At 32.6% G+C, this 143117-nt stretch overlaps 7 protein-coding genes and 1 long non-coding RNA gene across 11 annotated transcripts; 2 read left to right on the top strand and 6 right to left on the bottom strand.

Annotated features, from left to right (window-relative positions):
* Positions 1-30197: 30197 nt before the first annotated feature.
* LOC106708674 (serine/threonine-protein phosphatase rdgC) lies at positions 30198-51513 on the bottom strand. Its single transcript, XM_014500210.2, has 15 exons — positions 51482-51513; positions 40625-40992; positions 38985-39112; positions 37966-38056; positions 36945-37090; positions 36487-36651; positions 34432-34598; positions 34289-34325; positions 34059-34208; positions 33753-33833; positions 31951-32136; positions 31553-31808; positions 31086-31234; positions 30899-31001; positions 30198-30776 (listed from the first exon to the last, which is right to left on the bottom strand). The coding sequence occupies exons 2-15, from the start codon at positions 40848-40850 to the stop codon at positions 30559-30561; spliced, it is 2103 nt and encodes a 700-aa protein (XP_014355696.2). The 5' UTR covers positions 40851-40992; positions 51482-51513; the 3' UTR covers positions 30198-30558.
* A 1299-nt stretch (positions 51514-52812) lies between these two features.
* Positions 52813-57942, top strand: LOC123721016. The gene has a single exon (XM_045678018.1). The coding sequence runs from the start codon at positions 52813-52815 to the stop codon at positions 57940-57942; it is 5130 nt and encodes a 1709-aa protein (XP_045533974.1).
* Positions 57943-79224: 21282 nt separating this feature from the next.
* On the top strand, positions 79225-82439 carry LOC106708584 (CCR4-NOT transcription complex subunit 7). The gene is made up of 7 exons (XM_014500122.2): positions 79225-79539; positions 79676-79785; positions 80066-80179; positions 80958-81076; positions 81389-81546; positions 81985-82125; positions 82246-82439. The coding sequence occupies exons 1-7, from the start codon at positions 79417-79419 to the stop codon at positions 82360-82362; spliced, it is 882 nt and encodes a 293-aa protein (XP_014355608.2). The 5' UTR covers positions 79225-79416; the 3' UTR covers positions 82363-82439.
* Positions 82440-82990: 551 nt separating this feature from the next.
* On the bottom strand, positions 82991-92764 carry LOC106708900 (chromatin-remodeling complex ATPase chain Iswi). 2 transcript variants are annotated; one of them, XM_045678175.1, is made up of 17 exons: positions 92382-92764; positions 92043-92266; positions 91666-91923; positions 91136-91259; positions 90445-90732; positions 89822-90035; positions 89270-89541; positions 88780-89007; positions 88357-88602; positions 88092-88197; positions 87438-87583; positions 84898-85004; positions 84649-84782; positions 84416-84531; positions 84124-84344; positions 83832-83972; positions 82991-83439 (listed from the first exon to the last, which is right to left on the bottom strand). In XM_045678175.1, the coding sequence occupies exons 1-17, from the start codon at positions 92430-92432 to the stop codon at positions 83238-83240; spliced, it is 3078 nt and encodes a 1025-aa protein (XP_045534131.1). In that variant the 5' UTR covers positions 92433-92764; the 3' UTR covers positions 82991-83237. The 2 variants fall into 2 exon arrangements, with proteins under 2 accessions (XP_045534131.1, XP_045534132.1); XM_045678176.1 differs by having other exon boundaries at positions 87444-87583.
* A 1857-nt stretch (positions 92765-94621) lies between these two features.
* LOC106708583 (FAST kinase domain-containing protein 5, mitochondrial) lies at positions 94622-97815 on the bottom strand. The gene is made up of 5 exons (XM_045678017.1): positions 97776-97815; positions 95957-97464; positions 95118-95338; positions 94970-95044; positions 94622-94636 (listed from the first exon to the last, which is right to left on the bottom strand). The coding sequence occupies exons 2-5, from the start codon at positions 97428-97430 to the stop codon at positions 94622-94624; spliced, it is 1785 nt and encodes a 594-aa protein (XP_045533973.1). The 5' UTR covers positions 97431-97464; positions 97776-97815.
* Positions 97816-98277: 462 nt separating this feature from the next.
* On the bottom strand, positions 98278-98838 carry LOC106708868. Its single transcript, XR_006756131.1, has 3 exons — positions 98811-98838; positions 98445-98671; positions 98278-98367 (listed from the first exon to the last, which is right to left on the bottom strand). It is a non-coding gene; the product is annotated as an uncharacterized LOC106708868 (long non-coding RNA).
* Positions 98839-100527: 1689 nt separating this feature from the next.
* Positions 100528-141387, bottom strand: LOC106708867. Of its 2 annotated transcripts, XR_001356916.2 has the most exons (13): positions 141096-141387; positions 124225-124450; positions 118597-118705; positions 117742-117766; positions 116448-116603; positions 115913-116057; positions 115458-115690; positions 114684-115179; positions 114132-114323; positions 102427-102549; positions 101698-102210; positions 101360-101611; positions 100539-100614 (listed from the first exon to the last, which is right to left on the bottom strand). XR_001356916.2 is itself a non-coding variant. In XM_014500451.2 (12 exons), the coding sequence occupies exons 2-12, from the start codon at positions 124441-124443 to the stop codon at positions 100597-100599; spliced, it is 2229 nt and encodes a 742-aa protein (XP_014355937.2). In that variant the 5' UTR covers positions 124444-124450; positions 141096-141387; the 3' UTR covers positions 100528-100596. The 2 variants fall into 2 exon arrangements, 1 of the variants encoding a protein (XP_014355937.2); XM_014500451.2 differs by lacking the exon at positions 101360-101611 and having other exon boundaries at positions 100528-100614.
* Positions 126575-130225, bottom strand: LOC123720999. 2 transcript variants are annotated; one of them, XM_045677945.1, is made up of 5 exons: positions 130192-130225; positions 129709-129902; positions 127237-127417; positions 127044-127097; positions 126575-126792 (listed from the first exon to the last, which is right to left on the bottom strand). In XM_045677945.1, exons 2-5 carry the CDS (start codon positions 129730-129732, stop codon positions 126686-126688), a joined length of 366 nt encoding a protein of 121 aa, XP_045533901.1. In that variant the 5' UTR covers positions 129733-129902; positions 130192-130225; the 3' UTR covers positions 126575-126685. The 2 variants fall into 2 exon arrangements, with proteins under 2 accessions (XP_045533901.1, XP_045533900.1); XM_045677944.1 differs by lacking the exon at positions 130192-130225 and having other exon boundaries at positions 129709-129960.
* Positions 141388-143117: the final 1730 nt, after the last annotated feature.

The raw sequence follows: 143117 nt of genomic DNA, 5'->3' as shown, positions 1-143117 counted from the left end.
TGTTTTTTATCTTGTTAATAGTAACAAAACATTTTAATTATAATAAAACAATATGTTTTTAATATTAAAAAAAAACAGTATTGACATTAGGTACACAACGAATATGAATATATTACTAAATCTAAGGACAATATCTGGTGAGTATCAAAGAAAAATGTACAAAAATTGAATACAACTCAACATAAAAAATATTAAAATAATCGATGGTAAGAAAACTCTATAAAATTAACAACTCGTGATCAAAAATTAAATATCATAAAAAAACAATCATTTAAGTTCGAATTCGAAATCAATTTGTTGGGATACGTTCAGTGTGGCGTCATAAAGGGCTTTTATCTTAGATCGGTCTGGTCGTCGGCGTTTCGCGCATGCGCAGCGCAGCGCGGCCGCGGGAATGCGACGCGCCGCGCAAGATTTCCTCGAACTGCACTTCTGACAACCCTCCCATGTCAATCAAAATGCATAGGGATGTTCTGATAACGGTGTCGACAACACGCTTGTTAACAAAGTTAAAAAAATGCTGTATATCTCTAGTAGCATCAGTACCCAGTCGTTTTTCCCACTTAAGTGTTATTAAACAGATATCGCAAAATTATTTAACTAAACAGAGTGGTTTAGTAATTATAATCATCCGAATACCTTTCCTCACCTCATTTCATCTAGAAGACGGTTATAACGCAAGCCGGATAAAAAAGACCCTATTCTTTACTTTTCTTAGTTTATATTTATTTTACATCGATAACAAAGTACACCTCACTTATAAATATTTCTCGGTCAGGAATAAAATCGAATTAACATCGCAAGTAGTAAGCATAAAACATCGATACATTGAAACGCGGGATAAAGGCAGTCTTCAAAGTTTGTGACATGCGAAGCGGCGCCTGCCGACCCCTCGCGGCGAGCAATTGATGCATCGTCTGACCATCGTTACCGACCATATTGCCTCCTACCCTATTTAACTTTATTGCTCGCCGAGTAAAAAGATAATTCGAGTCAGGTATGGGCATCTCCATTCATTGGAACGGACAAATGAACTATAATAATCTTTAGTTCAGTGCTACCACGCTTAACTCTGTCCTGTACTATTATCTTGTACGTCAAAATAGACTTACGACAGTTTACTCTTTTTTGTTTTGCCACTGATTTACGCACGAATGAGGGAAGCTTTGGAATTTATCAAAGAATAAATAGAATTAAAAAAAACTATAATGTAAAGAATAATCATACATACATACATGGCTGTATGTTTGTTACAAGGTATCTCCAGAACGGCTGCATAGATCTCACTGAAATTTGGCATGGATGTAGAACATAGTCTAGAAGAACACTTAAGCTACAAATTAAGTTTTTTTTAATTCCGCAAGGGCGGAGTCGCGGGTGACAGCTATGACAGTAAAGTTACCTTTTTTTTTTGAAGCGATTAAAATTCATAAAGGCCGTATAAAACCTTTGTGGTTAGAATGCTTTTAATAAATTAATAAAATAAAAACAAATAAAACTACAAAATTGAATAAAATGTGAGGTTATCCAGTTGGCATTAGAGCCATCCATCATAAGAAGTAACATCGGCCGCTGGGGGTGACGGGCTGCGGTGTGACGGAACGGCGGAGCGTTGAAGGGGGGGGGGGGGGGGATAACAATCGGACGCAGGTGCAAACGCCGATTTTAATGCAACCCTCTCCCATGTTAACAGGACCTACAACACGCATAGATTATACTACTTAATGAATACATGTCGTTCAATTTCAATAATAGTACTTATTCTTTTCAATCATTAAACATCAATCTCATAAACCAGAATTAGACCACTACAATGAAAATTATAGTACGATGCAAGGTAGATAGAAAATAAAGGAGTCTAAAGCAGGAGTATAATGAAACTAAGAGATACATAAATGAAGAAAATAAAAAGCACTAAAGGTAATATAACAAAAGACAGCGACAGAAGCCAAAGATAGAGTTTTGATAATGTCACTTACCAATCCAGAAAGGATGAGAAAATTAAAAATATTTTTACACAATTGAACTCATATGTTAAACATATGCGAGCCAAAAAACTATTTTCAAATAGTGACTATTAATACACGTTGTAAAGCTGTGAATACTATCTTTAAAAAGTCCGAAATCTTGGCAATAAAATCGACACCTGGAACTTTTATCTATGCTGTTAAAAAGCACAAAAGATATTAATGAGGTATCATTATAGACCTCTTAAGGTGACGATTTTACCACTGATATAAATCGATAAGTTTGTTTAAGATTGTTTTGTTAGTAAAATAAGATTTTATTAGATAAAAAAAGATCCTTGTACATGATATGTTTATTAGGGAAATAAAACGTTTCGGGAACTAATTTTATGATGTATTTAATTAAAATTTGATAATGTTAGAACGTTCACTATTACTAGATGATGGGGGTAGATTTTATTAGTACCAAAAAAGTATTTTGTGTAATTGTGAAGAGTATTTGATCGTGTTTTGGTAAACGTTTTTAAAATCCTCGCCACGCGGCTGTTATAAAGAGGTGTTTGTGGTTTTATTGTGCGGTTTACAAAACTTTGACAGGAGATGCTATACATTTTTCGGCTTTTTGGTGTCAACTTGATCTAACCTCTAAAGCCTTTGTTATAATTCCACCTGCTACTTTGGCAGATATAATTCAATTGTTATGTTGTGTAGCAAATTTATCGAGCTTTTAAAATAAAAGCTTAAAACATTGTGTTTAGCTTAGACACTAATCGTATCAGCTGTTTTAATTCGTCAAGTGTTTTTGTTTCGTATTAATTAAAACAACGTAGGCATTTCTTGGTCACTATAATGGATATTTCTAAATATTAAGCTTACGAACAATAATGAAAAATAAATACGTTAAATGTTTTTTCGGCAAGTTTGTATAAACGCTTTGAACTTAAAACGATATCGTATCAGACAAAAGTCGCGTGCACCACGACCTCTGATTCAAAGAAATCTCAGGTAAGACCGTGTTGTGCGTCATCTCATCATTTTATTAACAAGGATTACTACAGTCAAAAGATCTGATATTTTGCAGTCGTATAACCAATAATACTGAGTTTGATTTCCTACAATCCTATTTTAATATTTTATTATTTAATCGCTCAAATTCTTAATTTAACTTGGTAGATCACAAAATGACCTCTTGGCCTCTGGGATTTTATAATAACTTAAATTATCAAGACGACTTCGATCCTTCAGTGCAATTTAAATCCCAAGGCTAAGTTAAAATCAAAGGAGCGTATTTTTAATAAAGTATCATCTGAACTCTATTAAAAATATTCGAACAAAAACGAGATGATTCTAGAACAGAAGCCCCGATTACGAACAAACACGCCACAGAGTAAAAAAAGAAAAGAACAAAACATCTCGACTGGCTCTGAATTAAATAAATTGTTACGTACGATTAGGCACACGTATTTGCCCCAAAGGAATCCCGTACGTCTCAGGCGGGAGTCACGAGTTTTTCTAGCGGCGAAAGCGGCGGTAGGTAAGCCAGCAAACCATCGGTAGCTGACTCTCGCGTACGTTAGATCAAACAAATCGTATGGTGTCACCTCCGATCCCGTCAATGTTTTTGTGTCACTACTCATATTTCTTAAGGCTAATAATTACTTATTGTTTAAAAAACAAACAATTGAGTCGCTACAAGAAGAAACAAAATTTAAATTTTGACACATAGTTACTTATCAAGTTTACTGATTTTAAATTTGCTACTAATTTTTACAATTCCTTGAACTATGAACTATGGACCATGTCTATGTAATGCCTATTATGTATCATTACTTATCGAACGTAACGTATAATGTTATCGTCATTTTATAATTACAGATTAATCCCGGGTGCCGTGTGGCTTCTGACGATTAAAACAATTTCGGTCGGGTTCCGTTTTATTCTTTTTGTGAGAGGCCAACACGATATCGTGTTTCCATAAAATCAACCAAGCGACTATTATTATGCGGTCAATCTTTATTTTATCTCCTATGCTAACGTTCATGTATTTTCAACTTAGTTGTTTGCTAAATAGAGTACCGTTTTAATTAATGAGAAGGCTGCTTAAATCATTTTCGTGCGCCTAAGAGAGATGCCCAGTAGCCTAGGTAACTTGATAGGCTGGATATCGCTCTGCCTCCGCTCGAGTATTCAGTGCGATTAAGATGAAATTGCTTTTGATTTTATGTTATTATTTGTCGTGTGCAAGAGCGCGATTATGTGTAAATGAACTTTTTATTGTAACCATCATTTTTAAAATTAAGTTTTTCTTAATTAAAAATAAATCATTGATTCTCGAATCAGACTTATGCATAGAAAAGACAGATTATGTTGTTTCTTATCATACTTTTTTCTCTTTTCTTCATTACAATAAATTAAAATACTACGTGAAAAGTAGCTTCATTTAATAAACGTTCTCGTACGAATAACACTCGTGTAAGAATTTTTAATAAATTAATTATATGTCCGTATAAAATTAGGGAATATCTTACAATTGACTAACACTACATCCGCCATATTAAAAAACTCTTTTTTTGTTCAATGACCGCTTATCTCATTAACCGTAACTCTACAACCAAAGACTACCGTGGACAGTTCTAGTTATAACCTTAAGATTAATAATTTTAATTACAAGAATCTTCTTAATAAAGTATGATGAAAAAATATGAATATTTTCAAACACAGACATCTTTATCTCTGTCATGAATACTTTGAAACCGCAAGCACGCAATCATTCTGCTACTGGGCTTTTAATAAGTAAATAATATTACAGATACACCGCTGTAAATGTTATTAACTGTAAGGTATTTAAACAATGCCTTTAGACTTATACTTGATGCCATGATCAAAGTTTTTTTTCACTCTCTTGTTTATTAATTAGCTAGAATATTTAAGTATTTTTGTTTCACTTTTTATTCGCATAAAATCCAATAAGCGAAATGTATCGACAATTATTTTAACTTTACATACCTACTTTTTCCGCACATATCACTACGCAAAGATACGCTATGGTTTTTCATTGTTTATCCTCTTTTTTTCAATTCATTTAAGTCACAAGTCACTCATAATTAAGGTGAAATAGGTGTATCGAAACAAAAAACGGACCATCTGACAATTCGTAACGGTTTAGCGGAAAAAGGGGAGAACCTTTCCTTTAAATTCAGTAGCTCTTATGCATGGATGCGTTTCATTTTGTATCAACATTTTACAGGGTTCTAAAACAATGTCATCATATTAGTGTAATTTAAATTAATTTTAATATTTTATAGCTTATCAAAGTAGAAAGTGGTACTCAGGACTGACTCTTTTTTTGCGTTGGTGTGTATTGTTTTTAATAATTAGCAAAATTCATTAATACTTATTTTTCACTTGGTTCAATTAATTTCAATATTTACTACTTGTTGATTTCCCTATGTTTATAAAAACTTTGCTCAAAACAGTAGATCAAATGTTAGGGTAACAAAATAACATCGAACAATCGAACCCGTTTTATCAGAGCTATAAAAAAATGTGTAACAATTCAAAAACGGTCGGCACCTACGGACCCACCTACCGTGTTCCCATAGCGCGTCACACGCTCACGTAACTAAATACAGGCTGATAATATTGTAGGACGCGTTATCGGAGCGTTTATTTTAATTCGATCTGTCAGGGGCGAGGCAAAAAAGAGGTCGAGCTCGCTGCAGCAGCGGGCGCCTCGTAACGCGACCGCGTGAGCATGCAGCATTCCATCACTCACAGCCAAGAGAAAAATAAGTAGTTTCACTCAGACCTAAAAGATCAAATTTGATAGCTCTTTTTTAATTAAAAATGTTCGACTGACAAAAACTAAACAATCCTTCGACCTCAAAAAATTACTAGGATCCTATTTGACTTAACCGGTATCTTAAGCAACGATTAAGATATATTTTATTTTAGGCTGATTATTTTAACGGAGGCTTCTCTATAGTTATAGACTATACATATAGACAGAAATAGAGATAAATACTGCATTTTGAATTAGTCAGGATCGCCTAAAACCAAGATGAATTATTTTAGACATATTGACGACGTTATTTGGTAAAAAAATAACCCTTTCTTACGTCATTAATTAACTTTCATGAATTGTTCCTTAATTATTTTGGACATCGGTACCCTAAAATCAGATCACATCGTTTTAATGTCATGCGATGAAAACGAGTTTAAGAAAATACAAAATGAACCAATCTTACTACAATGTTGATGTTGTTTCTTCATATATATACCTCACTGATACGGTCTGATACTTGTAAAAAGAAAAAAATATATGTTTACATTAAAGTCTATGTAAGCACAATAATTATAAAAAAAAGAATAGCAATTCGGGTTCATTTTAACAAAGCTGGAATAGAGGTTTCAAGCGTCGTAAGTAATCCATATTTCCAGTAAGTACCTATCGTGCTACAATACTCAGTAATTTGTTTTTGGGACTTAAAACTTAACTAAACAGATAAAGTACTTAACTTAGAACTAAAACAGATAAAGTTTACTTTTAGGAGCTGGCTCTATTGTATTAGGTAAATCCGAAATAGATACGAGCCAGTAACTAGAACAATGTGCAAAGAAATAATAACCCCAGCAGTCCGTTGGGGTCGGATTTCGCGGTGAGACGAGGCGCGCGCGACCGCGCAATTTCCTTCACCCGCCCCGCACAAGCCCTGCGCTCGCCCCGCACTGCGACCGTCCGCAATCAGTCATCTTATCATTGGCCGTTTAATTTAGTATAACTATTACTTGATTATAGTTTAAAGGGGACATATGCCTCTCAATGCACTTAACTATGGTTAATTGTTTAAAGAAAAGTGGCCACGATTACTATACTGTCAGTCCAAGCTTTCTATAAGCTGCCTGATGCTTAACATACTGAAAAATAAGACTAGATAATACTACACATAGTCGTTTAAAAAACCAGTAAGCGACTTCAACAATAAACCCATAGTTACCGTCCGATTCCTCAACCATAAAGCATATAATTTATTAAATTATCAGAAATTATATTCCGGTAGTCACTGGCCGGTTAATTTTTTGTGAAGCACCCCCGAAAACTTAAACCGAGAAAAAAACAACCGGCAGCACGCGACACGCGATCCGCGCCGTATTTATGGCCAAAAAAAAAAAAAAGATACGTCAAAAATCAAATCTCTGCGGGTTCGGTTGATATTAAACGGCTATAAATTATCCTAATAGATGCTACCAATTGGCTATCGACCTCAAATATTCAAATTATAGATTTTGTATATTTTTTGCAACAATGCTGGCGGGAATTTCTTAAATATGCGGATAAAAAGTAACTGCGGCAAAAACATGCGAATCGTTTATATTGCTCTAAATGTGAAAGACCTTCGTATATATTTATATTAGCTGTTTTGAAATTAAATTTAAATACAGATCTAAACGTAGTATTTAAAACAATCTGACTCGGATGCAAAATGCAAACCGATATTATTTTTATTAATGTGTATGGGAGTCAGTACATACAGCACAGCAATGGATAGATCACCCACTAAACGATGGATCGGAAATACTTGATTTGGAGCAAAGGGATTAAAAATTATGCTAATAGGTATAGAGCAATGAGGAAGCATAAAGTATAATATATGCGAGTGCTGAACTTTTTTGTTATAATTCAGTCTACTTTATTCTATTATGATAACTTTTTGTTCCTGGACCGAAATATATTTTTGTCATTTATGTACATACATATAGTATGCAAGTTGATATAATCATTAAAGTAGGTTATGTAAAAATATTCATAAAACAATTTTTTTATTTCTGCGACGAAACAACATATCTACCACAATTGAAGTCCAAATAAACTTCATTATTTGTTTAAAAATGATGTGAACATGTATTAAATAAAATTGTGTAAAGGAAAGGAAAAATCGGAAAGCATTTTAAATTTAATATTTTAAAGGCAATTTTGATATTTTAAACAAGCGCCACCTAGCAAACAGAAAATGCATTGTCTTGTCCAACGTATTCAAAAAAGAAACTGAAGCTTGATTCTCTATTCATGTTGCTTTATTACCTATAGATGTCGCTTTATTCTCTATGGATGTCGCTTAATTCTCAACAGATGTCGCTTAATTCTTTACAGATCTCTTAATTTTCTATAGATGTCGCTTAGTTTTCAAAAGATATCTCGCTTAATTTCGGTAATAATTCGGTTATAGTACTAATAATAAAGTAAAAACAAATATGACAAATCTCCAAACTTTGAAGAGGCAAAAGAGGTTGTGGCAGGGCCGGCGCGTAAAGATTTTGTTACAAGGAAAGTCACGTCAAGGTTATAGTCAAATGTCATGCTTTAGGAACAAAGATTTTTTAAATTAAATTTACATAAATTAAGATAGACAGGCAAATTATTTGTAAAAAATGTAATACTTTTTAATTGGTGGTTATTCGTATGATGGCATCAAAGATGTCAAAAACCGTTCAACGTTTTGTGTTCAATCAAATGATCGCTTATAATCGTATTGCATTCTGTCATCCCTTGCATACTCTTTGAAAAAAATAGAGACAACAATATATATAAATAGAATAGCTTCTTCACATATAACTAAGCTTCACAACTAATTAAACGATGTTATGCTAACGTTGAACTAAAGCCAATATTGACTTATTGTTCAGGATATTGACATAGATATTATTATATAACGAGAATTACCCGTTTTTAGCTTTAATAGTACGTATGTATAGATTTATGTAGAAGAGTGAGAATGTATTTTTCTATGTTATATAGTACTAGCTTTTACCCACGACTCCGTCCGCGCGGAATAAAAAAATGCACACAAGATTACTATGTCCGTCTCCTAGTTCTAATCCCATCAATTTTCAGCTAAATCAGTTCGACCGATCTTGAGTTATAAATAATACAACTAACACGACTCATTATATATATACTAGCTTTTACCCGCGACTCCGTCCGCGCGGAATAAAAAAAAAAGAAAAGAAAACGGGGTAAAAATGATCCTATGTCCTATTCCTGGTTCTAAGCTACCTGCCCACCAATTTTCAGTCAAATCGATTCAGCCGTTCTTGAGTTATAAATGGTGTAACTAACACGACTTTCTTTTATATATATAGATATATATATATATATATATATATATATATATATATATATATATATATATATATATATATATATATATATATATATATATATATATATATATATATATATATATATATATATATATGCTTTTTGCTAACACTAAATAATCATTTTTGAAATATTATCAAATAGTAAGCAAAATTTTTATCAAAATCCACCAACGAATAATTTTCGTCGTTAATGAGTCTAGACACATCGTAATATAAACCAGACTCCAGCAATTTATAAATCTTTTATTTCAAATGTCATATCAAATTATTTACAGTTTGTTGATAAAAGCAGAAAAAGAAATGATTTTTTTTTTGTTTTAAAGTAAATGTAAAATTATAATAATTGTACAACGTGAATACAAATTATAAATTGTATTGATTTTTCACTAAAAAGCTAGTCAGTCACGTTTTTACTGCAGATGTCATAAATGTATAATATTTTGTACATATTGCCATTAATTAGTGCATTTAAATAATTTAAAAAAATAGCGAATGAAAATTGGGTAAGATGTTAGTTTTTTTATTACTAAATAATTTTGTAGAAATATTGACTCTGGCTTCAAAGTAAGCTCTGTAACTATGTTATAAAACACAAAGGCTACGGCTCGGGGGAAAACTTGCGTTAAATAACGAAAGAATTTACGTTCCTAAATTTTTCCTTACATACAAATAGAAAATTTATGCTGATAAATATTACGTTGTGGTGAATTTTTTCAATATTACTTTATGTAGATTCGTGACGTTGAATTTGGCTAAACATGTTTGTAAAAAAATATTTTATCTCTTTTTGCCAAATACTGGGTCGCTAAAGTTATAAAAACAATTTATATTTCAATAAATTAAAGCTTGTAGTAAATATAAATTTTTGATAAAAGAAATGCATAAGAAACATTTTTAACAATCGACAATGTATGTAGAAGTGTTTATTTTTAGATCGAAGGCTTCAGTAAAAAACATAAAAGAGTCCAGTGAGATATGAGAAACGCAAGCGTTATTGTTCCAACAAGTCTAGTTTAGTTTTAAATTTTAAAAATACCAAAAGTATGAATACACTACTCTTTTTGTTACAACTCTCTAGACTTATGTGAAATTATTTAATTTAATTTAATATTTAAATTTGAAGGTAGTAAATACTCATTTTATATGGTTTGCCTTTATTTTAAAACCAGCCAGCAATCACTATTAGTTTTAATTCACCACAATATGTATTTCGCGAGTACTTTTCGCTCCCTTCCATCTCAAACTTTTGTTAGCAGCATCAAGTTTACGAACTTTAACATTGTTCACACCTTTTTCGATAGTTCACTAAAATAACTTTTATTTAATTCAAATTATGTTTAAACTTACATAATATACACTGTATAAATATAAATTGAAAACAGCAGGATGACAGCAAAATGTTTTTATTTCGTTGTTAAATCCTTATTCTAAAACTATATACATACAAGCTTTCGTCCGCGACTCTGCCCGCGCGGCATTAAAAAAACTTTACAAGCAGCCTTTGTGTTCTTCTAGACTATGTTCTACAACCGCGCCAAATTTCATCAAGATACAGAGAGCGGTTATGGAAATACCTGCAAACAAAGATCCATCCATCTAAACATTCACATTTATAATATTAGTAAGATTTACAATAATTATATCCAAAACACTAATAAGTACTACATCACGTTGTTAACACTTCCCGTGCGATTTTCTTCTACTCATCTTTCTTTTTCAAATAAAAGAAAGTCGTGCTAATTACACTATATAACTCAAGATCGGTCGAACTGATTTAGCTGAAAATTGATGGGGAGGTAGCTTAGAACTAGGAGACGGACATAGGAACTTTTTTATCTTGTGTGCATTTTTTTTATTCCGCGCGGCCGGAGTCGCGGGTAAAAGCTAGTAGGTACATAATTCTTCACTCAACATGCACACGAATAGCACATCGAAAACTTTGAACTTTTAACATCCAACAACCTTCGATATTTTGTGAGTAACATTTATGTAAGTTTAAAATAACTTCCTACAAGTTATAAAATTGTTCAACTTTTAGCATCTTTTCAAGTTTCTATGCAGAGGTTAAAGTTGAAAACAGGTTAAAATGCATAAGATATCAAGATATCCTAGTTCAAGTTTTCCAGTCCCTTATTTATTCTATAGAGTCGAGGAAGTTAAAGCAGATGTCTATCTCACCTTATTCATCTATAATAATGATATAAATTGAAAAAATAAATGTTTGTTTGCATTAAACAAGCTCCAAAACTACTACTACTACTTTTTACTATTGGGAAGCTACAGTATCCCCGAGTGACATGGGCTATATTTATTACTAGATTTCTTAATTATGCGTGGATGAAGTCGCGGGAAACTGCTAGTGTAACGATAAAAATAATTGAACTTTATTGTTAGAAGAGTAAGTAGGCAACTATTAACATTCAATCCGGTTTTATTTTCTCACATAATTATAGTTATAGTAGTAATACATATTAAATATAATGTTTTGATAACAGGATAATAAAATTAAAATACCACATTTATTAGCTTGTAACTGTTTCGGATGTCCAAACATTATAATTGAGCCTACCGCAAACATTTCGGACAACAAATTAAATTTCATTTCATACGTTCGTTGTACTTTATTTATTCATTGTACGGTTAAACCCAACGGGAAAATCCATTTCACATTTACTGTAATTATAATTTCACGCAAAAACTTTTTGGAGCAAAACTGTCAAACTTGAATAAGTTTCTTTTGTTTCTAAGAGTGAACCTGACAGTATTAATTGATCACATCTAAAGATAGCAAAAAAGTAATAAAATCCATTAATCTTCAACTAATGTGAAATGAAATACTAATTGATAATGGAATGAATCTTAGTAATTAGATGTCTCTTGTAGACACATCGATGACAGGCTAACTCCATACACAAACTGCCGTATACTATGAAAGAAATTAGGGATACCCGCGAACTGACATAATATGGATAACCTGCTTAATCGTTATCAGAGCAGTAAGCTATATCCGAGTATAACTCTTACTTATAATTTATAATAATTTATTCCTATACGAGTGTTAACACTAGAATGTTTAAAGGTATATAATGAAGCCTTATAAAATTAACTCCCTTGTGTTTAATTAGTCCTTCATATTCAAATGTAGACGTGTATTTTGACAATGTTATTTGTCAGGGACTTGAAAAGGTCGGGTGATGTTTTTGTTATTTATATGTCTAATTAAAATTACCGGAACGTCGGTTGTATTTTAATAAAGTTATTTGATTGTTTTTAAATTTAGTCATTATTTTCTTTTTAATATTTAATTATAAAAAGTAAAAATGGACTTATCGCTGTGTACAATTTCACATAGGTACTTACGTTCTAATATTTTCATCTTTTAATAAACTAAAAATAAAACGAAAAAGGTACAAAACATACGAGAGGTAGAGTCTATTTAGTCATTATAAATCATAAATGTGGTCCCAATGCAGAATCGATCGCCTACAACTTTAGTCGTCCCTACTACATACATCAGTCCTGTGTTGGCCACTGACAGTACTGAAAATCTGTCTGTCTATCTTGCAAAACTAATAAACAGTAAACGCTCAATAAATTCTATCATACAAAGTCACTCAGCCTTGACTTACATAAACCAAAGCAGATACAGATCCCAGGTGGAGTGTTCTAGTTATTTGTGTCTCATTTAAATTCATGCACGGTCTACAACAATAGGCTAGACCCTCCCTACCCTTGTCCCGTGGGACTTAACAAGCTCAGCGAAAACTGACAGCGATTACTACATTGATTGTCTTTTTTTAAACGATTTGCTTTATTAATTTAAGTTCTTATTCAATTATTTATATATTTCACTGTAATAAATAGTCTATTTATTGAATACTAGCAGTTGCCCGTGACGTCGTCCACGCGTAATTAAATATAATCAATTAAATTAAATAAAAGCAATATATCCTGTATCATCCAGAAATAGTATAACTGCCCAACAGTGAAATTATTTTTCAAATCGATTCATTAGTTTTGGAGCCTATTCAAGAAAGCAAAAAATTTAATCTTTCTTCTTTTATTAAGTATAGATTATATTATCTACGTAACCATCGAGTAGTATTTTAATGACTTAATGATATTAAAATCAGTTCTATCTGTTTACAGTTCGCACCATGTTAAAGTAAGAAATTCTTTCACTAGAACGAATGTGTTAAATTGTTCGATAAGACAAACAATTTCTCTTTGCAATCGGAATTGTTAAAGATTTCGGAAGAGTGAATCTAAATCATAAAAGGAAGTCGATCCATAAAAGACATGAAGTGTGATTTTTGAATGTTATATCCCATTTACACTATTCCAGTCCAGCGATCGTAATTGTTGATCATTGTTGCTAATTAACCAAAAAAGAATAAAGAAATAACATGTGTTCTCAATTCCCGAATGAATGTACCTAAAAGTCTATTCATTTAAAAAAGGCAAAATATATTTATAAATATATCATTGATGATAAAAATACGATGCGAGAATTAAATAAAAGATCCATGATGAATCAATTCGTATTTCAATTGGACGAGTTTTCAATTTAAATGTACTCGCTATTGCAGAAACATGGACGTACTGTATAGGCAATCAAAGTGCACCGGCGGTAACTGGAATACCTATAGAAGAGTTAAAAAATATTGATGAACGAACCACTTGTTTTAATACTAATACAGAGAGTTTCCATTGCTGAAATATCTGTAAAGAAGTCTATCTAGCCTAGCCTATCTGTAGATGAAGATTTAAAAATAATAAGGTCACACAAATCATGCTCTTTAAAAAAAAGAATATAAGGAGTTACCTACGTAAAGTACGCGCCAGCCGTGGAGTTGCGGTAATCATGTGTCATTCTTAAAAAACACTGATTCAAAAATAATTTAAAAATGAAAATTGAATATTCGAAATGTCACAGAGCATCAATCTATCCGTTTTGTTGACTTGACTTTAGTATTTGATGATTTATATGATCAAAGGTTAACAAGTAGTCTCAAAAGGTTGCAAAGGTCAAGAAAAATAATTACGACCAAAGCCCGTTTTCCCTTTATTTCGTTTTTCTGATTTCTCGGCATCATTTTTTACCTTGACGTTATTTACAAAAAAAAACAGCTTGAACGGATTCGTGAATTTATCCATTCAACAATTTAAAAAAAGTTACAAAAAATAAGTTTCTATTATGTTCTTGTTAAAAAGAAGTAAAAATTACAAGAATTCGTCAAGACAATTCAGAAAGCCTAAACTCAATGAGGTTGTTTCGTTTCATAGTGAAGTTCCTATGGCCAACTATGGTGAAACTAAATAAAAGCTTGTAAAATGTGTATGACATCGTTTTAAATTATTGTCCTTTTTGCACTTTACTTTTAGTGCCAACATTACTCAATAAACTTGTTATTTATTCACTGAGTACTTGATGTTGGTTATATAAGAGTATATTTAAATAAAAAAACAACCAGCCTTATTAGATATTGCTAGTTTACTGGCTACTAACGGGTGAAGTCAAACTCTACAATCATAAGCATCTGCAGTTTATGACTTTAGGTAGAAATTTGTTAAAGACAAAGCTCCTACCTGATGTAAATTTAATGCTAAATCTGGCCACGACCCTACTTTATACAGGGCCGTATTAAAGTAACATGGGTCGCTATACAGGGCAGCAGGTACATTGTACAATAGACCTTTGTTATCCCCAACGATTTATTTGAGTTTTCTATCTAGTAGATAGAATCTATGGAAGCGCTTGAAAATAATTACATTTTAATCAAATTTTTAGTACATTCAAAATTAACTATTTTTAAACTTGACACGTAAAAAATTCATAGTGAAATTACGACAATATTATATAATATGGTGTAAGACGCTACAATGTTATTTATAGCTTGAACTTATAAAACGTCACGTAAATCAGATAGAGAACTTTGTACGTAAGTTATTTGATTTTACAACACGACAACTAACTTTACACTGCTGTTACAAAATACGATAATCAACTAAGTTGCAAATGTTCACATTTTATAACGAACGATAACATAATAAGTATTAGCTTACAGAGTATTTTTATCAACACTAATTTATTTTCTTATTCCCTATACAATACATTTTATTAGAAAAACAACTAAATAAATAAAACATAACATGCATCAGCTGCGGTACCTTATGACTCAATCAACCAATGGTGAGGGCTGCAGAGAAAGGGACCTCCTGAAAATACGCACGATTTCCAAAATAATTGCCTTTGCGAGAGATTCTAACAATATTGGTCGAAGCTATTCGATATCAGTTCATTCACCGATACGACTATCGGAATATTGGTAGTCGATTTCATACGCCACATGGCGTTAACCTCGTGAGTCAAATGTAAGTATTTTAGCGATTTTTCGTTAGAGAGAGTATTTTTATTATTATTATATCGGAATTTATTTAACTTGACAATTAAATGACATGTATATGTCTTGCCTTTTTCGTGAACGATGTAGTAAAAGCAAAATAAAGCAAGTTTTTGACTCCTTTTCCTCGCTTAGTATTCATAAATGAAAGTAGAAGTAGAAATATTTATATTATTACAATAAGGCAAGAAATAGATATACGTTTTTAAATTAAGTTTGAAATGAGGGATTTAACATTTAAAAGCTCGATCCATTATCTTAAACGATCGGAAATGTAAGATAATTTAGCATTCAGTGATCAGAGAAATCGAATAAAATATTCATTGCACAATTGAATCCATTATTGGAACTTCTTAAGCAAATGTACTATACTAATATTATCAAGGGGGTTGATTTAATTGTTTGTTTGTTTGCATTGATAAGGCTCCGAAACCATTGAACGGATTTGAAAAATTCCATTGTTGAGAAGCATTATGCCCGGATAGCATAGGCTATATTCATTACTACTATTTTTGTTCTTTTTTTCGATTCTTTTAATTCCACGCAGATGAAGTCGTGGTCAACTGCTAGTACTTAGTAATATAATTTGACCTAGATCTAGATCTGTTACGAATGAACTCGCAGACATGAATAATATATTTTCTTAACGTAAATTTGAATGGGAACAAGAATATAATGTAAAATGATAATTACTAGAAACTAATTAATTGGTCTAAAACAAGCAGCCTAGCTGCAAACCTGTTGCGGAACATTTAACTTTATTAAACGTAAATACCAAAGTTTGCGAATTCAGTAAAATAGGAAGTAGTTCTCTTCTAGTTAAAATTCTCAATACAAATAACGTTACACATATTTGTTAAATTATATTATACTAGCTGTGCCCGCGACTTCGTCCGCGTGAAATACTATTTTGGGTAGCATTTTTTTTTGGGCTAATTATTTTATTTAACCAACGTGCTATGCTTTGATGTATGTAGAAGAACGAAAGAGGTGTGCCCGGACCGCGCCAAATGTAGGTCCTGGGTCTCTGCCTACCCCTCTGGGTTACGGGTCGTGAATTATGTTGTTGTTTTGGTTTTTACTTAAACTTATAAAAATGCCAAAAAAATATTAAACTTACAAAATATTCACATAAACATCTTCCCATACAAACTTTCATCCCCAATTCCGTTTTGTTACATTGCAACCTTGAGGGTAAAACTTTTACAAATTTCAAATGTCATATTTATTTATATCAAATCAGCAGCCTAAAAAATAAGTTTAAAGCTTCTAACTGTAAAAATGACGATACTTCCATACAAATTTCCACCCTTACTTTCAGCCTCTTATAACCCTTTTTTCGCGTTAAAAAGTAGGCTGTGTCCTTCCTCAGGCTCTAGACTAAATATTGGTAAGGGTAACATCAAAACATATTAAACAAAACATTCACCAAAACCTTACATATTGCCTAACAAAATTTCATCCCCTATTGTTATTTAGCACTCTTGGGGGCAAAATTTTTACAAAAATTTAATTTCCTATTTATTTATATAGAATTAGCAACCTTAAAAATAAGTTTCAAGCTTCTAACTGTAAAAATGACGATACTTTCATACAAATTTCCACCCTAACTTTCAACCCCTTACAAACCCTTTTTCGCGTTGTAAAGTAGTCTATCCTTTCTCGAGCTCTAAACTAAATATTTTTAAAGGTAACAGCAAAACATATTGAACAAAACATTCAACAAAATCTAAAATATTCCCAAACAAAATTTCATCCCTAATTGTTATTTAACACCCTTAAGAGTAAACTTTTTTCAAATATTGAATGTTAATTTCTTTATATCAAATTATCAGCCTTGAAAATAAGTTACAACCTTCTACCTGTAAAAATGACGATAATTCCATACAAACTTTCACCCCCACTTTCAACCCCTTACAACCCCTTTTTCGGGTTAAAATGTAGCCTACGTCTTTCCTCAGGCTCTAGACTAAATATTGGCAAGGATAACAGCAAAACATATGAAACAAAACATTCACCAAAACCGAGCATATTGCCAATCAAAATTTCATCCCCTATTGTTATTTAGTACCCTTGGGGGTAAATTTTTTACAAAAATTTAATTTCATATTTATTTATATAGAATTAGCAACCTCAAAATAAGTTTCAAGCTTCCAACTGTTAAAATGACGATAATTCCATACAAACTTTCACCCCCACGTTCAACCCCTTGCAAACCCTTTTTCGCGTTAAAATGTGCCCTATGTCCTTCCTCAGGCTCTAGACTAAATATTGGTAAGGGTAATAGCAAAACATATTAAAGAAAACATTCAACAAAACCTCACATATTGCCAAACAAAATTTCATCCCCTATTGTTATTTAGCACCCTTGGGGGTAAAATTTTACAAAAATTTAATTTCATATTTTTCTATATCAAATTATCAGCCTTGAAAATAAGTTACAACCTTCTACCTGTAAAAATGACGATAATTCCATACAAACTTTCACCCCCACTTTCAACCCCTTACAACCCCTTTTTCGCGTTAAAATGTAGCCTATGTCCATCTTCAGGCTCTAGACTAAATATTGGTAAGGGTTACAGCAAAGCATATTAAACAAAACATTCACCAAAACCGAATATATTGCCAAACAAAATTTCATCCCCTATTGTAATTTAGCACCCTTGGGGGTAAAATTTTTCCAAAAATTTAATTTCATATTTATCTTTATCAAATTAGCCTTGAAAATAAGTATCAACCTTCTACCTGTAAAAATGATGATAATTCCATACAAACTTTCACCCCCACTTTCAACCCCTTACAACCCCTTTTTCGCGTTAAAATGTAGCCTATGTCCATCCTCAGGCTCTAGACTATCTATGTACAAAATTTCATTTAAATCGGTTCAGTAGTTTTTGCGTGAAAGCGAGACAGACAGACAGACAGACAGACAGACAGACAGAGTTACTTTCGCATTTATAATATTAGTAAGGATTTGGAGAAGGTAGATATGAAGGCATATAGAAATATCACTAGACATTGTTAATACCAGTAAAATTTTTGGTAATTTATGGATATTTCGATTATTTTTATTTTTTCCGAAGCGATTTATTTGCTGAGAAATAAATAATGTAAACGCTGGTCTATTTTGCTAAATTCCTACAATTTAAGCTTATATCCTTCAGAAAATAGCTCATAGCTTCATGAAATTGCACCGTCTCATCTAAAGTGTAACCGAAATAAAGGCAATTTGGTGGCGCCGCCGGAATACAGAGATAAGTAAACTACGCATTGACCATACATAACAGAAAGTTTACAACTCTCTTATGAATACCTTTTGTTTTTATAGAGAGATTTTTTAGTAAATGAGTACCTAAGGATCTTACGTTTTGTTAATAATTGTAAGGATATAAAATGGAGAATTACGTTTCGTTATAATTTCGCTTGGAATAATGTAAACTAGAGCTAATTTTGAATTTAAAGAAATATTGACAATTTATAGGATAGTTTTTCGACTATGTATCAAATATATTCAAAAATCAGCATGTGCATTTCTTAAGAGTTTTGTTAAAATAACTACTAACTGGATAATAACTGGAGAGAGCAAAAATTAATCTTCTTTAGCACCTAAAATCAGTCTTTACGACACACTATTTGAAACAGTTTCGTTGCGTGACAGCTGCATGTTAAAGCGTGTGCACGCTTTTGTGGCTTCTATTAACGCCTGTAACACACCGATACATGTAAACGAAACTGAATGCAGAGATTGCTCCATATTAAATTCCATTCGTTAGTAACTAAGCTTGTCGACGGAACGCATCAAATATAGGACAGTTTCATACTAACGCTTTGCTTCAGTTCTGGTACGCTATCACGGCTATGTGTGACAGGCAGAGCGTTCTTCAATCGCGACAGCCGTAAAACAATGTCGTTTCGTAAAGCTATTCCGTGTTTAATTAAGAAATTCGAAACAGTCAAACTGTTTACAACGAATAAAAATTTAATACATTAACCTTTAACGTTTTTCAATTTTCTACTAGCAGCTCTAATTAATTAATGTTACTTTACACCTCCAATTTGCTCCACATTTACAAATTGATCAAAATATTCAAAGGTACTAGTTACGTAATTATTTGATAAGTAACTTAATCGTTTGACAAAACAAAAAGTGTTAATCTTACTAATATTTTAAATGTGAATGTTTAGATGGATGGATGGATATTTGTTACAGGGTATCTCCAAAACGGTTGCTTGGATCTCGATGAAATTTGATATAGATGTAGTACACAGTCTGGAAGAACAAATAGGCTACTAATTAAGTTTTTTTTTAGTCGAAGAAGAATAGCAAGCTAATTATTTAGTTAATTATCAAAGCAACTTTATTTGTATTAATACCAAGTCGAGTGTACATAAGTCACAAATTGTTCGTATAAAATGCTTCACAGAGGCAACTGAGTCAGTCGTATTATCACAACTAAGCTTTTCTCAGACAAATAGCATTTTGCCAAGGTCAACAGATCGCGACCCGAAACAAATAACAAAGAAACCGTTGAAATAATATCAGGCAATTGTTTTTTGATATTAAAATTAATATTAAATCAAAAAAGCAATTGTTTTATTTTATTTTTATCTACAAGGATATAAATATAAGCTGTTAAAAAAGTATTATCTTAATTAGTAGTCGACATAAAGGCAGTATATAAATTGAGGTGATATTCAATTGACTATTTATGTATTAGTTATTTATTGTTTTCAACATCGATCCTCGATTTTATCTTACTCTTATATAACGTTATCCTCTTTCGTATTAATGTTAAAGAAATTTATGTACATCGGATTACCATAAACTCTATAAAGTTTCATAAATTTTGATTTTGAAAAATGATGAATTATTAATTTGCGGGTACCTGATCTTTTGAATTACGTCAAGGCAGTACCGAATAAAATCATTTGGGATTACCAAGATTTTAATTAAAAGATTGTGAAAACTAGACATTTTCCTGTCAATAGAATAAGAAGAAAGAAAATAAGGCATTTTACTACAATATTAGTTAATTTATCTACACGAAGGGGAACAACATATCGTATCATTTTACTGCAAAATGATTTTAGGATTCATCGAGCTCTTAAGTAGCGTGTAATTAGGGGCGCATAATTAATGTTCTTGTCAAGAGGAAAGTATGGTTTTGTGGCACAGCATTAAATCAGTGCTAAAAGCCTTATGTTAAGGGAAGGGAATTAATAATTCATGTACCCTCAATATGGTGGAAATGTGAAGGAAAATGTATAAGTAAGAAAACGTATTTATTGGTAAATTGCTTGTCGATACTTAGTAAAGTTTTTAACTAGCATTCTTACCGTGGGTTTCTAACACCAAAATCTTTGTATAAAATATATCATCATCCCTGTTATTATCATTGATAAAACAGAGATAACAATATGTCTGAAACGGATATTTTGATCTCAGAAACCCGTGGTTATTTATGTAATATTAACAAGTAAAACAGTAAACTTTTTTTAATCAAAATTGAGTTTCAAACTATTTGGAATATTTGCTAAGGAAGCAAACAAAGCGAAACAATTTTAATTATAAGATCTTTGATTTGGGTTTTCTATAAATATTCTTATTATTTCTTAGTATTTCGTGGTGTTTTCGTTTTAATAACCTAGGTGCAAAATATCAGTGTTAACGTGTTTTTTTTTTTCATGATAGTTAATTTTTATTTTTTGCATAATAGGATAAGGTTTCGATAACACAATCAATTGTTTTAAACCAAAATCCAATTAAAAACAATTACCTATATATATTTATAGGTGCCAGCAAATTTGGCAAATTGTTTTAGTTGATTGTTTACTTTTGTTCCAAGTCAAACAAAACACAACTTACCTTATCGAATAAGGCTCGGCTTTAGTACAACAAATATTAGTTCAATATCTCTCGGTTGCCGCCCTGCCTCGGGGATTTAGGGGGGGACTTCTTGAAATAAAAAAATAGGCACCTTCACATGTTATTCTCAAATACAATAGTATATGATCTGGTATAATAGATCCTTTTTGAAAATGAATTGAAATTAAATAAAAAAAATTATGTTTCATTATTCAATTTATTTTCGCGGTTACGTTGCATCAAGACATTATGGCTCGCGCGTAACAGATTTAATCTTGATTTACTGACTCAGTTTTGGCCTAGTAAAGTGACCGGAAGCCTGTAAGCGGTAAACGATGAAGACATTAGTCATCTTCATTTATTTGCAAACCATAATGTTATGGAATAATTATATCTAGCTTTGACGACCACAACGACGCTCTGATGTCCCTATTTCTTAGAAATTCTTCCTAAAAATATCTCTAACTTATATAAAAAGCCAGTCATTTTAGTAACAATACAACGAAACAGTTAGGGAAGAATTGAGTCGCTTCCTTTTTGATTATCTCTTTGTTAAGTAAATTGACATGACTTGTCTGTCTAACATTCATTTTTCTTGATTACAAAATAATTAGGACGTAATTTTTGATGCTTCAATTGACATTTAACGTCGTAATTTTTTCAATATAACACATGCGCATTCAGATATACATTGGTCAAGAAATCATTTAAGCTTTTCATAGACAATTTATTTTTATCGTGTTTTAATTTTGTTATTGTTCACGTTTATTTGACGTTGAATGTGTATTACATTTCTAGTAAGTAAAACGTCACTATTTTATTAACAAAGGCTGAATCAGACAACTTCACAATAAGAGCACAAATGGACTACATTCGTGCTCTAGGGAACGTAAACACTAAATTCAAATAGTCATATATTCCAGTTTGGATTTATAAATTTATTCTACCATCCCTCAGACTTTTATGAAAATCTGCTTTCTTTATTGACATATAAAGCCTTCTTACATGCCTTCATACAAATATCAAATCAATGTTTATTTTTTGTCCAAAGCGTTCCTAATGCACTGAACAGATTTGTGCACAAAAAAAGAGTTTCCATTAGTCGATCATTTAGATAATGTATTCTATTTTATATGTAATTCTTATTTTTACTAATTCTTTTATCTAACATTGAGAAACAATTCAAAGGAATTCAGGAATAAACATTGATTTATTATTCTAACTTATTCTAATACAACTCTCGTAAAACAATATAGAGCTTAAAACAACTTTAATTCGAAACAGCCAGTTTGCACTTTAGACTTTGCAATGCAATTATAACTTTGGAAGGTTTAAAGGTACATCAGTGTTCGCGTTCACATTAAATACCTGTAATTTAAATTCATAAAATAACTTTTTAAATTTAAATTTTGCAGTAGTAGTAAGTATTGTACCCTAGTTAATCTTTGCCCTAATTAAAATTAATATATAAATTTGACACCCCTATGTTATTTACTAATATTAATGTTGGCATATATGGTACAGACTTATGCAATAAACATATTACAATATATGATATACGTGTACACATATGTATCATAATAAAGACGTTAACAGAAGTTTTTCAACAAAAAAAACGAAATTATTATTTAAGAATAACAGATTTTCCCATATGAGTAGTTAAGTCATGTTATGTCATGTCAAATAAAATCAAAATTGTAAATACTTTAAGCACCACAAAAACCATTTTAAAATGTGTAAAATATTGTAAACAGGTACAACTAATATCGATAAATATTTCTTTGTATTGACTTGCCGCCCCCTTTGGAGCTACAATCAACCTACCTCAATCCAGCCAACGGTTGGTCATTTACCATTGAAGAGTACACTTAAACTTTTATTCGGCGGACAACAGGATAAGGATGAGAAATTGATTACTGTCAGTCACACGGAAAAGATTTACATTATGGGCGGATCTTATACTTGTTCGTCATGTCGGGCGGCGTCAGAAGTTTAATATCTTACACAGAAAATCAATCAATCCTCAATGACGAACTATATTTTTGAATTTCGTGGTTGACCTATACAGGTTTTATGTAGGTAGATCGACTCATTTTTATTCTCCCGCACAAGCGGGTAGGTAGAAATCCCTCTCTGCTACGGACGGGCGCGGGGCCTGCGGGAGCTTGTGCGGGGAAAGAGTGAGTCGACAGACTTCATCGTGTCAGCATCGGGAGTGGTCGCCAGTTTTGATAGCACATCGGACGTGTCTATTATTTAGCGTACAGGGTCGCTAAGTTTACGGTTCCGCGTTCGGTTTGATAACGACGCGTCTATAGGCCGCTTACGGGAAGCGGTGCATTGGGTGCATCAGGAGTGCAGCATTGCTGGCGCCTTTAGACTGTACGACAGTGACTTATTTGACTCGACTGACACAGAGTGACCAGGCACCTGCAGGCGGAGAACGGGGCATCGTGTTGGTAAGTGCCACTTCATATAATTACAATATTACGCCAGGCCTTGTGAGACGAAGTCTAAGGCAGGTTGTGCAGCGGGACCCGAACCCGTCGTGTACGGCACACCACGTCAAATGTCTAAAATGACCTTATTTTTTGGAGTGAATAATCTTTTGAAAGATCAGTACAAGACGATTATTAAGAATATAGAGGTGGTAAAGAATGACAGTAACGCAGAAGTATATGATGAACGCTATCTAGCGACAAGATTAATAATTTTTTTTTTCTATTTATAATGTTTAATTCCTTATGTTTATTATTAGTGATTTTGAATGATTTACCTATAAGTATTTAGTTTATTATTAATTAATTTTTTAGGTTTTTAAAAACTTGTGCGCCTACCACACGTGAGTGGGATGAGACCATGAAAACGATGATGAGCATCTTATCGCATATTCCTATAATATTGTTAAGGCGATAGTTTATTGATGTAATTTCCACGAACCCACGTCTTTGTTATAAAAAAGAAAAAGGTTTGCCGTAAAACATACGCTTGTTTATTAGTCGGACTAAACTTCTTACTAACTTTCGTCCCCTACGAAAAGTTTTTTTTGGTACATCTTACCCTTTTTACCGCTTTATATACCGAACCATTGTGGATTAGCAATTGAAATATATTCTTCAACAGCACAACATAAGTTTGACCCGATATAAACTCTTTCTATAAACCAATGAGTAATTAGTAGTGTGGTTAAAGAGTAAGCGTATGTTGACCCCGAGGTAAAAATTAGAACGATGCTTATCTATATAACCATATGAAACTAGCCCTTATAAAATGAAATGTTTTATAAATAGAGAAACTTTCTAAAACCGTTACTATAACCTTTTTCTAAACGTCAACATCAAGTAATACCGTTTCAAATAACTAAGCATGTAAAATATATGTCATGTGGTTTCTCTACGTAACGTCTTGCCCAGAAATTCCGCTGCTTTAGTAATTACTACTTAAGATGTTCTTCCAGATTGTGATCTTCATCATCTATACCACATTTTATTGAGATTCAAGCAGCCATTCCTGAGATACCTTCTATCAAACTTACATTCATTAATCCATTCATCCATCCATCCATCCAAACATTCTTATAATTTTAGTAAGATAATTCTGGTTAACGAATATTAAGAATAATATTAAAATAATACGGCTAAAGCATTTTTCATTTAGGGTAATACTAAAAATTCTTCATCGTAAATATCGTAAATAAGGAGTAATTTGTATATTGAAATTTTATCGACTACATTTTGTAACCGACCTAACTTCTTCAGATGTGCCTTTAACTTAAGACGAATTATAGAAATCAAATCATGTTTTACAATAAAAACAAAACAAATTAAAAAAAAGTAACTAAAGCCGCTTAATAAATAAATACTAACCCGATTAAATTGTTTTCAAAAAGGTTTTCATTTCAATTTAACTTCGTAATTTGTTTTAATTAATTGCTCACATTTGTTTTAACTATAACAAATTTATTCCATTTCCATGTTGAGTTTGAGTATGAGTATGAGAATTAGTAAATATTTGTTCGTTTGATTAGGATTTGTTTACACTTAAATTAATTAGTGGTATTAATTTAGTTTTATTTTTTATTTATTTGCAATATATCTGAGAGTAATATTCTAAATCATGTCTAATTCCTATAAGATAAAAAGGCGAATTCTCAATTTATTTTAACTACAATGTTAAACTAACCCTGACTTAATCTGAGATACGACAACCAAAAAAACAACACCTATTTCCAAATTACATGTATCATTATCATTAGCCTTTATCTGCGCACTGCCAAATTTCAGTGAAATAATTTTATTTCTCTGGCACCGTATTTTAATGTGTGATTGATTGATTATCAATGTATAGCTCAACATGTATGACATCAATCATGTCTTCAATATAAATGTAACATGAAATGTCTAATTTCACGTCATATATCAAGCGATTGATATACAAGTACTACGTCATAGGCCTATAAAGATCAAGGCCTCGTTTAGAGAAGAGAGGGAGATCTAGAGAGGCAATAGGGACGATATTTTTTCGTCAAGACACGTCACTTCAGTTTTTGTATGACTATTATTTTAGAACGTGGCAAGTCAACGAAACTCTGTGAATTGACGAAAAGGTTTTATTAATACGCTCAATAGAGAGGAGTAAAGATAATTGATAGTAAATTAATAAATAAATGTTAATTTAGAATAGTAAAATATGTAATATCTATTACATCTGCCATTTAACTTCCACTCTTTATAACGTCGCAAAGTACTAAACCCCTTGAGTGACGTTATAAAGAGTTTATATTGCATATTGAAAAGCTTCGATGATGGTATTACCGTCTCATATTTGACATAACAACTCACGAACCGTCTCATATATAAGTAATTCATGGACAAATGTGTACTACTTCAGACGTGACATTATTTTTACATTACAAACATTAAATGTTCATTCAATGAGTTATATCACATTTTATCATTACACTCCTTTATTTCATATCTTATTCATGCGTTCAATTAAAAATAAATCCATTGTCCTCGTGTGAAAACTTGACATCTTAAAACAATAGAAAGAAACGTAAATAATGTATGTAGCGTATTCCGCAGTATCTAATATTTCTCTTCAAAGCAGCAAACTCGAGCAGAGCAAACAGAGAACAAATAGTTGGTTTTAGCCGGAATCGCAAGCTCATATTGTGTACTACAGTATGTTACAAGTGTCATCCATTTGTTTCAGCGCTCGCTCATACTGTGTAGGTGTAGTACGGGTGGTGTAGTCATTTTGTTTTGCAAATGGTACATCGATCATTCACGTGCAATATTTTGTTGATTCTATTTCTTTCTGTTTTCACTCGAACTGGGACTCGAACCCGTCATGTACGGGTTCGTCCCACGACACAACCGTCCTTAAACTACGCGTTGCGAGGATTGGCGTAATATTGTAAGTATGTGAAGTGGCACCTACCAACTCGAATCCCTGTTCACCGTCTGCAGATGCCTGTTCACTCTATCGGTGTCAGTCGAGTCTAATAAGTCACTGTAATACAGTGTAAAGGCGCCAGAAAGTCTGCACTCCTGATGCACCCAATGCACCGCTTCCCGTGATGCTATAGACGCGTCGTTATCGGACCGAACGCGGAACCGTAAACTTAGCGACCCTGTACGCTAAGTAATCGACACGTCCGATGTGCTCTTTTACTTACTCCCGTCGACTTCCGATGCTGACAGCCCCCGCAGGCCCCGCGCCCTTCAATAGCGGAAAGGGATTTCAAAACTACCCGCTTGTACGGGAGAATAAAAATAAGTCGACCTACCTTCTCTAACCTTTAAAACCGCCAAATTGATAATCATAAGGTCATTAACATGACGTAAGATCGCGACTATTCCGAACAATCTGACACATACATTATAGAATGTCTTCACATTTTAAAGTTTAAGGAACATTCCGATTTCAAAATTCTATTTCCTCTACTACTATAACTGCTGTATACAGTTACTGTGCTGTACCAGTATACCGGTGCTAAACTTGTACAATAAACTTATCTTAACAGAACAAGTGTTTAAATCTTAAGACGGTATGGACCAAGGACGAAATTATAATTTATTAAAATTAACACAGCAGACTCTCCATTAATGCAATGACTTGCTAATGTTTCAGCTCTGAGAAAGACATGGGTGGGAAACGTAACGTAAGCCGTCAGCTGCACTGTAATGCTAATTAATTAATACACCACGGACTTTTTAGTGTTATTTTTCAAGGAAGATAAATAAAACTACTTTGTCGATTCTGCACTAACTGAGATGTTACAGACGGAAACCTCTAAAGTTTTTAACATGCCTTCTATGTTCTACATGTGATAATACAAGAGTGGTAGATAAACTGGAAAGAAAAGAAAAAAAGGAATTAGTGAACAATTTTACTTAAACTATATGAAATAAGAGCATTCATTTTTATAAATAACCAACTTTAGGCAAACTCTAAAATAACACATCGCCATTATTCTTTTTTATGATGTCTGTACGCAATCAGCAGATGGGTGGGCTAATTTAGTCGCAGACTTATGTCAGACAAAGGCGAATGTTTTACGCCTGTTGCACACAACATCGCAAACGAACCATAAGTGAAGCGGTGAAAGAATAGCAAATTAATGCAAGAAAAGAAATGAAGTGAAAACGAAGTTGTCTCAATATTATAATGATTCTGCTTCATTAATCAAACCAAAAGACTCGTATTAAAGTAACCACATTCACTCACCACAACACTCGTACGTTTCCGATTCTCCTACGGTCGAGAGTGTTACGGGCATTAATCCTGATGATTTTCGGATAGACTTTAATGACAAGGATATTGATATTTATCAAAACAGAACACTTTAGTTTACTTAACCGTTCTTAAGTCAATATTCGTACATTAAACACATACTTAGTTTTTGAGTATTATTTAGTTTAACATCTCTGAGCCTGACAACTTAACAAAAGAATCGAACTGCTCGAATGTTTGGCAGCGAAATAAAAGACATTTGTACAGGACTTGTACTGCTTTGTCATTAATTTACTAGTACAAAACTGCATTTGATTTTATTGAGTATTTTAAAGTAAATAAAAACACCAACAAGAAATGTTGTGCCTCTTAACTTTGATTTTTTAACTAGAAACATAAATACATATTTCACGATTAACTAATATAAATGCACATATTTACCATAACAACGTATTTAATGAAAGGGCAGAAGAATAGGCTTGATGAGCAGAGTACGGTAAATTATGAAAATCCCAAGATGGCCGCCATTACAAAGTAGCGGATGACATATCGATATATTTTTGCACAAGCCCCACATGGGCATCAAATGAAAAGTCTTGATGAACAGAGTACAATGCTCTATGAAAAATCCGAAATGGTCGCCATCACTAAATGACCGATAATACATTTATGTACAACCACACCAACATGGGCATCAAATAAAAATATTACACTAATAGAACAACGTGTCAAAATCGAATGCCAAACATTAGTTAAAAACTTAAAAAATACTAAATCTTTCAGTGTCGTTGTCTAAAAAATAAAGAAACATGAGTTTCGACTGCAGCAACAGTTGTTAGGAATATTATTGTCTCTTTTCTGTCAACGAGAATGTAAAAGATGTAGTAATGCAGGTGTTACTGCGATGGAATTCTGGGCTAAGGTTCAAAATGAAACCACGACATAGCCGTATCACATTTTAATGGACAGTTGAAAATAGCACATTCCAATATTTTATTAAGATTTTTGTAATGTCTCTAACGTCATAAAGCGAGTTTGAAAATGTCTGCACATTGGCTAAGAATTTGTTAAAAAAATTACACTTTTCTCTACGAATATTTACTAATAGAAAATGTTGTCTACTCTATGAAATTTTAATATTATAATATTAAATAGACTCTTTAATATGAAATATTTGTGACAAAGATACATTGGAATGATTAATATTTTTGTTAAATAGATATGTACGAGTATAATATAATAAATTTCTAAGTACGACTAGACACATGCTAAAATTATCATATTTGAAAATATTAAATATTACAAAGATTTAGGTCTTTAGACATAATAGTAATATGAAAGATTTTAAAAGTGTATACAGAAAATTTTATTATTCTTAATTACCTAAATATTATATTAAAATATTTGATGAAGAACTACATCTATGTAAATGTTAAATTTCAAGTGACATTTAATTGATTTTAGATATAAAATATTGACTCATACGACAAATATGTTGTGACTTAAATAATTGTTATTGTTCCCGATCCATTGTTCATTGTCAGATGAACTGAGTTCATCTGAACTATTTGTGTTTCGTAAACATAGATTGTATCTAATAGACATGTATGTCTGACATAGTTCTATACTTTAGACGACATAATGAACTAATCGTTTTATGAAATTGGCACCAATTAATATATAATCTTTATTAATTTTTTTTTGCAATATTTGATACGTGTACATTGCATATTCATTTGATACACGGCAAGTATTACGAAGTATTAAATACTTAAACTAGATAATTAAACATGATTCTTAGATGATTCATGATTCAAACATGATTTTAAGAATATTAAAAATTTAATTTTAAAAACTACAATTAACGTATAGTCACTTAAACATTATAAAAATGCATTTCAAGAAATCTTACTTTTTTAATTAAAATGTTTCTTTTGATACTCTAATGTTTTATTTACAGTCATAAATAAACTTAGCGTTTTCTTTTAAGTAGATGAGAAATATCGTGTCATAAAACAAGTAGTAGTAGTCCTTTTTCCACATATATTTATAGGAGTATGCTAAAAATACATAAAAGCGACTGTAATACATAACTCTCTAATCCCGATCTTCGATGTACTACCTAAAGAATACAAGCTTGAAGGTAGTACCTATATTGTATTTCTAATTTTTCGCCATCTGTTTACATGTCACTCTCTAACAAGCCTGGCCGTCTTGGAACTTCGTCGCTGTCAATTAGTTGGATTTCATCCGTATCTTTCGAGTATCGTGCGACGCATTCACCGGTTAAATGAGGTTGACCGTTTCTAGTTCTTCTTGCTACTTCGTTGTTTCCATCATCTTCAACTCTCAACAACTCTATTTCGACACCAGTTTCATCTTTATCGACCGCCGTCCTGCTCGGGAGGCGGTCAAGTTCCTGTCAGGTGGCTTGGAGTTCAGCCAACTCGTTCTCTTCCTCGTGCAGACTTTTCTCAGCAAGTCTGAAACTCTCCAAAAATTCATTCAAGTCGACCAGTCCATCCTTATTGATATCCATCAATCGACAGATATCGACCAATTGCTCTTGAGTCATCGGATTCGGCATATATTTTCCCAACAATTGACATGCTTCAGAAAACTCCTCCAGGGTTATATAGCCTGCAAACATTATTTTATTTTACCAATTGCCTACAGAAATTACAATTTCACCTAATAATATATTAGTGACAGTATACGAAAGTGTGTATAAATTTAGTACCATAAAATAACTACGTATTTACCAGAATTATCTTTGTCGAGAATTTTGAAAATTGCTTCCAAGCTTCTTTTGTTTTTATACAACGTTTCCACGACTGTTTGTGTGTCTGCCTTTCGTCCTCCTCTCTGCAAGCAAACATTGGTAGTGTCAAACTTTTGTATTTAAGATATAACAACATCTACTGATTTGTTTGTTATTAATAATCTCACATTAGCATTCAGATCAAACGTATCCATGTAACGAACAAGTCGTGTGTCGGGGTCGGTGCGCACAAGCTTGTCCTTCAGCATCCGCCACGGCAGACCCAGGTGTGTGGTCTCCTCCATTGCGTAGCACCAGTCACTTACTGATATAAAACCTGTTATACATACATTTGAATCAACTACATATCCAATGGAATAATAAAAGATTTTGTCTCATCTCAAAGAGTTCGCACATTCGTAGCACACTTTTATTGCGATTGTCTAAGCAAATGTTACGAATTCACCAATTTAAACACGTTGAAATATTGCTCATCTCATACTCTATGGAATGCAGTAATTAAACATCACAAGAAGTCATTCGTATATCATTCGGACATGTGCGAAACACAAAGAACCAGTATTTGCAAAGAAACAATAAATAATCAACTTTGAAAAGATGTCAGTGTGCAGATGTGTGTGTAAAAATTACGTACCACTTTGATCTAAATCCATACTTCGGAAGGTCGCTTCAAGCGACCGGCGAGCCATTACAATATGGCTGTGTAGCTCTCGCATGGCAGAGGACTCAACGAGGCCGACACGTTGGCGGAACGTGAGGCGACGCGTGCGAGACACAGCCGCTGTGTACTGAACGAACTGCCGCTCCAGCGAGTTGCCACAAAGCTTCAGGTAAGCACCCTTGTTCGAGCCCAACTCGTAGTAATTTGATGCAGAGAAAATTGTTATCACCTATGAAAAAAACAATGAAACTACATAAGTACATATAGTGACGAACGCTGATGGCAGATTTCACGGTGATGGAAAAGGATTTCACGGAACCGAGTTCCAGAGAAGTTAATTAAACCGGAAATTACATGATATTAGGACTTACGTTCCCATTGTGCAGGATCTCATATCCGCCAGGCTTGCACTCGTGGCTTCTGACGATGAAACTCAATTTGTTCTTTCTTAAGAAAGAGACTGTGACATCAGGGCCAAAGTACGTGCCAGCGCCGCGGAGCGCATTCGCCACGCATCCGCCTGTGCTTTGAGGATCCGACCATAATATATCGAATACCTAAATCAAAGAAGATTCCGATAATAATATCTTTAACATATGGAGAATATTTACAATTTAGAACGAAAAATATCTTAATGGTAATATTTATTTAGTATTTAGAATTCTATAAAATAAACAACCAGTGAATAATCGAGCTGGATGTTTTGCTAGTCTATCTATTTAAGCGTATTACGTAATTCTTTATTTACAACCCGTAACGGTCACATAAAAATATTTCTTATTAATTAAATACTGTATGGGTGCGTTATTAGTTCATATCTAACCCATGGGATAGCTCGGTATGGTGCAAAGTGACGCCATCACCACATACATAAAATATAATTACTTTTCTTCGTACTTCTTCGTTATTATTATGATTGTGAGACTTTTACGATGCTGATACGGGAGAAGATTAACAACGTTTTCGAATCCACACATCACGTCTACACGTCACGATGTGTTAAAGGAAAAGAATGCGTGAAATAATATGTCATAATCTTCCTAATTTTATAAATGCGAAAGTTTAGATGGATGAATGGATGTCTGTTAAGTTTCTTTTTTAATTCCGCGCGGACGTATTCGCGGCGACAGTTAGTAAATAATAATTTAATGTATTTTAAAAGTATATGACACCGTTACAAGTACAGGAACTAGATACAATAACATAGTTACGTACTCATATTTAATTGTATTAATTCACTAGCAACTACACGAGGACGAGCACCGGCGGAGAACGAGCAAACTTCAGAATCTATTAATTTGCCGAGCAAATTCCATTAATCCGACGCCCGGATGACGTCTATACGATGAACTTGTATGAAAATTGAATTAAATGCCGCTGCGATTATCCGCTGCACTCGGTTACGGTTAATAAATTAAAACCAAACGAACATCGGCAGTTTACAAATGGTTTTAATTTAAATCTTATAATTTGTAAGAATATTCATACCGACCAACAAATTTTAGCGAATATTAAATCAATTTTCAGTGTATATTTTTTAATATGGAGTTTAAAAACTTTCGTTTTTATCCGATAAAATTTTTAAGTTATCTAAAGGTGCGTTAGTCATGTTGATTTATTACCAAAGGTTTATTCTTTAAAAAGAATTCAACAATGATAAATTCTGGTCCTAATTTATGGATTATGGTCTGAACCGTTATCACCAGATTACTTCAAATTGTCATACCGATGTTTTTAAAGTAAGTAAATATTAAAAATAATCTTGCATCGTTATTCTTTCACCTAAATCCCAAAAAAACAAGTCATTATTACAGGAATTACGGTGAAGATTTTTTGCAATTTTATTTTAATATTTTAAGGTGCAAACGAGCTAGCGGCCACCTGAATACGTCAAAATGGGGAAGCGACCCCTGTCCATAGACATCCGCAATTGCAGATTCCTTGCCTTTAATCGACAGAGAAGGAGACGCACACCGTAAGAGAATATTTCCTCTTCCTGTGCATCCTCCATCAAATCCACTTCTCCTTCCCATTTTTTCCTTATAAGAAAAGGGTGGGAAGGGAAAGAAGACTAAAATTAGGCCTCCGACACCAAATCTCAATGTCCATAAATCAAAATATATTAAAACGTATTATACTCTAACAAAAACAAAATAAAAATATAATAGCCAACCTGTTTCCACTCCACTTTGTCAACTTGCTCAGCGCCAGGAGCTCCACCTTCTGCTACAGGCGGTCGAAGGAGTGAAACATACTAAAAAAAGCAATAAACTTAATAACAAACGAATTAGGCCGTCAATATATTGTACAAACTTATAAACCTACCTAATCTTTATAAATCAGATCGCTGTTCAGATTTATAAACCCAACGTTAAAGTTAAAAATTTGCACATTATATATTGCACGTTATATAAATGAAGTACGTCATAAAGAGACTACGTCATAGAAATGAAAATACTTATAAATGTAGAAGACGTACTTTATCGCGGTCAAGGCTGCGCACCATATCAAGGTCGGTGGTGTCAGAGATGCCTCCGTGCACTACGAACACGCGGTTGTTAATGATGGTCCCCAAAGGCAGCCAGCGGTACACCCCTTCTATAAGCTTCAACAAACGTTCAGCGTTGTGCTGTGTGCAAAACATATATTATTAACAAACACTATCAAATAAAAAGGGAATATATGTGTTTTATTTAATTCGATACTCACTCGGTATTTTTGATGAACTTCTCTTATAAAGCCGTATCTAAGAAAAAATTAAAAATCACTTAAATATTTTAATCATTAAATGTCATAAATCGAAGCATTAAAGTGAATGAACTTTAAGTACTTGAAAACTTCAACATTATTACCTAGAATTCATAATGAGGTCTTCGTGGTTGCCTCTGTTCAAATAAACTCCTCCAGGAAAAGCTAACATGCAAGCCAGCAAAAGGAGAAGCACTTCCAAGCTCTTCTTGCCTCGATCTACAAAGTCTCCGTTAAATATGTATGGATTTTCTGGCGAAGGCAGCCCGTTCTGAACAAAAAATTTAAATTCATTTAATCGACATAAAATTTAAAAAGAAAGCATGTTACCGTTATCAAATTAAAAATTAAATTTATAATTTCGTTAGGTAACTCTTTTATATGGTGATTTAATTTTCAGATTATCTCAATAATTCTAGAAACATTCCGAATCTTGTCACGAACTGCAGATATATTTAAATTTGGGTCACGAGACGGATTTATGTGCATTACGATAAAATAAACGTCGACTAGTTGGGTAAAACCTTCTTGATATTATCTAAAACGTATATACCCGAATCCTTAAAAACGTGATTTACCTGTTTATACATTCTCAGTACAGACAAGCTTTTCGTCGTTATATGAAACACATTATGTAAAAAATACCGCTTTCTTTTGTGTTCAAAATCTTTAAATAGCTTTAAGTTTACAAAAGGCAGTTATTAACTTTCTTATTTATAAGTTGATATTAGTATTTCACTGTAAGATGAATACCATATGGATTAATTTATGTCTTCCGACTGAACAAACAATCGGTGAATCAATACAACTACAGGAAGTCTATAAATTGAATGACGCGTGCGCCGTTCCATCAATGTTGTCGTCTATTTAATTATAGCAATTACTTAAATGATTTATCTCATACAAAACATTATTTGATTGTGCCAACGGTTTTATAAATTCAATTCAAGATGCCGAGCTTCTATTTATGGAAAAGATTCCTAGCAATTCCAATGTCTTTCAGAAATTATTTTAGGTTAATTAATTCTAATATTGATAAAGACTGTTTCGCTACAAAAAAAAACATTTATTTCTGAATTATTCAAATGGACTTACGCACGGTAAATAATCCTGCAAGCCATATTAGTAGACTCGTAAATGAGATTAAGACGCATTCATACCTCGTAGGATTAACGAGAGATATCTGATTACTGATCAATGTATATCCAGTTACCTTAATTAGACAGACCTAACACTATACCTATAATCTTCTTATTACGACAGTAAAGATTCCAAAAGCATTTTGGCAGTCAAGGTTAATCATTAATTAAACACACATTTTACTAAATATGATCTATATATTGGTTATAATTTTCTCTTGCATACAATTTTCATAGTTATTTCTGAAGCTGCAATGCACACAATGAAAACACAATGTTTTTTAAAATATCATGTTCAAAGTTTTCTGACTGGCGCAATCTTTTCACTTTATCATTTTGACAATCCCTAGTTGTCCTATCAATTAGTCATTTACCCTAATTAATTCAGATGTTATTTAAAACCAGATTTCAATTTATTAAATTAAATGCAATCATTAATATTAAACTAGTTATTTCTGAATTAGCGACCTACATTTCGCACACAAGTCGTAACGAATGTTTACAGAAAGCACGCACCAAGCGACGTCGTAAACTATTGTCACATATGACGTCATTGCTCCAAATGGAACAGAACGGAACACGTGCGTAGATACCGTAGCTTACCCATTGATTACACCCACCCTCTATCATGCACCTCGATATAACGAAATAACGTCGGTGCGGATAACGTGAATAATTAAAAAGTTCGAATAAATAAATAATAGCGATTTATAAAATGCATTTCTATTGGTTGGCTCCATCAAAAAGAACTATTGCAACAGCAATAGAATACAATAGTATTAACTATTGTTGTAGCAAAATTACTTTATAACTAGATTGAAGGAGGATATATTTTAAACTAGTTCAATTCAATATTCTTAGCAGATTCGAAAGTTGAGCTTAGACTATGCTAAGCATATTTCTAAAGTCTTGAAAATAGTTTGGTTCAAAAAAACTCGCTCTTTTCATAAAATTATGTACCCCGTACTTACAGTACGTTTCCTTGAGGCGAGGTCGGAAAATTCCACACACTGTACTTGCCTTATGAAAAATGACTAGCAAATCATCAAGCTTTCCGTGCAAATCTCCGCAGATCGTGATCTGACTAGAGATGGAGGTAGTCGCCACGTTGATGTTGGGTAGCCGCTTCAGCATCTGCGTCGCCTCTTTCAATATCTGCGCCACGTGCTTCGGGTGCAGACGATGCTGAAATATTAAGCAGTTTTACGACGCTGTTTGGAACGACAACTAAATTTGTAACGTGTTTTTACATCCTTTTGGACTCATGTTCGCTTTGACTAATGTATACGAACTTTAGAAATTGAAATACGTATCGAATTAAAGCAATATTTCAACAGGCTGTTGTCATGTGTAAGTTTAGTTAAGATTTCATGCTTGCATTTCTTTCCTATTTGATTTTGATGATCATTTTCATAGAATACGAAAAGTATTGCATACATTCCTTCAAAGTCGTATGCAATGTAAGTATATGTAAACACCTTCTTTTTCCTAAACGCCTCAATCAGTAGGTCGATATCCTTCCTTTGTAGCGGGAAGTCGATGTCGGGGCCGCGGGCGGCTTTCGGGGGCGCTGTTTCGTCTACACCCCCGCCTTCGTCAGACTCCTCAGAAAATACTTGCTCCACTAAAATAAAATGTATTTATCAACGTCTTGTACGAGTATATTCAAATGGATTCCAAAGATATTGTAATAGACTACGAATATGTTACATAAATGCGTCATCCTAAACGACTAATGCTCAATTACTAGAAGTATTTCGGATATGTTCGCACTGAATTTTACATGTTTCATATGAAAATAGAAAGTAATAACTTAAATATGTATGTAACAGTATAAATGCCATAACTTGTATGGCTTTACAAAATTATAATTTTAAATGAATTGATTTTGCTTACGGTACATATATTTATTCTTACGGTAAAGAAAAACATCCTGCACATATTCAAAGATATGTATGAAGTCAACCAACCAACACTGGATATATACGAGCTAACGCCGACGACATATGTAAACACAGAATTATATAAAGAGGTCTCAATATTTTTATCCAAGTTAACTATTTATATAGCTTCCATTCCACAGCACATTTTCTCCGTAGTCGATAGAACATCTCAATATGTGTAAGTCAGCGGAGTGTATACTTGAAGCGAAATGGAAAAGTGCCCAGGGCGCCTTTCACACGCGCTATTTTATTCATTCTTATGATTGCATAGCTATGTACTAACATTTTATTGTTTTAAAAAATAAATACATTCAAAGGGAATTTCAAATAAACTGTACATTGATATTTTAACAGCAATAATTGATTAAACTTGTAAAATATCTGATTTAATAAAAGATACTAAGAAACATCCTCCATATTAAATACAAAATAATAATGATTCGAAAATACAAGTTTCACATCTAGGACATGAAGTATTATCTCTGAAAACTAAAATCTCACGGAAAACAGCTTTAGTTATAAGTTCATAAACAAGTGACACAACTCAATAACTTACAAACAGAAGCTGTTCTCGAGGTCCTCTCGGAGGAAGGGCGACCGCTAGTTTCACGCATGTGACTCAGCAGGGCGTTGAAAAAGTTGTATAACTGAAAAACAAACTAATGTAAACATCATATTTCTAAGAATGTAACCCAACTCTATAATAAATATGAAAACGTTACGCTTGAAAATCGTTATGACCGTTTAGGGAACAATAGGTAACAATGATATCTAACATACCGATTTAAGGATAGCCTCCTGATAATCGAGCAAAAAAAAGAAACTCTACCTACCTAATTCTTTAATTAAATCAAATTGAAAGATTTATAAAATTGTATACCACAAGATAACATCACAAGTTCTAAGAGTACAATCTGTTAAGCGATCTTAAAATATTTAAAATCGTTGAGTGAATCGATTAAAGAAGCAAACTGAATATTTAAGAGTACGTAATTTCCTCTCATACACGTAGGTACGTCTACTGCACGAATACTGTCACTATGTTAATAAAATACTACTCATACATGTTGCGAACTAAATAGATTCCGTATATCATTGGAACATCGCTGCATTGTGAAAATACATATTCTTCCTTATCGTGACTGTCCACCGAAACTCCTGTACAAAAATATATTGCTATCTCTTTTAATTCATAGGTAATGGATAAGGATGAGAATAATTTAAATCTAATGAAATTCTACTTCAATTTACTTTGTTACATATTAATTTTAAATTCATATTTATATGACGTTCATGTTGCGTTCTTTCTATGATTAATGAAGCCCCGCAGCGCGTGACACTAACTAGTCAGGCACGCCGCGCCTGCATGCATGTCGATATCATGTTAGCGTGTACACACTGAGTAATCAACCCCCATCGTTCTCATTGCATACCTACTGGGGAACAGTTTCTACACTCCCGAGACATATAGCTACAAAACTTGACGTCGAGTTAAAATTAACACACACTGTCGAAAAACAATGAAAGCATAATTGGGTTTATACGAAAAATATTAATTTTAAATAAATCACTTACTTTTACTTGATCTTGTTCACCGGCGTATTCTATACTTTGGAATATGGTCCAGGTGTACCGCCTGCGCACCTCCATCCGAGCGAGGTACCGTCGATACCACTGCTGGATTAAGATGGCCGCTTTCATCGCTGTCACAAAAAAAACACCTTACGAGTTCAGTCTGTGGTACACAAAGCTGCCAATAAAGGACAGAGAATTATAAACAGAAAAACAAGACCATTTGGATATCTTAAATACAATCTAAATTACACAATACTTTTCAACATTTTTATAACGACAAAACTACAATGGAATTGTTAACAAAACGACACTTTTATAATGTGAATGAAAAATGGAGATCAAGTGAATCAGATGAACAAACATGATAGCTAATATTTATCATACAAAAAAAAAAACTTGAAAGGTGTCAAGGGACACCCGGATGGAACGAAGTTCCTTTCAATTAATTAGTGAAGGAACCAATGTTTATTCTATGAATAAAAAACTTAAGTCTTCACAAGAAGTACATTTTATTTCTATGAATTTTCGTTATATATTGTCAGGTCCTTGCCATGGTGAAGTAGCGCTCATTCGTCTACAGCAAAAAGTGTCGTGACAACTTTTCGTTAGAATTTTTCCGTCGTCGCGTTGTGAAAGGGGGCTACCCCTTTCACAACGCGCGATAAGGAACTCCGTTCCAAAAAAAAAGGCAGTGAGAATGGAAGCTCATAACTTTGCTACATTCTGTTTCTTTATTCTATAAACTATACTAAGAAATAAAATGAAAACCTGAAACAGACTTTCGAAACTTTTAAACTTTGTTCTAGACTTCTTAAAACTTCTTACAAGATAAATAGGATTAAGGAAAAGTTTAGATGTTTTTTGTTAGTAGATTAAATGTTGTTTGTCTCAGTAAAACATAAAAATGTTTATCGTGTTAACCCGAAAAAAGTTTAAAAAGATTTGGTTAACATTTAATATGTAAAATAAGATTGAAATAGTATACACATTGGTGAAATTATATCAGTTTTTTTTTAGCAAAATGAAAAAAGGTTCTGATACAACTTTCATGAAATGAACTACTTCGCGCTAATGAAAGTCGCGTTGATCAAAATTCGACGAACTTGTACACTTTTTCCTGTACTTTTATAAATGTCTAGTCTAAAATAGCTCGACGCCATTTCATTCGAATATTATGCTGTATTATTTCTATTTTGAGATGACATGACGTAATGAAACGACAATCGACACATATTATAATGTAAGATTGATATGTTTGTAAAGTAAGTCATAGAATAGTCAAACAGTTAACTTAAAAATTTGGAAACATTGTTATGACATTCGTATAAAAGGTCAAAATTATTTCTGAGAATATTGCCTGTACCTGCATAACGTTATTCTGTGAACAATTAAAAAAGATATTTTGATTTATGCCACAATACCACCACTACTGCTACCACTACACATATACACCTTCTGATAACGAAGAAGAAAAAATATTCACATAAAACTTTTTGATTGTAGCCAATGTGTTAGCGCTAACCACATATCAAATTAAATGTCACCACTCTACCATTAAAATGACACGCACACAATAAAAATAGCAGAACAAAAACATGTTCGAAAATCAAATAAAAAATATTAAATCATGCAACACTCACTTCTTTCAGCTTTAGTCATGCTGACGTCATCCTTCTTCCAAAACTTTAGGAACGGTGCCAATGCTTTCATTGTGCATTCACCGTTCAACACTTTCTTACCCAACTTCTTGGGAACTTCCTGTTCTATTTCGGAACTTCGGCAGGAAGAGGAGTCGTCTCCCATTGAACGAGTCCGTCTCCCACCGCGAAAGCTGACGCAGCCGCAGCCTTCCGAGAGGGAGAACATTGTAGGACTCTTGTCCTTCACGTACTTCTTATCTTTTCGTTTTCGCGTACATCTCGGTGTCTTCTGTCGTGTTTTGGGAATCGTGGCTATTCTGTCTACAGAAACGGTGCGATATGAGCATGCCACGGATGCGAAAAAGTACCTGAAAAGATGAATACAAAAAAATATTTTGAAATGTGTTTGAAATTTAACAAAACTGAAGTACGAAATAAATTTTATAAATTGTTTTTACTACTATAAATATAAGGTGGGCAATGTAGCAATTTTATTTCAACTACTTGCTATATAATTTAGTAGAAATATCATTAACAATAAAAAGTAATAACACAAAAACAGTACTGGAGAATTATTTTTGGCATTTACTCCACGTTTATGTACAAATTTTACGTGCAATAAAAATTAAATAAATAAAATTTAATAATACGAGGCAATAACACAAAACGCTAACAAGTTTAGTGCTTCTATAAAAAATTTACGCTATCGTATATCTAGATAGTTAACTGCAACGTGTTTCGAATTAGTGGTCATTGTATTTTATATAGAGATTAAAAATAACATCTCTAATCTTTAGACAGAACATCAGTTATTTACAGAAGAGATATATTGACTTCAGTCCGATATTATTATCAGAGAGAAAATTTGTATGGTTTCTTTCAAAAATCAAAATTGTGAGCTATTAAAAGGAGTTTTATATTCGATTCTTGATTGCTTTAAAATTTCTAATATAAATAATAAGCAACCATAAATCTTGGCATAATAGAATTTTGCTCGGATGACCACGGACACAATCTCCTAGTTAAATATCTATGTAAAATAACTAACATCAATAGCTTAACGTATCTATTGAAGCATGAAGATGCTCTAGAATCTATAATAAAAGGCACGTAAGCGCGCATTTATCTATTAATTGGATGTAAAACTCTTAATCGATATATATCTTGCAACGAAGAAAGTATCGCTTAAATAAAATACATATTTAATATAATATTACATGTGCAAAGTAAGAAAAATACAGATATCCTGTGGACTAGGACGATTGTGTTCTTTTTCTCTTCTGGTGCCATCTTCTAATCAAGTTTAGAAACGGCGACTTAAAAACTTCACTCACACAAATAACGCTTACTTTTGTATCTTTCCTTTTAGAAAAAGTCCATCTTTAGAGATAAGCTTCACTAAGAATAAACAACACAATTATCTATACAAAAAATAAATATGCAATATAGAAGAACAGTGTTTTGGTCAAGATTTTTATTTTAAATGATATTTTACTCGGAGCAAAGTATTAAACAATAAAAAAAAAACGTTAAAGACAAAAAAGTATATTAGTATTAATTTATTTTATATCAATGCTATAAAAATATTATGAAAAGGAAAAATTTGACAATTTCATTCTTTGTTTAGATTCAATAGGCTCCATTATTCCCGGGTGATATACTATACTAGATTGTTATAATCCCGCGTGGACGAAGTCGCGGGCAACTTTTAGCAAATATGATACCAACGGAAATTCTAATCGTTCATCAGTTTTCTTGAAACAGAATTAAACACATCCAAGTAATGTCGGTAACGAATGTTATTATGCGTCAGAATAGAACAGACGAGTGGACGAATGCCAGATGAAATGGATTTGAAAACCTCATAATGTATGACCGAAATTCCAACTGAAGCGGTAACAACAAGAGTTTTAATGTGCCAGAAGAACAATTAAAAATGTTAAAACATTGCAGAGTATCAAAATAAAAATAACCATACTGTTTTATGTTGAAACCGAAACTGAAAAACCAAACGTATTATTGTATAGTATATCCTTACAGTAATTTATATACATATCACTTGATCAGACCTTAACAAAATTTTATCGGCAAAGACTCAATTCTAAAGGTTAAAGCAATTGTCCAAAAATCATTCGATTAATAAAACCATAAACCCAAATAAGATAAACTTAGAACGAAAATAATAAACGAGTAAAGATTAAGGGTAAAGGAAAAGAAATCGAAAGGCCATATCAAGGAATTCAGCATTTGTATTTGCCCGGGAAAATAATTACGGTTAAACCCTTCGCCCAGATGGCTACAGAAATAAATATTACCATTATAATTAAAGACAGTGCTACTTTTCGTGTGTTATTCACTGAGCTTGTTCAGTATAGTTGTATACTGGCTTTTCAAAAAAAAGAATCTTTAGCCTAAGAATATTAAAAACGATATAAATCTATTGGAACGATACCTTTGGCAACGTAAATTTTTCTATATTTTACGTAGCGGACCGGACCGGTCATTAGTTATCGAACACCTGTACCACATTTATTTGCCTCAATACTTTAACGGCGCTACCTAATCGAACCGTTAATCTAAATTATTACTAAAGAGTCTCAATTTTACTGGTTTTCGCTATTCAAGAAAAATACACAAAAGGAACACCAGGAAATGAATGGCGAAATAAAAGTGTGGATCAAACAAATGAAATCTTTTGAAAAACTATTTGATTCTATCCGATTCAAATTGCCAAGCTACCAAATGTATTCATTCAACATTTACACAATTCTATTGGTAAATAATAAATCAAAATGAAATAATTACAAATACATGGCTTCGGAGAACAAACAATTTATGAACGTTGATCTTATCGGCATTCGATCAAAAAGTTTTGAACTTTACTTTGTTATTAAGCTTTGTTTTAATGAAATATAACTCGTGGGCGAGGGATTGGATCACTCTGTAAATTTTTAAAATAACCTATGTCACAATACTGCACTCCGTACTGTAGGTATACGGGTATTCAAATTTAAGATTTCATTTATGTACTTAGTATATATAAGTTTTAAATAAAGAATGAGAATATTCGCCATATACAATCTTATTATAATATAATAAATTCAAAGCTTAGATGGTTGGATAAATGGATGGATGTTTGTTAGAAGGTATCTCCGGAACGGCTCAATGGATCTTGATGAGGCACGGATGTAAAACATAGTCTAGGAACATACAGGCCGGAGTCGCGGGCGACAGCTAGTATATAAATAATTATTAGTTATATTAATGGTTATTTTGTCGTCACACATCGAAAATTGTTTGACACTATTATCATCCACTATTAGCGATTTTCTAACTAAATGATAACATTTCAACTAACTTCAGCAGAGTAGAAATTTTCTTATCTCATACTTCCAGCTTGGCCAAATCTCCGCACTATAAGTACCATTAACTGCGTTTACAATGCAAACTTATTACTTATAGTTTGTCTTGTATTTATCATAAGTAGAGATCACGAGTATTAGCAATACGCAAACCTTTTAATACTTTTTCAAACTAGCTACGTAAAATAAATTAGTTCACAATGCAATGTGCGCAAACTTTATGCTATACGAAAATGACCTTTTTAATTGAGATGGACCAGCACTCTAAAATTACTCTTGAACATAACAATTTTATGACGTTTATTTTCCGGCGTCACCAGATGGGGACTTCGTGCTCGGAAGGCGTCACAATTCAGAGTCCCAATGTAATGAAATAATAATGATGAAAAGATCATTTCATACCTATTTCTTTTCATATTTTTTTTGTCAATCTTACTAATATTATAAATACGAATGTTTGGATGTATGCATAGATGGATGGGTGGATGTTTGTTGGAAGGTATCTCCAACGGATCTTGATAAAATTTGGCATAGATGTAGATCATAGTCTGGAAGAACACATAGGCTACTAATTAAGTTTTTTTTTTTAAATTCCGTGGCGGACGGAGACGCGGGCGACAACTAGTTATACATATTTGTTAGATCAATAATTGTCTACTATATCTATAATATACTATCGATCTATAATATACTACTAAAATGTTTAAAACTAAAATATAACAATATTCGTTATTGTAAACTACAAGTTCTGTGTCAAGCATTTATAAGTTTATTTTTCAATGCCTTGTAGAGTAAATAATCTATGAAAAAAACAAAAGTACTAATGTTTTGTACGAGTATGTTGTTTTAGGCAAATTTTTATGAATTGAAAAACGAATTTTTATCCCAGTAATAACACGTTGCATTTAAAAAATCACCAGGATTTTTAAAAGATGTATTAAGACATTTATTTTCATGTGCTTACACTCAATAAGCTGCCAGTGAATGATATTTAATTGTTTCCTGTCGTTTCTCTGAATGTATATAAATAGTTTGCACGTAAAAATTGTGATCCACATGCGAATTAATCATTTCTGTTTTTAAAATAGTATTTTGATAATCTTATTTCGTATTAAGTTGTAGTGTTTAGTGTTAAGTGTTTCGTATTAAGTAATGTTATTAAGAGATGTGTGTCAGGACAGCGTAAAATGGAGGTTCGAGGTATAACTGTGTGCAATATGCTATAACATTTTATCAAAAGCGCTTCATTAGTAAAAAAATAACCAATAAGATAAACACAACATGTAATTTTGCAGCGTGCTCATCCCTTTGGCAAGCTTCTAGAATTTTATTCAAGTGAACTGTATTGGAATGATCGTTTACTCGTCTCATCGAAAACAAAAGACAAAACAAATTTGAATTACCATATTATCCATTCATTCGCCTCTCATCTCGTTCCGCGAGCGCTCAGTCACCCCGATCTGTTCTTTTTTTACTTTCTTAATGATATTTGAATGGAGGAAAGTACGACCATGACATACATTTTATTTTGTACAAAAGTTAATGCTACCTCTTAAGATTTTACATTAGGGGTTTTATATGATTAATCCCACGCGAGAAATACGAAAACATTTTCTCTCTTTATTATTTCGATATTAATTTCAACGAACGAAATGTGCTATAATTTTTTGAACAATAATAAAATGTAGATCGCATTTAAAAACAAAAAAATATCAATTTCATTTTTGTCAATTAAGAAATCAAATAACATTAAGCGAAAAGCTAATATAAAAGGGCACTGTACCTGCTACTTAAGATCAAAGAGATTTTACTTTTTGCCAAAAATATTACTCTATTATCCAATATCAAATATACAATGAATGATGTAAGCACGTTACAAATTCTTCAACATTCTAGCATCTCTATGGGGAATTGCTTTCACGTACGGACGTAAAATGCGGTCTTCTACAAAAAATGTACCTCCATTAAGGTCGTGCAAGTTTATACAAGAAATAAAACCTTAACCGCAGCACACAAAGACAATTTACTTATTTTATTTATTTTTAAGCGTCCTTTGCTGATTGCATCAAATAAAGCCAAACTACTCCAACTCAGAAGTTTTTTTTTTACTTTATCATCTTACTGTGACTTCTCATAACTTGGAAGTGTCGTTTTAAAAACGATAGCCACAGAAAAGTAGAACATCATCAAGCTCACTATACGTTCCCACTGAGGGGCTCGGAGCCTATCCCAAGTTAGGGGTGACTAGGCCATAGTCAACCACGCTGACCCAGTGCGGGTTGATTGACTTCACACATATCATTGAATTTCTTCTCAGATATGATGATGATGATGTTCTCCGTGACGTAATCCGTCAATGGGGAACCTTGCAATCCTGCTATCTCCGAGAATGCGATCGGAGATGACTGGCAAATCCGAACTTAGTTTTGAAGGTCCGGTCGCACAGCGCACAGTACAACCGGCCTGAGGATATGTGCAGGTTGCATCATGATGTTTTCCTTTACCGTAAGAACGTCGGATAAATGTACATATGTAAATAGAAAATCGAAAAACACATTGGTACATGGTGGGATTCGAACCCAGGTCCTGCAGAATGCAAGTCAAGTGCTTAACCCTTGAGCCACCGACGCTCTGAAGAGTAGGTACTTTGCTACAAATACAATCTTTTATTGTTCGAATATTAACAAATATTCAATAAATTCTAACTTATCTTTTCAGTCAATAACAACCATAATTTTTTTACGTTTTTACAATTCTAAACGCGGCTACGTGATTAGATCAACGAATAAATGAGTTAATCTATTTCCATTTCGATCGACCTCTTCAGTAACGTTTGTTCTCTTTATGTTTAACTACATTTATCCTGACACAGCCGATGCGGAACTATTGTTATTGTCTTATTAACTAAATCATATTTTTAATAATCACGTTAGTTTACTTTTCAATTCGGCTTTAAATGAAATCAAATATTATTCCAATTTATATAAATTTCAGTTTTCTGACAATGTTATTTTGTTAACATATCATTTCCGCTTCCCGAGCATCATAATTTGGTATCAACCGACTTTCCATTAAAATTAATAATAATGCAAACAAGAGTAATCTAAAATTACTCTTATGATAAGGAGATTAAAATTCAATTTTGTACAGTTCGTAACCAAATTTCAAAATTTCACGAATGTCAATGTAGGTGGGAAATTAAGATAATATAAACGTAGGTGTCAACGCCTCACCGTAAATTTTATCACGTTGAGGTAACAAAGGTATCCACTGGATTTAGATATTAATTTTAATAACGTTAACTGTGCAAACAAATTTTGAGATATACAACTCTTTTGAAGTTATTACAATAAAGTTGTCAATGTTTTTTAAAACATCTGTATTCAAATTGCAAATCAATGCACAGAATTACTCTCAAATGGAGTTCCTCAAACCAAACCTTTTCAATATCTCAACACTACTCGAAATATAAAAATATAACTATAAACAGGGTCAATAAGGACAAAAACAAAGTAACTAAATTACGAAAATCTTGGACTAAAGTAATTTAGAAGGATGGGGACCACCTCATCTTCACATCATCAGCGAGAAAATTCGCCATTATTGGAGTACAGTCTTCAAAAGCGTGATTTAATTCATTAAAATTTCAATTAAATTGCAATAAGGTGCATAATGTAATAATAAAATTTTTAAATACATGTTGATCTTTAAACAAGTTGCTTGACTTGCGTACAAGCAGAGTTGTTTGTGTGCTTACCTTACCACAGCCCTTAAGTCTTATACCAAAACTTTGTTAATTTATGTCTTCATTTGTTCTTAAAGGGGCAAGTTTCCCAATTTTATCCAATTCAGTACTTATCCTATAAATGAAATATGCAAATACTTCGTTCTATGATACTTTAAATATGTTAAACAAGTCTAAATTAAAAGTTCTCGTAACCTCAAATAGTTCATTTTATATTAATTTAAATTCACTGAAAACAGTAACTCTGGCAAAAGTGTGATTGTTTTTTTTATGAAATCTAACGTCAATCTAACGTAAAGCTTGGCTTTGCATACATCTTTTCAAAGGAAAACAAAGTTTTCTTTACTGACTTTAGGGAATTACTGAGTTTTTGAGAACGAAGGACTAATAGAGGAGATTTGATTGAATACAAGTTTACAGTATAATTTAGTGATTGGCCGCGCCCACGTTCATGTTACCACTTTCAGTAATCGAAGTGCGTAAAGTTTTATTAGAGGTATATACCTCCTCCCCTTAGCTCAATAGATATCTCAAAATTCAACGTATACATTAAATCATGGTTTTATTTGTAAATAAATAAAATAAAAGACCAACTAGAAATTTATAAAATTATTAAATCCTATTACTATAATAGTAAGTAAATTACGATTGTTCAATGAATATAAAATAAATCAAGTGATATACGTTTGAATGTAAGCACGCAAACTAAACATAGTATGTCGTATATGCAATGCCCTGTTTACCATGAACCAGTTTAAAACACAAAAGTGATAGCTACACAAACTAACAGTCAATGTCAATTAAAATATCAAAGATATATGAGTAAGACGATTTTTTTTTTTGTTTACGAAAGCGCTTTAACACACGAGCTTTTAGACAAGCCCCAGTTTGTTTAGGTTTTATTTATATTTTTCTACCAATACCTATTCATAAAAGAAACTCGATTTTCAATTACGGTCGTTTTATTAAATTTCTTGAAAGTATTTCAAAGTTTTTTGTTTAACAAAGTCACAGTATGACTGAGTTTCTTGTGAACAAGTAGTAATTACATCTGTCAACAGCAGTCGTCACCTCCGCTGTTTAGATAAAAACAAAACAACGGAAAAACGAACTCCGAATCGTTGGAATACCACATGCGTTGGGATTTCAGAACGAAATGATAAATTGCGGGATTTAGGAAACGGAAACATATTTCTCTAATAACATTTGCATACGCTAAAAACAATAAATTCTAATTCATTAAAGATTGATATTTACATGTAAATATTACGTAGCAAACCGAAAAAGACTTAAAATTTGAAGGTCAACTTTAAAGGCGTTTCTAATATGATACGTAAATGTTCATAATTTGAAACATAACAAAGTTGATTTTAAAATAGTATTTCACACGGTATAAAATTTTAATTATGTATTATTTTTTAAATAAACTAATACAAAATGTGTTTTATTTTAATGACATTCTCTATATTAACATTCAGTGAAAATAAAAATGTAGAGAGATGAGGACTTGAGAACTCCCCCGCGGTTATACTCCATTAATCATAGCGGCCGGAGTCGCGAGCGAGCAAACGCCATTGAAAGTGCGAGCTCGTTTATTCGCTTTAATTTTTACAGGAACAAAACATTGTGTACTTGAAAAAAATCTTACTATTCACACGGTAGCTAAAGGTAAAGCGACTCGTTCTAATGTAAATAATGTCAATAAGCAAATGTCCACAATGATATTTCAAATAAGCGTCCCTGACCTTGAAAAATATGTGTCACTTCTTCAAGGCCAATATAATTTAATCAATAAAAATAAATAGTTAAAATTTATAGTTTTATTAAAATTAAGAGAAATATAAAAAAAGTCTAAACCCAAGTTTAGACAGGTGATTTTGTAATTTTCAACAGCTAATAAAATTTAAAAGACAAATTATCATGATTTTTTTTAATACATACTCGTAAAATAATGAAATTGTTTAGTCCGAAGCAATAAACCTGACAAAAATAATAAAAGAATTTAAATGGCAAAAGAATGCCTTGAAACTAGAGAAGCTCCAGCTTTTCTTTGTAGTCTTAATATTTATACATTTAAATTAACTGGTACGATAAATAAACCACTTGTAGTTAGGCTCATCAAAAAACAGAAAAACGTAATAAAAAATAAAAACACCCAGACTATAGCCAAAAGGATACACTGAGAACAACTTTAATTTAACACGTTTCTGCAAATACACATGACTTCTATATATCTGTAAATATACGAGTAAAGGTTCGTCGGTTTCAGGTTTTTTTTAATATTGCCCTACGATATGTTATTGATCTCAATATGAAGACGTCTTAACCTTTACATCATCCACTACCTACCTACCATTGACGTTATTCTCAGACCCTTTTATTCTAAAATATAAAACATATATATAACCCAAGCAATCAACTGGTCAAAGTTCATTCGATTGAAATAGTATAAATCAATTGGGCTCAACAAGTATATAATTAGTTCGGGCCAATTAGTGATTCAATAGTGGATAGATTGCGCAAAACAATCGGATAATTCGTCGACGATCCGTGCAGGCCGGTCCCGAACATTTCCCCAATGATTTGGCAACTTTCCCCCGCCTATATTTAAATCGTAATCTCACTGAGTCAACGCTCTTGTCGCTCTAACACCCGAAATAAACGATCCTGTAAAGACGACAATTCCTCGAGTTTTATATTAAATAAATATTCGTGATATACCTAAGGGGTCACCATTTTATCGTGGAACGCGAAAGGTATTCCTACAATAACATTATTAAAGAATTTTTGATAACTTAAAGAGCCAATTTAAGCAACAAAATTGTTTAATCGAATAATTTTTTAAGTGAACTTATTCAAACTCTTAACCTTTTTTATGATACTAATTAACCTAATTAAGAAAGCTACTAATTGCCATTTCAGCTGTCATTCTAATAACGAATACTGAAGTACCCTTACTTTACTACCTTCATTTGCTAAAATATCAATTGAAATTAGAAAACCGGCTGCAATTAAAATTCACTAATACAAGAAAAAACAAAAGTTTTCCGATGTTGCCAGTTTAGCAATCATAAACAGAAATATTTGTATTCCATCGCAATAGAAGACCGCTAAAGCATTAAGTCTATCACCTCGTTATCTTTATCCAATTAGGATAATTTAATTAGCGAAACGGAACGTGAGAGAGGGTGTATTTTTATACTGAACGTCATATCAAATACTTTTCATGAACCCAATCAATATGGCAATTATTCAAAAGAAATTAATGGAATATTTTCATGAAATTTATATTTATTTCGTTTAACACTAGTTCATATTGCAGGATACCAATAAATTTCATCCCATCCATCACAGCGAAGTAATAAAAAGTATAATACTAAAATGTTTTACCGCCACGCTCTTTATTATAAAACGTGAGAATGCCATTGAATGGCAACTAATCCGATTTTACAGCCGTGTTATCTGAGAAAATATATTTTACCCCACATCTACTTATACCATTTCTTATTTATTTACAGACTGAATCTCGCTATTTCCTATAATATATCGAATATTCTGTTGAAGTTGAATTTATAATTATATTTAGTAATTTAACATTTTTGTGTTGTGAGATTTAAGGACTTTATAACTTTTCTGATTTATTCAAAAGAATCCACGCATTCTAAGTGAAATATTAAACTTCTAAATTACATTAATTTTAAACTAAATAACACTATGGTATTTTAAAATAAATAATATTTAAATACTTACTGTTAATTAAAAATCTCGACTCTCCATCCACTATAATTTTAACAAAATAAACAAAACTAAAAAAGAAAATGAAACACAAAAAAAAACACAAAACAACTCAAACAATAATACGAAGTGATTGAATATCTAAAATAAAAATTTAAAGTTATCGCTCGCAATATTCATGGCTGATATTGTTACGGTGAACACAACCAAACCGCGCGACGGTTGACTGACTACTGAAGACTGAAATACCGAGCTCTACTCTCGCCCACTTTCACAATACTTTCAAAGCAATGCATGCTATGCCGTTCATACATTGAGGCTTCAGTAAGAAAATTCAAGATTCTAACTTCAATGGAAACTAACACTTGATTTATAAGGATTATTACTAACTATAAAAATATAATTTAATAAGCAAAAAGTAAGTCCGTTTTGATATACGGTTAATAGTTATTTTTTTAATTCAATTTAATTTACTTTGAATTTTGAGATAGTTGTCGTACTTTTTTCACATATATTTGGTCCGAATAGGAATACGACTGGAATTTATAAAATACCTAACGGCTACAGTGAATATCTCTTTTTTATACTATTTAGCTTATCTTTATTGGATGCCTTTCACCCTATAATTTAACCCTTGTCACCATCAACCCTAATAAAAATTAAAAGAATTTCACTTTTAATTTTCACTTCAATTTTAACTGTGTTTAAAAATAATTTTACCATATAAAAAAAAAACATAGTTATTAGCGTTGCATGAAGTCTGCTGACTATGGAACTTATTCGAGCCGTAATTTATTTAATAATGAAGCCACACGTTGCCCGATCGCCTCACACCTATAAAGTCATTGAGCAACACCACCAAAGCCCCTTGTTAAAGCTAATCAATAGATGGAGTTACTAATCTTTTAAATCACGGTGGTGTTTTATTTGAAAATGTCACTGATAAGATGTTTAGATTAAAATTTAAATATAGTAGTGAAGTTCTATCAAGAGTTTTATTTTTGTGGTCCCGCTCTCCGAATTAAATATGGTGCCGAAACCCGGGACGATTGAATGAATCAGTGCAATGCTTCAGTTAGTTCCAAGTGAAATGTGATCAGTGAAGTGAACAGTTACTTAGAAAAAGTTTCAGTGAGTGTATGTGACTCTGAAGAACAGTGTGTTTATATCTGGACTCCGGACTATTTCACGTGAGTGGTCATAGACTTAGAATATGTTGCAGTAAGTGTTGGACTTTGGACAATTTCATGTGTTACGTGTAGTTTGTGGATTTTGCCATACATAAAATACTTAGAATAATTTAGAAATTAGTGTATCTTGAAGAAAAAAAAAAAAAAAATTTAAAAATGGCAAAGTCACTTATTAGTAATCAAGAAGAGCTATCAAAATTAATAAAGAAAGCAATCAACAACTATTCTAAGTCTCCGAAGGCGCGAATAACTTCATCATACATTGAAACACGTTTAGAATCTTTAAAAACATATTGGGCAAAATTTCAAGATAATCACGACAATATTACAAGAAGCATAGATAAAAGTGAACAAGCGAAATTGGAGTATTTTACGGAAGACTTATACGATCAAGTGGAAGAATTATATACAGACTATCATTCGAAAATGAAGGAAGATTTAAAGAGTTTCTCTCAGTCATCAACATCAGCCACTAGCACAAATGTCATTGCAAGTTCACCCAGTTGTGATGTGAGGCTACCGCAAATAAATTTGCCGACATTTACATCTGGATACGAGGAGTGGCAGTCTTTTCATGATTTGTTTGTATCATTAATCCACAATAATGAAAAACTAACATCGGTTCAGAAGATGCATTATCTTAAGAGCTGCCTTCGTGGAGAAGCTGAACAAGTGTTAAAAAATCTTACAATCACTGAAGCCAACTACCATGAAGCCTGGCTTCAGTTAACACGAAGATATAATAATAGACGCTTCAGTACTAATGAGGTGCTAAAGACACTGTTTTCACAAAAAACTATCACAGAGTCATCTACGGCTGTCAAACGATTGTTGGATACAACATCAGCTTGTCTGAAGTCGTTAAATAATTTGAGAATAGATATTACATCGTGGGATACTATTATCAACTATGTTGTTGTTACTAAGTTAGATCAGGAAAGCCGTAAGCAGTGGGAACTTCATTTAAGCCAGATTAGTATGGATGAACTACCATCATGGAACCAACTAAAGGACTTTTTGGAGACAAGATATAGAACAATGGAGATGTTAGAAGGAGTAAAACAAACGCCGACGACATGGAAAGCAAAGACATTTCACGCTATAGAAAATAAGAAAACAATAAGTTGCGGGATGTGCCACAGTGAACATTACTTATATCAATGCAAGAAGTTTTCAAACTTAACACCTAAAGAAAGATCGGAGCTTGTCAAAGAAAAAGGTCTTTGTTTTAACTGCCTGGCACCAAATCATTCTGTAAATAAATGTCACCAATCAACCAGCTGTCGTAGATGCGGCCGACGTCATCACTCTTTACTACATCTAGAACGAGAACAAGAGAAGGAGAAAGCGCAGGAAACCACAGAAAATATAAAAACTCAATCCAAGGAGAGCACTACTATCATATCAACGTTTGCGAAACAATCATCACCCTGTGAAGTATTATTAGCAACCGCAATCGTTAGGGCTATGTCAGTTAATGGTGTTAGTCATGTAATCAGAGCGCTTATTGATCAAGGGTCGCAAGCGTCTTTTATCACGGAAGAAACTGTCCAGTTGTTAGGACTCAAACGCCAGCCAATCAATGGTTTGGTGTCTGGAGTGGGAGATGGTCATACTAGAGTAAAATATATGGTATCATTGCATATCACATCACGCCATCCTCCTTACAATTCTATCAATGTTAACGCTTATGTATTAAGTTCCCTAACAACTATGCTTCCTTCAAAGGTTATTCATTCACCTGACTGGCTCGAGCTAGAAATGTTACCTCTAGCTGACCCATCATATTTATCACCGAGTAAGATCGACGTTTTACTCGGAGCTGAAGTCTACTGTGAGATTTTAAAAGGCGACGTAATCAAGAATCCAACAAGAAGATTAATCGCACAGGACACAATTCTTGGTTGGATTGTTTCAGGAAAGATGTCAGAATCAGGCTCACCAGAAAGAGTCATAAGTATGCACACACAAATCCGAGCAGAGGATTTATTAAAAAGGTTTTGGGAGTTGGAGCAAGAAACAGAAACAAATCAGAAGATATTGACAGAAGAGGAGAAGAAATGTGAAGAGATATTTGCTTCGACAACAACCAGAAATGAAGATGGTAGATATGTCGTCAGACTACCCTTCAACTCGGTTGACCCAGAATGTCAATATGGTAACATGCTGAAGATAGCACAAGACAGATTTATGTCTTTAGAGAATAAATTCGCCAGAAATCCAAAATTAAGTGAAGAATATGCTAAAGTTATAGAAGAATATAAGACATTAAATCACATGAAACCTGTTCCTAAAGACGACATCGACAATCCCAAGGCTGTATACCTTCCACATCATGCAGTGGTGAAAGAAGATAGAGACACGACAAAGGTCCGTGTAGTATTTGATGCTTCCTGCAAAGGCGTAAATGATGTGTCGCTCAACGACAACCTTCTTGTTGGGCCTAAGTTACAGCAAGATTTACAACATCTCCTGTTACGATGGCGTATTCACAGAATCGCTATTATAGCTGATCTGATCAAGATGTATCGACAGGTTCGTGTTCATGAAGAAGATGTGAATTATCAACGGATTTTATGGAGACCTAATAGGACAGAATCGATTGAACATTATCAGTTGTTAACATTGACATTTGGGACAGCTTGCGCACCGTATCTAGCAGTAAAGGCATTACATCAACTTGCAGAAGATGAGAAACTGTTATATCCAATTGGAGCAGAAATCACTAAAAACGATCTGTATATGGATGACTTAATGACAGGTTGTGAGACTGAGTCTGAAGCAGTTAGTATTTTTGAAGAGTTGAGCAATCTTATGAAGTTAGGAGGGTTTCAATTTCAAAAGTGGAGCAGTAATTCTAATAGATTGTTGGAACTCATTGGACAAGACGGAATGACAGATAAAGAATCTATACCCATCAAATTGGATGAGACGCTAAAAATATTAGGAATGACTTGGAATAGATGTGAGGACAGGTTTGAATATGTTGTCAGGTTACCTCCATTATCTACTCCGGTTACCAAACGCAAGGTGCTTTCGGACATTGCAATGCTGTTTGATCCGTTAGGGTGGGTGGCTCCTACAATCATCACAGCCAAGGCTTTCATACAGAAATTGTGGCTGGCTGGAATCGAATGGGATCAAGAACTTCCAGAAAACATGTTGAAGGAATGGATCACATATCGTCAAGATCTTTATACACTTGCAGAATTTCGCATTCCTCGGTGGATTGGAAGTAGCATAAACAACAAACGACTGGAACTTCAAGGCTTCTGCGACGCTTCTAATATTGCTTATGCTGCAGTTGTGTATGCGCGAGTAATCGATCATCAAGGAGAGGTAATTGTCAACCTTCTCCGTTCCAGAACAAAAGTTGCGCCTGTTAAGCAGGTATCGATTCCCGTATTACTGGCCAAACTTCTATCTGATGTATCACAGGTGTTACAGCTACCAAAAGAGAATATACACGCGTGGACGGACTCATCGGTTGTCATCGCTTGGTTAAGCAGTCATCCAAGTAAATGGAAGACTTTCGTCGCCAACCGTGTGTCAGAGATACTCACGAAGATGGATAGCAATCAATGGTCACATGTACCATCCGAAGAGAATCCTGCTGATTGTGCATCGAAAGGTATTAAAGCAAAGGAGTTAATAGGTTTAGAACTATGGAAAAAAGGTCCAAAGTGGTTAAGTGACAAAGAAATCAAATACAGTAAAGGAATTTTTAAGAACACAAGTTTAGAAGAAAAAACGAGTAAGAAGATATGTCTATTAGCGAATGTAATGAAAGAAAATGATTCAGAAGGATTGATAGGAAGATTTTCATCTCTAACAAGAATGCTTAGGGTTTTATCATATTGTAGACGTTGGTCACATTATAGAACGTCTCAAGGTAATCAAATGACAAATACGGGTTCCATATCAGTTCAAGAGATGAACGACACATTGTTGACATTGGTGGGTGTAGTACAAGCTATATCTTTTAAAGAAGAGATCGATTCTATCAAATCACGTGGTTGTGTTCTAAAACGGAGTACATTACATACTCTTTGTCCGATATTAGATTCTAAGGGGACGTTAAGAGTCGGTGGAAGATTGGAGAGATCTGAACTTACGTATGAGAGAAAACATCCAATCATACTGCCTGCTAAGAATCATCTTACGTGGTTGGTTATTCAAGATGCTCATTTTAAGACTCTCCACGGCGGACCACAGCTTATGCTAAATTACATTAGGTATACGTACTTCATCATCAATGCTCGAGTTCAAGTCAAAAAGTATTATCGAAACTGTGTCAAGTGTCGAAGATATTCATCCGCTAACAGATCTCAATTGATGGGACAAATTCCAGATGTAAGACTCAAGCCAAGTAAACCATTTAAATCATCGGGCGTTGATTACGCCGGTCCTATAAATGTTCGTTTCTCACCTGGAAGAGGATCTAAAGCGTACAAAGGTTACATATGTTTATTTGTATGTATGGTCACACGCGCAGTGCATCTTGAAGTTGTCTCGGATTTAACTGCTAAAGGGTTTATCGCTGCGTTTAGACGATTCATAGCTAGAAGAGGCAATTGCAAAGATCTATATAGTGATAATGCCACGAACTTTGTAAGATCAAATAAGTTGTTATTCGATATGCTTAAGGCGGCCCAAAGGTCTTGGCCAGAAGAAATTGCCCAATTGTTAACATTAGAATCAACTACTTGGCATTTTAACCCTCCACACGCACCTAATTTTGGTGGATTGTGGGAGGCTGGCGTGCGTAGTGTTAAAAATCATTTACGAAAAACGATTGGTGACAGTGCGCTGACATTTGAGGAGCTAAGTACGGTTTTGACTCAAATCGAAGCATGCTTGAACTCGCGGCCACTTTCAGTGCTTAGTAGTGATCCGAATGATCCACTCTCACTAACACCCGGCCATTTTTTGGTTGGCGAACCCTTGATCAACATTTCTGATCAAGATCAAGATCAAAGTGAGGTCGTAGGAATTGATAGATGGAGAATGGTACAAAAAATGGTCTCCATTTTTTGGAAAAGATGGAGTCGGGAGTACCTTTTAAATATAAGCCAAAGATACAAATGGTATCACAAAGGTAAAGAACCTGAACTTGGCGAAGTAGTGTTAATCAAAGATGACAACGTACCACCAGCCAAGTGGCAGCTAGGCACTATAGTAGAAAAATATATTGGAAAGGATAATATCACCAGAGTAGTTTCGATCAGGACAATCAATGGCACAAAAAAAAGACCAATGAGTAAAGTTTGTGTCCTGACCAAATAGCTTGTGGCATGGTGGGCGGTTTATCTTTAATGCTTATATTTTTGTTCATGTTATGTTAGTGTTATTTTAATTTGATGTTTAGTTATAATAAAATGAAGGACAAAGTGTGTCCTTGGTGGGCGGTTTATGTTAAAGCTAATCAATAGATGGAGTTACTAATCTTTTAAATCACGGTGGTGTTTTATTTGAAAATGTCACTGATAAGATGTTTAGATTAAAATTTAAATATAGTAGTGAAGTTCTATCAAGAGTTTTATTTTTGTGGTCCCGCTCTCCGAATTAAACACCCCTATCATTCCATTTAATCCATCGATTCTGAGAGCCTACAATTTTGCAAGAGTAACTGAAAATAAACATTACTATATTTCTCTTGCACTCACTTATTTTTTATACCAAGCTATTACTCTGCGTTAAATCCCCACCACTTTAAAAATATTAATGTTGTTATGATGTTTTCTAATAACAAAGTTGTTTAGATAAAATATTATTCTTTCTTCTTAGGTTTCTATTATGAAATATCATTAATAATACTCGTTTACTTTTCCATAATGCATTTTGATAAATGAATTAACTGAATAAAAACAAATTAATTACAGAGTTGATTGGTCGCTTCACTGAAGTTAATCAATAGCTGATCGCAATGGATAATTATCGTCCAATTCGTTCGTTTCGTTCGTTCATAAACATTCATTATCTCGGATATAAATTCATTATTTTTACATAATCTATATATATAAAAGAAAGCCGTGTTAGTTACACAATTTATAACTCAAGAACGGCTGAATCGATTTGACTGAAAATTGGTGGGCAGGTAGCTTAGAACCAGGAAACGGACATAGGATAATTTTTACCCCCTTTTCTATTTTTTATTCCGCGCGGACAGAGTTGCGGGTAAAAGCTAGTATTATATAGTTAGATAGGGATATAATCGCCCAACTCACCGCAGGGTAATTAATGTTCATCTGGTCGATTGAGAAAAAGCTTTAGGAGCGTTTTTCTAGTTTTTTATTACATAAACAAGATATCCAAAATCGAAGAGTGCATTGTTACTTGTTAAATACGTAGATTTCACTTACAAAACGTCACGTGTGAAGAAATGTTGGCTATGCTATTTTTAATTTAACTAGTTTAAATAAATATTGCGTAGTTCCCTTTGAAATCGGACTATGCTTTAATCCCCTTACGTAACAAATTGAAAATGTGAAATATGTAAGCAAATAAAGATTTAAAAGCATGTCGTAAGCTATGGTATATTTATTAAATAAGAAGATTGTCAGATTATGAACTTGTTTGGTTTCATAGGACAACTGTCAGCGACAATTGAATTGTAATATTTTGTTCATTACTACTGCTTTTAAATGTACATTGTACGAATTTAGAGAGTGAGAAATTTAATTAATTGAATTGAAGAAAAGTAAAACATATGCGTAATAATACAAATAAACCTTAGGACATATTTACATTCAAAATCATTTTGTACATTTCCTCTTTATTTTACTCGTTATATCTTTTATTTGGAGTTCTTAAAATTCTCTCCAGAATAACAGTTACAGACAGTAAAAATCATATCTGCCCACTTTACAGCTCCTCTGTCATAAACAATTTTTATAGCGAATGCCCTTCAAGTTTGTTCGTACGTGTATTATTTACTTTTATTTTGCACATATTTTTTTAAAAATCGGTTACGAATTTTCCTTCACTAACTGTTAAATAGTAATCCATTTCAACAATATGCCTTGTTATTGAACAAGCAAATGAAATTTAGCGTTATATTTGATAAGTAATTATTTGCTAAAGCACAAGCTAGTAGACTATATTTTTAAAAAAGTGGCAGCAATTTCCACACGTACTAAACAATAAGAACATGTATCTAATTGGACCATTATTTTGTTATTCGCAGTATACGTGTAGTTTGTAAATATTTTATGACGACAGAAAGGATAAGTTGGACTTTTTGTTGAGAAATAGTCACGTTTTACAGCTTAACGGTTGTGCATAAGGTTATATTAACGATCAGTTTTATTATTGCATTAATAACCATAAAACTAGCTTATATCTCTTAACATTCTTATGAATCGTTAGATAATTATTTTTTTTATAAAAAGATTTTTAACTCAATCTATACCCTTTTCGGACAATTTTCTTCTTGAACAAGTTATTAGGAAAGGTTTCTGTAGAACCAAATCCACTCTACGTTACCTCGTAAAACCACTTCAAAGGTTGAGAAATTGGAAATAGAAGTTTCGATTCGATGACTTGATGATAGGTAAACCTCATACTTAGTTGCTTAGTTCATGAAAACTAGTTCAAATGATCGTTATTTTCAAAATCGCCTCGATTGGGTCGTATGACCTCTTCTAATGACACTATCGGGGCGACAGCGGCTGCCAAATGAAACGTGGTAATAGTGTTATTTGGCGCCGAGTTGTAACTGACATAACTGACACATTGATCTTGAATGCGATCAATGAAACTAACAACATGAATAATAATTAATTTAATGTTAATTCTGCTAATACCTTAACTCAACCCAAAATTGGTGGAAAGGTTTTGCGTCCTAATTTTAGTCCCATTTCCTTGTAAGGAAAAGATGGGAAGTGAAAGTGGATTTGGCAGAAGAGGAGATTGTTGCGTGTTCTCCTCCAATTATAAAGGCCAGCAATGCATCTGTAATTGCGTTGCTTTTGACAAATTCTGATGACCGTTTGCTCGCTTGCCCCCTTATGATATAAAAAAAGAAGTTTAAGTGTTGCAATGCTTACCTTACTATCACTAAATTTACCACATGTCTCATATTCTTTGTATCTAAATCTATTTCTATCTATTTCATTAAATTGATATAAAAGTCTATTTATATCATAGCAGTATGATTAACGCGAATACGAACGCATTGTTTTGTACTGATGAAAGGTTTGATTCAAAACTAATAACACGCTCGTGAACAAGAATGTACATGTGTCGATGTGATTAATAAATCAATCAAACAGTTCTAGATGCCCGCTGCGCCGCGACACGCGCGTTGCCTGGCAATGAGCCCGGGCCACGCGTCACTTGTTCCGGCCCTTAATCGATTGCAGAACAATTTCAAAGGAATAATAATACGGTAACCATAATTATTAGAACTTAAAGTCATATTTTCCTCAACATGGAAATACAATTTCTCGATCTAAGACTTTCCGAAAAGGTGTATGCGTCTTAAAATATAATACATTCTTTATTTGCACATTTGAATAATGTATAGAATACGATAATTATCGCCAATTTAAGATTTTAGGAGTTAGATTCTTTTATTAGAAAGTATAACACTGACGTACAGTCAGCGCTCTAAGCGGTGTTCCAAATATAGAAACAAACTCCACCTCTTCTTACTAAATAACCAATTAGATAGCCGTGAGGTGCGTAAACGAAGGCATAATATTGTAGCATTAAAGCAATTAGTCATGTACAGACACATTTAAATCTGCATCCTATTGGTTATTCTTTCCGCGTCCTCGTCTCAATGCTTATGAATAGTTCAGTCGACTGTCGCTTTTAAAATCGAATACCGACAGATTCGCCGATAGTACCTACTAACAAGTAATCCAATTTCAATTGATTGAATAACGTGATATACTTATTCTGTTTATTTTGTTATGCATCCGCGTTCTTTACTACTTGCAATAAATTGTGTTTTGAATCAAATCTCTGCAAGCTATTAATTTAATTTTTCCTTAGAGTAATCGCAACATATCTCTAAAATTATCATTAAAAAATCTCTAAACGTTAATTTGACACTGATTAAATTATGGGGAAATAGTAGGTCACTTAATTTATTGATGTAATATATTGCGATTGACGGGAACGAAGAGACCGGACAATTCCACGTAAGTTATTGCGATACCTTTTCTTACAAAGTAGAAAAGGAAGCTATTCTTGTCACTAATCAATATTGTAAGGTTTCTAATTACTCCATCAAAATAACACAAAAAAAAAATTAATAACAAGAAAAAATCAAAATACATATTTGATTTATATTTGTAATGTCGAATACGATAAGGAGACAAACATATAGTTCAATTAATATTTATTGCCATACGCTTCTCTAAATATCCTTAGCAAACAATAAAAGTTATCTATCCTTTATAGGGAAGAAAGGAAGAATACAAGGAAAAGAAACGATAGTCAATCGTAAGATTATTAGGTAAATATGTAACTCCTCTACACAACTAAGTTGGGCCTAAACACATCTACGATAAGCCTTATTTATTTATTAAAAGAACAAAATATTCTGTAGTAAGACAAATAAAAGGTTTATTCTCCGAGTATTGCATATAAAGCGGCTATCCTCTGATCCACTTAACGTCCGATCCTTTTAAGATGAGTAATTATCTGTTACTTAGGAGACGAAATAATGACCTCTGAGAAGTAACCGTCTTAATAATCCAAACTAGGCTTGCATTTTCTTGCTTCATTTATTATACAAAGTGGTTGAATACTATTTCTTGTTTAAAGTTTTTTTTAATATCAGTGTGTTTCGTTACTTTGGGTTTTGATTGCAGTGAAACTAGTTTATTATTATCAATAAATATCGTTGTCTCTTTTTTGACAAAGAAAATGAAAGGGTTGATAATACGTATTAATACAAGTATCGCTGTAGTTCAGTTATGAACTATTTTGTTCATTACTGGGATACTAGCGGTCTCCCGCGACTTCGTCGGCGCAGGAATCAAGAAATCTATAATATGCCCGTATACATCATCTACCTTCCATTTAAAGTCCCGTCAAAATCGATCCTGCGCCTCCAGAGTTTACCCGGAACAAACGCAGAATTGTTGACAGACAGGAAGACAAAAATTTTAAAAAATTGTTTTTTTTTTCGTTAAAAGTAATGCAAATACCTCATGGTTTTTTAAATGATTTTTTATGTTACATACAGACACTTTAACTGTATTAATTACATGTATAGATAGATTGTTACTAAATAACTTGAATACAGAAAACGGGCTAATTCATTACAGGCGAAGCATTGAACTAGGTATTCTGTGAGAATGCCGCCTGTTTGTTAGGGTATCGAGGTTAAACTCGTTGCCAACAACTGCACATTAATAGTACTTCTGGTGCCAGATTGCGAATACCATTATTGTAATGATCTTGAGTTAGGTCATGGTTAATAAATTATCACATTTATATATCACTTTATCATCAAATTATTCTTATTAATTAGTAAACGCTCACTAGTTTGGTTTAATTTCGTAAAGATTTACAACAAAATAACAACATATAATAAAGTCAGATTATTTTTTTAGGTCCTATCATCGTCTACTGTATTGTTCGTATCATATTATATGTTATTGAGAATATTTCCAAAATAAATCTACTCCGGGATATAACAAATTGAATACTTTACTTATTTTAATACATTAGCTAGAACTGATTTCGTCACGTCACGTTAAAGTTGCATCGAATTCGAATTTGGCTTTCGTCTTCTCACGTTATTTATGTTAGTGCCTAGTAACTGTTAATGTTTTGCTATTTATAATACTTATATTTGTTGCCTAACTGACAGTAGGACGCTAAGATATACGATTTACTGAAAGTAATTTATAATCGAAATGTAACATAACATGTCTTTCTTGACCTACTTAACTAGCATGTGCAGCAATCAGATCTTACACCCATGATCCAGTCATTCCAAATTAACTTATCTGCTATTGGGCAATGTTCTAATACAGATTTATTACGGCTGTATTGTTAATTAGATTAATTTATATAATACAAGTCTTTAAAAACAACTCCGCTGTACTATAATATCTATTTATCTTAAGCTGACCCGTTTTTATCGCTTCTATCACTTTGTTTTTATAGTCTCAGTTGCGGTTTGCGCTTGATATTAAAGAACGGATATCTCCACATTTTATTTCTGTATACTCGAGAAAAATCTTTACTTACTTAAGAACCTTTAAAATAATAAAACTTTAAGATGTTGATGAAAAAATATTTTTAATTTTATTTCAGTCAACTTCATCGATAGTGTTTTTTACAAAAAAAAACAGTTTGAAGCTAAACAAATTTAATGCTGGCTCTAAACATTAAATTATAGTCTTATTAGAAATTACAAACAAATTAAAACTATATTAATCTAAAAGCAGGGCTTATAAACTCGATATTAGTGATTCTAGTCAACTTTTCGATCCATTTTCCTAAAAGCACTTTTTAAAATTGAGAATTAAAACATTATTTAGATCAAGAACTCATTATTTAAAACTTTATAAATGCCCTAAGTATATTAAACTAGCTTTTACCCGCGACTCCGTCCGCGCGGAATAAAAAATAGAAAACGGGGTAAAAATTATCCTATGTCCGTTTCCTGGTTCTAAGCTGCCCACTGCCCACTAATTTTCAGTCAAATCGATTCAGCCGTTCTTGAGTTATAAATAGTGTAACTAACACGACTTTCTTTTATATATATAGATAGATTATAATATTTATTTTACATGTCGTAATACAATTCGGACTCTCTTGATTGAAGTATGTATTAACAAAAACAGTTTGAATGATTGATTACTGCTTGAGAGATAAGTTCAGAATCATTAACTTTAGCAGACTGAATATCCCATTATGCCGACGTACTTCACTTTGTACGTCTTTTGACTTTCCTCAGCTGTAGCCAAAGAACGCCCACATTTCTTTATCCACTTTGATAGACGTATTATTTTTTCTCTTATATAATGTTTATCTTACATTATTTTCAAGTTGCTTTTGTTGTTGAAGACTATGGGATAAATTATTCTATATTTTTAAATACTTTATTATGACCGAAATGTTATTTATTTCCATTCAATATTAAATTTGCCTCTAATATAGAATTATAATATTTATATTGTAATTTCTTATATCCAAACATGAAAATGACCAAATAATTATAATCCTTATTATTATTTTTTAAGTCTCCGTCTTCTTAATAAAATACAAGTTTACCTAAAGTTTCACTTAATTTTACCTTTAATGAGTCCGCCGAGGAAACTTTTTATTAGTTTTCAACAAACTAAAATATTAATAAATATGAATAAAAGCTAACGAGGTTTTCGTTAGCTTTTATTCCAATAATTAAAGTTCAAATTTACAGCACTATTTCAATTTAAAATTCTGTAAACTGAAACAGGAGAGCTAAAGTTATAATTTAAAATATTTTAATGTCCTTGGTTTTACTTTTACTAAATAGGTTTTAATTAATTTCAGTTAAATTAAGTTTAATCTATTGTGTATATTATTTTAAACAAATCTTTAATCTTTCTATTCCTATATGCAATATGTATGATAATATTCACTAACTTAAATTGAAAATAATAGGTTGACATAAAAGCGAAAAATTACAAGTCATTTTCTTAAAATTTTGTCGTTTCATTTAACGTCGTGTCTTAAGTGGATATCTTCTATCTTCTGTAGGGTTATTAATATTATCTGCAAATTAATGGCAAGTGGCTCTAAAATTTATATTATATTCTAAAATTTATATCAATTATAGCAGCCTTTGAATTAGCTTTCTAATTAATGACTAATCATTAATTTTTGGTATTGCATTGTATTCGCTGAAAAAATGTTGGAATGTTTATAAAATAGTTTATAAATTAATTACTATATGGAATAAGATAATTTTTTAAAAGTATGTTAACGGAAAAAGTGTTAAAAAGTTTTAAGAGAATTATAAATGTAATTTAATTTATTAATTCAGCTCTGACTTTCCAATATTCTAAATATTTGATTTCCCTCAATTAGTAATGTCAAATTTAATAGATTTTATAAAAACTTCTTTTGTAATTTTAACTATTGAAGAAATTTAAAATGGAAATCATGTTTTAGAATGAAATGGCTTTTACTCGACCCTCTGATAGACTTAATTTGCTGAAGTTGAAACCGCGGATAATATTATCCTTTAAGTCCCTTTCGAATTTTCGTTTTAATAAGTTTATTTTCTAAACGATTATACAATTACCGGAAAACAAATGAAGTACGAAATTCAAAGGCACTGCGACATTTAAATAAAGAACATTTTAACGGTTGTAACCATTTAAATTTATTCTCAGTTTACATGGACCTTTACATATTTGAAATTTAAATATGGGATTTAAAATACAACAAACAATTGTACCCAGAATCCACATTAAAACGATTACTGACCCTCTTTTTAACCACTTAAATGTATTAATAAACGAAATATAAAATAAAATATGATCGTGAGAGAATAAGAAAGAACCATCTCCCGATTACTCTTCTAAGTAAACAATGTCTGAGATATACAAGTGGCATTAATCCCGTATACAATTCTCATAACTCTCGGTTATAAAAAGCTAACGGGCATGCTTAATGTAAAACCTCTTAAGCTTACCCTCGGAGTAAATTGCGAATAACAGAAATAACTTTATTCCGCCGGTAAAATTAATTTAGAGCTTGTTAAGTCGCGCCACATCGCACCGCTGGCTTGACCTTTTCCTACTTTCAAAGAAGTGCATTGTTAAGCGACTTCTAACTTTTTATTAAAAAGCATTTCCCCCTTTCCTCTAAAAGAAATACTGTTTATCGGTAATTAAGTTAAAAAAAAGGTTTAAAATCATAGACTCAGTTACTCGTAAACTGAGGAAGGAAAGAAAGATACGAGAAGATTTAAAAATTTCAATCCCTTTTTAACATTTGAGTGAATACGTAACGTTCACAAAAAAGCATGTCGTTTCTTTAGTAAACTTTTTTACCAAAAATGATGTATTATATCTTAAAAGTTTTATGAAAAGTGTAAAATAATTGTAAAGTAATTTAGTATTAAATTTGCCATGCTTATTGAAGGGATATAAAATTCAATTAACATGTCAATAAACTGTCATTGTCACTTCGAATTATTGTAAGTATCAAGAATGACTTGTATTAAGATAAGTTTATGGAAGCATCACTTTATATCACTTATTACTAAAAAAACTTGTCTTATTATTTTTTATTTATAAAACGTATTACTATCACGACGTATCAATAATAGACATCATCTTCTTAATCCTATATAATAAGGATTTTTAAAATAACTTCTAATATAATTATTTATCAGAAAATCTTTAAAGAAAATAACTTGAACTATGTCAATAAATGAACATCGTTATGAATGTGCCAAAAAAAGGGAGAAAAAATAAGTAAAAGTGGCCATATTTGTGACCATGACCTCGCGAGGTCGGGAGAGATTAAGGATTTCCGTTTTGCGTGATTCCGCAACTTTTTTTCACACCCTACATATACAGACAAATATGCATTGATCAAAGCTTAGCCCCTACCATTATATAACATAATCTAACTTATAAAAAATATTTACTACGATAAAGATTTCCCTTGGGTACCTAAAGTAAGGAAATGTAGGATCTATCAAATACTATAAATACGTTTTATTTTTGCATGTTAATTTTCAATAAAAGAAGAAGTAATAATAAATAGAAAGTAATGGAAACTTTTTGGCTATGACCAGTGAAAAAAGCTTTTATTAATTTAAATTATAATATTCAATCTTAGATAATTCACATGCCATTTTTTGTTCATGTGTAGTTTAGGTAATTAGACACTTGGCGAATGAATCTCGACATACATTTACACGAGCCTTACAGGTCACAGGTGTCGCTAACAGAAATCCCAAATTCATTATAATATTCAAATGAATTCGTTTGTTCAACTCTGCTTCCAATATTTCCATGCAAATTTCGTGTTATACTGATCGAATTGAATTTAAGATTTAACACGTAGTTTCCTGAACTCAACCTTGATTCGACTTATATTTTACCTTCAGCTTGTATCTTTATTGACAGAAATCTACAATTGATACAAGTTATTCCTTTTTTAATCTTTTTGGGACTTTTTTCCATACAGTACATGTCAATCCCAAAGTGCCTTTCTCTCGGTTTATGAAACTAGCTGTAATAATCTTACAGCTGTGTTTGAAGTCAGGTCCGATAAAACTTGAATAATGAGGCCAAAATCAGACATTTTGAGCTTCAACTCTGGAAACAGCAGATCGCGCTCCCGTCTGTTCCACTGATACTCCGACAGCAAATGTTGGATATACGCAGATGACGTTTTTCTCATCAGAAATCCAAAACTCGCTGTTGCATAGTGTACTTGTACATAATAATTGAAAGAAGCGAGTTTCCTGTATTTCGAGGATACTCATGATATTATTTTATTCCTTCTTATTCCATTTTCTTTGAGAATATTTTATTTTGGAGTCTATTTCTTTTTTTTTTGTCATTTTTTTTTCTATTTTAATTAGCTACCTCGACAAAGCGATATTCTTTCTGTAAAATGAAATAAAATAATCGCAAGTTTTCTCCTTATTGTAGTAACATATGTAGACATTTAAAAATGATCTTTCCTAACGAACTTGGAAACCTGAGTAGACCTGAAATTATTAATGATTGAAAGCGAGACAGATCGATATAAAAAGCAGGTTAAGATCCAAGAGCGGGTGAAATGTTCCCGCAGAGTATATTTTAAACCGAAATGTGTCTCTGAATGTATTGTGTCGCAACGACTACCTCGGAATTAGGTCGCGTTTCTTTCCTCTTTAGCTATTACTTTTATGGTTCTTTTTAATGAAAATGTGTTGTAAACTGAATAACTCTCCTAAAATAACGAAAAGATATACAACACAAAATTAATTGAATATCAGATCCGATATTAAAACACTAAAAAACTAATGAACCGATTTTAATATTTTCGTTTAATTAAATTAATTGAAAAACAACTTAAAAGAGTCTTTTGTCAATAATACCCAACCAAAAACATTAAATAACATTTAAGTTAGACACAAAGTACCAATCCCCTTATTGTTCCTTGAAGAATTAATTCGGCTAACAAAGGCGTATTCAGACAATCACAACTAGTGTATTCAAACAGACGGTGTTGTTTGTAAGCACTGTGTAATTCCCTCAGTCCGCTTTGTCCCCGGCAGCCGGCAGCCCGCAGCTAGACGTCTCTGTGTTGCCAACAATGTTGCTAATTTCAATTGTAATCACTACCACGTAACCGTTCTGCATAAATCCAGAAGATGAGATAACGTTGATGAAATTTTTCTGCATTTAAAATATTGATTTGATTGAATTGCTTTATATTCAATACCTACTATTACTACTATTACACTCATACACTACAGTCATTCATTATGAATTACTGTAGTGTATGAGTAATGAATTAAGAAATATTTGTGTATAATTTTTCTCAAAATAATATCATTTATATTTGTAAAAGGGTTAACGTACATTGCTCTACTTGTCGTCCAACCGGCACCGCCTCGCCTCGACATCGCCGCGGTGCTCACGCGCTGCAGCCACGCCGCTGACTCGATACCGCCGATTGAGTGGGATAAGAGTATAAAATGAATCAGAGTTTAATTAACCTTAAGCTCCGATTAGTTTATTGTAGTGTTGTAAGCGTGAAAATAAAAATAATTAAGGTTAAATTTAAGGCTACATTTTTTTGGTAACTCAGAGAAAATTAATGTTTGCTAAGGATTTGCAAAGATACTACCGAATAGAAATTAAACAAAAAATCAAAGTAAAATCAACGTACTTTAGATGTTAAAGGCAATCTTAAGAGCACTTAAAAATAATTTAATTCCAAGCGCTCTTAAAACACGTAATGAGCTAGACTCAGCTAGCGGAGAGATACTTGAATATGGTGGATAGAATCTATTACACACCCACGTAACTTTTTTAATTATGGAAATACTCCGTTTTTCAATCACGTTATCCGCTTCTCATTTCCTCTTATATTGTAAATGGATAAAATGTACGTATAAATTTTATGCAATATATTATGTACAGTATTAAATTGTATATAAACAGAATCGAATAGAGATTCTAGTTAATGTTACAGTAAACTAGCGTACCTTTCAAAGGCTAATTTAAAGCGAAACATATTTTACAAATGCCAAAAGATTTACGACCACCAATCCATTTCATAGTTTAATGAGAAAAACGTTCATTTTCTCGTTGCTTCGAATGATGTATTTTCTACTATCATTTACTTCAACTTCAATAAGATAACTAAGACAATTGTGTTTGTTGGTGAAATACGAAAATTTCAGCTAGCCTTTGTATAAATACATATATCTTGAAAATGTATCTGTACCTCAAGTAATTGTTAGAGTTGATTAGTAGTTTAGACAAACGTTCGATTTGTTAGGTCTAAACCAACGATTTGGCTTCTAAATCAACTTAAGGTTCACTTTCTTGTGTAAAAAGTAATTTAAGAAATTTCATAGTCAGTGTACAGCAGCGTGTGAAATCATGTGAACATGGGACATAACATATTAAAGTATACACAATCAAATCCTCGAGTAAAAATGAAATGAGCAGTAAATCTGGGACGATATGCAAGGGAGAGACAATGTTTTATTGCCGCAGTAACCAGTTGATGAATGTTTCACTAGATATCGTCTGTTTTATGATTTAATGTGTTTTATGCCTACTTAAATTTTAATGCGTTCTGTCTTGAACAAATGCGACCGTTTTATCTTTTACATCAAGTTTTTTTCCAAAACTTTGTAGTAAATAAAAAGATACAACCATTTGATTACACTTATACGCTTTTATATAGACTGATATAGACCGTCAAGGCTATCTGAACCGACACCACACTAGCGCCCCCGGTAAGCGTCCAAAAAATGTCATAAGATCCTCTTTGCACTGTAGGTATCATGTCATTGTTTTTCTTTTGTAATTTTCTATGACTAAATAGGTTTTATATATATTCTTACAGAACCAACGGCGATAGCAGCGCCTCTCTCACCGGTTCAGATATCCTTGTTTAACTATAGTTACTTAACATAACTTTTTTGTTTTCGTACATAAATCGCTTACCACCAGTCTTAAGTATGACGCATATTTTAGATATAAAATTTAAATCACGGTTATATCAATGTATGTTTATACAATCAAGAAAAGTAATTATCAAGGTCGTAGCGAAGGGTTTTTGCATAATTATACGGGTCAAATGACAAGAGATTGAGGGATTACACTAATCAAAGGCCATGTCCGGCACCGGATGACCCTTCACCTTTCCACAGAACATATCTTCACAAAGTAAACCTTTATTGAACTACTTCAGTGCACTTACGACATTAGAGACGTGTATGAATGCTTAAAACCATATAACCTCAAAGTTTATAAGTATAATTTTAACCATTTCTTATTCAAGAATTTTCCTTGTTGGTATCACTGTCAGTTTAAACCTAACAGTTGAATATGACTACAACAAATGAGCAAGAAGACCGTACTAAATTATGATACTTCTTAAGCTACATACAAACGCAGCTGTGGTTGGCTTTAACATAAGTACAATAACCTAGGAAACTATTCATCTTGTAATCGTGTCTTCATGCTTACACAATCTATCTGAGTAGTTTCAAATGGCTTCAAAATGGAAAATTGTTTGGAAAAATGGTCTCTATAAAACGGGTCTGTTCTCACTTGTCCTTTTTTTAGGGCACGTGTCAACGTAATCTTAGGCCCCTTTGCCACTAGTACGCCTGGTGTAACTCCGGCCTCACCACTGCTGTTTGATATTGCAAAAAGGTTCTGTGTACGCCTCTTAGTGGAAGAGGGGTCTTACATTTAATGGACATCCTTAATCCACATACCTTTACATTCTCAAGTAAACCCAACATACCTAGTTTAGTATACCCTTTTTAGTAGCTCTCAAATTTTCTCTCTTAAATCTAATCTTTCTTTCAATTTAAAGGCACATATTCTGTACATGTACAAGTAAAATGTTCACTTACGAATATAAATATTAATATAAACACTAAGTTATAAAATAAGCTCACAAAATTTGTTAAAGTTACGTCCCTTGTTTGTTAATTCTTTGCCAGATATTTATCTCCGCAGCGAATTGCTATTAGCAAAATCGCTTCTAAATTTCTCGTCCTTACTTATGTGACGGTTTTAGACCTATAGAGGATTCAGTACACTAGTAGAATGATGACTACTCTTTATATATCGCTCTATTCCAAAATCTTTCCTTCAAAAACATAACAGGAGAGATTAAAAATTATTTTACGTACACATCAATATATCTAATACTTACATAACTGGGCGACAAATCACATATCACCCAAAAAGCCTTTCTGAAACGTTGAGTCTAATAAGCTTTCTTATCTTTGCCTTTATTACGTTGCCTTTCTGTGTTCACATTTCTCGCTAGACAATATTACTGTATCGAAAGAGATTTGATCCAAGAGCCAAATAACATTACCGTAAAATGATACTCGATATCCCACGATATTTCTCTCAAATTCCTTATATTTCTTTTATCGGATTATTCAGTAAGCCAATGGTAATATGAGAGCCATGATAGTGTCCGATCCGATTGTGCTATACATTCTTTATCCATTTTAAAACTTGGGGGAAATTCATTATGCAAAAATAACAAGATGCCGCAACATTAAATGAATTTTAAATAATTTTCCTGTTTGAATTGTACTTCGGAAATTAATTAAGTACTAGTCATTTTAGAGTAATAATTTTTTATATCATAAGGTGGCAAACGAACGAACGGCCACCTGAATTCACCGAAATAGCAAAGCGACCGCTGGCCGTATCATCAATTCCATCTTTCCTTCCTATGCATCCCCCCTCCTCCATCGAATCCTTATAAGAAAAGGGCGGGAAGGGAAAGAGGAGTAAAATTAGGCCTCCGACAACACACTCAACAGACGAAAAGCGGAATTGCTTCCACTTGACGCCTGTCTTATGTGTGGTCGTGGTGTTGTACCAGGCAAGTCGGCCCATTCGTGCTACATATGTTGTTGTTGCCATCAAGAAAAGGGTACATATATCTATCATAAAAAGAAACGCTCTCGTCTGACGTATGACTGTCCACAAACTATGTCGTATAAACAAACGTACAAAAAAACCATACTTTGGAAATTTTTCTCCAAAATAATTCACTCAATTTTATCTTTCGATGTATTGATTTATGAACGACAACGCCGTGGTACGCATTTACATAGCTACGACATCAATACAAACGGACGGCCGGTTCAATTTGCCTAATTGGTAGTTTGTTTAACGTCGAATGCAAGTTGGATTTACTCCGTTCAAATTAAAGCTTTAGATTTGTTAACGTAATATTAAATTTCAGCCATTTCTCCTTCCAGCTCTGCCTTAATTGACCGAATGCTTACATAAATTACTTGAAATTTTTATCAAAACACAACGACAGTACCTAATATTTTTAAATTGTCGAAGCCTTAACACACGTTATAAAATTCCATATCATCCAGTTATAATACATATTCCAAGCCATGTCAGTCCTAACGTGTTCACTGATTTCAACATCTTCTTTCATTGAACATTGTCAGATGTGGCTCGAAAAATAATGTTATTCGACAAATCTTGTTTTCGTAAGGCAAAATCTTCAGGAACATTCCATTTCTTTTATTACCATGAAAACCGTCAAAAATTCATTTGCCTTGAATCTTTAATTTTTTATAAATGTTTATAGGCAAATACTTGGTAACTTTTCAAACATAACTAATTAGAATACAGACTATGAAAAAAAATAACTCGATTATTTCACGAGTTCAGTTGAGTGTTTAAAATAAATTATTGTACACTGAGCGCTGTCAGTTTGTAACTACGTTAAATAATGGCCAACCATTTTAATGGAAAACAAAATTGAAATCCTACTTAATTAAAGCTGGGCTTAGTAGAGAACAATATTGTCAGTCGATTTAATTAAATCGTTAAGGTTAAGTAAAATAAATGATGTTTTAGAAATACATTTTAGGGTAGTTATTTATATTATTATATGCTATTTTAATACAAAAAAAATAAACAGGACAGCCCGTACCATATATAAGCAGCATAACTGCAACTATCCAAAGAGCAGCAAAATAATATTATGTTTTGTTGCAAGAAGAAAAAAATAACTTTGTTTTGGGTTAAGCACCCGGTTAACGTTCAAACTTTAGTTGAATTATAAATCTTCAAAGAATGTTTCTACTTCGGCACCTAAACTGTAACACCCTTTTCTCACGAGTCTTGAACTAAAACGTTTAACATTTGATGACAACTAGAAATATTAAATTGTGTCAAATTTTTTTGGCGAGTTGATTTCCTATCGTTTACAACAACAAAGAGAATTGTTTGCATTCAACGCACGTACGGCGGGATCCCGCAATTTGTACTGATCTGTATATCTTTTCACTGTACATCTATTTATGTTAAACAATTTACTTTGGAGAAAGACCTGCATATTAATCTTTATATTTCCTGATCTGTGTTTTGTCTCAGGCGATTTTCTATTCATTCCTTTTTTCTATCATTCCCTCATCAGATTGATTAATACCTAGTTAATAGTTAAGTATGTGAAAATTTCAGTATCATTATAACCCTAATTTTCAGTTTGTTTTTGTTGTTTTAAATGATTGATAGAGCGGAATAATAATGTCAACAAATATACAGGGTGATCCGGATAACGGGCGGTCGATCAATCAAATAAGTCGCGGGTGGGCTGCAAATTGGATGACGTTAGTGACGCGCCCTAAGTGTTTGCTGGCCCCCTACGACACGCGTTCATTTTGACGTCAAAACAATGTTTATTTCCAGTGAGCAAACTACATAAAAACCGTGGGTTTCCGAGACCAAAATCTTCTTTTAAAACATATTGTTATCTCTGTTTTGTCAAAGATAACGACAGGGATAACGATAACGATTTAATCAGATATTTTGGGCTCAGAAACCAAAGGTTATTATTGTCGAATTCGCCTGTGTAGTTCTGTTTGAAGTTTACCTATCATGAAGGTTCATACATACCTCATTAAAATCGATCAGGGATTTTTTAACATTATCAAAAGATTAGAACTTTTTAAAACTTTTTAAACGTCAGATTAATTAATCGACGTACTACTATACTTTATAGACGATTAAGATAACGTATCAAATATAAATCTCAACAGAAATCGAATTGGAAAACTTCTCAATTTAGAGGACAATTGGTCGTACCATTCAATGTTATCCCTCTTTTAGTCGTGTCGGGAAAAATAATGATTACCGGCAACGATTGGTGCTTGACAAGTGAGTGTGTGAACTAAGCATTACTATTATATGCATCTATCCACTCTGATTTAATGACAGTAGTTTGTACAAACTATTTTATTTAAAAGTAAACTGTCATTACGACGCTCTCAAAACATTAACAACATTTAGGTAGAAATTTCAAATGGAGCCCGTGCTCCCTAGACAAAATTATGGTCGTTTAAACAATTTTCATTTTTCATTTTGATTCGTTATGTACATATATTATATATATTATAACAGTTAACACGAGTTAATTTAGGTGTAACTGTGAATTTTTTTTTAACAGCAATAGTTAATGATAATGAAAAATACCACTGTTTTAATTATCTGTTTCTATGTTGACTACATTGAATTAGATAATTTGTCAGTTAGATAGTTTACTGAAATCAATAAATATCTTGACAAAATTAGATTTGAAAATCGTGTATGAACGAAGATCCCTTATCTAAGCTAAAAATCAGTGATGCCTACCTAATACACCTTTGTAAGAAAACTAGCTATCGCCTGCAACTCCGTTCGCGCAGTTTTTATAAAAAATCTTTCGTCCAGATTATTCGTTTTGATTTTATTTTATTTATTATTAAAAATCGTTGAACCGTTCTGGAGATACCTTCTAATAAATATCCATCCATCCATACATACATACATCAAAACTTTCGCATTTTTTAAATTAGTAAGATTACATAAGAATTATTCTAAACATCTTTTCGCTCAAAAAAACACAGATATTAATAAAATAATGTTATGTTCTTCTGGAACGATGTCGTTTTGATGGGATTCCATAAGATTTGAATTATGGCCAAATTATTTACTATAAGTTTTAGTTTTAATTTTTATTGAGTCATACTCACTACACCCACCAGCGACTTAGATTTTAAAAATGTGAAGTGCAATTTTCTGCCGAAGCTAGTCCAAATATATGCATTATATGGCTTCAAGTTTATTTCCTTGCTACTCCTTGCTGATAAATCACTTTATTGATGTTGGGCGTGCATGTTGCAATTTAATTGCCTCAAAAGCTTCCACACATTGGCCTGACCTTTCGTTTAGTACTGCTCATTAACCTCAAAGCTTTGATGTCGGTGACGACACTGAATGCGGTTGTATTATAATTGAAACTTAAAACCTTTCATGTTACCATAGTTATAGTCCGGGAGCCAGTGACAGATTTTCATGAACAAGTCCCTCCCAATCGAAACTTCGTAAAATGCATAAGGGACTTATACTATGAATACTGGCGACCGTCAGCTGCGACTCCGTGGGTGGGGTGGGCAGTGGCAGCTTCCCACGCATGGAGAAAAAAATTTTTTTTCAGACATTTCCTCTCATTTGAAAATTTATCAGAGTATAGTTTATGTAGTATTTTAAAGGAAAGAATTTTCTCAGTGGAAAGTTTGTCAGCTGGTACCTTGAAAGCTGTAACGCAACAGCAGCTGACATTAATTTTCATTCATAGTAGCATATAAACGATCACCAGGTAAATTTTTAGTTGAGAGGAAATCAATGAGAAAAAAAAAATTTCTATGACTATGTTTTTCTTTCAAAATACTACATAAACTATACTCTGATAAATTTTCAAATGGGACGAAATGACTGAAAAAAAAATTTATCTCCATGAGTGGGAGGCTGCCACTGCCCACCCCACCCACGGAGTCGCAGCTGACGGTCGCGAGTATTCATAGTATAAGTCCCTTATGCATTTTACGAAGTTTCGCTCGAGAAGAAATAATTGACCGAAAATGTACCTGGCTCCCGGACTATTAGAAGAATTAAAAACATTGGGCACCAAAAGCGATGAATTAAGTAAACTTTTAAAGTATGCTGTTTATCGAGACAGGTAATATTTTAAATGAAACCTTTAGAAAAACATAAGTAGTGGTAATAGGATCGCGGTCTAGTAATAAAAAGTAATAGCTATGTCACTCATACTTAACGACATTTCCTGTTCAGAGAAGGCACTTACTTTCATTTCCTTAATTTCCTACTTCAATGCTCGGCGAAATCCAAAATTGAGTTACATAGCAGTTTTGCCTTTTAACGTACCATAATGAAGGCAGTTTTGCGCAATTTATGACATTGTTTCATGAGAGTATTTAAAAATTTAATTGCAATTGAACTCGTACAGCGTAAATTAAATTACTTTTGTCTTAATGATTGAAGTTTTTCACTTTAAAAAGTTTGAATACAAGTCTAAAAACCATAACGTTTTAGCCATTTCCATTTTAGTTTGATACTAAGTAACAACTGCAATTTTATTATTTTTTTAGTTAAATACTAAAGGTTGAAATTGCAATTTAAAATGTTTAATGCATAATGTGAAAACAATTTTTAAATAATGGATTATTTTAATAAAAAATACATATGTAAGAACGAATGCCTTTTACTTAATAAATAAGCACAGGTGGGCACAGTTAATCGAAAAGTTAACTTCGTTAATCGTTAATTCGTTAATTAAAATATTAACTTCGTTAATCGTTAAAGCGTTAAATTCTCGAAAATTTAACGCAAGTTAAAGTTAATCGTTAACAGTTAACTATACCAAAATTATACATACTAATTTCACACTTTTTTGGCGACACTTGTTTAAAATAGTAATTTGACTATATATTCTATAATACATTAGTATTAGAGACAAGTATGAATGCATTATAGTATATTTCATTACGAGTGCGCAAAGAGTTCCGACAAATGTCTACCCGAGCCGAGGCGCAGCCGAAGGTGAGGGTTGACAGTAGGAACAAGTTGCAATGACAGGATTTCCGCACGAGTACCAAACAACTATTTTTAATACAGTTGCGAAAAATGAAGCAATTTAATAGAATAATAAAAACACAATAAACTCAACTAACAAAAACGTTTGGAAAATGGCGCCAACCGTAAAAGAATATGAACAGGATTTTTTTGTTTTCTTCACCCATTGTAGGTAGGCAAAGGGAACTGCCCAAACAGCCAAGTTTTCAGTAGATTATTTTTATTGATATGAAATGAAAATGAAATTTAATGAAATGAAATATAACCTAATTCATTGAATCAAATCATTAAATCTGATATTGTAACAAATTAGGAGCTTCTTTTTAGCAATATTTGCATGAATCATAAAAACTTCGTGGTTGGTTTTTTTATTTTTAATAGACTTTATTTTGACAGGTGGGAAAGAAAAAGCACGAGTAAAAAAGTGTTTTAATACAGTTGCTCAAAAAGTGGCGTATTGCAGGGACGAAGAGCGTTAGGAATGTGGGCTATTACATACTCGTAATGAAATATACTATTTCGAACCTTCTTTTGATTTTGTCCTGTTGTTCACGTTTTTCCCGGACGCTCTGATGCTTCACACTTGCACGCGAACTTCACATATATCAATTATCAACTCGTTCGTTCACTATTTGAGTCGCCGACAGTCGCCCAACATAGCTGAACTTACGAGCGTGGCGTGCCGCGTAATTTAAACAAAATGACAGCACGTCTCCAAGTTTCAAATTTAACGATTAACGGACTTTTATTAACGGAAGTTAACAAAAGCGTTAACACTTTATGAAGTTAACTTAAAAGTTAATCCGTTAAGCAAAATGTTAACTTCGTTAATTAACGATTAACGGATTAACGAGTTAATGCCCAGCTCTGTAAATAAGATTTTTATATAGATTGGCGGGTGTTCAGTCAGCTCCAGAAATTTGTCCTGCTCCTGACTGGACCAGCATTTCTTTACTATGTTAGCGGTCAAAATTCAACATAGAGAAGCACCTTCAGAAGATGATACAGAAGATCAAAGGTTGGAGTCCTAGCCATTTTATCGTCATATTAATTTGAAAGATTTGTTGACAAATGTCTGGGCAGGTGAAACTAAATAAGAGCTTGTGAAAAATCTTTGATTATGAATTACGCTCGAATTTCGACTGGGATGAGCACTAGAGTTTACTTATGTTACTCTTTGGCGACGACCACCACTTGCTTCTGTAAGTTGGTATGTATTCACTTATGTCATTTTAGGCCACGCGGCGCTAGTGTACGACTATTAAGTCTCATGTTAATTACATGTTTACAATAATATAAAAAAACATACATGTATCTTCCAAAAATTGAAGAAATGTTGTTAAATATATTGTATTTATGAAAACAGAAAAATAATGCGCCGCAATTAATGAAATCTAATGTGGACGTATGACTTTATGTGCTTTTGCCTCTCTTCAGCTGAAATTGAAATCGATTTTGATTTCGAAACAACTTTAGCAATTTTTGCTTTTGGTAGTAGTAGAACTAAGTTTATACCTTTCCTATAAGAAAATACAAACATTACCAAAACAGTGCGTTTAATGAACTTAATCGTTTGATAAGTGTATTTGTGCAAAAAATTGTAGAGAATTTGAATAAGTATTATTAGTAATACATAAATATGAGTTCTCAAATGTCGGCCACAAATTTTAATTTACTTGGAGCAAATTCGTTAAAAGATGAAATCACGATTAAAAATGTATGGAACTATAATCTGCACGAAGAATTTTATGTTATTAGACGGGTAAAACTTTTATTATAGTCCTATGTAAACCAAAATGTGTAATAATTTAGTTCTAACAAACATGGCAGAATTGAGAGATGTAGCAAGTTTACTAACAAACGATTTTATTTGAACTAAATAAATTTACTATCTGCAGGTTGTCCAAAAATATCATTGGGTGGCTATGGATACTGAATTTCCTGGGGTAGTAGCTAGGCCGATCGGAGAATTCAGATCTACTGCTGATTATCAGTATCAGTTACTGAGGTAATATTGGATGATAAAGCTAAGTACTCATGAAACAGGTACTTCACATAATTGTATGTGAATTGCCTATACAACAGTGCTGTCCTGGATAATGAACCTTGGTCCTAGACAAAGATTTCGTCAAATAGAAGTATGCTGTGTGCAGCCCAAATATCAATTTCTAATGGATGAATATGAAAGATAGATTCTTCTAGATCTTTTGTCTCTTATTATTGTATAACATCGATAAATATTAATTAATATACAAAACTGTAACCTTGTTTGTGTTTGCTTCTTGAAGGTGCAATGTAGATCTTTTGAGAATAATCCAACTGGGCCTTACATTCATGGATGAGAATGGTAGGACCCCTCCAGGCTGCACCACTTGGCAGTTCAATTTTAAATTTAATTTGCAGTAAGTATAAGGTTTTATTCAATATAATATTATTTATTAGCTTAATGTTTGTTGTTTCCTCGCCATTATAATATTGTGATTGTTTTTCAAATTTATTAAACACTAGCTTTTACCCGCGACTCCGTCCGCGCGGAATAAAAAATAGAAAACGGGGTAAAAATGTCCATTTCCTGGTTCTAAGCTATCTGCCCACCAATTTTCATTCAAATCGATTCAGCCGTTCTTGAGTTATAAATAGTGTAACTAACACGACTTTCTTTTATATATATATAGATAATCATATTTTGTGGCATTGGAAATAAATGTAAAAAGTACTTTCAGAGTTACGTTAAGTGAAAGTTAACAGTTAAGTCACATTGTTTTGATGAACAATGATGTCATATATATATCAATAAACAAATATGTTTGTTGCATTGAATTCTGCAATTATTACACATACCAATAGTCATGCAAGTACTAAATGAATGATTTTTATAAAAAAAAATGATTCCATACATTAATCTAGTATCTAGTTTTGATTATATCTTAGTAATATTATAAATGTGATTGTTTAGATGGATGGATGGATATTTGTTATTAGTTATTAGGTATTTCCATAATGTTTAAACATATCTCACTGAAAATCGACATATATGTAGAACAGTCTGGAAGAACATATATAGGCTATTAGTCACTGTCAACAGCTAGTTAATAATAAAATACCTACATCTTACCAAGTTATTCTAATTATTTCTATATACCTATATTATTAATTTTAACTTTTTTCATGTGGAAACAGAGAAGATATGTATGCTCAAGATTCAATTGATCTATTGCAAAACTCTGGATTGCAATTCCGAGAGCATGAGGAACATGGGATAGAACCGTTAGAGTTTGCAGAGTTGCTGATGACTTCAGGTATTACACACATATTTATACAAGTATATTTCTGATTACCTTCGGTAATAGTACAATTACAAGGGTTCTCAGTATAGTATAGGGTTTTATTCCTGGCCGGGGGCAAAATTTTTCGAAATTTTTCAAAAACCAAGATAATATTTGTTTTCAGGTTTCTTCAGTTTCCGGCCTATGGCGATAGACTTACGAACTGTCAAATTTGGGACTTAATTTGGTGAAAAGTAGATAGCGATTGGCTATCTCTCTCTGCCTCCCCCTTTAGGGTGAAAAGGTGTTATGTGAACATTATTTTTTCATTCTCTTTGTTTTTAGGAATTGTACTGATGGATAATATAAGCTGGCTTAGCTTCCATTCTGGATATGATTTTGGCTATTTGCTGAAGCTACTCACTGATCAGAATCTGCCTCAAGAGGAAAGTAGTTTCTTTGAAATTTTGCGTATGTACTTCCCAACAATCTATGATGTCAAAGTAAGTTCTAACATATTTATTTTTATGTTTAATTTTACTAATATTATAAATGCGAATGTTTGGATGGATGGATGGATGTTTGTTTGAAAGTATCTCCAGAACGGCTGCATGGATCTTGCTGAAATTTGTCATGTATGTAGAAATTAGTCTGAGTGGACGGAGTCGCAGGCGAAGGATAGATTTGTATGCAATGTGTTGCATTTTAGAGCTAGACTTTGTTCTTTGCTATCACTCATAATAATAATATCAATTTATTTAAACAAGAAAAAAAACACATACATCAGTTGTTCATCCTTTAAGTATATAATACTTGTAGCATAGTATTTTGTAATTAAATTAAATAAAGTTTTGTAGCTTCTTACTTATTTTTTTAGATTTGCCTTAGCATAGATTGATCTTATGTAAGGAAGCAGTTTTTTAGGTGTTTTGTTGCTGCAGTACCTGATGAAGCTGTGCAAGAACCTGAAGGGTGGACTGCAGGAGGTGGCTGACCAACTGGAGTTGCGCCGCGTTGGCCCCCAGCACCAGGCCGGCTCTGACTCCCTGCTCACCGGCATGGCCTTCTTCAAAATCAAGGAGGTAAATTGTTCGCTCTTAAGAATCATTGTTAAATAACTTTCAACCATCTTAACCAAAGGGCTGTCAAAATTTGTTCATGTATCCTAAACTAACCATAGACCTTCAACATTGATTATACAGATATTCTTCGATGGTAACATCGAGAGCACCAGCGGGCACCTGTACGGTCTGGGCGCACCCTTCGCCACCAACGCCAATAACTTCCAGGACAACGGCGACAACGGCAGCCCCTCCTGAGACGACGAGGCTGCCGCGCGCCCCGCACCCCCTGCGCGCCCCGCACCCCCTGCGCGCTCCGCACCACCTGCGCGCTCCGCACCACCTGCGCGCACCGCACACCCCGCACACCCCGCGCGCACCGCACCACATGCGCGCGCTGTGCCCTCCACCTCCCTCAACACTCAACTAAAGAAGCTGCACCTCAACGATTGAACACAGCGATTGACATAACAAAACTCTAAACAGTATTAACGTAATTTCAACAATAAATTTAAAGGATCTACTTATGTATTGGTGTATTGTGCGCGAATTATTACAATAAACGTTTTCTCCTCTTCTCTGTTCTGTTTCGTACGACATCAGTTTTATTTTTCCCAATACGACTTGTAGGTGGATAATAACTTTAGAAACAGAGACCATGTCAAATAATCATTAGTTTTCCTTCTTAATTATTTTTCGCAAATATACGCTATTCTGCGAAACGCAACACGATAAAATATTTTAATGCAAGGAAATAATTGACAGCATAAAAAATCTGTCTATGTCTGTGTATAATATCAATGAATGGTAGAAATAAAACAAGCTTTTTCTAGTATCATTTATTTAAAAAATTTCACAACACAGAACTAAAAGCATACATCTGATGGGGCGGAGTAGCGTTCACAAACAGCAAAAAAAATGGTATTACTTTATATTTGTAGAGAGTAGAATACTAAAAACTATGTAATTAAATAAAAAAAACATCTTTAAGAGAATGGAATGATTACTGTCAATAAGAAATGAAAAAAATACTTGAGTAATCTCTAAAAAGGTATAAAAACTGAGGTAAGTTATAAATATACTTGTACAGTGAACTAGTCCTAGCAATTATTGTTCACGCGGCATTGTCAGTTTCATTTTTTCTTTTTCTTATTCTTCTGACTCGCATCAGGTGTGCTCTCAGCCTTACGCTTGCTGGCGTTAGACCCTTTGCCGGTAGTATTCCCGCCGGGAGTATTCTGATTCGTAGTACCAGTCTTCTTCTTCTTCTCTGCTCTCTCTTTTTCTTCCAACTCTTGGTTTTCTCTTTCGATTAAAGTGATAAGAGTGTTGCATCTGAAAAATATGAGCCGATAATAAAACATGTTTTCAGATAACATACGGATTTTTAATTTGTTTTGTAATGCAAAAATATGTATATTAAAGGCTTTGTTAGCATTTTGAATATGTATAAATATTGGCTACCTACGATTGTGATGCCAAAATTAAAAAAATATATAAAAGTAGGAATTATTTGGTGTACTATCTGAGAAGCTCTCGGTATTCCACCTTAAAAGCGACAGTCGTTATGAACGTTTTGTAAGCATTGAAACGATAACGCGGAAACATTAACTAGGATACAGCTAATAAATAAATACAAAAAAAGTTTAGCAAACGGAGTTTGTCTAATTGCAAGGAACAAGGCAATTTTTCTGTAAGTGTAACACTACGAAAAGCCCTGACTGTACCTGCGCTGCAGCTCAACAGCAGTGCGAGACTTGAGGAACCAGTCGAAGCGGAACTGTGGCGCAGCGTGCACAGCCGCGCGCAACTCCTCGTACACATTCTCCTTGTCAAAGCCCAGCTTGTGTAGCATACACACCAGGAATCTGTATCAAGTTAATTACCGGGTTAATTAAACAGTATTGTTTTATGTACGGAAAAATAAGCTTAAATAATATAAGTCAAACATTGACGCCACTTGGTTCTGCAGAATTACTCTCAAAGCAAAATGTTTTTCGAAAGAAGTACACAAATCACCTGTCTTCTTCCTCGACGTAGTTTTTCCCCTTGTTCGTCCCATATGAGATTCTCAGCTGATGGAATGGGGCTCTGTAACGCGCCATTTTAGCATCCAACGCTTTCTTTATGGAGGCTCTTCTTTGTATCTTCGCTTCTCCTCTCTCTATTTGTCCCATGATTCTGTCAATATCTTGAAGCTCATGGCATCTCTCCCAGAATACTGCTGAATACTCCATAACCTAAACAATTATAAATTATTAATGACTCAATTTTTTTTGTTTCTTTATTTAATTCAAAAATAATTAAATACCTCTTCTGGTGTCTTCCCTTCGACGTCTTTCGCGATGTTTTCAATATCATCTCTGCCATACTTTTCATTAGCTTTAATAAACTGATTAAAGTCTCTTTTAGTCCAATTTGTAAAACCTGACAAAACAAAAATATGTTAATTTAAGTCAAATAAATGCTGGTTACTTGAAGTAAAATTTACATAGCAATAAAGAATTCTGTGAATTAAAAATATAGAAATTAAATTTCTGTTACCTTGAGTTAATAGTTGTTCTTTTTCTTGTATTTCCTCTTCTGTTAACGCCTCGGCTTCGTCGATCTTCCGTTGCTCCTCTCTCTGAATTTTAGCAGCATCCGGCCCGAGCTCAGGATTCCGAGGAACCTTGTATCTGTTCAAAGTTGTTGGATCTTTTTATTAATACATAATTTGTTTTTAATTTCACATAATTTTTTTTTTATTTCACAAAGAAAAAAAGGAAAAATTTTTAAACGTATTTCACTAACCCTAAAGTTTTTCTGTAGTGATAAATTTCCTGATCCAAAAGTTCAAAAAGTCTCGACGGGAAGAATTGGAAGTCTTGAACTATCGGCTGCTTCGGAGGTCGCGGGGCCTGCGTAAGAAAGACCTCTGTTAGTAAATTGTAACATAATAATTATTTAAAAATGAAATACAATGAATGAAACTACATTTACTAAAGACAATACCATGCATTAAGTTAATAGCAAAATATAATTATCAAAGTACTTACCTTTTCCTGATAAACAAAAAAATATAACAAAGCTTTCTACTATAAATTTTTCTAAATTATATGTTAAATAATGCAAAAATTCAGACAAATGGTATAAATAATGTGAGCCGTCATGGGACGCCTGGCAGATGTGAAACATCGTGTGTGTACAAGTAGTACACCGTACACTCTACTACACATAAAATATACATATATGTATACCTTAGTATAGCGTGGCGACCCGTCGCCACGGCAAGCGTCGCCACGCCAACAATTCGGTTTACAAGTGATCCTATAGATGTTTCACATCTAAAGATATACAAATATACATATAAGCTTTAATATATTAGGTCCTTACATATGAAATTGGCGTTTTGTATGGGTGGAAAAAAAGTCGAATATTTTTTAATATAATATATTTAATTAATCAAAGTATGAACCATTATTTTCTATGCACTTTTGCCATCTCATAGGTAGTTCATTGATCCCTTTACTAAAAAAACCAGTCGGACGGGAATCAGTAAAATCTTTGAAGACGATTTGGACTGCCCCATCGGAGTTGAATTTTTTCCCTTGCAAGAAGTTATCCAAATTTCGAAAAAAATGGTAATCTGTTGGAGCAAGGTCCGGGGAGTACGGAGGATGTCTTAGACTTTCCAATTGAAGCTCTTCTAATTTAGTAGCCGTCTGTTACGCAGTGTGTGGTCTAGCGTTGTCGTGAAGCAGCAGTGGCGTGGAGCGATTGACCAGCCTAGGTTGTTTAGCCGCTAGCTTTTCCATCATGGTTTGCAATTGCTGACAATAGACATCAGCCGTAATAGTCTGGCCAGATTTGAGAAAACTGTAATGAACAATACCGGCACTAGTCCACCAAACGCTTACAAGTAACTTTTTTGGGGTTAATTTTCGCTTGGGGCAGGATTTGGCTGGCTGGCCAGGATCCAACCATTGCGCTGAGCGCTTCCGATTATCGTAAAGAACCCATTTTTCATCACAGGTAATGATTCGGTTTAAAATACCTTCATTATTGTGCCGGTTTAGTAATGTAACGCAACAGTCGACGCGCGTTTGCCGGTTTGCTTCAGTCAATTCGTGAGGTACCCACCTTTCAAGCTTTTTAATCTTCCCAATTTGCTTCAAGTGAATTAAAACAGTTTTATCACTAACATCGCAGCCTGCAGCTAACTCGGACGTGGTTTGCGATGGATCCGCTTCCACAATAGCCTTCAACTCTTCATTATCAACTTGAGTCTCAGGCCGTCCACGGGGCTTGTTTTGCAGATCGAAATTTCCAGAACGAAAACGTTGAACCAAAAACGAACTGTGTTTTCTTTTGCAACACGACCGCCATACACATCATTCACCCTTCGAGTCGTTTCCGCAGCACTAGTGCCACCGTGGAACTCGTACTCGTAAATAATGCGATATTTTTAGTTTTCCATTTTGTAAAATGAGTGACGCAAACAGAAAAAAACAGAAGAAAAAAAACAAACGAATGACGGTCATCGAACCACAAATACATGAGTCTATAGCTGTACAAATTTGAATTTGGAATTCCTTACCAAAGAGGAGAAATTCGTGATTAAATTGGCCAGTACGAAAAACGCCAATTTCATATGTAAGGACCTAATATTATACAATACATAAAACATGGATCAAATCATTATTGACATAAAAAAAATGCAGAAAAACATATATGTAAATAGACTACAGTATAAAGAGCTAATATAACATGTAAAATGTAAATGATTTAGAAATGATCAATGATTAACTTTAATATTTAATTTAATAGATTTGTAAGTCAACATTTCATCTAATCAAGTAACATTAGCTGTTTGTATATATTTTTGAAAGCCATTCTCATATTATGATGAATTTCTTTTTTGTACTATTGTATAAGATTAATTTTTAAAAGTCACAGACTAGCACAAGATCTATGTTTAAAATAATTGGTAATAAGTTACTATTACTACAACATTTTTTAAAATTACAAAATATAATTAAATTTAGATGTTCTATGGCAACAAATAGAATACAACTTGATATGATAAATATAATAACTACCTAATTACAAATACCAATAAGTTCATTTTTTTTCCAGAGATCACCAACAACATCAAGGAGTCGCTGGGATTCTTTGGAGAGTTGGATTGGTTGGAGTGAATCCAGATCCTGCTCTTTACAACTAAGTATGTTTATCAAGCATTGATCACCTCTATAGAAGTGTGACAGCGAGACGAGAGACGAGAGACGAGAGATAGAGACAGAGACGAGAGAATGGTCCACATAAGTCCTTAGCTCTTTACACTTATTTACCTGTACCTTGGGCGCCTTTGGCTCGGACACGCGCAGAGCCTCGCGGAAGTAAGCGTCCACCGCATAGTTGGCCTTACGTTCTCTCTTCGGGGGCTCTATCCAGCTACCCACAGGGATTATTTTCTGCTTTTCCCTGTAGTCCTCGCCTACATTCATTTATTATATAAAATTATATTAATATTATAGTGTAATATGTATAAATCAAGTGTATACATTCCGCTCCATGTCCGCTTTATACTTAACCAAATTCCTGTTCTGAAGAATGATTCACATTTAAAACATAGACCAGTCTACTTTACCTTCACGATTTTAATATGTAATTTTTAATTCCTATAAACAGAGGTATTGATTGAAAATTAGTTCAATATTAAACTACTAGCTTTTACCCGCGACTCCGTCCGCGCGGAATAAAAAATAGAAAACGGGGTAAAAATTATCCTATATCCGTTTCCTGGTTCTAAGCTACCTGCCCACCAATTTTCAGCTAAATCGATTCAGCCGTTCTTGAGTTATAAGTAGTGTAACTAACACGACTTTCTTTTATATATATAAGATTAGCATCAATACTGAAATAAATGTAGCAAAGGTAAGTTTTTATTGGTACTATGTTGAAAGTGTTGTGTTTTAAGATAATTCATAAATAAGTGGTATCACCTTCAAACTGATAGACGGAGTCAGTGGTGGCACCCGGTGTGTCCATGGAGAAGGCCCGCAGCGACGACTCACCCAGACTTTCCAGTTTCTGTTTTAGTTCTTCAGTCTGCAAAAGAAAAATAAACGAGATTGATTAAATTGAAACATAACTGCCGCACGCAGACATTAAGGTTGCCCTTTGTGTAGATTTAATATAAGACATTTACACAAATGGCATTAAGTAATATTTACCCGACTCTGAGTACTGAACTCAGTATATATGTACCTTGCTTTCTCCTTTAGCCAATATAGTGTCGATATCTTCATCAGTAATCTCGGAGTCTTTAGATGAGAACACATGATTGGCTCCGTGTCTGATCATGTTGAGCATTTCGTCTTTGTTCAGCTGGTTCTTGGTATCCACCAGCCGACCAGACTGTATCACCAACTTGTCCAAACGAAGCTTCACTTCGGCTCTCTCAACGATTTTCTCTTCCACAGTATTATCTGTGATCAGACGGAAGACTCGAACCTGGAAAATATAAATATTTAGTACTTTTAATTGTGTGCTTGTTCTAATAAATATTACAACACAAACATATCATGAAATTTAACTAAACGCCTGTACAAAATGTTTTTTTTTTTTTTCAAATCAGTGGGAATAATAATTATTAATCATAGCGAAAATCTGAATTTACAAGATATTAACCTGTTTCATTTGTCCAATTCGATGTGCTCTGTCCATAGCTTGCAGATCCATCTGTGGATTCCAATCGGAATCGTAAATAATGACAACATCGGCAGAAGTCAAGTTGATACCCAAACCACCGGCTCGAGTTGACAACATGAAGACAAACTTCTCACTACCCTCTGCATTGTACTCTTCTATTTGTCTATTCCTATCTTCATGGGGAGTTTGACCATCTAGACGACAATACTGGAAATAAACGTTAAATTAATAAACAACAAAATATTGTTTTCAAAAGCCTTTGTGCCTTGTTACTTTCTTGTATATAAGCAAACACTTAATTCTACCTATATTTAATTATTTATCTAGACTTTATTTAATTAGCATTAGATGTATTGAGGAGTAGTACAGAATGTGCTGACCCATAGGCACAAAGGCAGGTTCATCATCATATGAGAATCTATATAACTAAAAATAATATTCCAAATAAAAAGAGGTTCTAATTATTTACCTTATATTGTCTCCAGTGACAATAATCTTCTAAAATATCAAGCATTCTTGTCATCTGTGAGAATATGAGCACTCTGGATCCTTGTTCGCGGAGTTTCGGCAGAAGTTTGTCGAGGATTACAAGTTTACCGCAGTTATATACAAGATGCTCATCCGTGGTATATGGTGGTCCGGGCTCAGCACCATCAAACAGATACGGGTGGTTACAACATTTACGCAACTGCATAAGAATATTTTGCAAGCGCATCTTTTCCACTTTACCAGCCCCATTCACTGAAACAAGTTTAAATTAAATATTATAAAGTATTCTATCATACAGTTGAACAATATATTTTTCTTATTGTTTAAATTTTCATTTACTGTATTGTAAAAAATAAAGACAGCACATTCAAATATGAAATATATGTCTAAATTGCATTAGGATTAGAAACCGCATGGCCAAAGGTCTGTAAATTATTTGTTTCAAACAAAACTATGTGCAAGGAATTAAAGACATTATGCCAATACTTTTACATGTCGCAATCTCATATAAAATACATCAAATCTATCTTACCAACATCAATATCCTTCATCAATACCTTAGTATACCACTCTCTTTGCATTTTACTTAAGCCAACATAAACTTTAACTTCCTTCTTGGGTTTCAATTTCTTTTCTACTTCCGACTTGAGACGTCTCAGTAAGAATGGTCTTAGAACAGCATGTAAACGAGAAACAAGCTGGTTGTCACCCAGTGCCGCATTCGTATTGAACCAAGAGTCGAAATCCTACAAATAGTAATTAAAAATACGAAGATGTAATACTTGTAGGTTAGGTGTAGAACAAGGAAAGTATTACAAAATTATCTAATACTTTCAGAGGAAAATAATATAATAATCATTAATAAATAAATATTAATATAAAAATAAATTCAAAATGTTAGACATTTTTTTTTTGTTCAAGATAGCCAACAAGTAATCTGTCAGCTTAATTCACCAAAATAGTGAATACACTGCCTATAGATATTTGCAGATGGATGGCCTACCTTTAATAGGCAGAGGAAGGAATAATTCCCTTTGTTAATCATCCCTTTTACAAAAATCCACGTCCACATCCCATCCTTTCCTTATAAGAAAAGGGAGGGAACTATGCTATTAAAATATGTTAAAAATATCATTGATAATTTATAAAACTTACATCAGAGCTATTAAATACATCGGGTAAAAGGAAATTAAGTAGCGCCCACAATTCATGGAGATTATTTTGCAACGGTGTTCCAGTCAGGAGCAATCTATTCATACTTTTAAATTCACGAAGGAGCTCTGATAGTTTCGATTTCTCGTTCTTAATGCGATGAGCTTCATCAATCACCATATAACGCCAGTTGAACTTTTTGAAAACAGATTTTTCCCTGATGATCATTTCGTAAGATGTGATACAAACATCCCAATTACCAGGCATAAGTGTTTCACGTATAAACGTATTCTGTAAAGAAAATCATAAATTATTTCACTTAATAAAACAGAAGATAGAATGATTTAAAGCAATAATAAGATGTGACAACTAGCTAAGCTATTGTAGGTAATTCCGTCATAAAATATGTAAAACAAACTCAGGCACAGAAAATGACTCACAAAACTAAACATCACAGGGTCAATCAGACAAAGTGATAAAATTTTGACATTGGTAGAGGGGCACTATAATTTAGTTTAATTTAGACCTCCAGGTCAGATAAGTTTGTGAGTCTACACTACATAAAATTTTGCTCCTTATTAAAAAATATTGTGGAAGAAGTGAAAAATTACATAATACGTAACATAATGATCAATAGTATGAACACTTCTTCAAACTTGAAACTAAAAAACCTAATAGTAAGCTATACATTTACCCTTGTCTCTTGGTCACCGATCAAGCACACAGCTCTAAGTGACGGGCACCATTTCTTGAACTCATTCATCCAATTTGTTAATGTTGACTTTGGGACAATAACAATGTGCGGTCCGGGAACATTTCTGTAAACAATTAAATATTAAAACTGAAAAGTTATTTTAAATTATAATTTTTTCCCAAAACTAGAATACTCAAATCTACATTGGAGGGAAATTAATTTTAAACATAAATAGTACTGTGGGGCTTGTTAGCTATATTCCATTTCTAATGCAGTTCATTTGACCATTTGTTCTATAAATAAAATAAAGATGTTTTTATTTTATATATTATTTAAAGCAGTAATTAGTCAATCAAGTTGTTTTCCTTCATACAAAACCAATCCAAAGTTTATAATTATGCAGTTTAGAGTTTAATTGCAATAAATCTAATTATTCTATGTTCTTGTATTCAAATATAAGAAAATTGATCTTGTTTCTTTAGTTATAATCTGTCACACAAAATCTAAGCATAATAAAATATGATACATACCTAAAATGTTTCATGTAACCCAGCAGTGATATTGTTTGTAAAGTTTTTCCAAGACCCATCTCATCAGCTAAAATTCCATTAATACCATTCTCATATAATGATATCATCCAGTTCAAACCACGGACTTGATAGTCACGCATTTCTCCATTCTTAATGTAAGGGGGAGAAGCTTCAAATCGGAAAATTGTTTTAGTTTTTGTATTTGTTTCAGCCAAAAGTTCTTCATCCTCTTCTTGCTCTGTTTTCCGATGACGATGACTATAAAAATATATTATATTCGTTTACAAAAACAATACTGTTGCTGGCTTAAATGAAAAACAGGACAAACTACAAAATCATACTTTTGTTAGTTAAAATGTATGAAAAAGTGTACTAACTCTCCAGCTGATCCAGGTAATTCTGGGTCTTTGTTCTTTTTAGGTCTCCCAGCTTTAGCTTTCGGTGGGCTACTTCCAGACTTTGGCGTATTACTCATAAAATGTGAAAAAATCTCAGTTTGTTTAAGCAAAAAATCAAATCTTTTGGAACGATCAGTTTCAATTTTACTTTCAAAATCTCCTTCTTTTCCCCTTGACGAAGTTGTGTCACTAGAAGATCCATTCTGAAATAAACATATAATATATTATCCCCGAATTGCCTCTAATGCAGTATAAAAATTGCGTTTGTAATAAAAACAAGACAAGTACAACAAAGGAGTTACAAATGTGGACACTAACTGAATTCTCTCCTGCTTCTGCAGCTTCCATTGCTTCCTCTGTGTTTGACATAGCTGAAATATAATTATATTTTAACAATGCTTAATTGGGGTGTAACTTATAAATAGTTACACACTTTTCATTTAAAATATGAAAATCAAATTATAGTAAGTCGAAAGAGCATTTTATAAAACCAATACGTCTTATTACTCTAAGTTATTGACGATTGACAAATCTAACGCCGGGCGGGCGCGAAAATCGCAGATAAAAAACACTGACTTCTATAGATATTCACTGGACTATAAATTAAAACTTCTATTTCACTCCGATTAAAGCGCCGGATGACGTTACTATCGGCTAATTTTGTATCTGTACTATTTAGTTCGAGTTTCCAACACCGCTATCTACCACTACCGTCAGCGCCAAAGTGGCGAAAGTGAAATAGGCTCAAATCACTACGAAACAAGTCTATGACACGGTAATAATAATACCGTGAGTGAGAGAGATACAGTTATACCCAATTCCTGTGACGTGACAAAGACAGGGATAACTATCTTCTGTCCCTTTCTGCGTACCAGGCTTTGGAGTTTGTTTGGAACAAAGGTTGTCCCCTACAAACAACCTAGGTTGTCCCTAACAAAGTTTGACATTCGTGCTATTTTTCGAAACTTGTGAGTACTTAGTGGCTGTAATTGTGCAAAAATATTTTGATATTACAGTTTTAGTGAGATCAAGTGTATAAAACATGGTATACTGTTGTATTGTTGGTTGTAAAAGCCGTAGTCAGCGAAAAGAGAAAAACATAACCTTTCAATCGTAAGTACTGAAACTACGCACTTATTCACATGTATTCATACAAAATAAGGAAGAAAATACAAACTAGTTGTTTTTTACAGTCTTTGTAATAACTAATATGTTAAAATACGGGTAAAATTAGCTAAAATAAAATAGTATTTTTCGAACATTATGCGCCCAAACGCAGATGTCATTTGTGTCAAATAATATACTGTAGATCTGGGAAACAAGCGGCCATATTAAACTTCTTTTCAAATTGGTTGGTTATTACCCGTAAAAATAATACCACCATCTTGTTGTAAAAATTACCCTGAATTTAGGGGAAATAAATTATAGTATGTATAATGTATATAAATGAAACAATTCACATTTTTTATACTATTTTCAACAGATTTCAAAAGGAGTTTTTAATTCTGGTATATGCTGTGTTTTTAAATATTTGATACTTTCTTATCCCGTTGATTTTAAAGAGTATGCTTTTTAATTTGTCCCATGTAAATTTTGTTTCTTAGAAATTACAATCAAAATAGTTTAATATTAAGTAGTTTTACATGTAGTGTTCACTGTAATGATATACAGAGTAATTTAAAATTATATGACTATAATATTGGTATGTTTTTTGTAGCTTTTTATGAAGACTTAGGGCTTCGTGCATATCGAAGAAAAATAGGACATCGTTTGAATGCTCGTCTAATGGACCTAAGACTGAAGAGATGCCGCGCTTTGTTGAAGCGGTACGCGGGAAAAAAATATCGGGAAATTCTTTTTTTGGAGTCACTCAAGACATCCTTGATTAAGGCAGCCGCCGATATTGACATGGACCTCGTTCGTGCTGTGATAGACGACTGGCCGAGCAGATTGAAGGCCTGTATTCAAAATCACGGATGTCATTTTGAATAAACTTTAGTGTCATAAGAATCTATGTTTTGTTAAGTTCATTTTGGTATATAAATGGTCACATAATGAATAAACTTGTTTCAATTATTTTATATTAAACATGTGACAGAATTTATGACCTGACTAAGTATTACTAAAAAAAATCTGTTTACGTAATCTTAGTCACATAAACAAAAATTACGCATTGTTTTTATATTTATTACGTTTATTAATAACAATTTAATTGGCAATATATAAATTGGTCTATATTAAATTATATCGTAATTATTCATTTTCGGGACAAAACAAATAACTGGTAACCCCAATCCTTTTACTTATATATAGGTATAGTCTATAGTACTCTCTATCTGTCCCTTACGGGTGAACGCGCATGCCATATCTATATAATTCTTCATCTGAGCTACGAAATATAGCATGTCCAGTAGAATTTAAAGGCTGGTAAAAAAAAAACAGCTTTTGACATAGATAATATATTCTATTCGGAATAAACATAGATAAAACAATATACGGTAAAAACTTCGGAAAAATTAAAATACAGAAATTCGAAAAACATACATGACGGGTTCTTGCTACATATCTGTAATCTGTGGATCAAACCCAGGAACTGCAGATTACAAGTCAAGCGCTAAACCACTGACCCACTAATGCAATAATACAAATTGGTTTTTCTTTGATAGTTACTTGCCAGGCACGTTTCAGAAGTCCATGACATGAGGACCGCATTAAATAAATGTTTTGTAGTTTAGACATGAGGAAATATACAGGGAAAGAGCCAGAATGGAGCAAACGTTAAATAGAAACAATAATTGTAATTTAGTTGTCAATAAATACATATTACTTTCTGTAACTAAATTATTTTTACATATTTTTATTATAAAGACGTAGATCTATATTATTATTTTTTTATTTTTAACAGCATTATCAATCAAAACTTTTAAATATTCTAATTTTTCTTCTTTGGTTTTCCGGTTCGAAAATTCTTCCCATAAAACCTGGAAAAACGACTTTTATTAAAAAAAAGTATATTTATCTTAAATAATATTTTAAAGTTGAAAATTTTATTACCAATTCCGCACAGTATCCTAAAGCATTAAGTTCGTTTATTTTGCTTTTGAACAGGCCACTTGGTATTTTGGTGTTATGAATTAATGCATTTCTTCCACCAATTATTAAAACAATCCAAGTATTATTATTAGGCGGTGTTCTTAGCAGCCCAAAATGTTTGTTATCAAAAGCATCTCCCACTGGCACTGCACAACCTTTATGATCATTGCATAAAATTATATCTGTGAATAAAAAAAGAGCCAAATTAAAAACAAAACCCTGTCTGATCTACAAATACAATTAATAAATTTGTGTAATATCGTAAAATAATACATATTTCGCGAACACGATGTATTTGCGTTGCAAAACGAAAAACCAATTTTTAAATTATTCGTGACTGTCTGTCCTCAAAGCTGCATTTCTTTGTTTATTCTCTGAAACAGTTGGACCGATTTTGACGGGAATTTTACTAGAAGGTAGCTGATGTATGCGGGAGGAAGTTAGGCTATCTTTTTTTTAAATTCCGCGCTGACAAAGTCGCGGACAGGCGGGTAACAGGAGGGTCAAGAGTGAAGTATAATTTCATTCACATTCTCTGTAGTTACAAAGAGACGCATTCGATTATACTGTTGTTTATATAAGACTAGCTTTTACCCGCGACTCCGTCCGCGCGGAATAAAAAAATTGAAAACGGGGTAAAAATTATCCTATGTCCGTTTCCTGGTTCTAAGCTACCTGCCCACCAATTTTCAGCTAAATCAGTTCGACCAATCTTGAGTTATAAATAGTGTAACTAACACGACTTTCTTTTATATATATAGATAAGATAGATGAATATAACTTGTTTCAAAATAACATACCTCCTCTTTGATGGTGTGTCAAAATATGACCACCAGTCACAAAATCATCTCCTCTAGCTCCTTTCAAGATATTTAAAACATCTAAAAACATTCTTTCAGAAACATTATACTGTTTTTTATAATTTTCATTAGGGACATAATCTGTGTACTTTTTAGCTAGTATAATTGCTTCTTTATCACTGAGAAGTTTAATGTTAGAGTCTTTGTAAAATATTTTTACCCTATTGTGTAGTGTCAAAATTTCTCTTCCATATGTTATAATGTGTTTACCATATGTTTTTTGCAAAAATAATGGATCAAACACCAGCTTTATAAGTTCTTCAGGATGTATTCCTAAAAGGCCAAGATAGGCTACGCAACAAACAAAGGATCTACCATAGAAAGTACGCTCAACCTCTCTTTCTGGTTTTTTCAATTCTGCAATTATATTTTGTAGAAAGTTTTTTGATTGTGGTGTGTAATTAAATGTGCCAAAAGTCAATGTTAATCTTTCTAGATCTTTTATTCTAGTCTCTGAAATTGCATCAGCAACTCTATTTGAAATCGCATTTAAACATCCTTCATGTAAAGTCAATGTTGATGTTCCCAACAACCCCACATGAACATTACACATTACTGATAACCTGGGCACTTCTGCTTGTAATTTATCTAATAACAAATATATTTTGTTCCCAGTTGTAACCTTCATTGAATATCTAATTATTTTCAGTAAAGCTGCAAGTGAAATTTCATGTATTTGGGATGAATTATTTGAAATTATATCTATTATTTTGACTATTATATCCATATTTCTTATTGGAGTTTTACTTTTGAAAAATCCCATGGAAATTATTGCGAGTTCATCAATAGAAAATTCTTTGAAACATTCATTGATGTAGATCTCCAATTGATGTATATCTTTTGGTGATTTTCTCTGTATACCAATAAAGAACATTGTTCTTACAAGCTGAGAAGCTGTTAAATGTTTTGCCTTTGAAGCTAATTTTAATAAACATCTATATGAATAATCACTTGCTCTGTTAACATTAAGCATGTAAAACAAGGTGATAAACTCAAGCATTTCATCATATGACCAGTCTCTTAATCTTTTTAGACATTCATCATCAAGTGCTGCCCAAACTTCTATGAAATTTCTTGTTTTTATAGATTCTGCTACAGGCCATTTTAACAAAGAATAAAATATTAATTTTAGCTCAGCATCACTTGCCTTTGTCAAGTTATCTGTTAAATTATCAATAAAATCATCAAAGACTTTATCAGATATGCATTTATTATGTTCTGAACACAATACACCAAGGATAGAAAAAGTTTCAAAAATAGTATGTGGTGGTTTCTTAGACCAATTCTCTGATAACAATTCTTCCAAAGAATAATTAGATACATGTACCTGGTCTTGTTTATTATTTAGCTTCATCGCATATCCTTTATTTTCCATTATATTATAAGCATAACTGTTTTCATGTTCCATAAACATTTTCGCGCACAAACTTGAACTTTTATGAAAATATCTACAATAATTATACACTTTTATATGAGATTGTTTAAAGCCTTGATAACGTAACAATGAACGTGAAAATCGAAATAATGTATTTATTGTCATTATGAAATAAAAATTAGTTGTTTCTTGAAACAAATGTTTTTGTATTAGTGTAATAAATGGTAAAGGAAAATTAGTCTCGATTTTTCAACAAAGTATGCATAAGTATCAAAACAGAAATGTATTAAAATTATAAACGTTCATTTCAATACTCATTATACTGAACGAAGTAGAAAGATTTTATCATAAATTATTATATTCGCCTTTATAACAGTTTATAACCTTAATTTCTAACCCCAAAACACAAAGCTTTCAAATTGACATTGACATTTGTTTGACAGTGAAAATAAAATTGGTGCATGCCCATATCGCACACCACTATTAAACATTGGAATTTTTTGTAAATTTTTTTTGTTAGCACTATATCATAAGCTTCCAATTTTATTCCGTAATTATTGAATGATTTTTTGTAATGATTTAAGAATTGATAACTTCGAGTTAGATCTCAGAAATCATGGCATTATAACCACATTGTACCCAATGTTCTGATTCGTCCCAATGTCCAAAATATTGCGGTTTTACATAGAGAGATTTTACTTCGACATTTTCGCCTAGGCCAGGAACGGGTACAGGACGATCTCTGTCTTCTATCGCTCTTTTTTCACCTAAATACAAATGTTTGTCCAACCAAGTCGGCTAAAGAAAAATACACAAATCTATTACTAAATAAAAATGTACATAATAGGCACACAAATTGAATTCAAATTTATTCTATTACCTTCATTATTTTAACATCCAATGTACGATTAAACGGCCATAATTTAGTTGTACTATTTATTTCTTTTATATATCTGCACCATAAATCCCAATATATCTGTATTTTAAACAGAAAGAAATAATTTATCAACACCACATCGGTATGACTTGAAATGAAATATATTTTTGTGTTACCTTTTTCTTAGGGTTATTTGCCATTTCAAAATATCTTACTCCGTGTGTAGTAACTGCTTTCAGTGAATTCCGCATGTGTTGTTTGAATATAATTATTTCAATAACATCAAGAGAATACAAATAGTATAATTTTAATTGTTTATTGTACTTTGGCATATCTTCCTCATTATTTTCAAACTTAATGCAATAAACCATAGAAGCAATTGCAAAATTCGCATTAGTTAATCCTGAAAACATATTCTTATTTATCAGCATAATGAGTTTTTTTATTAACGGAAGGAAATCGAAGAATCCGGATAAATCTCAAGGGAAATCGATGATTATTAAAAATACTAGTTAGCACTAAAAAGTTTGTGCCTAAATTACCAAGTATGACTGAGCGCAAATATTTTCCACTCCTGCTAGTTTCAAGAAAATGGCTCTCTATAAGAACAATTTCATTTGAATTCAATTCGTTATCAGGCAGAAGTTTTTTAATTTTCCCATAAACCATATTTCAATATAATTCCTATTTCGTATAGCGTTTTCGTAAGAAGTTGACTTTTTTGAAAATTATTTCAAATGAGAAAATATAAACGTGTCAAATAGTTTTTTTTTTTTGTAAAGTTTATTGCAGATTAAATATGAAATATAGAGTATGTATTTCAATTTAAACAAAAACCTTTTTTAAAAAATGGTTTACAGTGTACCGGAATGTCAAATTGCCAAGTGGTGTGCAATGATGAGGAATTTTCATTCTTGTACGCCCGTACATTCAAACATAATAAACACATACAGATTTGACGATTAAGATTTATTATATTTAATATTTATCATAATATCAATATGAAATGTCAGTCAATGTTTCAAATCAGTGGTTTAGATTTACTGACGTTAAGGTTACATTGCTATCAGTGGTTTACATTGATATTAACTGTAATAAGAGTTCACAGTAGTTTTGTATTTATTTTATTATTTTCATTAAAGTAGTATACTTAAGAACAAATTGTAACCCAGAAATACATTAAAATCCTCTATCATGAAATACCTAACACTTAGCAAAGTTAGTTAGTACACTGAATTGTCTTTCACACACCTTCAAAAATGGTTCACTTTTAAACGTTGAATTTACGCGGAAAACTCCATTTGTGTATTTCATATGCATAAATCAGACCCTATCCATATAAAATAAACAACACAACGTAAACGCCGGCCATAGTAACTTACCATCCCTTTCATTCGCCTTGAAAAAAAAAGATAAAAACAAAGTCATACAAGTTCACGTAGATAGGAAAATGGTAACGTTTAAAGGAAAATAAAACCAGAATTGCATTCACACTTTTTTATTATAATGACTTAGGTGTTCCACGCAATAATTTATATTTCTGATGCAATATTATACTTCACATTTTAATTATTTAAACGTATTCAAAAATATATTCAGTGTTTTACTAAAAATAACTATAAGTTGATTTATTATTTCGTTACACACATACCTAGCAAATAACTTTGGTTGAAATTTATTAATTTAACCAAATCATTTTATATTCATTTAAACATTTCTCCTATATTTTTTATCTATATCTAATCTGTTTTTCGTTTTTTATTGTACGAAGAGTTGATGGGCAAATAAACAAAAAATTCATGAGACTGAATGTGTATTTTTGGGGGGATTAAACATGGTGGATTGATTAAACAGAGAAATGTTCGACTGTGATATTCGTAGACCTGTGGCGCCGTCTTCTGTTCAGCGTCTTGGCCCAAACGCTCCCTACCCTATACTCGGCACAGGTTACAGAATCTATCCATACTATCTTCGAGTGATAAAGATGTATGTAAGATACCGAGACTCCCATGGAGGAGGGCCGGATGATGATGATTTCGTTTTTTCCCAATAAATATTTTCACCTAATCTGTTATAGTCTATTCTAAGAAGTTCACATTTTCAAATATTATTATATACGTAATGGACGGTAATTTTTTAGTCTGCAATTTTCTTCGAATCAAATATTTATAGTCTTTAAATATTTTATATATATATTTTTATTGTAATTATACGTATCGTTAAATTATAGAAAGGCAAATAAAATACAATACTTTAGAAAAATTACAATGCTAGCACTAAAATTGCCTAATAATAAATAGTTGCGACATTATTTGAAGCAAACGCACGTCATCGCCCCGCATCCGCCTGGAAATAATAAACAGAATTTGTAAAACTCACACGTTTAAAAGTAGACAAGATATAAATTATATAAGTATACAAGTATATATGTATATATATACATACATAATATACATTGAAAACTTGGATTTTAAGGAACACACATAAGAAAAATATAACATATGAATTCTTCTTTATGAAAACTTTGTATCGTAATAGTCATTTCCATAGTCCTATGACTTATATTTCCAAAGTGTAATATATTTTATTTAAGAATGAACTATCATTGTGTTTATATTAAGAAGAGTCCGTATTTTTTTTTTTTCATAATTTTAAACGTTAAAAGGACAGTTTTAGAATTATATTTATATTTTTAATACCTCAATTTTTATTTAGACTATTAGTGATCTGATTTTATATTTATCTAACATTTGGGGTTTATGGCAAAAATATTGATTTTCCGATAAAAGTAATAATACAAAAGTAACGTGACAAAAAGTGCAAATCTTTACATATGTTATTATTATACATTCCCACGCCCTCGATTATAGGAATATTAAACACGTATTATTAATATAACCTTCACCATAATATGTTTAATGAATTATTTCGGTATATAAAACACGAGATCTACATATCTGTGTAAATGTTACCAGCAGATATGTATCATTAATAGTGAAATTAGTAGCGGATTTCTGTTAGACGTAGTCAACCTTGTACTTAATTAATTGACCAACAAGTGCAGTGCAATTATTATTTTTAATTATCTTACATTTCATTAATAGTCGCTTGAAAACTTCCCTTTATATGTTATATTACATCCATAAAGTTATGAAGCTAGAAGCATAACAGGACGAATTGTTGCACGAATCGATCAATGTTTAGTTTTGGAGACTTTTGGTATTCTGATGGACGGAGGCAGCGGTAAAATATTATTACCGTATCTCACGTGAAAGTTCTTATCTAAAGATACAATCTCTTTCTTATGTACGACCTTATTTACAGACATTTTGACATTTTTATCCTGAAAATGTTTATGTGTTAAGCCTTGAAGGAAACATTAAGGTCATTGAGGGTAAAAGAAATACAATTCAAAGAATTTTTACTTACGAGGGCTTCAGTCTTCTTACGTAAATTGGATCTAGACAATGTAAGCGCTAATTCTGATTGCAGTCTACTTGATATCGATTCATCGTCTGGGATTAAATGGCCGTCTACTTTGTCACCGTTGAGGAAATCAAGTTTTAACGGTTCTCTTCTTCCCACATTGTTAACGTATTCCCCTATCGTAACTGATACGGGTCTTGCGATTTTTTTCATAGTCGCCGTTCCATTGGGGGCTCGCACAAAATAATTATGCGGTGGTTTTGGTTGTACATTCAGAGGATTCTTTAATTTATACGATTCGAGTGACTCTATCTCGGCATTTTCTTCTTTGATGTTCTTCAAATTGTACTGCAATTGTGTGTCTGCTTTATTGTTATAATCTGGTGTAGGCGTGCGATTGAGGGTACCGACCTTTTTTACGTTTGAATTAATAATGTGATCAACTTTTTCAGATTTTGGTTTTAGATTCTCAACTTTTTTACTTTCGCCGTTTTGATGACCGTTTGCTATTGGCATCTGAAAGATAAACGTTATCATTTGAGTATGAATTATAAGAGCATTGATAAGGAGTAATGTTATTTTACAGTCACGACTTACTGCAAAATGTAATAAGTATTTACTTATAATTTTTTTAAGTTGACAAAGGTACATATGGTTACCTAATGTTAAGTGATCCATGCTCCATTTTAGGGAAATAAGTAAAATAGAGTCACAGTTGTCAATTGTACTTACAGGGGGTGGGGGTGGCGGGCAATCTACGACATCTTTATGCGTCTTCACCCCATTGCAGACAGGTTCTTCTTGGAGAACTGGTTCGATTTTTTCTTTCTTTATCTGCAGTGTTGGTTGGCGATCCTTAAAACAATTAGAAATTAATTATATCTGAGTGATAAATTATAAAAAATGTAGTATATCTGTCTAGCACGAACTAAAAATCATAGTAGTGTCGTTTGAAACTGTCCTCTTAAACAAGGTAGGTACATCAAAGTAAAGTATTACAAGTAATTCAGCTGTGATAATGTTTCAATTAAAATCTCGACATGTATGGAAACTTCTGAAGAAACTGTGTATTAAGTTTTGTATTTTAAATTACCGATAAAATAATCCGAAAATTATGTAAATAATTTATATATAATAAATAAGTTAATTTTGTTGTAAATAATGTCTTTTACTTAAAATTATACAGAAAACTATGACAATCAACTTTTTCTTTACGCAAATTGTTTAATTATTATCAGTGTTGAAAACGATCTTCATCAGTTCATTTTCGAATTTTTAACTTTCTAAACCGGACGGAACAAATCGTAGTTGAAATTCTTCACCTAAGATAATTGCTGTCCAAGGTGTCCATGTTATACGAAAAGTATGAAATACAAAAGTCTTTTGTACTTTTTCGTATTATACTCGTAATATGCGGATAATTTAAACAAAGCATCACAAATCACTGCCTATGCCTCTCGTTTAATACAATAGTTAAACAAGTTTTGTTAAATCATTGAAGGTAAAAATGAATGTACGTAAACCTTAGATAGGCGCATGGATAATCTTTACTACTCATGTTGTGGCTAAAGGTCTTAGAAATACAGTAGTTAGTTTTGCTGCTTTAGCTACCGCATAAGACATTATCAGTTATTCAAGTTTAAGACAATTTGATTTATCGTAGTTAGCACACTAAAAACGATTCAAAAATCTTTCCCTCCGGAACCAATAGCAACTATGATTGTATAACTTAAGATCGTGGTTTATAACCCACCTCTATTTATTTTGCATTAATTAAAATTAGCCCCTTACATGTATTGCGATAGAGCTAGTATATCCGGTATACGTCCGGTGTTCCAATGCCCTTTTAAAGGCTATACAAAACAAATATTTAACAGCGATAATTCTAAGCAAACATTAAATCCAGCACCTGCATAATGGAGGTCAAAATCGTGTTATTTAATGATCGGGGTCTTTGACATTGAACTTTGTGCATACTCCGCTGAGGCTACAGCGCAAAACACTCTCGAGAAACAAGTGAATGACGTAATTTTCATGCGCCGCCGCTTAACTAAAGGATAACGTTGCGATGTAAGGGTAGAGTACATAAAATGTTCGTATATAAAAATGATTACATGGAAAAGAACAGATTTGATATAATCGTATCACAAGTATTCGCGATCTTGTAACGAAAATAAAGTAAACAGCTAATCAATTTACCTAAATGTTACTTTAATTTCAAAAATTTAATAACAGGTTTGTAGTATTTTACATCGGACGAGTTTTTGAAATATTCTAACAGTGATAGTGTAATCAAAGTTATCGATCGTTAAACATCAAATTGATAAGCTATAACTTGTAGACATACCAGTTGTGTACATATGAAATATTATTGCAGTGCCCAATATAACCTGATTTTTTATAATACAATAAAATTAACAACGCATTGTAAAGTACAGTCAGCTTCATAAATATAGTGGCAGTCAAGATATCCAAATATATAGGAACACCTAAAGTGATCAATTATATAAGTACAACCAAAGTCATCAAATTAATTGAAGCATCCACTCTGCTCAAAAAGATCGAAGCGTTCACATCGTCATATATATGAGTACATTCAAAGTGCCCATAATTATAGTAACAGACAGAGCGTCAATAGTAACGAAGCATTGAAAGTATGCAAAAATATCGTAACATTAGACAAAATTGAACTCTGTCTCTATTCACTTAAGATACACTTTGAAATATACTACTTCTGTTTAATTCATTTGACATTTTATAATCAAAACATTTTTTTGCTATTTACTACAAGTTTACGTCCCGCATGACAGATACTAGATAGATAAGCAATATCAAATTTTAATTTGGCACCATATATGCCAGTTTGGCCTTACGGCTTAACTGTTCGCTGTAATACGCAGTTTTGGCGATTCGAATCCCAAACTTTTTTTTTAATTTTTTAAGGTTTTTAATTTTATTATCAAAGCGTTATATAAAATTGAACTTTATCGCAACAATTATTGGTTTCATTAGTAGTCGAATACGACATCTTTAAAAATTAAGGAACCACAATATTCCTTGTCCCATTTTTTAACCGAGTCGTCATTAGCATGTTTTTTTATTGTTCACGTTTGTTATTGTAAGTTTTGTCATTTAAATCCGCGCGGACTGTCACTGGCGACATCGAATACGTGTAATAAATCTATGTTTGGAAAATTCTACTGCAACCGGACTGAAGATACCTAACAGTAAGAGAAAAATATTTTGATACAAATTGTCAATTAATTTAACAGAATTTGTATACTTTCAAAGTGTATTTCAAGGATATGGATATACGAATAGAATTCAATTTCAATGACCGCAATGACAAGTGAAAACACTCTCCGCCCACTCGCTTTATTCCGAGATGGCCGAACCTAATCGTTATTAATTTTATATAAATATTTAATACCCCGAAAATAAAAAATTAAAATTGTTTTTGTTAAGTAAAAAACATATTCTAAGTACATTACCAGATTTTTCCTTTTCATTAAAAAAACAAGCTCTGTATGTGATTGATAATATTGAAAAATAAAAACCTTGTAAGCCTGGGATTCGAACCATTAAACTTACGTACTGCGGCGAAAATAGTAAAACACTGAAACTAGCACATATTGTGACAGAGTAAAATTTGATATTACTTACTAGCTTTTACCCGCGACTCTGTCCGCGCGGAATAAAAAAATTGAAAACGGGGTAAAAATTATCCTATGTCCTTTTCCTGGTTCTAAGCTACCTGCCCACCAATTTTCAGTCAAATCGATTCAGCCGTTCTTGAGTTATAAATAGTGTAACTAACACGACTTTCTTTTATATATATAGATATAGATTAGGTATCTGTCATGTATCGTCAATTTATAAATTTTAAACTTTATAATAATAAGAAGAAAAATGTTGGGTTGTCCGATAAGTTCGTGCCCATTTTCAAGGGAAGTTTTAAAGGCCCTTAAGTTTTGGCATACGTCTTTTAAATTATATTTGTTCGATTTTATTGCAAAACGTCTAATGTATTTCGGCAAAAATTAAGTGAATCAGTTTTTATAAAACTGATAGAAAAGAACGAATCGTGTCCTACCATTTGTCATAATATGGCTGAAGTTATCCTCGTTTAGTATGTACTAGCTTTTACCCGCGACTCCTTCCGCGCGGAATTAAAAATAGAAAACGGGGTAAAAATTATCCTATGTCCGTTTCCTCATTCTAAGCTACCTGCCCACCAATTTTCAGTCAAATCGATTCAGCCGTTCTTGAGTTATAAATAGTGTAACTAACACGACTTTCTTTTATATATATAGATGTGTTATCTAAACATGTCATATGTTTTTGATAATTGTAATATATTCGGGTCTATTCTAAGCTACCTATTAAAAATCGGAACGAACTTATTAGACAACCTATTATGTTGATACAAAGCGTCAAATGAATTTAACAGAAGTAGTATATTTCAAAGTGTATCTTAAGTGAATAGAGACAGAGTTCAATTTTGTCTAATGTTACGATATTTTTGCATACTTTCGATGCTTCGTTACTATTGACGCTCTGTCTGTTACTATAATTATGGGCACTTTGAATGTACTCATATATATGACGATGTGAACGCTTCGATCTTTTTGAGCAGAGTGGATGCTTCAATTAATTTGATGACTTTGGTTGTACTTATATAATTGATCACTTTAGGTGTTCCTATATATTTGGATATCTTGACTGCCACTATATTTATGAAGCTGACTGTACTTACTTCATAACACTGAATTACAAACAACGGCTTTGATTTGACATTTTTCTTCATTTTAATTACGACCGACACAATTCACTAACGAAACAACTGCACATTCGCGTTGCTACGTAACAAAATGCACAATTAACTTATCGTTTTCCGACACCGCAATTCGTTTAATGAGGTTTTACGCCGATAGTGTATAGAAAATGCTCACTAATAAAAACAAGAGCGCGTGAAGGTCACAGATAATTTCCCGACGCGGCGCGAGTGAAAATACTTTTTTTACGGTTTGAGAATTTATATTATCATTGTGAGTGCTAGCCGCGAACGCTAAGAGGCAACTGGTAGGCAATAACACAGGTTTGAATACAATACAGGTGAAGGCAAGTGCGGGGCGGCTCGTTATCACGGAGTCATTCGATGCGCAATCACTGCGCTGACTGTATCGGCCAGGTAAAGTCCGCAGAAATTACCAGTGGATGGCGTCCGCAAAAAACTACTCGGTCAGTAAACACACGGCTATCGCTGACCACAAACGCCGCCTCTCGGATGATAATAAATACTACCCTGATAACTTCAAATTGGTTTGCCCTATATGTTTATTTATTTAGTACTTCAGATAGAGATTTATTAGGACGGAATTATTTGATCTTCCAAATTTTGAAGCATAGTCTTATTGGAAAACAACACTTACTTTTCAAATTCAGAGACAAAAATCGGAAAATCTTTAACGATGAAGCAAAGGTCGAACCAGCAATTGCTTAATAAATCTGGGTTTATCCTTCATGCGCCGAATTGTTTATTCGTATCGGTCAAATGCTAAACTAAAATGATTCAGTTCGATAACGCTGATCGCAATCACATTAATGAATCGATATGAAATTAATATATGACGTTACTCAACAAAACGCTCAGGTGGGAATCATTCTTTTTATCTAATTTCGTAGAAATATTTTAAAACATTAAGATATTTAGTAATTAAATATGTACCTACTCGAAAAGTGATACCAAAAAGCACTGCTTAAAACAGTCCGATCTGCTGCACTGTTTTACTTGCTTTAGATCTCTCATTACAATTTTTTTCGTGTTATTTAATCATCTAGAATTCCCTTAATTCCCTCGCTGTAGCCATGCGTATGAGTATTAAAAATACTTAAACAAATATACACTAGTTTAGTTTTAATACTCGTACTAAGATTATATATATGTAAAAAAGAATATCACTGGTGTTGACATACTTGTTTCGCATTTTGCATGTAATCTGAAATGAAATTGAACGTTTTGTTTCTCTTTTACACGTGGAATGCTATGATTTTGCAGCATGTGCAACTTAGCTAGCATCTCTTTTTGGGTCAATACTTTTTTAAAATGACTAAGCAAGAATTAGATAATAATCATTATGTATTAAGAGTAATAAAAATAATTATAATAATATTCCGCCGCCGATTTTGCAGTATTCATGTATTTAGTTGTTTTTTAATAAAATGTATTATATAGGAAGTAACATAATAAATGAATGAGATACAATAATAATAATTACTCTTGTTTATGCTCTAATTAGCTCTCTCTTAGAATCTCTTAAATGGAACAATTTGCTCGATATTTTATATTAAATTAACTTTTTATTTTATAGTATTTTTTCTCAGTTTTATCCCGAATTTTCACCAAAAAAATTACAACGTATAACTAAACTCGACGCACAGCTAATTTTAATTCTTCTAGCCTCAATAAAACACAAAAGCTTATAAGATAAGTCTGATGAATTGCATGTCGTTGATAATTAAGATATATTGGAATTAAATTGTAGTCTCTATTAAGAGATGTAATTGTTCTATCACAAGTCACGACTCTCTTCGTTACATTTTTAAACGTACATACAATAAGCGAACTGGCCGTACACGCAACCTTTTTCTTACAGCTTTTTAAAATTTCACTACTTTTTCTTTTTTTTTAATAACTATTTAACTAGTCATAGCGTTAATTCATCATTCCTCCTTAGACGTAGAGTAAATTTGTTTTAATATTCCCTGATTTATACATAAGCCCGTATTATGTAACAAAACTTTTACATATTATATTGATGTTTGTAAAGGTTATAAGTATTGTTGTTTACATTTTTACATTTGCTTAAAAAGAAAGCAATTTAATCGAATATCACGACTGGGTGGCGGTACAACTTTACAAGTCCTTCGCGAAATACCAAAATATTATCAGAACCTTATTTCTCGGAACAAACACGCCTCAGAACCTCAGATTGCGTTGCCCTCACAGTCGCTTCATTCGACTTGCATAATTTAATATTTTACATATATGTATGCGATATGTTTCGAGATTTATAAGATAGTTTTTTTACGTTTCCATTAATCCTGTAATTAATGTGAAGTGTTTATAATATTATTAAGAATAACTTCAAATCTTTAAATTCCAAAGTTTACTACAATACATTTAATGTTGAGTTAATTATTTTTGTAAAACATATAAGAACACATTTATATTTTTATGAACTTTTTAGCCGACTTCAAAAAGAAGGAGGTTATCAATTCGAGTGTTTTTTATGTGTGTGTTATATAAAGTAAAATTGAAAGAAAACAATTTCAAAAATCGTTAACCGCAATTGCAATGTAGTCCAAAAAAAAGATAAAAAAATCGAATATATAAAAAAGTAGGGACTTCACTATAGAAGGTAGTGGCTCTTTGGCGAAACCCGTAATCATTCAGTGATCATCAAAGTCTAAACCTAAACGAAACAAAAAAAGAATCTTATAACAGCAACTTTTTGATTAAAGGATGCCAGTTTTTATAGTTGTAATTTTAGCTTGAAAATATTTCGAGACGGTCGGACGGATTGTGTACTGGTTCTGTAGAGATTGATCATTATTTTAGAGGAATATAAATGCGAGTTCTCATTACAGAAACATTCACATTAAACATCTCAAATGAAAAATTTGGGAAACAGTAATATGAAAATGGGGTTATATTTTAGTCAGTATGACATGTTTAAAACAACAAATTTAATTCTTGCCCCTAATGAAGAATTTTCTTATAAGATGAATTGTTTTGACGAGTAAAAGTATTGATGATTAGCTGTCGCCCGCGACTCCGTCCGCGCGGAGTTTAAAAAAACATAATAAGAGCCTTTGTGTTCTTTCAGATTATGCTCTACCTCTATGTCTATGCCAAATTTCATCGAGATCCGTTAAGCCATTCTGGAGATACCTACAAACATTCATCCATCCAAACATTCGCATTTATAATATTGGTAGGATTATTAAAGTGACCGCGTACTGGAGGGAATTTGAAAGAGAATGGCCACAATTATTTAATTAACACTATTTTTTTAATCTTTGAGCAATTTGCGTTTGATATTTTAACAAATAAAACAATGCAAATAACACACTACATAATGATACTAGTTTCTTGTAACAATTCTCGATTCAAAATCGTTAAATAATTTGTATTAATTATATTAAACGGCTCGACCTACTTTTCTGTCGTTAACCAAACTGCTATATGGATGGTCATTTTTAATTTATTTTTATTTTTCCTTGAAAATATATTTTTGTTTAATAAATAAAATACTGAATGAGTATATTGAATATCCATAATAAATTATTACTTTGCATTGTTTCCACATAAAACAATCTGTTTCTTCAGTATCATGAAAATGCCACCTGTTCCTTATGAAGTAACAACCTCGTGTAAATTGCAATCATCGACGTAACTTATTACATCACGTATAAAGAGGTTGGAGTAAACACAACCTCCTTAAGCTGGACATAATAAGAAACATGCGTATTACAAAATACCAAGAAATTAACTTGTCGTAATTACTATGGCATCTCATTAATGGGATCGAGCATTAAGATATGAACAAACATACTTTAACATATTAAGTTTAATACTTTAAACAAAACTAACAGGCTCAAAACGCTTGTCTCGGTTAAAGTCAAAAAACTAATTCTGCACATCGGTTTGAGGAAACACTTTGATAAATATTTTGTATTTAAAAACATTCTATTGGAAAGGTAAGGAAACTTTGTACAAGTTTCTGTAGTTGAAGAAATAATGGAGATAAAAAAGAAAAAAAGATGGTCTTTCCTCGTACAACTAACTTTTTAAAGATATATGTATTCCGTATGAATCAGCTCTTATTCTTTTAGTTTTCGAGTTACTTTTAACGATAGATTTCCAACAATATTTTCCTTTTGATAGTGGAACGAAGTCGTATAACTGTCTGATGTTTTAGATTTAAAAGATTGAGTAATTCTCGCTATACCAAATTGTACTGACATTGCACAAATCAGAAAGCAAATTTTAATTTCCTACAGCATTAGGAAATCTGCGTACATGAAATATTAAATTTAAATAGACTATGCGGATATGCTGTATGAGTTTGTATTAAAAGAGTAAGTACGTATGGCAATACTTTACGGTCAGTAACTGTAATGATTTATATTTCTGTCGATTTAATTTATAAACATCTCGAGTAAACATTTAGAGAACGTAAAATAATAATTTCAAATAGTTGCGTAGTAATTAATAACTATGCTGCATAAAAAGTGTTTATTTAACATTACTTATAGTTATAGGCAATTCTTGTAACTAGTCAATAAATAGATTTCGCTTTCATCTAGGTCAGTTAACTTCATTAACTAGTCTATTGGAACCAATTGTAACGGCAACGACTATTATTTCTGTTTACCTTGAAGAGGCATCATCAGTTTTTATATGCCGTATAATAGTCACTTTAAATAATTCCTAAAGATTTAATTTCTTGTTAAAGTATATTTTTTGTCTAATTCCTTGTCCTAGAAAACATCATCCGGATAACGAGGTAATCAAGCGATAATTTTCCTATTAGGGTAAATCTCTATGAAATCTTAGTCTAAAATCTCTTAGGTTCTTACTATTATTTCATTACTTTAGCAAATTTGAATTTTGGTATAGTAATTTTGAAACTGTTACCTTACCATAATTGGCACATGTGATAGAACTGTTATCATTACATTTTTATTCGAAAAGGTGTTTGTAACAATTGTTTCCTACTTGATAGCAATAACCCATATTTCCACTTAACTTGCCCTCCATTAATCACAAAAAATCCAGGTATCAAACAATCGAGTGGCCGTGTTTTAAAATCTGAGCAACGCGCATTTCATATTATACGTTATGAAAAACCAGTGCATTGAAATAAACGACGGCCATGCAACGGAACAACTGCATAACAGTGTTAGAAAAATGTGGTAACGTTAAATTAGTACAATATTATACCACTTTTCGTAACGATAGTTCATAATTTTATGCACTATTACTTAAATGAAATAGCACACAATAGTGACTACCGCGTTAAAGTTTTGCAATAAAAGAACAATAGGAAACTTTAAATATTTTTTAGTAATAGTGAAAGGGAAGGTGTATTGGTAAGCAAGAACGAAATGTTCATGTTAATTTTATCTTTTAAATTTACAGTAAGCGACAATAACACTGTCACCCATTACGTTATTATACCATTTTCACTAGTGATGCAACGGAAGTGTCTTACCGGAACCAGAAACGGAAACAGATGTCAAAAATTTTTTTTAGCAGAAACGGAAACGGATGCGGAAACAGAAGTGTAAGTAATAATAAAAAACATAATTGAGCCGTTTATTTTGAAAGTGACCTAGCTCCGTTTTTCAATTTTTTGCCGGTTACCATTGTTACATGTACAACTTCATGTTATTTATCAGTGAAGCACTTCAGATTGCTTATATTCAGAAAAAATACGATACATTTTTTACACATAAGTTTTCCGGATTAATTGAATAACTGAGCCGTGTAGTTTGAAAGTGGCCCAACTCCGTTTATAGTTACATCAAGTTATTGTTTCATGCATCTTAAAACATATTAAAAAATTAAGAAGTGAAAAACACATCATAGCTTACAGTGACATGTGCACCGGGCAAAATAGAAACATTAAAGTAGCTTTAATGTGGTTGAAAATTGTCCAAGCTTTGGATAATAATATAGAAATTATAGATCATAAAATTTTAATATCAGGACATTCGTTTTTACCAAATGATAGAGATTTTGCCGTGGTAGAAATGGCATTAAAAAATGATTTACTGTACGTTCCCCAAGATTATTCGGAAGGGTAATAATTTTATTCTAAATGAAATGAGACAGGAAGATTTTGTATCGACAAAATTATTAAAAGGCGCAATTTTTAAAAGAGTAAAAAATTCTGATGGAGAATCAGTAAACTGGTTAAGAATATGTTCGATGCGTTTTGTCAGAAATGAACCATCTAAAATTTTTTATGAGACATCCATGAATGAAAATGAAAATTTTAAAGTTCTGAATTTATTACCACGTCGGGGTAGTCTAGTAAATTGTTTTGTAATAAATTTATGTTTGTAATTTTCTATGTTCTGTAATTAAAAAATGTTTTGAATCGCATAAATTATGTTTCCGAAGTGTTTTCAACATATGCAAAACAAATTCCGTATTGTTTTTTTTTATTTGAAACATCTTAAATTATGTTGAATGGACTTGGGCACCTTCAAATTTTATAATGAATCTGGCTGTTAATTTTGAAAGTGGCCCAACTCCATTCTTGATAAGAAAACGCACGTTATTTACGTTATAATTGCCACTATTTTAACAGGAACTTTAAATTTAACATCCTTAGATACGCTTAAGCAGTATGACTCCTTAGTATCTTATACGTATATTTTTAAATTCATTGAAACGCAAACCTTTCAATATCTCGATTTGAAGATAAATGGAGTTAGGCCACTTTCAAAATAAGCGGCTCAATTACAAAAATATTTTTTTCGGTAAAAACAGTTTGTATTCGTTTTTAATTTATTAAGGCATTGGATATCGGTGTCCTTTAGCCTTCAATGTATGTATTTTTACTGCGCTGCAATAAGTTAAAACACGCGTTTTTTTTAATTTATTTTCAGGAAACAAAATTACACTATTTACAAATTAAAGTTCGCCAAACCACTCGTGTTGACAAACGACAAATATATTTCTAACTATATAATGATGATGATATATTACATGGTTATCACTTATTCAAAAGTACATTTAATAACTCGTAAGTATGAAATAGTCACATTTTGCCAGTTGTCAAATTTTATATGGACAACAACTAGACAGTTTACTCCAGCAAGAGAAACTGATTGTTTCAAATAGCAGCAGAAAATATTACGCGCTTAAATTCACAAAATAGTACGTAAACAAACAAATGCGACAAGTGCCGAAAGGCCGCGCACGGACTGCGCGTCTCGCGCCGCGCATTTGGATCTCTCAGCCGTCGTAAAGTTCCGTTTTATCTCCGTTATAAAAGTTGCGGAAACAGAAACAGAAACGGATGTTGAAAAGCACGCGGAACTTCCGCACTTGCGGAAACGGAAACAGACATCCGTTGCATCACTAATTTTCACTTATTAAGCTACTACAAATATATTTCACCAAATTAGGACTAGGTTAATTTGAAAAACTACTTCAGTTACGAATAAAATGTAAATTAGTAACAAAGTTCGAAACTTACAAATAGTGAATTTAACACAATTAAACGTATATCGATAATTATTTTTTGATATTTTCTTAGTAGATCTTTTTCATGTAATCACTTCGATGATTTCTTATAAATGTGTAGTCTGTCTGATGGCCGGTGTCTGTGGAAATTAATCATTTCAAGGTAACTTACCACGCCATCTGTACAATCTTCCGTTAGCGTCGCATCATTCGCATCTAGGTTGGCGAACATTTTTCTATGGACTTTCTTGAATTCGTCCATCAACGCGTCATGTTGTTTCTTCTTATCGTCAACTGGCTTCGGTGCGATCGGTTTCTTAACTTGGTTTAATACAGGCGGGATTTCAACAGGCGGTTTCTTGTTCTGTTAAAAGGCATTTGGTTATTTACACAATGGATAAATAATCAAGAAATTCAATTCAATTTCTAAATGTATGCTCTCTTCTTGCTGATTGCTGTGTCGAATTATTTAGAAAATCATGCTAAAGCGATTTGGCATGATGAAAGATTGAGATGTAAACTTAAACATATTTTCATTCAAACAGCTTAATTGAAATTTAAACAGCCTACTTGGATTTTGATTAATGCAAACTTGATGTAACTAGTTTGCCTTATATAAATGCGTCCAAGACTGTCAAGTTGCGTATAAGGACAATTACTGGTTAGTATTTTTGATGCATGCATAATAAATTAAATACTTGATTATAATTGTAGAAACATTTACCATTTTCCGCCTTTGTATTTCCTCGGCGATAGCGCTAGATAAGGTGGCCGTACTTGATATACTTGAAGTGTCAGAATTGATTTCTTTCTTCATCGGTGGGGGGAAGTTGAGGTGCGTGTTGGCGCACGCCGGGGGGGCCACGTGATGCACCTCAACCACTATAGTCTTCTTTTCTTTATCTCTATTCGTTTCATTCGTAAATACATTCTTCCTTGGCGTCTGGTTGTTATCATAACTACACTGAATAGTGGCGCCATCTTCCGTTAAATTTATAATAGTTCGATTTAATGGACTCGTCACTCGCGCCGGTTCGAAATCTGTTTTATTTTTTCGCAAGTTTGTTTTCTTTTCGTACGAGTGTGGATTGTTCGGGATACTGGGACTGTCATAGTCGGGCTCTATATCAGAAGGTGCGTCGAAGTTGTGCGTATCGTCATTTTTCCATTTGAAATCTAGACTGTCCCAAGTTCTTCTTTTTATTCGGTTCATGGTTAATCTGAAAAACAGCTGATTTTAAGCTTAAAGTCTAAAACATAAATATATAAAAGTTCGTAATTGAGACAGCTGGGTCATTGAATTTAAATTTAATCTAATTATGTAGTGAACGTGAACTTCTCAAATGATTCGTTAGAAGTTAAATATATCTGGTCTGGATATAAATCAACTTGTTTCTCAGTTTAGGTAGCTATTAGACATCGGAATTCAACTTCTCGTAATTTCACATCAATCAGGACGAATATTACGAAGTGAGGATGAAATACAACAATGTGTCACCTGTCAGCTCTGTCGGCGGCTTCCTCAGCGACGCTGGCGAGCTTCCTACGCAGCGCGGCGGGAGGGGCGAGGGCGAGGGGGAGAGGTGCGGGCGCGGGGGCGGGGCTGCGCTCGCCGGCCGCGGAGGACGCCGAGCTGTTGTAACCCGAGCTCTCCGGAGACACCAGCTCCGTGCCCGCGCCCTCGCGGATCACCAGCTCAAGGCGACCACTCACTTTCATTGCTGATATCGCCTATGACAGGAAAGTGGTTAACTGATTCTGGACAATGCACTGAATTTTATTTGTTAAATTATTACAAACTATTTCAGCAATAATAAAACTATAGCACTAATAATATACAAAAGTTAGATCTAGAATAATAATAAATTCTCTTCTTTTATTCATAATAATAATAAATTCGTTCGTTTTTGGGTATTTTTCAATTAAAAGTATGTAACTGTTAATAATAAGCACCTCATTGAAGGAGATATTGGCAAAATCTTGACCATTGCAGGACAAAATCTGATCACCGGGCCGCAAGCCGGCCTCCCGCGCTATTCCAGCTTCCCTCACAAATTGCACAAAGATACCAGGCTTCCAGTCGGGGCCCTTGCATATTCTGAAAAAGAACAAAAAAATATTTTATGAATAAAAAGCATTTGCAATAAAATTGCAAAGGATATTCATAATTATTGCAGTGTACTTATTGTCCCTTTGCTAAAATCATCAGACACGTACTTGTTTTTTTAACGCACGTGCTGGAAAAAATACTCTAAATATTTATAAGTATAAATAATTTTACCCAATTTTTTAATGTATCGAAATTAAACATCATTGCTATTTAAAATATTCAGGCGTATGATTGTTTATGTTACTCCTGGTATGATTTGTTAACTAAAGTTCTGGTGTCGATTTCGATATAATTATTACCCAGCTTCTCTTTTTGGAACTGCAGAAAGATATTGTTCTTAAATAATATATCATTACATAATTAAAATATGATAGTTACCCGCAGCCAAGCTTGGCGCGTGGCGGCACCAGTATGGAGAGACGCATATCGGTGAGGCGGTCGGCGAGATCGCACAGTGTGGGTGACGAAGACGCGGCAGATGACAGCGACGCGCGCTCAGACACGAATTGCCAAGAGAGCGGCTCGTGATCCTTCCTACGAGAAAAAGACATGATCATCAATGGTGTCCTAGCTGTCCACTTATACGACTAGCCACGCATCTCGAAACAAGACTGCTGTGTCTGGTTTGATCATACTACTGGTACTAATTATAGACATCGCACGCAACCAGAATCGCATCGCTAATAAGTAGACGTTTAATCATATCAAGTTGGGAGCGTTATTTTTACTCTAGGCATTGCCTTCCTTTAAATATAACTAGCTTTTACCCGCGACTCCGTCCGCGCGGAATAAAAAATAGAAAACGGTGTAAAAATTATCCTATGTCCGTTTCCTGGTTCTAAGCTACCTGCCCACCAATTTTCAGTCAAATCGATTCAGCCGTTCTTGAGTTATAAATAGCACTAACACGACTTTCTTTTATATATATAGATTTACTTTTGAAATATTGAATCTTCAAATCATAAGTCGCGATAATTTAGCTTCTTCTATTTACTGAACAATTTCTTGCAAGATTAGCTCCCTAGTTTATGTTTCGGTGATGAAAAGACCACAACAAACAGAAAGTTCGGTTGTTTATTTATTTTCTTGCTTCCTTGAGAAATGATAAAGCGATGGATTCACAAGAACGCTATTTAGAAACACAAATCATTTTCAAAACAACATTGTACAGTCACAATGTAGGTAAACACGGCTGGTGTGGAGAATCGCATATAGTTTATGTTTTGCTTCATACATTGTTATTACGACTTCAATGAGTAATGTTTCCAATTAAACATATTTTCGAGTACGTTACAATAAATGTAAATATAATATTATTTGGCATTTTAGAGAATTTTCGATATCAACTAATTTACTGAAAATAGTTTTTAAGACTTACTTGAAAACATCTAATCGTTAATTTTTAAACATATACAAACATTAAAAAATACCCATATGTAACGGGTTACTCGTATTCAGCAAGGTACTAAAAACTAATGCTTGTTTTGGTGTTGATGCGTTTTAAACATTGTGAAGTTGCGTGAGTGTGGATCTTTCTCATAAGTTAAAGGAACCTGTAGCGATGTTCCCAAACAAGTTTTCAATTATAACTAAGACCGGGAGCGCAGCGGATGTGCTGTCATGTTGCTCATATATAAGACAAAAACAAGTATTTCTCAAAACATGTACTCACTCTTTGACCGGAATCATTCCCACGTCTGAAACAAAGAAATTGATATTACATACTTAAATAGCCACTTAGTAATAAAAGCATTTAACTTGTGCAATTCTATGAAGAAAATAGATCCATGAATGAAAAATTGATTAAAAATTGGTCACTACAATCGATACTGACGGTCAGTATGAGTTGCGTTGTTGTGGGATCAACGATCGGTTTAATCGGATAACAAACAATAACGCACTTGCAAACGCAGACATAAAACATTCCAAACCTATTCTACCGTCTCGATGTATGCGTCTGCAATTATATGTATCGTGTGTTTATTTCTTAACAATGTTTAAGTATTTTTACAAACAGTAGCCTCAATGTTGCTAAGGAATATTTTTATACTTTTACTATTGAAATTTTGACAGTGATTATTATGAAAAGGTGGCAAACGAGCATACAGTCACCTGAATTCGCCGAAATAGCGAGGCTACCGTTATCCATAGACATCCGCAAATGCAGATTATTTATGCAATATGCTTATTTCCTTCTCCATTGTCACAATTTTGAAACGACTAATAATAAAATGGTTTGGATATCAAAAATTATTCCGCAGCTATATCAAAACATATTATTATTAAGATGTCAGCATTTAGACTTCTTGGAAGGAGCTTTTTATACAAATCGACTCATAGTGGTAATGTATGGTCTAGTCACTGCATTAGACTAATTTTCTAAGCAAGTAGCCAAAACATTTTTATAGCAGTTATGAATTCCATTTTCACTGGCGCGAATGCGACTGCAACACGAATCGTTGGACAAATTGACGGACGCACTCGAGCTTCATATGAAAAAATTGGTTTGATAATATTGATAACTTACGTCGCACTTTGATCTTAAGCCGGGACTGCGAGGTGAGGTAATGCGCGAGCTCGGCGTGCACTGCGTCCTCCACCCGGTATCCATTCACACTCACTATTTGATCGCCCACCTGAAACACAAAATACAAATATACAGAACACGATAATACGAAACAAAAAAACACAATTTGGTTGTAAATTACAAAAAAAAACAATAACCCTAACTGACTGGTCGAATGACAATCCAGGGAAGAATACGAATCGAATATCGCCTCGCTAATCGTGTTTAGGCTCTAGGTCGTCACAATGGAATCTACGTACGAAAAACATAACCCGCCTGTGTCAGTTCCTTAGCAACCAATTAGTTAAGTCTGCGTGCGGTAGTAAGTTGTTAACATATAAAGTTAAACGTTAGTGTTAAAGTAAACATGTTTATATTCAGAAAGTGTTGGACACAAGAGTGTCGGAATATAAACAACTGGGTTAACACTAAACGACGACAAACGACGTGTGAAATTTAACAAGAACGTGATCTCAATGCGAATAATTCTACAGTTTAAATGATAATTAAGTGAAGTTTTAAATTTCGACGGAATTAGCTACGCAGCTACGTTATCATATGAAGAATTATTGGACAGATCTTATTGTTAATCTCAATGTTTGGAAGAACAGTTTTATTAGCATTGAAAACGATTACTTTTTTCTATAGCACTAGCACTCTTGAAGTTATTTACTAACGTGACGTCAGCATAGCGTGCGATTAGCTTCGAGTTTTAGTGATGTGATCGTTTCGTCGCGATTGGTTTGATGAATGAAGCAGTGACGTCACAGTCCCACTCTTGGTGGTGACGCGTTGACTTGTGACGAGAGAGGAGCACTTTCTTCTCGTTCGGCCAAGCCGGACAGTCGTGGCCCACATAGCTGGCAACTTTCGATCAGACTTTCAATCTACCTCCTTGTTTTTTTATTTCACCGACGCGGGAGAATCGATGGATTACGATTTCTTGATTAATGAAGGGCGGACATATTATTATACGTCTGTACCTTACCTAAGGAACGGTCTTACTTCATATCGAGGCCACATTTTTCGAAAGCTGAGTAAAAAAATATTAAATGATACTTCAGACTTATTTGTATTTCTGATATCAGAATTGTTCTTTCTTCTGACATATTTACATTTTAATATTTCTCGGCAAATACTATGTAAATTTGAAAATCAACATTCAACAAATCAACATCAAATTTACTTCAACAAGTTATACTGACAACATTTGTAATCGATTTTATTATTTCTGCACCAATAACTTCTTTTTATACCGTTATCAGTACAAACACAAAATACAATTTATATACGCCCCAGGCTTGTATAATTGACAGTGAATTTATAACAGTTGTGAGAAGCTATGTTATTTCGATCGAATTTGGCTTGAGAAAACCGCACCAACCGCATTTAAATCGATTAGTGCAGCGGCATTATCTCATTAATACAATATCCGTTAGTTACAGTTTACCCGTCGGTTCCCACTACCGAAACATCTACACAAAATTATTGGTTTATCTCAGTTCTTTTAATTTTAACTGAATGAGATGATAATATGTTTTTAGACAAATCTACTGGGACTGGAAACTTGCTGTAAAAGTTACATTTTTAGCGTTCTCTATATTGTACACTTGCGCGCGGAAATCGCTTAATTAAAAAATCATTGCAATGTCAATTCTAAACGGCACGAATTAACATGTTCTTAAACACGTGTCAATCAAATCTTATTCAGCGAATAGAAATGAATGAATTCGCAATGAATTAAAGCCTTTCAATATCGGCTTACGTTAACCTATTGACGAAGATTTTACAGCAATAACCAAGCCATTTTAATACCTTTTGACATTTCGCTAAACAAATTGGCGTACGTTTTCTATCATATTGCAAAATTAATTAAAACTTTACTATTAGAGAATAACGGTTTATTCTAATATTCTTGATACTACGTGAAATAACATATTGGCAAAACTACGTGTGACAACAACATCTGTAAAATTCAATGTCAAGTGGTTCATTTGTGTACACGAGGTGTTCGACTGTTTACACCTTATCGATGACTCAGTGAGTGATAAAGCCCACTTTATTTTACCAGCTGTGCGGTTTGTTTGGTGTCTGTTGTCATTATAAAAGTACTAGACGGTATTAATAGCCTAACAATAAATGTATGAGGGTATACTCGTATATACTAAACTGTTTGCGCAAAATCTTTTGGATACAGGTACATTTTGAAGATTCAGTGATCGTTTACGCTATTAAATGAATGACTACAAATTTATATGCGTAGATTTAGATCTTTGATTATATATTTGACAGGTACCAATCAAAGATTTATATTTAAGCTCATAAAAATGTTACGATAATTTTGAACAATTATTATTGAAATAACTTTTAATGGATTTTAAATTGTAAAAAAAATATTTACAATACGAAACAATATCGCGTTACCATGTTTTAAAGCAAAAGTAGGAAAAAAGCAAGTACTTTGTTAACTGTTCTATATTATAACGCTATTTATGATATTACAATTCCTTATTAAGCCGTAAATAGTTTCTGCCTTCCATAGCCTTAACCAGAAACTGGTTTCTTTTCGGATTAGGGACTGCATAAATATGTAAATACATCAGTATGCACTCGATCGACCATCTGCAAATGTAATACTCAAAGGAAAACAGCTTCTTGTAACCATATTAGTATTATTTTTCTCTTTAAGTATATTAATTTATGTGTTAGGCCGATGATGTAATGTTTTCTAGATATTTTGCGCTTGAAGCATTCGTTGTCAGATCTTCATAGCGTTAGCAAATAAACCGGTTGGATTGCTTGCAACCGATGCAATAAGCACTGAACACCAATACCCACCATCTCTCTTGTTTCCTAACAATACTTGCCCAACTGTATTAGCCGTATTACTACTTATTCTTTTTTTAAACGGAATGGTGGCTGATTACAATCGAATATTATAAAAAGTACTGGCTAGTAAGATTTTCGTACAAGCATTGAGGAATGAAAGAAAACAAAACTTAAGCCCCATTGTATAATTTCTATATTTCTCATAAATATATTTATCGTTATTAATATCTGCATCTCGTATATGTAAGTAGAAAGAAAATATCCGGTAGAATGCTGGCTGTTGGCATACTGACCTAAGAATAAATTTAATTTGTATATTTTAAACAACTTTGGGTCATTAAAGCTTGGCAGTGTCTTATTTAAACTGGAATTTTCACTGTAGTGCAAGACGTTGTTATAACCTAAAAGTAAAAGTGATTTTTAAAGACAGACCAGAAAGTCGGCCATCGTTACGAATGTTGTAAATACTATTTTAATAAATAGTTAAAGATCGACGAAATCGTATGTAAAAACTTGTTTTAATACGATTTAAATCTATTACCGTTTTTGAAACAATAGATTTTTTTACAAGAATGAATCACGATTTTTTAAATTAATTTTATATGTCTTATCGTAAACAAACAGCACAAATTCGGTCGCCGTTCCATGTCATAGGATTGTAACGCTTTTCTATTTTAGCAAATATTACACAAGAGTTTACACAGAGGCTCACACGGTATAGAAAGTGGGCGTCTGACGCTGACCAGCGCAGATAAACTGACTCACGCAGTCTCAATGCTGGCTGAGCTATTTCTAAATTGTCGTATAATTACACACAACTCGCCTTCTTCCTGTACTTACGGCCGTTTACGCGGGACAAATAGTATTTTCTTTCTTCAAATCATTTCTCCTACGGCGCGGAAAATTTCACTCAACACGCGTTATAGCCGTGTTTTAGTTTCCGTTTTCTTAACAAATTGCCACATATTTACTGACATTTTTAATTATATGCTAAAACACGGGATATAAAGTCAATAAACTCACATAATTATACGGATATAAGTTTAAACAGATGCTAAATAAGTTTTACAGCTTGGAAAGAATCTAGCATGGAATGTGTAATTAAATTATAAAGCGTCTTACTACTATTGTGCAAAATATAACACTAAGCGAAATAATTTTATGAACTTGCTTAGTAATTGTATTATAGATAAACATTCTACGAACGCTGCCAAAAGATTTCTAAGCTTTTTATTTTGGTTATGTTTATATATTTATGTACTCATTATCCGACTTCCCAAGATTTCTTGTAAAAGCCAAACAACTTATTGTGCCGCCAGAATAACGGATGTACTCATGAATTTTCGCAATTTCATTGTTAGGAAGTAATTATGCGAAAATTAATCTGCGCCGCGGTGAATTTGAATTATTGTGTTTACTGCTGTAATTATAACAGTCTTATTGTAACTTGATTGCTGCATTCGAATATGCGAATTAAAATTTTACTATCGCCGGCCTTTGAAAAATGTTCTACGTATTTTTTTATTATCGATATCGTAAAATAAATTTTGGTAATCGTTATCGTAAAAGATTTTGAATGTGATTAGCCAGTGCTTTTCTAAAGTAGACAGTTTCAACGATATATCCTAATTCTTAAGCATGCGAGTGTGCGTCTAATTTTTTACCTTTAACAATTGAAAACTAATTATTGCTATTACACAACGAACAAAACTATTTTTCTTAATGCACTGTTCTGCTGTCGTATAAATGTTGTTATGATTAATTGACAAATAATAATTACGCTTACACCCCTGTATTAAGACATGTCTTACGTAACCCGGTTTGTATTACAATTAACAATACTCCAAATCGTAAATGAGAAACTTGACCCAAATGATTGCGAAAATAAAGCGATCATACAAACAGAGGTATCTGACGATGGGCGGTCTTTAGGGCTGACACAAATTTTAAATAATAAATGCCTGATAATATTGTTTAAGTGTATTTTTAATAAAAGTAGCAGTGTATTTTTAATAAACCGTTTTTCTACATTGAATAATTTGAGAATATTAATTAAAACTCATTCGTACTTTCGACAAAACTCGATTTTTATAGTATAAAAAAAAACAAAAATTGAAAGTGAACGAAGTAGTACTTTGATTCAGCGATTCGGTAGCCCTCTACACAGAGGAAACTACAGTGTTACGTGAGCAAAAAAAACAATAACAAGAGTGGTATGCGTCTTGCGACAATTCAGCCTCGGAACCGAGCAATTGTGAAGTCGGCAAACTAGCCCACTGAGTTAATTGTTCGACGTGTTCGCATCGGCCCAGCAGTGGGACTCAAACGTGAGAAATTGCGCCACGCTTCACATGTCACATGGTGTTGAATAAATTTTCTCTCGTGTCCATATCCGTACAACGACAGAAGACAATGCGATGCTCTTTTGAATCCGGCTGCGAAAAAAATCGGTAGGAACATAGAACAATAACTCTGCCGAATACATTCATAGATTGATTGTTTCGGCGCAATGCATTATATCACATACCAGCAACATACATCGTCTTAAGTATCTAAACTACCAAATTATAGTCCAGCGATTTTGTATACTAAAAAACTTGTAAATTAAACTAACCACTTACTATTGAACTTAGTTTCTTTCTACTTTGCTAACTACGCCATTAATAGGTAAGTGACAAAACTATACAAACTGTCGGTAGAAGGCAAACAGTGAAAATCGAAATAGAAGTTATTGTAGGTCAGGTTTGATAAGTAACTAACCTTTAATCCTTGCAGATGTGCTTCGGAATTAATGTCGACTTTGGATACGAAGAATCCGGTGGCATACTCGCGGCCGCCGCGCAAAGCGAAACCGAATGCAGGTGCGGCGCGGCGCGGCCGCAGCAGACGCACGACACGCACGCGTCGCTCCATCGGGCCCACCGCGGGCTCGCCGCGAGACCCAGACGTTGTCGTCGACGCCGTGGATGTCGAGTACATCGTGCAGCTACAACAAGCAACAACTAATTAGACAAAAATCCTACAGCCACTATAAAACATTAGGAAAGAAATCAAATGCCCTACATATCAGTAAGCTAGTAAAATAAGTCTGTTGAGTTAAACTCAACGACGATTTTATTTTTTACTATACGATTTGGAGATTGCTTAGTTTGACAAGTGAAATCTTTAAGAATGTGGGATATTTGAATGAGAAAGTAATTATTTGCTATCAGATGTCATGATTATTTAAATTACCATACGACTCATTTCGTTTAATTTTTTTTTATCAGTGAAACATAAATTTGACCTCCTGTCCGCTTGTCATTTTTTTTGATAAGTATTAAAATAGTAATAAATATTAAAAACCTCACTGCCAGAAACTTGTAACTATATAAATAAGACATTTTATAAAAGGGGCATGAGTACGTCTTCAAGATTTTCACACGAGACATTTGTTGAGTTACGTACATCGCAATTCACATTTGAAGGCAAAAATGCAACACTCATTTATTATTGCCAACACAGTATGTGTGTGCGTGTGTGTAAATTACGTCATTTTATATATCTAGTGTCATAAACCAGCTAATCATAAAAAGACTAGACTTAAGTCTACAAGATGACAAGTCGCTTAGGATTATACTAGGCCGGAACACAGAGTTAAAATACATAGCATATTGATGTACTGATAAGATATGACAAAGTATATGAATGTTCATTACTTAAGCCTTTGATGTGCTTTATGATGACCGAAGAAATTTCAATTACACAAATGACGACGAATTTAGTCGCCAAAATGAATAGCGATATTGAATAGTCTTTTCCTTTATATGCTATCTTATAAAACTAGCTTTTACCCGCGACTCCGTCCGCGCGGAATAAAAAAAAATAGAAAACGGTGTGAAAATTATCCTATGTCCGTTTCCTGGTTCTAAGCTACCTGCCCACCAATTTTCAGTCAAATCGATTCAGCCGTTCTTGAGTTATAAATGGTGTAACTAACACAACTTTCTTTTATATATATAGATAGATTAGTATTGGAATCAGAAAGTACTATTGTCCATCGAATAATACTTTAAGTCAAGTAATTATCTGCAATCTTCTCAAATAACGCATGGGAAATTATTTAAAGAAACCTTATTTATCAATTTCTCAGTTACATGTAACACTATCACTACAACAGGTGTAGAACTAAGCAACAACAATATTAAGCGAAGCTATTATCTATGTAATGGAACAATTCGATCATAGTTAAAGGTAAGCAAAGAGGAAATACTTATCATCCAGAATTGACCTAAAAATACGAAGCCTTACTAACACTTTGTGTGCTTCCTTTGTGCAGTAATAACTTTAGATACGAATTTCAAGAACCTTTTAAAATATCTAAACGGTTGCTGTAAAAGCTTATCATCAGATAAATTTCAGTATTGAGTTTTCAAGTTGATTTGTGTTTTTTTTAGTAATCTTCGTAACCGTTCCCAATATTGTCTTCATATGAGTCCATTAACAGTTTGATTTAATTCAAAACGTATGGATAATGTAAGTAAGCATATAATGTGCAATACTTTTGTACTCTCATAAATTAGATTATAAAATATTTAGAATTATTACAAAGATAAGCATAATTTTTTCAGAATTTATATCTCATGTTACGTTATAATGCAAGTGTAACATTACTAGTTCATGTAACAGATCATAAGTCTTGTTGGAATGTTATAAAATGTGTGTCACCGCAATTGCATTCAAATTTCCATGGTGTACATCAATCACGTACCGCAGTCGTGTGTTGTTACTTGTTATGTATGTCTCGGATTGTCCATACTGAATGTCATAAAACGGGACTACTTCGATCCTTTCCAATTGTATTGACATTGAATTACAATAATACAGACAATACCCGTTCGGCAAGAAGATAGCATAAAGTTCTCTTAATGTTAACATTATTCAAGATCTGATATCAGAAATGATAACCAAAAAGTCAACATAAAGTTAACATAATGTTAACATAAAGCTCTCTTATGAGCCATCTAGTGCCATCTTTTAGAGATCATTAAAAAGATATCAGAAAGATAAAATTTTCTAGAGATCATAAAGTTAACGTTTTTATGTTAAAATTAAGAGGCTAGTGTAAAATTAAAATTGACATGGAAAATAGGTTTAATTATTGTTTATTTGATAACACAATGAATAGTAACGATATTACATACCAATATAAATAATCTTATTATTAAAATTACAAATACTTTTACGGCTCAAGTAATGATATAGGAGTTTTAAATGTTGGTGGTAGTTGCTGATCCTTTTGGCTCACGTACGTGGCAGGTGGCATTGGTATATTATTTATTCCGCTATCTGAAAATAAAGTGTTTTATTAATAAGGAACAAAATAATCTATATATATAAAAGAAAGTTGTGTTAGTTACACTATTTATAACTCAAGAACTGCTGAATCGATTTGACTGAAAATTGGTGGGCAGGTAGCTTAGAACCAGGAAACGGACATAGGATAATTTTTATCCCGTTTTCTATTTTTTATTACGCGCGGACGGAGTCGCGGGTAAAAGCTAGTTATATATAATTGAACAACTTTATTTGTTACATACCCTCATTATCAGAAGAACTTGACGATGATATTATCTTCTTTCTACTTTTAGTTTCTATAAAATAAATAAAATTAATATTAGAATTATTATATACAAAATTTTAGGTAAAGGTAAAACAAATACTATTCATTTTTCTTTTCAATTTTCATGCAATTTAAAATTTTACAATTAAATTCAAACTAATGATCCTTACTTTTTTGTATAGGCGTCGATTCATCTTCTGTATCACAAGAGCGTAAAGGTTTATTGCAGTTTCTTTTTCCTTTATCTACCATTTCTAATTTTTTATTTGTTTTAATAGCAGCAAAACCTTCATCATCATTTGTAGACAGATTTAGGGCATCTAATTCGAATTCACGCGCTTCGTCATATGCCTGTTATAAAAAAAAAAATAGCCGACTTCAAAACAAAAAAAACTATCTCAAACAAAATGCGCTCAAAAGTAACTTAAAAAAAACAATTTCAAACAAAATGCACTCAAAAGTAACGTAAAAAAACAATTTCAAACAAAATGCACTCAAAAGTAAGGTAAAAAAACAATTTCAAACAAAATTCACTCAAAAGTAACATAAAAAAACAATTTCAAACAAAATGCATTCAAAAGTACCATAAAAACAATCTCAAACAAAATACACTAAAAAGAAACAAAATAATGTCATGAAAACTTCTTTCTTTCTTTCTTCTCTCTTTCAAAAACCCTCTAAACTCTAAAGAAAGTTCTCTTCTTTCTTGTAACATGTCTATATTGTATAATTATTGTTATTTCGCAGTCGGTGTCGGCCGAAGTAAATAGGTGACATTTTATATTTGAGATGTATTAGACATACTTACGTTTATGTCCCTACTTAGGCCGAAACCGACTCCAAAATAACAATAATTATACAATATAGACATGTTACAAGAAAGAAGAGAACTTTCTTTAGAGTTTAGAGGGTTTTTGAAAGAGAGAAGAAAGAAAGAAAGAAGTTTTCATGACATTATTTTGTTTCTTTTTAGTGTATTTTGTTTGAGATTGTTTTTATGGTACTTTTGAATGCATTTTGTTTGAAATTGTTTTTTTATGTTACTTTTGAGTGAATTTTGTTTGAAATTGTTTTTTTACCTTACTTTTGAGTGCATTTTGTTTGAAATTGTTTTTTTACGTTACTTTTGAGTGCATTTTGTTTGAAATTGTTTTTTTTTAAGTTACTTTTGAGCGCATTTTGTTTGAGATAGTTTTTTTTGTTTTGAAGTCGGCTATTTTATCTTTATTTCTTAAAATGTTTGTTTTATTTCTCAATTTTTAGTGAATTTGAAGTTTAATTACAAATTTCCTTAATACGTATAAGAACATAAATAAGACAAATAAAGAAAAGGACTTTCCTATTTAATATGTGTGTACTTCAATTCAAAAACTAATTTAGAATACACCAGATAACCACTTATCCTTTAAACAATGAAATAATTATCAAAATCGGTATACAAATTGAAAATTAACGAACTAATACATCGTAGCGTGCCTTTAATTTTGTCCAGCCGCGCGCCGCAGTAGCATTTTTCGAATGCGCGTAGTTTTTAATAATTTAATATCTTCCAAACTATTGATCAGAATTACATAGTTTAAAGGCTAATGTAATCTGCATTTAATACTCTAGCCATCAAACATATTTATTTGGATAAGGATTCATATCGAATATAATATAATAGCGCCGTAAGCTTACGACGCTGTTTTTCGTGTGCAATTTAATCGAAGTTTGTTCATAATAACATGGTTTTTGTGAGACATCCATAGATGATAGATATATGCCACCTGAGACTTTTATTTAGCAAATTTAAGGATCTATAATTACTCGATACATCATTTTAATGTAGGTCATATAGTTTGACCTACGTAAGCCCAGAAAGCAAATTTGTGCTATTCATTGTAACGCGATGTAGCATTTTTCGTTTCCGCGTAATTTTATTCTTACGATATCTCCTAAACTATTAGACAGAATGATATAGTTTCAATTGCAAATATAATCTACATTAAATTATCTTGATAATGAACATATTTATTTACATAAGGGTTAATACTGAACTTGAATAATAGCGTCGGAAATAGGGCATGAATTTAATTAATGTTTCTAAAGAAAAAAATGGTTATTGTGAGAAAACTATAAAAGATAGATATATGCTATCGCGGACTTTTATTTAGCACATTTAAAGAGCTACAATTCGCCATACATCATTTTTATGTAGGTCCTATAGTTTAGCCTACGTAAGCGCTGAAAGCAAAAATGTCCCTAATTTCCGCAACAAATTTTGAAGCTATATTCAAAATCTACTAGTCTTCTAGTTATTTAAAAAAAAAACAAAAAATGGGACCCACCTGCAAGCACTTCCTTTCGATTAAAATAATTTTTATCAAAATCGGACCACCAGGGGCCGAGTTTCGCGGTAACACACATAAAAAAAAAAAAAAAAAAAATACAGTCGAATTGATAACCTCCTTCTTTTTGAAGTCGGCTAAAAATAATGATAGTTTAATTAATTATTATCTCACTATTGATATAAGGGTGAGATACTGCAAATATTTGCATATCCATATTTGAAAGTTAAAGTACAGAAATACATGAAGAGATTATAACCAATTATTCCTGATCAACGAACTACATATTTTACTGTATAGTATAAATAATTTTACCAAATGGACCGCAGAGTTGAACATAATTATAAGTGATCCAATTATCTTTAGGGTTATCAGCTCGAATAATTAGTAAGGTAGGATTTTTTGTTTTCGGCCACTTGAAAGTTCGAGATTCTGAATCTACCCATGATGCAGGTACGATTGCAGACGTTTTATCCCAAAAAACTACGAAATACATCTTGTGTTGAATCCTAAAAAAAATATCAAATCAGAAATTGAAAATATTCATTAAATTTTAGGGCATTCTAAATTTTATCAGACACTTTTACAAAGACGATGCTGATAAGTTTTTTTTATTATGTATGAATTAAATGAACAAAATTGTATACAAATGTTTAAAGTTAGAAATATTTTAAAAAGTAAAATATTTAAACTGAATTTAATTAAAATAGCGACGAGCATCGTCTTACAACAATTTTAAATAATTTAATTAGTTATAAAATATGAAAAAATGTGTTTATAACCTATATTCATACTTACAAGTTTATTTGTTCGGCAATTAAATTCTTGATAACTAACTGAATAATAAGAATCACAAATACTATTAATTATATTTTCAACCAGTATGTTAAGTCAAAAATATTACGTTTATGTTGTAATAATTCAATAAAAACACTTAGCAATGCCGAACGAATTACGATGCAATTCACGCTTGTCAACAATCACTCTTTAATGGATGAGTGAGAGGTCCGTATAGAACAAAATGGCCGCTGTTGGTTTTTAAAAGTTTTATTAACAATAAGCCCAGAAAGCAAATTTGTGCTATTCATTGTAACGCGATGTAGCATTTTTCGTTTCCGCGTAATTTTATTCTTACGATATCTCCTAAACTATTAGACAGAATGATATAGTTTCAAGGGCAAATATAATCTACATTAAATTCTCTTGGTAATGAACATATTTATTTACATAAGGGTTAATACTGAACTTGAATAATAGCGTCGGAAATAGGGCAAGAATTTAATTAATGTTTCGTAAAGAAAAAAATGGTTATTGTGAGAAAACTATAAAAGATAGATATATGCTATCGCGGACTTTTATTTAGCACATTTATAGAGCTACAATTCGCCATACGTCATTTTGATGTAGGTCTTATAGTTTAGCCTACGTAAACGCTGAAAGCAAAAATGTCCCTAATTTTCGCAACAAATTTTGAAGCTTATTCAAAATCTACTAGTCTTCTAGTTATTTAAAAAAAAAACAAAAAAATGGGACCCACCTGCAAGCACTTCCTTTCGATTAAAATAATTTTTATCAAAATCTGACCACCAGGGGCGGAGATTCGCGGTAACACACATAAAAAAAAAAAAAAATCAGTCGAATTGATAACCTCCTTCTTTTTGAAGTCGGCTAAAAAAATATGTCCTCGAAAAGTCATCATTTAGTTATCATTGAGATTGCTTTAAAATGACATCGACAAAAAGTTATCGAAAAGACAACATTTTGCTGAGCTCTAAAAGTCAACATGTTTCAGACAACATTATGTCATCTTTCTGACTTTTATGCCGAACGGGTAGCATATTACAAAAAAAGCTAATGATAAATTTTGTGTTTAAAAAACTAATTATATTTGTAACATGTAAAATAATTTGCCTATTTTTACTGTTATACCCTTAAAGCAGATTAAAATATCAATAATTTTTTATTACATAATTAGCTTCATCACATAAATCTTACTAATTTTGTTTATATAAAGTTTTGGTGTTTCCATTTGTTGCTTTGTTATACTTGTATGATGTGTACATCTATAATTTGGATAAATTATTATTCAGTTCTTAATTTGCTTTTGTTATATTAGTTATTGTGCATGTGTTATAATTTACCTGTTGGTGTCTCTAAATAAATAAATAATGAAACTGGTGAGATCACAAAACAAAGAAGGAAAAACAGCCGCATTATTTCAGAACGCTACTATGAAAAGACAACTAAGTTCAAGATCAAAGTTTATTGAACTTTGACGTCAGAAGGTGAATTATTATATTTTCTTTCAAAATGATGTAGAGAAATTAAACATCCTAATTTAAATTGGTAATGCTTCATAGTCGAGGGGATGGAATTTGGACGGAATAACAAATACAGCGGTATGCAATAAATTCAGTTTGGTAAACTGGTGTTAAACCATTGCGACCACAACGTTTTAACAATGATTTCCTAGTCAAAGACATTATTAACATTAACTATAATATCTATATATAGTATATACGAGTAAATATAAAAGTGACATAGATTGAGTCTTCTCAATTCAAAATTTCAACATTTTTTATTGTAAGAACAATAAATAAATGGTGAAATTTATGAAACTAGCTTAAAATACTCTTTGATTTTATATTACACAAAGAATATTTTTTCTTTTTAATATAGTTAAGTGCAGTATTATGCACATTTACGAATAGTTTTTTTCTTGTTCTATGACTGTTTAGTTCTTTTAGTTATTTGTCTAAAGTACAAAGGTACGGGGTCACGGAGGTGGCAGTAGGGAGGGCAGGGAAGGGAAGGCGAGGGCAGGCGAGGGCAAAGGAGGCTAGGAGACGGCAGGAGTGCAGCTCCTCGGAGGAGCAACGACCTCGCCGCGAACTCCGGCCGCACTTCGTCACTGATATCCGTCACAGTCGCTGATTCGCCGGACCTTCATTCCTAAGCAATTTACAGTCTATATTTACCTTGAACTATTGTTTCACGCGGCGTATGTAATGCAACCTGTTTTAATATCAAGATAAAAACAGTGATATTCTTCGCATCATATCTATATCAAGGTATATGACTATTATTATTTTGAATACTTTAAAATATAAAAGTGCCCAATTCAGGACCACGGTAAACATTAATTATTTCTTTGAAAATTAATCAAAGAAAATTGTGTTCTGAAAAAAAATTACGTAAATTTTTAATAACGTTAAGTACTAATTTATCCTAATTTAAGACACATATTTATTTATTAATATTTGGCTGAGGAAAAAGTTATCCATTTTCTTAATGTTCATTTTGTCATAATAATTTGTTTTAACAAAATATAATTAAACAGGTATAAATGTAAGTAAAGTTTAAATAAAAGCAAATTACAATTATTTCTGTTATTTTAAACATTTAAATTTGTGACCAGGAAAGACAAAACCAAAATTTCTCATAATTAGCAGTTGCAGTATCTGGTAAACATCTTTCATAATTTCTGCCACCTGGTATGCATTTTAACCTTCAAAAATTATATTAAAATGAACCGATTTTTTTTGATGACATTAATTTTAACAACATGTAACTCTCAACTTAATGGACCAAGTAAAGAACAGTTAAAAGTTATTTTAGTGTAAACTGTTACCTTTATAAAGATCATAAATCTAAAATTGTAAGATCGATTCTTAACGAGATATAGATCACTACAACTATCTACCTAAAGTAATGGTTTTATTTTTTCCCAACATTGAAACAATTTATTGAAACATTGTTATGCAATTTAAAATGTTACATGAATTATTACAAAAGCATTGCTCAGTTGTTACGAGCCACCCTTAGCTCAGTATAATTTTCTTAATAAAGCTTTAGTTCACGGCTGTTGCGAGGCATTGCATAGTAAAGCCGACGAACCGGTTTTCTCCCGACGCAACTGTCCAGACTCTCGAGCTATAAATTTTTTGCACTAGGCAGGGCATCTTATTGTAACAATAAATCATTTCGCCGTACTCCCACCTGAAGCCATAGTTTTAAGCGTAGATTACAATCAACTGAAGTGAGTTGTCCAGACAACTTTATTTATTACTTAGTGCGGCGGTTAAAGCTAATAGTCACCATAAATTTGCACCGGAGAATGCTGTCCAAGTATTTTACCGTCTCAATATTGTATTATCTAAATCTCGACAATGGTGCTAAATAATTAATATTTGATAATATTCTAACACTTCTATTCTATCGTAATATTGTGAGAATTTGTGACCAAGTAAGTAATATTATTGGTAAAAATAATTAACTTTAGAAACATAAACAAATACAAAACTCATCCAAAAATAATTTTGGAGTAGAAACCGTTGTCATAGCCACGAATGAGTTGGCAAATTACTTCGAATACCGTAAAACAGCGTCATTGGCGTAATGTTTCTTATGCTAACTGTAGTCTGTCCCGTACCCTATCACATATAATGAGGGATTCCATGGAGCTATCAACGATTACATAGCGTTTTAAATGAAAAGGTACATGAACACGCAACATATTCAGACATCATAGCTATTAAATCGAAAAATTAAGAAGTGTCTTTGTAACGTATGTTTCAAAACAAACTTACTGTTTATTATAATGAGCATCTCAAGCTTTTAATACAATTGTTGGAATTCTTATCTATCAATTTTTGAGTTATCGAGGTCATTGATACGTACATTTTATTTGGAACAAGTGACGTAACGCGTTTATGTCTTTTACTCCTTATCAACGAAAATGTACTAGTGAATGTGAAATATTTTTGTTTTCGCAAAACGAAATTAAAGAACGTTGACTTGTATTCATTTTATTTATTTTTTATGTATTTCATGTACCATTAGGTAGATACACATATTGGAAAAATATGACATTAGTTTTTTTATATATAATTACAATGTTACACACAAATACAGTAAATGAATCTGCTAAATTGTTTATTTATTGTACATTCATTTACTACGTACATATACAACATTATACTACATTTATATACATCAAAAATAGATAATTTTTACGTATTTGTTGGCATTAAAATCGAGTTATTAAGTTGTCACTTAAAAGGTGTATGGATAAGATTTTGTTTTAAGACATTTACGTTCAATGACAGAGTCGATTATACGAATAAAAAAATGACAAAAAGTGTGAAAGTGAAAGTTCCGATAGACTTGCTTAAAACGTACACTTGACACAAAATTTGAGTTTCATCGTAACAGCCGGCGCGGTAACATGCGCCCCTGACAACATTATTGATTATTGCTTTTAGTTAGATATTACTATGACTAACATATTTTATTGATACAGGTAAATAATATTGTTACAATCGAAAATATAGGTCGGCTATCTCACTAACAGGTCTAACTACTACTAATAATTTGAATGAATTTTTTTGACGATTGACGCCTAAAATATTATTAACTAAATTTTACCCGTAAAACCGACCATGCAGAATTAATGAAAAAACTTTATTAGTTGCCTTATATGTTTTTCCAGATTATGTTCTACATTTATGCCAAATTTCAGGGAGATCCGTTGATCCGTTCTGGATATATCTTCTTACAAAAATACATTCAAACTTTCCCTTTATTATGTAAGTAAGATAGGTGTAGGTAACTAAGCTATAAAATTACTACATTAAAAAATATGTTTTTAAATAAATAACATAGATGAAAAGTCACCTTATGGTTTTTATCATTGAATTTCAAGGATTAAAATCTGAATATTCCATTTTTTGAATAAAACTATGCGATAACATTTATTATGTGATGTACTATCGCATTATACATAAACATAAACCATTCTCAATACTCATTCCTAATCTGAGAATTATTTACATAGAAGTAATATATAACATTAATAATTAATCAAACGAAGATGTATTATGTAACAGATAATAAATTATCAAATTCATCAAATTTTCTAATAATATGCACTGGAGATTTAATTAATATTGATTAATTGGAAAGCTGATTATGTATAGTTAAAGAAAATAATAAATAGTTTTAATCTAGTTTTAATATTATGTCATAACTTGGAGTTCCCAGATTAACATAATGATTAATATATTTATGATTTAAACCTACTTTCGATTCATTAGCATTTTGACTACTTGATCAACGTCATTTTCATTTCATTTGTAAATTTAAATTTAATACAACAGTAAGAGATAAATCACTTCTTTACATTGATACCAGTTTAGGAACATTAAAAACATAAATTGAATGTTATCCTTTTTCTAAATTGCCTTAATTCCAATCATTTAATTGGTCCCTTACATAGTCTCTTAGTATTATGAGTTTATGAGTAATAAAAATTACAATAAAACCTGTCTAAGTGTTGAATTTACAAAATAAGTCTCTATAAAATAAATATAATAATAAATAACCAACAAAATCTATATAAATCCTATAAGCACCACTTAGAGTTAAGCCGAGGCGAATCCGGTAATCTGTCGCCAGGTAATGGGAAAATGCCGTAGTAAGACATCGCTTAGACCGGAAAAATCCATACATGATACGTACATACTCAAAGATATTTCTCGTCGACTGTGTGTAACAAGGTTCTTTCTTTAATTATAGTTATGTGTCACCTGCAACTCCCTCCTTGCGATATCAAAAAAAAAAGAAAACTTAGTAAGTAGCCTATGTGTCCTTCCATGTTTTCTGTATCGGTGCCAAATTTCAGCGAGATCCGTTGAACCGTTCGGGATATATCTTCAAACAAACATCCATCTATCCATCCATTCATCCAAACTTTCGAATTTATAATACTAGTAAGATGGGTAATATATGTAGATCCGTTTATTAAATGTGCTAAAGACTGAGAGATCCATTTAAAAAATAAACATATTATTTTTTTGATCTACAATTAAACTACCTGTCGCCCGCGATTCCGTCCGCGCGGAATAAAAAACTAAGTAAGTAGCCTTTGTGTTCTTCCATATGTTCTACATCTGTGCCAAATTTCAGCGAGATTCGTTGAACCGTCCGGGATATCCATCCATCCATCTAAACATTCGCATTTAAAATATTAGTAAGAATGATAACATTATAGGTCTTAAATTAATTTAATACCCCTCACACACACACACACGCACACACACACACACTATAACACAATTATTAGTAAAAATTATGCTAATGTGATGCGTCCAAAAACTATTTGGTCTGATGACATTTGTCAGTAGCACCGAAGGAGAAAGTATAACACAATGTAAATGACCCAACGGTTTTTACTGTATGTTTTACATTTAGTAAAAACATACTAATCGCTATACAAATCGTATCATCAAAATGTATGTATCTGATTGGTCTTGAAGGTAAGGAGAAATGCTATGTAGAGGTCTTCCTCAACGTGATAGAACCCTAAACATTTTTATCTAGAATTCATCTTAAACCATATAATAGTAAGAAGAAAAAACTTTCAAAACTCAATAAGGTAAGAAAGAAAATAAAGTTGATTAATTACATTAGCAACGTAAAGTAGCGTGAATGAAATACGATAAGAAATTGTTAAAACATAGATAAAAAGTAGTTCCATCAAGGTCTAAGGAAAACTAAAAACAGGGCTTGCTAAATATAGCATTGATACTCTAGGTACATAGCAGGCACGCCACGACGGGCCAGACCAGGCCACGTTGTACCGGGCGGGCAGCGAGCAGTGCGATACTGCGCCGCGCAGGTGGCGCTCGCTCGACCGTGAATCCCCTCGCCCTCACCCCGGCTAACAACTGTTCCTTGTTTTTTTCTTTCATCTAACTGAGAGCAATGGCCTTGAGGCTGACTAACCACTAAAATACGTCTTTTCTAAAATCGCACGAATACTTATAATTACGATACTCCACTTATACTTCCTTATTGTTACATATTTCTTAAGTCACTGTTTTGAGACTTAAATGCAAACGTGCTCGTAATTTGTGTTCAATTGAATACAGCTCACATTAAAATTTACAAACATTCCGAATCGAACACGCACGATAATAACAATCGATATTGCTTAGTTACAAAACAAAAACTTTTAGGGCCGGTATTGAAGGGATTCATTATTTCCGTTGCGAGCGTAGAAGCCTTTGCATAGAATGACGGTCGTATTACGTTCCCCTCTATCTGTACAAAAACGTTTGGAGCATTGTAAAATGAGCTGTAGGGGCAAAAGTCCTAGAGGTATGCAGTCAGAACTATGTGAGTCAGACTGAGGCAGAAATGCCGTAAAATAACAGGCGGACAAACCGGCTGAGACTCGTCGCCAATTAACCGCCTCCGACCTCTGAGCCTCCAGCCCGCCAGCCTGCCGCGCCGCCTGCTATTGATAGATACTAACTTACTAGTACTATAATTCCCTAAATCCCTCACCCACCTGGATAAACAAATGTAATCTCAATTCCACGTATCTTCTATGCTTCTATGCTTAATATGATTAAAATAATGAATCCAAATCTCATTTAATGAAAGCAAAAAAAAAGTTCAAAAATGATTCTAGAATTGTATTAGTAAATTTCACTTTTTCATTAATTTTACATACCTAAGTGCTTCATATCGAAACTTATTGAAAATAAAGAAAACTATTTTCTATGAATTGTAAATCCTGCCAGTGCATCGGTACCTACTTAGCAAGAATACCGTAAGCGGTCGGAAAGAAAACCACACCAACGAACGGGATAAATATAATAGAAACATTTTACATACTTTATCGTTTAATTCCTTTTGTGATTTACATAAATTATTGACTGTCAATAGAAAAACTGATGTAATTCAAAATATATGGTGAAAGATGAAAATCACTACATTAATATTAAATAGCACTACTAATGTTACTTCTTGCTAATATTATAAATGCGAATGTTTGGATGGATGGATGGATATTGGTTAATATCTCCAGAACGGCTCAACGAGATCTCGCTGAAATTTGACATATGTGTAGAACATAAACTGGAAGAACACAGGCTACTAATCATTTTTTTATTTCTGCGCGGGCGATAGTTTCTGATGTTATAAAATATACAAAATCATTAAAAACTGATATGATATGAATAGATATTAAAAAAAACTGAATCAAATACTTAATTATGACAAAAATGATATAACGTCTCTAAAAATATGCTTTACTTTCCAAATCTAAAAAAGTAAAAGATTTTACTAAAGCTTAATCACCATGAGAAAATTGCTTTGTTACATTCGCGCATCCTTGCGCAATCGTGCCCATCTCGAGTCGAGCAAAGGCAAGAGTTGCGTGGCGGCATTGTTCGCTCGCCGGTCGCCGCACTAAAAGAAAAACAAACAAGCCGAATACTCACCCTTTTTGTAGATAAGTTATACCAAAAGAAGACTGGTTTTCCTGTTGCACTCAATTGATATGATAATTAATTTCCCAGTGTATATGTAACCTAAACATGCGATTGGAACACACAATATGCATTCAGCGTTTTATATTTCATTGCCTGTTATTTTTATTGTTTTTTTTTTTCACATACATTTTAACGATTGTTACTTAAAATGGGAAAAGATCATAGCTGCCAATTTCAACAGCTATAATTAAATTATATTTATTACCAATTGGTTATTATGATAAAATCTATTTTTTGTATTTTATACCTATATCTCCACAATATTCTAAGATACATAGAACGAAATGACTTTAAAAATGGATTTTGAACGTATCCACAGAAATGCAAACAAAGACATTCACCGTCAAAAAAACAACCCAAATCCGTGTAACGGAACAAATATCAGATTATGAAACACGTTTTGATATGCGGATAAAAACCAGATACAGGAGGTTGTATCCTTAACAATGTTGAAAACAAAATATACTTTAACAATAAATAGATGTCGATATTAAAGAAATTTACCGATTCATTGGTAAGCCCAATGACGTCATTGATCTAAGTTTTATGGCCAATTTCTACTTCTTAATGTGTACAATAACTGCATAACATTTAAGCTGAAATGTTGTATGTAGTGTAATGTAATGTATAAAGTATTCCTAAAGATGAACTCGTGCCACACAATGAAACAAATTTTTTTTCTGCTAGTTTACGCAATAACTTAACAAACCAAAATGTAAAAGACAATAATAAATTCGCATGATGTCGTAACAACAATGTCATTGTTAGCGAAGGGCACATTTCTAATCCAAATTCAATTTAGTTTTACAATGGTAACAATCATAAGTGGTGTAACTCATCTCCAGATTAAACGTAACCGAGCGCTCATTTCAAAATGAATAAATTATCACGCTAGTTATCTCCGGCGAGTAGTGAGGAGCGTGTGAACAGAAACTATCTCATCTCGTCTGTCAGCTCACTTTCCATCCATTCATGGCTTCTTCAGCTTTTTCAAACGATTTCTTTCGACCTTCTTAAGACTATGCGACGTTTATGTTCAATTATTGCCAACTTTCTTACTGATGTCTTTTATTGGTAACATGTGTTTGTAAAATTATTCTGTCAGGTGATATTTAAACGCTTAGAGTATTTAAGTACAAAGCTTTTTAAATTAAAACATATCTTTATTTGTCAACACGATTAATATACGAACTAAACTAAACGTTGTAAAAGTAAACCCCTAGAACAAATTTCCGAAAAAACTGGACTTACAGTATCAAACTATACGCAAATTACCCTTATTAAATCTTCCTTCGTTGAAAAAATAACTTTCGACCAACAAGAGACAATAATCCGCATAATAATCGAAGAGAATAACTCAATGAAATCAGTTTCGCTTACGAAATCTTATCTATGTCTAATACTCTATGTTTAATACTAATTAAAACACATTAATTGAGCCTACTAATTTGTATGTATTTAAATGCCTATTACGTAAAACTATGTTAAACAGGACGAAACAATTTCCGAATTACTAAATTATAATATAATTTACCCGCAATCTAAAATCATGTTATTTGTTATCTGTCCGTTACCTTACTTATAACAAAGGAAACAATTTAATAGTTTTACACCGCGATTCAATTTCGAATAATGAAGAAACATCCTGTTGTAATGATTCCCAGTAAATGGTTCTTGAAAATCAGCTGAACAAATTCACATTAAAAGAACACTTTTTCCTTTGAAGATGACCACCGTTTAAATGAAGGTAGTCGTAAAATTTATCAAAAATGTGATATGAAAATGCATTAAATACATTTAGTTACAATATGAATGAACAGAATTTGCTTTAAATATGTATTTTGGATGAAAAACTTAAAAAAAAGTCGACGATAAGAAACCTGGATAAATTAGCGGTGTTTTTGATAAACGCGACCACGAAAATCGTTTTTGAAATTATTATACAGTACAATATGCAAATGTATAAATAGTACTTAAATGTATTTCTATTTCTACGTTCCATCTATAAATTCACTGATAATTATGTCAAATAGTTATATTGATGCGTCTTACTTAATCCTGACATGAAGGTTACATTTTATCATTCAAATTATCTTCTTGTAGGTATCAGACAAATGGATAAGATTTAAACTGAATACACAGTACATATAGATTTCTCTCAAATATAATAAAATAAACGGTAACATAAAATAAATAGAATTAGAGTATTTAACAAAAAGACTTAACGACAATCACTAATAAATATAAACAAACAGAATAAACCAGTCATGCTAAGTCATAAACGCTGAAAATGACAAAGCATTAAGAACCATTTTTTCATAATCATAAAAAGTAGTTGCTTTTAAGACAAACATTACAAACCTTTTCAGTCCAATTCACCGACTAAGTTAGTGTTGTATTTCACCAACATTAAAATTTGAGTAACTGAACATTATATCGCTGTTGATCAAAATGTCATTTCACTCGAACGGAAGCATTGAACGAATTTAATAACACTGTTACACTTCTCTCCGGAATATATAGTCATAAACTAACACCGATGTGACCGACAATATTACGGTACCAAAAACAAATTCACGGTTGGATTATGGCGGCATTAACGATAGCGGGTGGAATAAACAGAAAGCGCGACACACGTCCGCCACGAGCGACGGACCGACGCGAATGCTAAAATAAAATAGAGGTAACCGAAGAAAGTTCGTCGTCACGAAGGTACCGAACCACAAGCGATAAAAGCCTTTGCTTACTGATTTAATTTGCAGGTAATAAGTCATGTTGGGCATGTAGCTAACTGTTCCTGGCCGAATGGATGTCAAAAATTTGTACATGCATCGTAGAAAAACGTGTCGACATGAAGCACACATACTTAGTATAATAAAATATTTTGACTTTAAAATGATTCAAAAATTAAATATCTACGTTTTAACTTTAGAATTACTTTAGAGAATAGACTTTTAAATTCTCTTAAAATGACATGCACAATTAAAAGCGCGCAAAATATAGTCATTTCTAACGGAAACTCTAAAGTAAATGTTTCGGAAGGGTAAAACTATTTTTAGTTACAACTTTACATATTATTTTTCTTTTTTTTATTGAAATTAAAGTAGTGAAAGGTCTACTGCACCTTTGTTTATCGTTCTGTGAAGGTATAATAAGGCAATCATAAACATAAATACAATCTCCTTATCCTAGACGCAATACGTAAACAACTTTGAAGCTATGTTGCTTTATAACCTATGCCATAATAAATAGATTAATAAATACTTAGTTAGGTATTATATTTGAAGTGGCTGTTGTCTTTGTTGCTAGCAAAGTTGATTCGTTATCTCGACAAATACAATATTTAGTAAAATTATTACAATGTATAAATGATTATATGCGATGAAAGAATAGATAAGTGACAAAAACTACAAGAATAGTTAAAATACGCTAGTCTTAAGTATATAAAATATTATCAGCAGAAGTAACCATGGTATTAATTAAAAATCTGCGAATGACAAGTATTGTCATGTAATCTCTATAATTAAATTCGAATGTTAAAAAAAGGAAGCGGCAATTAATTACCTTAATTATGTAAGTTATATTTTGTATACATGCAACAAATTAACCGGAAAGTAATTTGCCAACTTGTTTGTTCCCTCTAGGAAGTATATATCCGCCAAATAATATTTGATTTCATGGATACGATAGAAGAGGAAAATATAGTATTTATAGTTTTCGATACTAAAACACGATCCAAAAATAACTGTCGTATTCTATTGTCTCTACTGGAGCGACCGTCAGCTCAGCGAACACATCCCTGTCCTGTGCCAAGCGGAAAAATTGTTCAACGCTGGCATTCGTGGTCCATTTCCGGATGTTTATTGTAACTCATACCGAAAAATAATTGACGAAATGATTAATAAGAAGCGACTAAGAAGAACCTCAGAATTCAAACGTAGTAAGAAATATCTCTTGAATATTTTACCTGATGTGATAAAGAGCTACACACTGTTCTTTCTTTGGCAGTCAGAATATTTAGTGCCATATCTTGTACTTTATGACGTCATAGTATCTGTTAACTTTTGTATACGTGTACAATCTTTCATTTCAAAGTACAATTCATAAATGAATTTGCAATTACTAGTGCGTCACAAATGCGATTTCCATTTAGATAAGCATCGGGTTCTCCCAATACCTAAACTATTTGGGGGATTCATTATGAGAGTCCTAGGGTAAACCGGTGCTGATGTGAGGCCTAATCTAAACCTCCGCCAATGATAAAACTTTCAACCATAGCTTTAAACTGTGATCTTCCGTATTGTGATGTCATAACTTTCAATCATTAACATGGCCCCTTTAAAGTTATTCGGAAAATTGGAAAGTGGGTAAATTAAGCTAATT

The sequence above is a fragment of the Papilio machaon genome, chromosome 5, assembly GCF_912999745.1.
Source record: "Papilio machaon chromosome 5, ilPapMach1.1, whole genome shotgun sequence".
NCBI classification, from domain to species: Eukaryota; Metazoa; Arthropoda; class Insecta; order Lepidoptera; family Papilionidae; genus Papilio; species Papilio machaon.
The sequence above is the reverse complement of the archived record's forward strand: the minus strand, read 5'-3'. Positions and strand labels throughout refer to the sequence as shown.

Bases quoted from the DNA above. Each gene is read 5' to 3' on its own strand.
- LOC123720999 (XM_045677945.1), bottom strand. From the start codon at position 129,732: ATGTTCAACTCTGCGGTCCATTTG. The intron at 127,418-129,708 runs GTAAAATTATTT...TTTTTATAACAG, and splicing joins TCAACTCTGCGGTCCATTTG to GCATATGACGAAGCGCGTGA. The intron at 127,098-127,236 runs GTAAGGATCATT...TTTATTTTATAG, and splicing joins ATCGACGCCTATACAAAAAA to AAACTAAAAGTAGAAAGAAG.
- LOC106708584 (XM_014500122.2), top strand. From the start codon at position 79,417: ATGAGTTCTCAAATGTCGGCCACAAATTTTAATTTACTTGGAGCAAAT. The intron at 79,786-80,065 runs GTAATATTGGAT...TGCTTCTTGAAG, and splicing joins TATCAGTATCAGTTACTGAG to GTGCAATGTAGATCTTTTGA. The intron at 81,077-81,388 runs GTATTACACACA...CTTTGTTTTTAG, and splicing joins AGAGTTGCTGATGACTTCAG to GAATTGTACTGATGGATAAT.
- LOC106708867 (XM_014500451.2), bottom strand. From the start codon at position 124,443: ATGTACTCGACATCCACGGCGTCGACGACAACGTCTGGGTCTCGCGGC. The intron at 117,767-118,596 runs GTAAGTTATCAA...TCTTTGTTTCAG, and splicing joins GCTTAAGATCAAAGTGCGAC to ACGTGGGAATGATTCCGGTC. The intron at 115,180-115,457 runs GTGACACATTGT...GCTGTTTTTCAG, and splicing joins GCCGCCGACAGAGCTGACAG to ATTAACCATGAACCGAATAA.
- LOC123721016 (XM_045678018.1), top strand. From the start codon at position 52,813: ATGGCAAAGTCACTTATTAGTAATCAAGAAGAGCTATCAAAATTAATA.
- LOC106708674 (XM_014500210.2), bottom strand. From the start codon at position 40,850: ATGTTCTCCCTCTCGGAAGGCTGCGGCTGCGTCAGCTTTCGCGGTGGG. The intron at 34,326-34,431 runs GTAATAATGTTG...ATTTTTTCTTAG, and splicing joins GACCTCATTATGAATTCTAG to ATACGGCTTTATAAGAGAAG. The intron at 30,777-30,898 runs GTAAATACGTAG...TAATGTTTGCAG, and splicing joins TCTCGACAAAGATAATTCTG to GCTATATAACCCTGGAGGAG.
- LOC106708900 (XM_045678175.1), bottom strand. From the start codon at position 92,432: ATGTCAAACACAGAGGAAGCAATGGAAGCTGCAGAAGCAGGAGAGAAT. The intron at 84,532-84,648 runs GTAACAGAAATT...TTGTTTTGTCAG, and splicing joins AGAACAACTATTAACTCAAG to GTTTTACAAATTGGACTAAA. The intron at 83,973-84,123 runs GTGATTTGTGTA...AACTTGATACAG, and splicing joins TACGTCGAGGAAGAAGACAG to ATTCCTGGTGTGTATGCTAC.
- LOC106708583 (XM_045678017.1), bottom strand. From the start codon at position 97,430: ATGTTTATGGAACATGAAAACAGTTATGCTTATAATATAATGGAAAAT. The intron at 95,339-95,956 runs GTATGTTATTTT...TTTTATTCACAG, and splicing joins GACACACCATCAAAGAGGAG to ATATAATTTTATGCAATGAT. The intron at 95,045-95,117 runs GTAATAAAATTT...TCGTTTTTCCAG, and splicing joins TAGGATACTGTGCGGAATTG to GTTTTATGGGAAGAATTTTC.